At 37.4% G+C, this 141,950-nt stretch overlaps 12 protein-coding genes, 2 long non-coding RNA genes and 1 other non-coding gene across 21 annotated transcripts; 8 read left to right on the top strand and 7 right to left on the bottom strand.

Annotated features, from left to right (window-relative positions):
- The first annotated feature begins 488 nt into the window (after window positions 1-488).
- LOC133742766 (uncharacterized) lies at window positions 489-2,371 on the top strand. The gene is made up of 3 exons (XM_062170442.1): window positions 489-737; window positions 1,086-1,238; window positions 1,748-2,371. Exons 2-3 carry the CDS (start codon window positions 1,122-1,124, stop codon window positions 2,189-2,191), a joined length of 561 nt encoding a protein of 186 aa, XP_062026426.1. The 5' UTR covers window positions 489-737; window positions 1,086-1,121; the 3' UTR covers window positions 2,192-2,371.
- Window positions 2,372-2,567: 196 nt separating this feature from the next.
- LOC133742763 (uncharacterized) lies at window positions 2,568-8,542 on the bottom strand. Of its 4 annotated transcripts, none has more exons than XM_062170438.1 (14): window positions 8,383-8,542; window positions 8,039-8,121; window positions 7,862-7,949; window positions 7,148-7,247; window positions 6,977-7,050; window positions 6,812-6,895; window positions 6,480-6,557; window positions 6,117-6,241; window positions 5,780-5,852; window positions 5,183-5,244; window positions 4,727-5,107; window positions 4,084-4,186; window positions 3,307-3,531; window positions 2,568-2,838 (listed from the first exon to the last, which is right to left on the bottom strand). In XM_062170438.1, the coding sequence occupies exons 2-13, from the start codon at window positions 8,119-8,121 to the stop codon at window positions 3,334-3,336; spliced, it is 1,449 nt and encodes a 482-aa protein (XP_062026422.1). In that variant the 5' UTR covers window positions 8,383-8,542; the 3' UTR covers window positions 2,568-2,838; window positions 3,307-3,333. The 4 variants fall into 4 exon arrangements, with proteins under 4 accessions (XP_062026422.1, XP_062026423.1, XP_062026421.1 ...); XM_062170439.1 differs by having other exon boundaries at window positions 6,824-6,895; window positions 8,197-8,542; XM_062170437.1 differs by having other exon boundaries at window positions 8,197-8,542.
- Window positions 8,543-9,126: 584 nt separating this feature from the next.
- LOC133743755 (uncharacterized protein At4g37920) lies at window positions 9,127-12,901 on the bottom strand. The gene is made up of 6 exons (XM_062171786.1): window positions 12,660-12,901; window positions 11,762-12,180; window positions 11,147-11,315; window positions 10,205-10,449; window positions 9,726-9,913; window positions 9,127-9,581 (listed from the first exon to the last, which is right to left on the bottom strand). Exons 1-6 carry the CDS (start codon window positions 12,802-12,804, stop codon window positions 9,422-9,424), a joined length of 1,326 nt encoding a protein of 441 aa, XP_062027770.1. The 5' UTR covers window positions 12,805-12,901; the 3' UTR covers window positions 9,127-9,421.
- A 54-nt stretch (window positions 12,902-12,955) lies between these two features.
- TRNAL-AAG (transfer RNA leucine (anticodon AAG)) lies at window positions 12,956-13,036 on the top strand. The gene has a single exon. It is a non-coding gene; the product is annotated as a tRNA-Leu (tRNA).
- Window positions 13,037-15,920: 2,884 nt separating this feature from the next.
- On the top strand, window positions 15,921-18,417 carry LOC133743481 (pentatricopeptide repeat-containing protein At4g18520, chloroplastic). Its single transcript, XM_062171434.1, has one exon. The coding sequence runs from the start codon at window positions 16,183-16,185 to the stop codon at window positions 18,025-18,027; it is 1,845 nt and encodes a 614-aa protein (XP_062027418.1). The 5' UTR covers window positions 15,921-16,182; the 3' UTR covers window positions 18,028-18,417.
- Window positions 18,418-25,949: 7,532 nt separating this feature from the next.
- Window positions 25,950-26,747, bottom strand: LOC133742818 (uncharacterized). The gene has a single exon (XM_062170497.1). It carries the CDS (start codon window positions 26,745-26,747, stop codon window positions 25,950-25,952), a length of 798 nt encoding a protein of 265 aa, XP_062026481.1.
- Window positions 26,748-26,831: 84 nt separating this feature from the next.
- On the bottom strand, window positions 26,832-29,970 carry LOC133742290 (uncharacterized). The gene is made up of 5 exons (XR_009862469.1): window positions 29,674-29,970; window positions 27,640-28,584; window positions 27,295-27,362; window positions 27,084-27,204; window positions 26,832-26,991 (listed from the first exon to the last, which is right to left on the bottom strand). It is a non-coding gene; the product is annotated as an uncharacterized LOC133742290 (long non-coding RNA).
- A 2,405-nt stretch (window positions 29,971-32,375) lies between these two features.
- LOC133742292 (uncharacterized) lies at window positions 32,376-34,089 on the top strand. Its single transcript, XR_009862470.1, has 4 exons — window positions 32,376-32,457; window positions 32,548-32,968; window positions 33,151-33,735; window positions 34,021-34,089. It is a non-coding gene; the product is annotated as an uncharacterized LOC133742292 (long non-coding RNA).
- Window positions 34,090-54,078: 19,989 nt separating this feature from the next.
- On the top strand, window positions 54,079-60,706 carry LOC133745467 (uncharacterized). The gene is made up of 7 exons (XM_062173544.1): window positions 54,079-54,364; window positions 55,379-56,839; window positions 58,517-58,572; window positions 58,949-59,179; window positions 59,311-59,602; window positions 59,955-60,151; window positions 60,371-60,706. The coding sequence occupies exons 2-7, from the start codon at window positions 55,466-55,468 to the stop codon at window positions 60,522-60,524; spliced, it is 2,304 nt and encodes a 767-aa protein (XP_062029528.1). The 5' UTR covers window positions 54,079-54,364; window positions 55,379-55,465; the 3' UTR covers window positions 60,525-60,706.
- A 1,504-nt stretch (window positions 60,707-62,210) lies between these two features.
- LOC133743553 (probable glycerol-3-phosphate acyltransferase 3) lies at window positions 62,211-64,239 on the bottom strand. Its single transcript, XM_062171528.1, has 2 exons — window positions 63,480-64,239; window positions 62,211-63,370 (listed from the first exon to the last, which is right to left on the bottom strand). The coding sequence occupies exons 1-2, from the start codon at window positions 64,194-64,196 to the stop codon at window positions 62,474-62,476; spliced, it is 1,614 nt and encodes a 537-aa protein (XP_062027512.1). The 5' UTR covers window positions 64,197-64,239; the 3' UTR covers window positions 62,211-62,473.
- An 11,276-nt stretch (window positions 64,240-75,515) lies between these two features.
- LOC133742820 (uncharacterized mitochondrial protein AtMg00810-like) lies at window positions 75,516-76,103 on the bottom strand. The gene has a single exon (XM_062170499.1). It carries the CDS (start codon window positions 76,101-76,103, stop codon window positions 75,516-75,518), a length of 588 nt encoding a protein of 195 aa, XP_062026483.1.
- A 5,992-nt stretch (window positions 76,104-82,095) lies between these two features.
- LOC133745904 (tRNA (carboxymethyluridine(34)-5-O)-methyltransferase) lies at window positions 82,096-85,503 on the bottom strand. 3 transcript variants are annotated; one of them, XR_009863862.1, is made up of 4 exons: window positions 85,290-85,503; window positions 83,565-84,676; window positions 82,395-82,546; window positions 82,096-82,304 (listed from the first exon to the last, which is right to left on the bottom strand). XR_009863862.1 is itself a non-coding variant. In XM_062174067.1 (3 exons), the coding sequence occupies exons 1-3, from the start codon at window positions 85,303-85,305 to the stop codon at window positions 82,459-82,461; spliced, it is 1,086 nt and encodes a 361-aa protein (XP_062030051.1). In that variant the 5' UTR covers window positions 85,306-85,503; the 3' UTR covers window positions 82,096-82,458. The 3 variants fall into 3 exon arrangements, 2 of the variants coding, with proteins under 2 accessions (XP_062030051.1, XP_062030050.1); XM_062174067.1 differs by having other exon boundaries at window positions 82,096-82,546; window positions 83,565-84,546; XM_062174066.1 differs by having other exon boundaries at window positions 82,096-82,546.
- A 3,189-nt stretch (window positions 85,504-88,692) lies between these two features.
- On the top strand, window positions 88,693-91,878 carry LOC133742821 (aminotransferase ALD1, chloroplastic-like). Its single transcript, XM_062170500.1, has 9 exons — window positions 88,693-88,756; window positions 88,862-88,929; window positions 89,152-89,268; window positions 89,460-89,522; window positions 89,658-89,762; window positions 89,896-89,946; window positions 90,197-90,517; window positions 90,629-90,835; window positions 91,527-91,878. The coding sequence occupies exons 1-9, from the start codon at window positions 88,693-88,695 to the stop codon at window positions 91,830-91,832; spliced, it is 1,302 nt and encodes a 433-aa protein (XP_062026484.1). The 3' UTR covers window positions 91,833-91,878.
- An 18,708-nt stretch (window positions 91,879-110,586) lies between these two features.
- On the top strand, window positions 110,587-111,573 carry LOC133742823 (uncharacterized). The gene has a single exon (XM_062170504.1). The coding sequence runs from the start codon at window positions 110,587-110,589 to the stop codon at window positions 111,571-111,573; it is 987 nt and encodes a 328-aa protein (XP_062026488.1).
- Window positions 111,574-131,753: 20,180 nt separating this feature from the next.
- Window positions 131,754-141,700, top strand: LOC133741997 (uncharacterized). 2 transcript variants are annotated; one of them, XM_062169696.1, is made up of 11 exons: window positions 131,754-131,998; window positions 132,981-133,114; window positions 133,420-133,620; window positions 133,772-133,894; window positions 134,086-134,123; window positions 134,205-134,313; window positions 134,689-139,407; window positions 139,739-139,894; window positions 140,062-140,160; window positions 140,268-140,410; window positions 141,111-141,700. In XM_062169696.1, exons 2-11 carry the CDS (start codon window positions 133,037-133,039, stop codon window positions 141,385-141,387), a joined length of 5,943 nt encoding a protein of 1,980 aa, XP_062025680.1. In that variant the 5' UTR covers window positions 131,754-131,998; window positions 132,981-133,036; the 3' UTR covers window positions 141,388-141,700. The 2 variants fall into 2 exon arrangements, with proteins under 2 accessions (XP_062025680.1, XP_062025679.1); XM_062169695.1 differs by lacking the exon at window positions 131,754-131,998 and adding an exon at window positions 132,049-132,538.
- Window positions 141,701-141,950: the final 250 nt, after the last annotated feature.

The following is a 141,950-nucleotide window of genomic DNA, read 5'->3' on the forward strand; positions in this document are numbered from 1 at the left end:
AGCATGTTTATAATCAAACAATTAAGTTTAATGAGAACTACTTTGCATGAATCAGCTTCATTCCTGCTCTCATCCAGTCATCCGTATTGTTAGCAAGGAACATAATGAAGATGAATAATTTCTTTTACATTCATTCTCTCTTCTATTTCTAAGCAACACTAACCATGATTTGATAATTGCTCCAAAAAAAAAAAAAAATCCCTGAATTTGATAAAACTCATAAAAGGTAATGTATCACTACAAAGGTAACCCAACTCTATGTATCTGCATACTCGCTATAGGGCGACTAACAAACCAAAAGGGAATTAATAGTAAATTAAATCCATACCTGGCTATCTAGTCTGACTAGTCTCTCGGGCAGCCGAAACATGGTACCCATGCTGCCCCCATTGGTCCTACTACATTCATTTCCAGCTTCTCGGGCAATCTCTCTCTCTCTCTCTCTCTCTCTTCTCTCTCACACGCACACGCACACGCACACGCAGAAAGAGAAAAAGGTTTGGTTATCTCTCTCTCTCTCTCTCTCTCTCTCTGCAGGATCAAAATCCGACGGTGGAGAATCAAAGTGATTCCAACGCTAGCTTAACGACCGAAAGCTTCAGAACGACTACTCACTCTCTTTAGTCTTTACTTCACAGTTCAGATCTCTAAGCAAACCAAACCAAACCAACCAAAGACGAAGCTCAGTACGACTCTCTCTGCTCGGTCTCCACCTTCAGCTTAAACTTCAGGTTCAGGTAATATAACCACTTCTCTTTTTTGCTTCACCATTTTCTAATTCTCACTTTCTCTTCTATATCATACGTACTTACCATTTCTCTACCTTTCTCTTTGGTTTTTTCACCGTTGCCTGAGCTACCTCATCTGATCTAATTACAGCAAAAAAAAAATCGCCTTTATCAGAAAATATCATACTGCTGGGGCTAGTCTTCCTGCTAATTAGAATTTCATTTCATTTATTTTTTTTTTTCCAGAAATTTTTCATAGAATATTTATGTACGTAGTATTACTACCTTAGTTTTGTGAGAGAGATCCTACAGTGGGAACAGATCTAATTGTCTTCTATGTTTTTGTCTACTTGACAGGGATTTTGTTCTTGTACGTTGAGTCCGTCCGTACAAATGGAGACCAAAAAGAGTGGTCATGGTGAGGTTAGGGTTGGAGAGGTCTGGTTGCTGACGTGCGCTTGGGATGTTCTTGCCACTCTGCTTACCTCAGCCTTGCTGTCTTTAGCTCAGGTCAGTTTGTTTCTTCTCTCTCTTATATTTTGTCCAATTCGGAAAATTAAGAAACAAAATGGTTTAGAGGTCAAGGCCTCAAAAATATACCTTCTTTTTCTTTTTTTTCTCCGAGGATGTTTTTCATTTATTTAATTTAATTAGTTTGTTAGCTTAATTATATTTTCTTGAAAATAATGACACAAAAATAATTTGCTAAAGGGTATATGCCAACTTGAGAAAGAAAAAGCTCATCAAAAAAGAAGACTTGACAAAGAAAAGGAAATGAATTTCGATGACATATTTGGCTCTTCCGATCCAAAAAGTGGGGAGACTTCTAGATTCGTTTAGGTATAAAAAAGTAGTGTTTCTTCAGATTTCCAAAATTACATGCAGAGCATAGAGTTTGAATTCCAAGGTTATTATTAATCAATCCTACCCAAACTGGCCTTCATGTGTATGTTCAATGTTTCCTTTGTGTGCTTTCTTGACTTACAGTTTTGGATTGCATCTTTATCCTTTGGTTACAGGATCCTTTCCAGCTCTCAACTTGTGGACCAAAAAACCGAGGAGCCAATGAGAATGAATATTCCTACTCGGAAGCAGTTGATGGTGATGAAGAAAAGAACAATGATGGTGGCTTTGGGGACCCCGAAGAGGAGCCATCTTCTGAAGATGAAGAAGGAGCTGGGAACAATTCTAATGGTAAAAGCAACAACAGTTCCAAAGCTGGGGCTGGAGGCGATGGGGGTGAAGAAGATGAAGAGGAGGAGGATATCAACAACCGTGATGATAATGATGATGGCGAAGTAGATGGAGATGAGGACAAGGATGATGATGAAGATGAAGACAACGAGGACGAGGATGAAGGTGAGGACAAGGATGAGGAAGAAATTGTAGAAGAAGATGAACCTGATGATGAAGAAGACGAAGAAGAAGAGGCCCTTCAGCCCCCAAAGAAGCGGAAAAAGTGAACTTTTCCTGGTTATCAAAACTATGCAAGAATGCTGTTTAACTTTGTACTCCTTTAAATAGGGAACCTTCCGTCCCAGAACTATTTAGGCTAATTCTGTTGTATTTCTAGACATTTTATGGTCTAATTAAATGAAAAGAAAAGAAAAAAATGGGCGCAGTTTTCTGTTAAAACTTAAAAAGATGCTTTAATTTTGAAAATCGCAGTTATGCATCAGAAGGTTATTTCTTGCAATAATATTTACCAAGAAAAATAAATTGAAAAATAGGTGGAAAAGGCACTTTGGGAGACGGTATGAATCAACACCTCTACACCCTTCAAAAAGGGACGAAAGCTAGCAATCAACACTCATCGCTTCATTTGTACTAACAAGATCATACCCAAAATTAAGGATACCCTCTATACATTAAGCTGGCAACATAAATACATCTGTTATCTTGATTAAATCCAAGGATATAGCATAATGAATCTTATGAACAAGGATATAGTAATAACAATAAAATGAAGGGGATAAAAAACCCTTAATCTATTTAATTTACATATATAACAACCACAGAGATCATTTCTATTCACATTGAACAAAGTTCATTCCCAGACTTGTTGGTCCATGCAGTCTTACCTTTTGTTCGAGTATCAACTTCGACATACCTGTCAAGAGAAAACAGAAGAGGTTTACAATTTCAGATGGTCGGGGAAGGGAACAAAGCCAAGAACAACAGAGGTAAAGAATGTGGGAGGATACTCAAAGAAGCTTAGCAATATACATACAAACATAGAAAAAATTGTATCAGCATTATGATGGTTCAGATTCAAGTAATATACAGAGATATCAGCGTAACACTGTAATAGATGTATCAGGTTCTACTGAACTCTAGCCCTTGGTACAAAACTCAAACTCATCAAACATGCCATTAGGGTCCAAGAAATAAGAGACAAATCACAAAATACTAGTCTAAACCAAGTTTAAATTTTTTGCTTCCATTGCATGTAAAACTCCTTGGCAGTATACAATTCCCATAAAAGATGTGCCTTTCAATTATCAATAGAAGGTAGTGGTTTCATTTTATTTCAGTAAAAAGGTAGGTTTTAGACAAGACTATCCAAACAGTAACTTACAATAAGAAAGACTGCATTAGCACCAAATCATGTCTTTGTTGCATCAATAAACATCGCTCGAGTCCAATGCTCAATATCTTCAGATTGGGATGGTGGAGGAAGAGTCGGATGTTCCACAAGATCCCACCCCTCAATCATGCATTCATTCTTCCCAGAATCAGACATCTCAGTCGAAGAAAGGAAGCTGGTGGCATAATTAGGAATATTATTTTCACAGAAGTTTTTCTGCGAAGGGAAAACAAGAGTATGAAGAAAAGGGTATGGTATATCATGCATGTAAAGTACAGCAGCATATCAATTCAACACTAACCAAATTGTTTATTATTGCTATGATTCTAAGAACCTAAGAGGTGTAAATTAGATACTACACAAAACTGAGATATGTAATGAGCATTATAGAATACTAAGAATAGCAATTCTGGGCCTTCCATGTATATAGTACGCAGTTAAACTTAGGTACCAGTGAAGGTTATGCATTAATAATGTTTATATGACCCTTTTTGGGCCACGTTGTCAATGCACCAGATCATTGACAACAGATGCCAACAGCCGACAATTAAGATATTACAATTATGGCTAGCAAGGGAGGAAAAAAAAAGGACAAATATCATTGTGGTTATGAATAGGAATATCTCTTAGAAGCCACAAGAAAGAAGCAGGTACCATATCAGTGTGTAATCGTGTTACGTTGTTGATTAACCTAAGGCAAATGTCCCTTAGCTAAAAAGACAAAATCTAGTAATCTACAAAATAAACAGAGTTGAAGCCCAGACATACCGTCATTGTCATTGCATGTGCACTATCCAGTAGAGTGGTCGAAGATATGGCAGAGTTCACATCCCATACAGATTTGTTCAATTGTTGAACTTGCTTACATGACCTGAAAATTAAAGGAGAGTCCGATTAATGTTTATCAGTAAGCCATGCATGCATGTAAAGTAGATTTCTTTAGAAATCATACGAGTATTAGGAAACATTTCCCAGTCCAGGAAAAATGATGCCAAGAGTTCAAAATCCATGGTACACTGATAAACTAAGAGGCAATTATAGTACATTTTAGCATAAGCAGCCACACATCAGTTTATTGTAAAAAAAATTGTTCCAACGAAAAACAATTTAATGTACACTTTTGATTTTCAACATTCAGATGTTTTGAGAGAAGACAAATTAAAAATTTTAAAATACGTAGAAATAAGTCAATAAGCTTTGCTCTTTTTAAGTTTAAGAAAACACTTTTTTATGCTACATTCACTTGACATAGAATGCTTTAAGTTACAAAAATCACAATGATCTAACTTGCAGGAAAATACTCCTGAATTACTGCATGCTTATCCAACAATGTTAAAAAGTGGTCTATGCATAATAGAACTGAAATGGAGAAACAGAACACAACTCACAAAGGCATTGTGGGACAGTGTACCTTGAACAAGCCATTTTTAAATAAAAAACTGAATGGACTTCCTTGGAAGAAGATAAGGTCGACAGCAACTTTGCAAATGCTTCAAAGGTAGATGCTTCTGAAGGGACATCTAAACATAGTGAGTTATAACAGTATGCTGTAATGCATGCCACACTTTTCTTGAGAAGTGAAATTCCTCTCTGCAAATCTTTGTGGGTTTCAACAGAATGTGCAGAAGCAGAAGAATAATTAAAGCTACTACTTCCAGAAGAATCCAGACGGGGTTTCCTCTCTGATTCTATTGAAGCAACACCAAAATTACTCGAGCTTCTATCAGACCACGAATTTTCCCCACTAGTAGAGCAATAATTTTGACGTGGAATAAATAGCGGATATTCATTGCTGCAATAAAACCAACTCTGTCAGTCAACAGAAATATAGTTCCTCCACTGTCAAAGAATATCTCTAGCGAAGTACCTCCGAGAAGAAGGGCGTGCATTCCAATAAGAATCTCTTTGCCATATACGAGAGCAAGAACCCTGAAATAAAGACCCATTCTTATAAGACAACTGGAGGTCAAAGTAATCCTCAAATACCAAATGAAGAGCTTAGTTAGTGATGAAGCTTGATATGTCTTTTCAGAAGAAAAACATACCATGAGAAAAAGAAAGTAAGAAGATTTCACTGGAAGATGTTCTCAATGAAGATATGCTTTCATGAACACAATTGAGGAAGACCAAAACAAGTCATAAGCCAAAGCAATTTAATGAGTCTAAATACTAATCATTTTCATTGTACATATTAATAGCTTTGATATCATATAGTCACGAGTATTTCCAAAATACACAATCTGCGAAAACTTTCTCAGATTGTAAACTACATATTTCAAGTGCTTCAATAGAAAACACTTTCATATCATATAGTCACAATAGTACTTCCAAACCCTTAAAAGAGTTGGTGCATGGTAGATCTAGACGTTGAGGTGTAGCGAAGAGCAAAAAAGACATGATTATATTCAAACCATAGTCTTGATAGAAACTTTAAGCCATTATATAGAGGATGAACATAGCTTACCGCAAAACCTGAGTTATGAAGGGCTGGAGCACCTAAGTTCTGAACAACAAGATTCAAGAGTTGAACCATATATCTGTTTTCCAACAAAAAAGGTCAGTTATTAGTGCAAAGCACAACATCTCCAAAGTTAAACATGATCCAACTATAGAGGATCTAACTATAAAGAAAGAAGATTACTTTAATTTTAAAATACTAATGTGCACCCAAAAAGAAGAGCAATATCTGCAGCTATTTAGGGTGATTCTCAGTGTTATGAAAACTATCTTGTTATCCAGTACCAACATATTATCATGCTTCAAAGCTTATCTACATATATATAATCTTAAAGAGAAATTACCCCAAAGAAGCAGCAAGGTCTTCTGAGGGAACTGAGTGTGGATCTAGCCCTCTTGGCAACGATGCATTGCAAATCTGGTCATATTGACCACCAGAGCCCTCTTTCCTCTTTGCGTCTACAGTCACCTAAAAGAAAGAATGAACATGAAACTGATTGGATTTAAACTATGCGAACACAAGACTTGTATAAAGGTAATATAAATGCCAATGATTATTCACAAGCCAGCCCCAAAATGTAGTGAAGCTATGGAAAGTTCATTGTCTCATTGTTACCAAGATTTGAAATTCACATTCAACAATTGAGTTCACAATCCTTAATAGAACTTATAAGTCATGCGCATAATCCAGTTTCACAGTTGCTTACCCGACGTTGGGGAAACAACTTGCATATTTGTTTTATAACCACCGACTGTTTATGAAGACGTTCAGATGTAATTGCCATCTGCAATTCAGATAATTTATTAGAAACCAAACTTCTTGTGCAGATAATAACACACAGTCTAGTAGAGGACAAAATAAACTATATAACAGAGATAAATCTCCCACCCCTCAAAATAGCAGAAAAACAAACTGATATAGGCCAAAGTAAATATACACTATTTCACATCTTCTGATACTGATAAGGATATACGACTTTTCCATATAACTTCCATTAATGAATAACGCACAAAAGTAAATCTACATTTAAATTAGTACCAATTTTCTTACATGCCCTAAGCTCTGAGTGCATATAAGATTAGGATAGAACTTCTCCAGTTGTTCAGCACGATTTTTTTCTAGCTGCAAATACAAAAAGTTAGAAGTCAGCATGTATCTCAAAGATTGACTAATGGAATGAAATACAAGATTACTGTGTTGTACCATAGAGAGGGCTGATTCAAGCACCCCATACTTGACTTTTAGATCATAGGATGTCTTCTCAATCTTAGCCTTCCCTGTAGCTCTCACTCAATCAGTATAACAAATCCATAAAAAAGAAAAGAAAAATGACTAATATCAAACTAGAAATATTTTTCATAACAGGCATCTAACCTTGCGCAAGTTGTTCTTTATTACGCCGGAGCTTTTCCCTCAACCTTACGAGCTTCTCATTTTGAAGCACTCTCCAATTTAGTTGATCATCTGCCTTACCCTGACAAATGTACAATACATCAGTATAAATAATTTAGCAGGGTGCCTTCCAAAACATAAATAGTAGTTTGACATCATATGTACAAAATTCTGATGATTGCATGTGCTACAAAGTGGATGATCCCAATGACTTTCTCTTAATTTATTTATTTATTTATTTTAAAAAAGGGAATATACTTGGTTATCAAAGATTCATTCAAGATAAAGCAATTAAACAAAGTTGAACGTGTATCCTTATTTTTCTACAATAGCATCATTATAATAACTAATGTAATAATTTCACGGTGCTAACCATAATCCTAATCCTACACAGAGCCTATCTACTATCTAGAGTCCAGAACCCAAGTTTGGATCCACTGTATACTTTCGTTTTAGTGATACTTCTGTGGCACAAAATCAGCACCTCATTGAAACACTATCAAATTCCAATCGTGTCAGATACCGCAGCAATTTCTAAACTTTTATATCACAGATCATTTGCACTTCTATGCTTACCACCACATAGAATTCTACCTCAATATACTATTCCCCTGCGGTGCAATGTACAAAAAGCGAAACAGCTTAAAAGAAAGAGCAATCAAAGTCCTTCCAAGGCAGCAGCAGAAGATAACAAACCTTTGCGACAAGCGCATCACTCAATCTCGAATACAAGGAATCGCGACGACTCTTTAGTGCCTTCAAAGAATTGTTGTAATCATTCAATCTGAAACACACACATCCATTACAAGCCTCCATTACATCAACTAAGCTTTATAGTTACTCTGAGTAATTCACAATGCAAAAATATCATACCTGTAATTGACACAGACAGCACAGATGGATGCGAGATTCGAATTCTCACAAATTGCACAATTACTGGATTTCTTGTTCGTCATCTGGTTTCCAAATTATTAAAAAACTTATAAAAAATTAATTAATTGCAAATATCAGAATCCAAATTCTAGTTTTACCTGAGCGATTGATGCAAGCAGAAGCAAAACCGAAACGGAGCGAGGATCGAAAACCACATCCACTAAGATATTGCAATTCGAATTCAGAATTCGTGTGAATTCAACCTAGAACTCTGAATTTGCGAACTTTCATATGGAGAAGTGATGAAGAATTAGGGGAAGAGAATTGAGGAAGATGTGGCTTACAGGCGGCGACGGTGGCGGAGTCGTCGTCGGTGGCGATCAATAATAATCCAGGGTTTTAAATTTTGCGCGCAAAAAATGAGAAAAGAAAAAAAAGGAGTGTGATTTTAAGGCGACGAAGAATTGGGATTTTTGGTCATTCTGATATAAAATTATGGGCCATTTGGCACGGAAATCTATGAAGGAGAAGGAGAAACAAATATAATAATAAGAGTAAAATTACAGTTTTGTTATTTAAAGTTTGCACCTTTGAGTATGTAAGTTTTTCACATTCCGCCCTATTTGTTCAAAATGTCACAATTTCGCCCCATCAGAGTAACATTTTACACATATAGGACTTTTACGAGAGTAATTTTTTCGTAAGATTAAAAGTTGTCGCCAGTAGATCTTAATGTTACCAGGAAAAGGATAAGTTCATGGTAGCAGTTATTTCAACACAAGAGTAAGTTCTAGCTAAGTTATTTTTTAGATAATGAAATTGAGACTTTTTGAATAGTATAGTGCATGCGGTTAAAAAAAAAAACATTAAAAGTTTCTGGAAACTGCAAATTAGCCTACAATAATATGATCAAGGTCGACATGCTCGTAAATTATTATCAACTTTGTTTACTTTAGGGCATTAAATTGCTCTTCTTACATCACATTGAAGTTGTAAACTGGGTTGTGCTAGGTTGTTTTGGGAGTTCTAGCTGTTAACCTTCAACCTGTGATTTCTTTTTCTTTTTTTTTTTTTGGAGGAAAGAGATAGACTTGCAATTTGATTTATAGTTAGAAGAACTTATGAGTCTGTAACCATACAAAGCTGTGGTATACAACGAAAAAGGGGCTGCTGTGCATCACACTACAAAAAATCCAACAAACTGCAGCAGTTATAACCTATAAGGCTGACAAATCATTTGATGTCTAATTCTTCTAGCTTCACAGTTCATGCCACCAAGAACGTAAACTGTAACTCCAGAGACTCGGGGCAAGGGTCCGGGAGACCAGTAGTGTTGATCTTTAACATGTAGACGCATACTGTTGATGGTGTATATGCCCTCGGTTACAAAAACTTGTTTTCGACTACCTTCTGCAGGTCCTCCAGTTTTTTGATGATCTTTGGATTCATCAGGTCCCTTGCTTCCCTTATTAGAGTACCTTCCCTGCTCAAATGATAAGCATCCACGACAGCCTTTATCCAGGTGTGAAGCTTCTCGGGGGTCCTGAGAAATATAATAAGAAAAGAAAAGGAGCATCATTCAATGTGCTGCGAAGATCTGCGGATTGTGGTTGAACTTAATACAACAAACAAATGTATAGATATCTAGAAGCTAATTAGTAAGAGTAACTGAGTTCTTGATGCATACGTGTAGAGGTTATCTACATCCTTCCCTTCCAGTTCCTCTCCCGGGGTAAATGCATCTTGTAAGGCAGACAGCCGCTCCTCCGGATCGTCAATTGTGAGCAGATACTTAACTATCCGAATTTCTTTTGGCATGAGCTTCTGAAGATTACCTCTTGCAGTTACATACAAATGATATAATACATCTTTTACCTAATCAAAAAGGGCATAAAAGTTAGCAGCAGCTGAGGTGATCATACTTTAACTAAGAAGCGTCTGTGAGTTCATAAAAACTACTTTTAGGACCACCAATCATCATAATGTTCAAATCAAAACTAAAACTGTTTGAGGTGACTTCTACTGTGTATGATATTAGGAGACAGAATTATACTCGTCTCTTTATGCATAAGAATGCATTGGTTTGCCATAATAGTGCTGCAACCACTTTATTAGAAATTTAGAACTATACAAAGAGCAGTGTTTATCAGGCAAGCCATCATTTACCTCATCTTTTGTCATGCTCGATTCCTTAGCAGCTGACCAAGCTTTTGTAATCATCATAACCAATGCTGAGTCGAGTTGATTTTTCTCAGCCAAGTGGTCTATCTTCCTACAAGCAGCATCAACAGAAGGAGAGTCAATAATATCTTGAAATTTCAACTCTGCAGCATTCAGTGCTTCAATGCTTTCGGTTGCAGAATCATATGCTTGTACAGCTGCCAAGCACGTATTTCCAATGCTTGCCAAAGCTACACTCATACAACAAAGAAACTCTTATCAATTTTCAAACAAGACAGAATGGTTAAGAAATACTAAAGCTTCACACATTTACTTAGCATAGAATGTATACCAACATCTATGATTTTATCAACTTCAAAATATTATCGATGGTAATGCAGCAGATTTCATGATATGGTTGGTATGGTATGTGGTGCCTTTGATATCTATAAGGCCCTTCTTGACGCTGGCCTAGATAATACTTTGATGTCAATGTTCATATTACTACAACACAACTAAGCTAAGTACATTTGATATTGTCACACCTTTATGGTCATATTAAACATTTAAACAGAAAATTCTGAAATCAGATGTTTGTGTGAAGCATAACATGTCAATGAATCTTCAATTAAGTTGGCATTGTACTTTTGCAAATTATACTTATTAAATCAACCAGCGCTGAGTCATCTGAATGCTATTTGCCAGTTTACCACATACACTGGATTAGATGAGAGCTGTATTGTGTTATTAAATGAAGGCAAATATTTTGACTTTTTTTACTAATGAATTAAATGATATGCCAATAACATAGGATCAAAATGATAATGACCAACCAATATTTCTAACCATGCTTCAGGAATAAGGCACTGAAAATGTTAATCAAAACATGTTTGGCAAAAGTGCATAATTCAGTGATAATGTATCATCATGTAGTGAATACAATCTCACCATTTTGCTCTTCTAGATTCTCATAATAGGACTCAGAAACTGTGTGAAGATGCACAAAAAATTCTTTTGTGAAATCTTTGCGACGTCTGGCAACTATGTCACTGATATCTGATGGAGCCCCTCTAACAACTTTAAGCAGTTCATTGTGTCTTTGCACGTCTTCATCAATCTGTGAAAGAGAAGCACCCAAACATTGTTAGTTTAAAAGCACAAGTCAGAACAAACTCAAACAAATATAACCAACAGTTCTCATTTTCCTCAAACTAGTCATGCAGGGTGAAACATAGATCACAAAACTCCTCATTACACTTCTCTATCCATATATTATAACCAACAGTTCAGTTCTTAACTCCCAAAAAGTTATCTTCACAAGAAGAAAGACCCACAATTTTCTTGAGTTAAATCTGACTAAGGAACCAGCAGTTAAGCTCATGGGAAAATAAAACTACAACCAGGCTCAAATCACTTGTACACCAAACACTATACAAAATTGAACTCTTTCCATTACATGCGAAAACACAATATAGCTGAATAGAAGACATTTAAGTAATCCGTACTATGGTGGTGTCACTCTAGGTTCGTCCATATAATTAAAAGGTTAGAACTTAGATCTACCTCCTTCAATTTCCGCCCAAGCCGAAGTATCTTATGCTTCATTCCAGGATCATCCTCAGCATCTGCTCGGACCTGACAATGCTTAAAGAAATGAGGCCTGATATCATCCCATTCCCTACTGAAAGCCAATAATCTTCTCCAGTCAGTTGGAGTGGGCTTGTCAACCATGAAAACCTCAATAAGCTTATCGCATATTCGGGTCATTTTGTGGTCATCCAAGGACCCAACACCACCTTCCTCTTCCCCCTTCTCACCATTTCCTCCATGTTCATCTCCAACCAAAGTAGGATCAGAAGAATCAGAAACAGACAACTCTTCCCCACTAGAACAATCACTTGGCACTGAAGTTTTATCACCAACAACAGCTGCAACAACCGATAGCCGCCGCAACCTGACCGGTTTAACTAGTAACTGAAAACCTACAATTTCATAACAGCTATCTGTTATACAATGACTTCAATATCAAAACAGCAACAAAGACCCTAAACCCATCTATTACAAAAGGTAATTCACATATCCTTTGATGCTTGTTGGACACAAATTGCACATTCCTTTCACTTCTTACTTTGAAAAATAACAGACACAGAAAACAGACTGCAGCAATTAACTAGAGCCCAGAAAACACAATTTCTAGCAAGCATAGAGCAAATTAACAATACCCGGTTAAAAAAAAATTCAAACTTTAACTCAAGCATGTATATAACTTTCACTTCTTACTTTGAAAATTGACATACACAGGGTTTTGATACTATGTTAACAGACTACAGCAGTTAACTAGAGCCCAGAAAACACAATTTCTAGCAAGCATAGAGCAAATTAACAATACCCAGTTAAATAAAAATTCAAACTTTAACTCAAGCATGTAACTTTCGAATGAAAACTGGTAAAAAGTAGATACCTTTGATGGGTTTAGAGGATAGGGAGGAGTTTTTAGACGAAGTTCTGATGAAAGATAGAGAAGACCCGCGGTCACTGGTAATTGTTTTAGGGGCTCTTAGCGGGAAAGAGCAAGAGGGTTGGAGTGTGGCTGTAGAAACCTCCATAGAATATGCGCCAAATTGAATTGGTCTCAGAGAGTGAGGAATAGAAATGGTAAACCTTTGCAACACGGAAAGAGTAGGGGTTTTTGTTTTGAACTGAAAAAAGGGGGTATGTGGAAAGAGGAATAACGTAGAATAAATTTTGTTCATCAATGTTGAGATGGCCGAGTTGGTCTAAGGCGCCAGATTAAGGTTCTGGTCCGAAAGGGCGTGGGTTCAAATCCCACTCTCAACAATTTGCTTTTTGTTTTTTCTGTTTTTCTCAATTTTAGGAACAGATAAAAATAATATTTTTTAGAGATAAAAATAATAAGAATGCCTTGGCCTAAAGTTTGAGGTGGTTGATGTAGTTGAAGAGATATTTTTCGGAAGTAACACTCTAGAGATAACCGCTTAGGTTCGTATTAAGCATGCCTAGGCCTAAAGTTTGAGGGGGTTGATGTAGTTGAAGTGGTAGCTAGACTCACCTTTTGGAGATGCGGAGGGAAGTCAAAGTTTGGTGTTAAAAGTTTCACCAAATTTTACAACGTTTAAAATACCCTTTAGAATAAAATTAAAAACTCATAATGAAATTATCTGCTAGAATTATTCTGGTAAAAATAGAAAGAGAAATTGTATATACATACTCCAATATTCTTAATACACATCACTCTCCTCTCAACTTTTTTGAACTTTTCATAATCCCAAAATGTACTTCTATGATATGAATTAAATTTTTTACTTTTCTATGAATTTGATGAACATTGATACATATATAAGGATGATGGGACGACGATGTTGAAGTAGAAGAGAGATGCTAAACCTTATAAGTCATCATAATCCAATAAAACACACATTCTTATTCTCCACCACCATCCTTGTTAATTTCTTTCATGAAAAAAAATCTTGTTGATACTTGAATAATTGCAAACAGTCTCATTCTTCCAAGAATCCGTAAGAATCACAAATCAAGAGACCATAATAATTAATAAGCCTTAAAACTCTCCATGTATCAAGAATTGTGAAATGAAGAACCTTGAACGTCAGCGGTATGAAACTCAACATCTATGAACTATTTGAATTTTTTAGAGAGGTCAATATAGGCCACAAGAGAAAGAGTTTGGAGGCATGGTTTGAGCGAAAACTAATAGCCTCTTTTTTTTTAGTTAATAGAGGAGCATTAGAGGAACTTTAAAAGAAAAATTGAAAAAAAAAAATTAGGGAGTATATGTTGAGTAGATAGGAATGTGTACATAAAATTTCTCAAATAAAATATACCAAAAAAAAAAACATAAAATTGAGAAGTTTTCATGTTTTCCTCCTCTCATAAAACCATAGGGGTAAACATGATATACATCTTTTCAATAATGTAATTACGTTGTGATGTTTATGGTTAATGTTCAATCTCATATCTCTTGCTTATATTTTGAAGAGCTTGGTTTGTTTTATCATTTCAATTTTATCGGATGTCTCTTGGAGGGACAAAGTTTAGTTTTTTTTTTTTTTTTTGATCAAAAGAGCTCAACCCATTATATAGATTCAACAAGTAGTACAAAAACGAAACATCCCTATGGAGTCAACAGAAAGAATCGTTCCTCAGAGTACCATAAAACTCCTATTCTAAACAAGAATAAGAACCCAAAATACTCCCAATACACCCACCTTTTAGAAAGTCTACGCACCATTATTTCAAACAAAAACCTAGAAACTTCGAAGCAATAAAGTAAAAATGACCCTCAGAGCAACTGGTCTTTGCGACCAAGATTTTTTCATTTGGAGTAGAGGATGACGTGTCGCCATCCACTCCCTCTTCATTCATCAGAACTTCCCAAATAGAAAACCTCCAATCCACCTTAGCCCAGAAGGAAGCCCATGTAGCAAATCCTCCAATCCAAGGCCCACAATGAATAGGCAGCCCAATGCAAGGCCCAACCAACCCAACGAGAGCAAACCCTAGGGGAGAAGAATTCCACCTCAGTGTTGCCATCAGTGTTGGGCAACCTGTGTGCATTCCGGCACCGGCACCACCATAGTTAGCTGCCTGCACTAATCCGTCTCCGCCACTGCCGTCAGAAACCAAGCTCGGTATCAAAGCCAGCCTTGTGCTAAGCAGCTTCCAATTCTTTGTCACCCACAACAAGACAGATCCGGCGCCGAAAGTCCCTACTCCGCCGGACCATAGAGGAGAGGAGACTTGCTGCAACGCAGCCAAGATGACCACCATCTGAGGCTTCGGTCTGCCAAGAAGACGAAGCCGATCCACACATGAATTCAAGGAGCACCGGCGAAACCAATCGCCGTTGCCGCCGAGGAGGGAAGTAGAAAGAGAAGCGCTGCCCCCCTTCCAATTCCAAGAGCCTGAGTCACTACGTGGCCGGGAAACCTCTTTGTTGAGAGTCAGAAAGTTTGCAGCACCGCCATCAAGCAAGATCGATGACGGCCTTAGGGTTACTCTTGAGAGAGAGAGAGCGTCATAGAGTTTTCCTTGCGAAATTGGTATAATATTTAACCAAGGGGACAAAGTTTAGTTTGTTTTAAGTCTTAACATATTTTAATATATTATAATTTCAACCAGTACAGTTAAATGCAATTGCTTCATTCTATAAAAAAAATTTAATTGGGGTGGGAGTTCTTGATGAATGTGAAAGTTTCCTCATATTTTTAATTTTATGTCTCACTATGCCTATAAAGGGTCTTAAATCCCTGTTCAATCATAGGATTTTCATTTTATCTTTACCTCAGTAGAGAACACATAGAGGATTGCATATAAGAGAAGAATTAAGATTTTACCGTTTACTGTAGTAAAATTTCAGTCTCTTTCAGTCACAGTCGAGTCATTTTGACTGATTGCAATATGCCTTGTAATTCATGCATACGATCCAAGTATAGATGATAACCAAAAAATAATAATGAAAGTAACATCACTAGGGAAGTTGGAACAAAGCTAGGAGCACCTCTCACACGAAGCGTAAGAAACTACAAACTTAACTTACAAGAACATTCGAAGAGAAAATAAAATGACACAGTGCAATTCAGGCATTAAATGCTCCGCTAATCTGATTCAAGGTGCAGTTCATTTCTACATTCATATTGTCAGAATATATACACTAATTCATTCCATGCGTCTAATTTTAAATTTATCATGAATTATATATGGTAGTTTTTTTATTACATCAACAACCGAGAATTCGGAGAACTATTCTTAAATGTGTTAGCGTGGATATTTTCTCAGCATAAAAATACAACCTTTTGTTTCAGACGCGATATTTTGGGAAGGTGCAACTTTCTACTTGACCCATTTGGAAATGAGCTGACATCTACACCGGAGCTCACCTTTCTCAAACTCAGATTTTGCTCCTTCTTTGTTTCGCGCCATTTTCAAACCTGCATAAACAGTAGGCAATGCTTTCGCCAACTTTTCTGCCACCACATATTGGCTTCAATCTCTATCAAACGCCTTCTCTCTTCTCTATTCAACCACCAAAACCAATAAAGCATTCAAATTCAAGAACCATAAACAACAGAACCCCCTCTAATTTTCGTTCTTCTTTTTCTGAAATCCCATCTGCTGCATACGCTGTTCAAGATTTAAGGTCCCCAGAAAACCCAGATGCCGAATTCTCCGATACACGGTCACTCAGCCAGAGCTTAAGACCCTATCTGCTTGCGCTTTGGCTTCGGTCGTGTCGTAGTCTAAACGAAGTAAGAAGAATTCATGCGCTTATTTTGAGGTGTAGAGGCAATCCTGTTACGTATGTTTTTAATAATTTGATGTGTGCGTATTTGGTTTTTGGGAAGTTAGTCCATGCACGCAAGGTGTTCGACGAAATGGCTGTGAGAAATGTGGTTTCTTGGACCGCTATTATTAATGGGTACTTGAAATTTGGGTTGGATGATGAAGGTTTGGGGTTGTTTAGTGAGGCTATTGATGAGGGGATTCAACCGAACGGGAATATGTTTGTGTGTGTGTTGAATTTGTGTTGTAAGAGGTTGGATTATGAGCTCGGGAGGCAAATCCATGCGGGGATTGTAAAAGGTGGTTGGAGTAACATGATTGTTGACAGCGCTATTGTTAAGTTGTATGCGCAATGTGGAGAGTTGTCATGTGCTTTTCGCGCGTTTGATCAGATGCCGGAGTTGGATGTAGTTTGTTGGACAACTATGATAACTGCTTGTTCTCAACAGGGGCATGGGCGGGAGGCTTTCTCGCTGTTCTCGCAGATGTTAAGTGATGGGTTTTCTCCGAATGAGTTTACGGTGTGCGGTGTTCTCAAGGCTTGTGGTGAAGAGAAGGAGTTAAGGTTTGGGAGACAGTTACATGGTGCCATAGTGAAGAAGATTTACAAGAGTGATATTTTTGTAGCCACTTCTCTTGTGGATATGTATGCAAAGTGTGGGGAGATTGAAGACTCGAGAAATGTATTTGATGGAATGAGGAACAGAAACACAGTTACATGGACATCTATTATAGCAGGGTATGCAAGGAAGGGTCTCAGTGAGGAAGCCATATGCCTCTTTCGACTAATGAAGAGGCGAAACATACATGTCAACAACTTGACCATTGTAAGCATCCTCAGAGCTTGTGGATTGATTAGGTATTCACCGATGGGTAGGGAAGTTCACGCACAGATAATCAAACACTCGGTCGAAACAAACTTATATCTAGGAAGTACTCTAGTGTGGTTCTACTGCAAGTGTGGGGATTACTCTACTGCCACAAAAGTCCTCCAACAAATGCCTCTCAGAGATGTTGTCTCGTGGACTGCCATCATTTCTGGTTGTGCACATCTTGGACATGAGTCTGAAGCTATTGAGTTGTTGAAAGAAATGATGGAGGACGGGGTAGAACCCAATGCATTTACTTATTCATCTGCATTGAAAGCATGTGCTAACTTGGAAACCATTCTGCACGGGCAATTGATTCACTCCTCTGCAAATAAAAGTCCAGCCATGTCCAATGTGTTTGTGGGGAGCGCTTTGATTTACATGTATGCAAAATGTGGCTATGTAACGGAGGCATTTCAAGTTTTTGACAGCATGCCTGAACGGAATCTGGTATCATGGAAGGCTATGATAGTGGGTTATGCAAGGAACGGTCACTGTCAAGAGGCTTTGAAGCTCATGTATCGAATGCAAGCAGAGGGTTTTCAGCTGGATGATTACATCCTTGCTACTGTTCTCACTGCATGTGGAGATCTTGAGTGGGATAAGGATCCTTCATTCGTGTGTAGCCTGCGGTCCAGGTGATCTTTTTGCCTAATTAGAAATTCAGATTAAGCTGCCTGGATTACATATTTATCCCCCATAAGCAACATACCTATCAACTGAACGAGGATGAAATGTTCCAATGAAGTAATGGGAGAAACCCAATTGTCAAAATTGGATTGCCATGACCTCATCTCTGATAGCACTTGCTCCTTCATTATATTTAGGAAGAGATGGAGCCTTCAGCTCTACTGAGTTACTAAATTGGGAAATACAGAACACTAGATGAGAACAATTAGCATGTAGACTATAGGCTGTACTACTAGTGTATACTGTTAGTGTAGCTACTGTAAATATACTTTCAGTTTAAGAAACAGTGTACTTTATAAGATGCAGGAAGATCTTATGAATACGGTGTGCAATGATGTACCATAGAACTTTCCACTGTGTGCATATTCAGGCGTTATAACTTCATCATTGAGGGAAATGTCTATTTTTAAAGAACTTTAACTGGGTAGAGCTAAGCCTTCTTGATAAAATTCAAACCAGTAGCCAATCAACTAGAGTTTTCGAGTCTCCACTGCGTGTGATTTAATCCCAAAGAAAGCCGCTTAATTATCCCTACCCAAAACTTAATTAGTAGCTATCAAAGTCCTTTTGATTTTTAATCCAAAACTCTCATTTTCTAATAAAATAAATTATGTTATTCAAATAAATAAATAAATTTCGTTTTGCTACATACTTCTCTACTAGTTAGCTAGGTATCCCATTGTCAATTTGCTCGAAGCTATGAGGCAGTAACAATGTGTCCCATTTGTTTCAGGAAATAAAACTTGTAACATATTATGGATTGAATAAGGGTTATATTATCTTTTTTTAGTTGAAAAAGTCATCCCTTTATAAAATTGCAAGCAGTACAATAACGACACATTTCTAACAGTACTCAGAAAGTGTCGTTACACAAAGTCCACTAACACAATATATCCCTAAACAAAGAACAAGCTACTCAGCACACACCCGGCACATCGTACCTTTTAGAATCAAGCCCTAAAACCAAAGAAGCTACATAGCAGACCAAATATTAAACCAAAGTTAGAAGATAGCAGAGGTCTATTCGGATTTGGACTCCGTCGTCTATGTTTGTGAAACTTTATCCATATTTGATGCGGTAAAGAGTACCTACTCTTCGAGCAGTAGCTTGGCTATAAATATAGAGCCGGGCAAGGCCTCCTATATCATCATACCTCTTAAACCCTAGATAGGCCGACACATGTTTCTTACTAGCTAACCGGCAACAATGGCAGTTCAGAAGGAAAAGACCAATACAAGATTCAAACTGATCCACTTGGAGATTGCCCTCCTCATAATTGAGAACCTTGCAGTGTGGCGTCTGCTAATAAACCATCACTTTATATTCCCTGGCACCTCCACGATGGGGGCTCTTCCCACACCCTCACGACGTTTTGTACTCTATTAAGGTATAAGAATCTATGGCTAATTCCGGATGACATCGAGTACCAAGTGGATGTAAGTATATGCTAGTTATTTTACTACTTCACTTTCAATTATATACCATTTGTTAATTTTGTCTTGAAACTAATTATATATGGTTTATATTAATTGCAGTGGGTGGAAGATAGTCCGTTTTATAATATTTCTAAAATCTTTTTTTGATTTGGCAATCACACGATGTCCTCAAAGGTTTCTTAGGCCCAGAGACTAATCCGTGCTTAGGGGATCTTGTTAGAACGCTTCCTCCCCCCTGGCCACCAAGAATATATTGGGATTTAACTCCAATAAGCGTCGGCGGGATTCAAACCCGGGTGTGGGGGTTCCACACCTGGAGGCTCTTACCAACTCGACCACCTGTGATGGTTAATATTTCTAAAATCTTAAGAACTCATAATTTCGTTCTCCATCTCCTGCAACATTAAACCCTAATTTATGGTTTAAAATCTATGGAAAAGAGTAACAACTTAATAATTGAGAACCAAATTAACCATGATATTCCACAATTTTGCAAAGTACTGTTATGGAACTTTGAGAACTCTTTTGGAAATTTTCTCTAAAGAATCACCATCAATAATCTTGGGGTAATAAAATATTTTTTAGGATTTAGGGATTAGAAGTTGAAAAACGGAATGATACAATTAAGGTGGTTAATATTAAGAAAATTAGGAGCTGAGGGCATTTTGGAAAAATAAGGGAGGTATAGTTAGCATATTAGATATTGGTAAAAGTAACTAGTAAGTGTGAGGTCTAATATAGTGAGGTTCAAATGACAATTTTGAATGTACGAGTAGAAAGTAGAAACACCATATTTTGCTTCTTGTAACATATAATGATATATCTTATCATATTCTTTTATCATCATCTTTACAGAAGTCTTATTTGAAATCAACAAGCGTATTTTACTTGTTGAGATCACACTTACAGAAGTCTTATTTTGCTTCTTGTAACATATAATGATATATCTTCCTTCGGTACTACTCCAGAAGATCTGCTAGAAGCACAAAAAGTGCATTGGTCCTTAAAAAAACTTAGGGAATTATTGGAAGTAAACTAAGCTACTAACATAATGCAAGCCTAAAGCAACCATGCCCAATTTAATCAGGCTCAAAAGGGAACAACCCAAGGACAACATCACCCAAGCCATAGCAAACCAGCCCAAACTAGCCCAAGTCGTCATCTTCTGCACGTGCCGCCGCCCCTCACCATCTCGTCTGGCGCCGCCGTCACTGCTACTACCCGAAGCCTCATCACAACAATTCTGACCACCGTGAACCCCAAACGCCTGAAAACCAAGCAAACCTGAGACGCCACGCCTTGAGATTACGCAGAAACCAGATCGATGCAGTTCACCTAGATCCACCATCGCCGTTACCGACCTCAGATTCACAGCAGCCAACCACGCAAAACAGAGATGCCGCACCGCACCGCCACGAACACAGAGACGCCGCACCCACCGCCGAGGTAAAATCTGTCAAAACTTCGAGCACGCCATCCAACAAAACTGCCACCCTAGAGCCCGCCCTTAGATCACCCGTCTGGCAGCAGCACAAAGAAGCCGGCAGAGCCCGGAGGCCCACTAGACATCGTGCGCCGCCGGACGAGCGCAAATTTGCAGAAGGAGTCGGTCACAGAACGAAAAGCTCTCCGCCACTCTCTCTCTAGGGTTTTGTTTCGTTTTCAGCATATAATTTTTATCTGGCAGTAAGTGTTCCGTAATTATGAAATTAAAATATAAAGAGTAATAAATTATAGCTCCTTATTATTTTAAGCATTGTTGGTGAAAGATTTATGTTGCTCTCTAAAAGTATCAATTTTATGAATCTATTCTTCATAATTACTTGAATTTAACTCAACTATTACAACAATTATATATCTTCTCAATTAAAATCACACGTGTCAATTCACAAATGGGTATAAGTGAGGTGGTGGGGTGGAATTTCTCTTAAATATAAAAAGACAGAGAAAGTGCACATTGGCTGTTTAAATTCCATTTGGACCGTGTCCAATCAGCACTCAGAAACCTCTCCCTCTGGTTAGAGAAAAACGAGAAAATCCAAAACCGAGAAACGCTTTCTTTCTACGTATCAGTCGAAGTTCATCTACAAATCACTCATTAGCGAATTAACAGATTCACTAATGAGGGGCATCGTGGAAGGGCATCTTCGCTCGATGGTTCTAGAGAGGTTTAAAACCCACCTCTCCCAAAACCCAAACCCTAAACCTCTCCCTCCCATCTCACCATGGGTCGGCTCTTCAGCCTGCAGAAGCGTCGTTCTAACCCACTGGTGGTCGGAGATGACGTCTTTGAAGACCTCGAGAATCAGGCGAGAGCTTGCCATTGCCATCCGGTAAGAAACGGAGCCATCGACGATGTCCTGGAGAGAGCTCTCTTCGAGCCCAACCCGGAGCACGTAGCCGATGACGGAGGAATGCCGCTGTGTTACACAGGAATACGAGGACTCAATGCCCTGACTTTCTTACTTCCCATGGCCGTCATCATTGCGCTTCAGTACTTGAAGAAGATCGGAGCTATTTCAACCCTTCTTCTGCTTTCAACAACGCTCGCCCTCACCCTCCGCCCGCCGCAGTCGCTTCTCGAGTACGTCAAGCTGACTAGCCATTGGGCTTTGTTTGGCATCCTCCTTGCGTACCTCCTACTGACCATCTGCGCCACTTCAGCTGTACTGTTGATCTCTCTGGCGACCTGCCACCATTGCACCTGCACCTGGACGGGTTGAGGAGTCTCCAATCGTTCTGGGTTTGTTTTTGTGGGTTAAAATTTTCAATTTTCCGAGTTGTTTGTTTGATTTTTTTTTTGGATCGTTCGATTAGGGCTTTCACTTTTCCTCAGCATGTAATCATCTTGTCGGAATAAGGTTTTGACTTTTCGTTGTAATTGGTTTTATATTACTCCGGTGTATGAAAATGATTATCAATGGAAATTTTCACGTTTTAGGGGGTGTATTGTATTTGGATTTATGCAGACTTTTTTTAATTGACAGACTTTTTGAAAAGTCCACAGACTCTTTAAAAAGTTGATAGACTGCTACTAATTTTTTATTGCTATTAGGGTTCCAAGTATCACAATTGAACAAAAAAAAAAAATCATATTCAAGAACTACAATGAACATGTTGGGTATAAAAAAATATTGATATCATGAAATATTAGAGAAAAGATAAGAAGAAACAAGAATGAGAAATGATAGATAACCAACCTCTTTGCGCGCAGATTGAAAACTTTGATAGATTTAAAAAAAAAAAAAAAAAATCTTTGATAGACTTTTTCAAATCTTTGGTCTGGTGGCTAGAAAATTATTGGAATTTGGTATGTATAGTTAACACTACAAAGTCCATGATTATCCTTATTTTCTAATTCCATAAGTATGAACGAAATTTTGAATACCTCTGAACTTTTATTCATTTTTAAAAGTCTTAATTAATTACCCCTAGATTTTTGTGGAATTTATAAAGTCTTTAAAAATCATAATTGAATACCCCAATACTTTCATGGACTGCTGAAAGTCTATATATTGAATACACCCAGACTTTTAAATTTCATAGATTTCTTAAAAAGTTCTACTAATTCCATATATAATAGTATAATACCCCCTTAATGGTTGTTCTTACTTCTACTTTTTACTATAGTCAAATTTATTTACTGCCTCACCGTTATAAAAAGTAAAACCTTAAAAATAGAACCAACCGCCCTCACCCCAAATCCAAATTGAAGCAGGATGAAGCTAGAAATTCAAGCAGAAAGGTTTGATACGTGAGTTGCTTGCACTTTTTACACGACCCACTATGTTAAGTATTCAGTTGAAGTTTTGTAGCCGAAAAATGAAATTTTGGTACCTATAAATGAGAATGAGATGGTAAATGTTAATGTGAAATTCTGACCTATTAACTCTTACATCTGCAGGTGGTGCTCTCGGAGCTGCAAAATAGGTTCAGGGGATGCCACCGTGCAAAAAGTCAATGCAGAAGTCGGCAGTGCCCCTGCTTTGCCGCAGATCATGAATGTCACCCAGATGTGTGTCTCAATTGTTGGGTTAGGTAAGGAGTTTTATATTTAACATTTTTAAGTTGTGTAATCACTAATCAGATGGCAATATAATAACCGAGTGGTTTCTTCGAAGTTTGTGTCTACTTTTTTTTCTTCAGCATAAATCAACTATTTGAGTGTGATGTCATATGATTTATTTTATTGAATGCAGGCACATCTATTACTGTCTGCTGAAGTGAAACAGGCTATTGAGTGGACTAAGTGCAACCTCGGTGGTCACTATTCAGCTGATTCAGTTGCTGTTGGTGCTGACTGCTGAGGCTGCAGAAACAGCTCAAGAAAGTGATGGCCAACGTGGTTTACTTGTGTCGTACGTATACATCTGAAAGAGTTGCTGCAAAAGCCCCTCCGTTCCAAGGAAAAGCAATAGTCTTGTTTTAGGTGAAGTCTGGTCTCTTGATCTTGTTAGTTCTTTGGCATTAGTCTTGTTTCCACTATGTCAAAAAGGCCTTCAGACAACAGAACTGTTCTGTCGTCTGAACGAACAAAAATGTGTCGTCTAGTACGATGTCGTCTCTTGGGCGTATCGAACGACAGAAGAGTTCTGTCGTCTGAATTTTCAGACGACAAAAAAAATGTGTCGTCTGATGAGTTTTGCATTTTGGGAACATTGTGATCTGTTTCTTTAAAAGCATTCAAACAACGGTTTTGTATTGTCTGATAAACAAAACAATGACAGTATTTTTTAAATATTATTCTGTGAAGCATATTGCAAGACTTATTTGTGTGGTCTGAATGCCCTTAAATAAGAAATATGAAGACTCATATGTAGTGTCTTCTCTCATACAACAACAATTAAAAGTTGTGCTAATTTACTTTAAACGACAATTATATGTGGTTGTAAGGAGCATCAGAGGACAATTAAGTGTCGTTCTAGGGTAGGTTTGTATGACATTTAAGTGTTGTGTGAAAGGTCTTTTATTAGGTCTTTTATATTGTCTGTGAGTAATTCCAACCACACTTATTTGTTGTTATTATACGCTTTAGCCAACACTTTCGTCTAACTTACGTTGTTGTTTTGCCATTTAGACTACAATTTTCTGTCGTCCCAATGCCAAAAAGACAATAGACTTCTAATTGTTTTTTGTGTTGTTTTTGTTCAGCTGCAACCACACATTTTAGTGTGCTTTGTTGTAGCTTGCAATTTGAGATAACACATATTAGTAGTCCCCTGTTACACTTGGTATGCATTCATCTAAACATTAAAATTGTCCATTCATAAAACCATAAAATACACATCCAAAATCATTCATTGCAATTTTCACCAATCCACCATTGTCTACATGAGACAAACCTAATCATGAGCATTAGTTCAAAATGGCCCATATCTACTAATCTGAATCTGCAGACAAGTCCAAATTCTTAATGAAGGAAGAATTTCTACTAGACACAAGTTAAATATAGGAACTAGCTAGTTGTACTACTGCATTACACCTGGTGGCTTCCCCTGGGGATCACGTAAGCTCCATAATTGTCCCTTGACAGCTTCCTACACAGAAGCATGCATGATTATCACTAAAATGGAGGAGAAACAAACATAACATGTTAATAGGAAATCTCAATTAAGATGCCAGTCCTGTAGAAATGAACTAATATAACATGACCAAGCATACTTGGGGCACTCATATCCAATGGTCAAAACAAGAACAAATGCAGCTGTCTACTCAAGAGAAAGATTTTATGTGTGCATATGTGGGTGTAGCAGTCAGCTGGGAGTTGAACATCTCAGTCCTATTGAAAATGGATGATACCTGAAGAACTCCCTTGGTTGTGAAGTCAAATGCAGTTGAGAGAGAGAGAGAGAGAGAGAGAGCCAAAGTAACGTCATTACTACTAAATTCAAGCTAGCCTTTCTATATTAACTAATACTATCAACCTTGAGGTATTTTAGTTATTCAGACTAGAGCTTCATCACGCCTATATAACTTTATTCATATAGAATAACTGAAGTGACTGTGGTTCGTTGATCTGATTTGTTGAATTGGTGCTCAATAAACATCAATATATTATACCTTAGTTGTAGTCCAAACCATGACCATTGTAGTTGCAAGAATCTCAATACTCCCCAGCGGAAAAAATTGGTTTTGCTCCTTCAATATTTTTTTTTTTTTTTTTTTTTTTTTTTTAATTAAATAAGGGATGAGGCGACATTAGCTCCTCGGAGGTAGACGATTCAGGGAGCAAGTCCCACCCTCAAACCCGAAGGTGAAGGGTCTACCACACTCTGGGAGCCCGCCGCCCGTCCCCTTATTTATTTTTATTAATGAAAGTAACAGTACATAATGGGGAGGACATAAAACCAAGGCCCCAGGGAAAACACATTTGAGAAGAACGAAAGCAACAAAACAAAAACAAAAAATTACATGAACGAAACCAACAAGAGGAAGAATCATGTTTGACGGTAAGAAGATCTTGAAGAAGCATCAAAGCTAAGAGACTGCAATAGGAATTGGGGAGCCTCATCCCACCAAAAATTACCAACATGATCTGCTCCATAATTAGCCAGTGCATCTGCAGCCGCGTTCCCCTCACGGTAAACATGAGACACTTGAACATTCATTTGACTAGCCAGGTGCAATCCATTTTGCCAAAGAGTCCGTAAGCGCCAAGGAATCAAACACGGCTTTTTGAAATAGTGAACAACGAGCATAGAATCTGTTTCCAGCCATAGATAATTCCAACCCTTACTCCATGCAATTGTCAAGGCTTCTAAGAAAGCATAGACCTCAGCATCAATAGCAGAAAGAGCATTCACTTTTTTTGAGAAAGCACCTAAAAAAACCATACAGTGATCCCGGAAGACTCCTCCTGAAGCCGCTTGGTTTAAGTTTCGGAAGGACCCATCCGTATTAGCTTTCACCCAGGGAGAGTCAGGGGGCTTCCAGGCAACAGGGATAAACCTAGGGGCACTCGCTCGCAAGGGTGATAAGCCCAGAAGCTTGAAAATAGGACGGTTGTTAGCAGTTGAGCTTGCATGCTTGAAAGCCAGGCTGGCCGAGTCTTTGAGGGTATTAAAGAAAAGTACTTTGAATCGATTAGGGGAAAAAATCCCTGTATTGTGCCTCAACCGATTTCGCTCATACCAAATGCACCACAGTAAGTTACAACCCGCAATATACCAAAGTAATTTAGTAGAAGAGTTAAAGCCATTCAGCAAGGAAGCATTGAAATAATCAGTTAGAGCCATACCCGGATCAAAGGCTCGTTGGAAAAGAAAAGAAAGCCACTCCCACAAACGTAAAATCTCTATTTAGTTGCATAACTAATTGAATATTCGGAAACACAAAACAGAGTAAGCTGTAAATAAATAAACCCAATTCGATGGAATATATGTTCTGAGGGAGGTAACCCAATTTTTTTTAGTAAACCTCTTAATTGGCGCTCAGATCCATATTTAGAATTGAGGGAATATATGTTCTGAAGGAGGTAACCTACAATATGAGGAAAGCAAAGTGGACACAATGATCTGGTCATCTATATGTAGAAAGAATAAAAATCAACTTGATGAATTTCATGCACCAACCTTCCGGGGCAAAGGAATGAGTTGATGGCGGCAACCATGCCGATGTAAATCCAGATTTTGCAATATCTGGAACTTTACTTTCTAAATTTTTCCTCCAGTGATATCAGCATGCTTGCAATCTCTGCATATATACAATATACAAGTTTAAACACCCACACATTCAGAAGTTTCAGAGTATGATTACACTCTCTGTTTAACAAAATCAACATACAGTTGGTAGCTTCTTTTGGTAAGACTTTCACCTGGTACAAAATAGGTCCTCTAACCACAAAATAGGTCCTTCAAAACACACAAAAGTACCCAACCTTAGAACTCTTTAATTGAATAGTTATTCATGACTTAGTAAGATAAACAACCAAAAGTAATGAATAAAAATACTCCAAGACTACGTGGTAACCAGAGTAAAGCAATTTAGAATCATTTTGTCAAACACCTTGTGTGCATGAAAATTTGATGCTGAACAACAAAAGAAAACCAACAAAATCACACTACAAATAACAAGGTTCCAGCTCCTCTTTCAAGAGTCAAAACAAAATGAAGAAAGAAGGAAATTAACCTTCAAAATCCGTTGAGAAACCAAAAATATTGATCTCCCCATAGTTTCGTCAATACCCAAACCAAACTCAATTCTTATCGTTTATTCTCTTCTCCGACCTAATTTCCTGTCCAAAGCAAGTTCTCTACCCACTCCTAAAAGCTCCAGCACCCTCCCTTTACAAGTTCAGATAAGAACAATGTTTGAATAGCCAAAAGGTAAACTAGTTTGGTGTCTTTCTAAACTCTAGCCACGTCAAGCAATTATAAGAGCAAACTTTAAAGAAAAAGAAAAAAAAGAAGAAGCCTTGTTTCAGTCCACACAATAGCAAGCACAATAGAACAAAGATAATACAATAAAGAAGAAAAAGAAAACAATAAGCACAACAGTGGGACAATACCAAGTTACTAGTCTAGGTAACAAGCACTCATTAAAAAAAATTACGGATATCACAAGAAGACAACTCTCTCTTCCTATGCAGTATAATCAGGCAGAACTGCCATCTTATAGTTATGTTGATTGAAACTTACTACAGAGAATGCATTCTGCAAGAAGAGAAGTCTTTATCATAAATCAAGAGATTGACTAACAAATTGCTATTCATTGTTTCCTTTATTATTACAGCAAAGGATGATCTGAACTAAAAGTTTTGCTAACTTAAAAGGAAGAGAAAAAATGACCATGGTTATGTGTTAGAATGACTAAAATCTCAAATGACATCCTACATTATGTCAGCAACAATGGAAACTTAAGAGTTTATAAGTTCTTCGTAATATGATAACAGAAGGGAGACCACTGCCACTTACAGGAAAGAAGTCAGTTTAGAGGCTACCTAGAAGAATATGAGAGTCATTAGTGACAAGTAACTACCCAGAGCAACCCCAGTTACAAGAATTTCAGTGAGCCTCCACCTGTCGGGAACTGGAGATGGCTAGACCCTGCCTTTAGGTATTGTCATGATAGAACCTGCATCAATACCAGCCTCTCAATCTCCAAAGTAATATCAGTGGGGAAATTGATATAATGAAAGGAAAATATCAAAGCAGAGAAGTCCTTTGCATCAATCCTATGCAGAAGCAAAACAGGAACAACTAAGAACAATCCATAAAGCTCTATACTTCTAGAGACCTGCAAATTTCAGAAACTTTACCCTGCACTAAAACCCCCCCCCCAAAAAATCCTCCTTCAAACACACTTGCCTCCCAAACCTCACAGTTTACCAACCCCAACCAAACTTTAGAGATTTAACTGAAAGACAAACCATGATACCAAAGAGGAAAACAAGTTTCTCATGTAAACAAATAGGCAACCAAATAAAGAAATACGAACTAGAAAAATAGATTTTTAAAACTATCCGATTATACGACCAAAAAAAAAACTATCCGATTAAAAATCAAACCTCCACAAGCAAAGAAACCACATCACCGTTCATATAGTCGATCGTCACAAATGAAATACTAAGAGACCACATCGTTGTTCATATGATCAATCATCACAAATGAACTACTGAGAGAACCAATACTTGACAGATTATCGTTTCTCAAGACCATGATTTCAACTCAAAGCAGAGACCAAAAGAGCAATATAGAAATCAAGTAAAATCGTAAAGTAAAGAAGTCACTCACAATTGGAGAATTGACATTTAAACAAATTGAAAGTCTAACCATCTCTAAAACACAAGGTAGAAATCAAAATACATAAACAAAAGGTCTATTATCATTCTGTCATTGTAAAGGCTAGAACAACCTATAATAAGAAAAAGATCAACTAAACAACAGCAGCCTCCCAAATTCTCAAAACGATAAAAGAGAAAACAAAACAAATAAGTATAGAGGTCACACAGCTCAAAACAACCGATAATCATTAGGCCACCACAAGCACACCAAACCCACACCCTTCTCATTTACTCAAACATCACAATACTTTACTTGACTCTGAAAAGTGATAGACGACACAAACCACTTCACAAGACCAAGATTAAAATCCAAGCAATCCAAGCAAGACCAATAGAGAAATAGAAATTGAAGAAAGATTGAAATCAGAAGAGTCACTCACAATTGGAAAACAACCATAGATACTGAACAGGCCGAATGGAAACCCTTCACTTCTGAAATCTTCCTCCCTTTGCCTTCCCACAGTTCAGTTTCAAGAGCAGCAAAATCAAACTCCCATTCTCCTTCGTTCATCTCCTTCTTCTTCTTCTAACACCCAAATCGAAACTCACACCATTCTATAGCTTTACTCTCCTCCAATCTAGAAATACCCAATCGCAGCCTTTGAGGAAAGCCCCAAACTCTCCAATTCTCTCTTCTCATTCCCTGTCCGTCTCCCTCTTTCTACTTCTCGTTCTTCTTTCTTTTTTAACCAGTCATGCTCCCCTCCCTTCTATTTTCCTTCTTTTTCCTCTTTTCATCTCTCTCTTCTTCCTTTTCTTTTCCCTATTTTCTTTCTCTTCCCCGTGCTCCCTCTTTTCCCTTCTTCTTCTTTCTTTCTCCCTGATTGCCTTGCTTTTCTCCTCCTCCCTCTCTTCTCTTTCTTTTCTCTTCCTTCCTCTCTGTTCTCTTTCCCCTTCTTCTTCTTCTTCTTTTCTTTCTTCCCTTCTTCTCCCTGTTTCTCTTAATTTCTTTCCCGTCTCCTTGCCTCACTTTAGTTGGCAACCATCATTCTTATCTCCCCAAATTTAAAAGAAAGCAATATAACAAAAGTGATAAACTAAAACCCATTATCTAATAACCACATATATATATATATATATATATATATATATATATATATATATATATATATATATATATATATATAACAGAACTAACTAAAGAAACTACCACAAAAGGAAGAAAAGGATAAGAATTAAGAATATAAAAAGGTCTAACTCACAGATAGAAAATCAAATAGGCTCCAAAATCAAGTACGGGATGCCTTCCTGTTTCCTTGCCAACTGCAAGTTGGTTCCCTGCAGCGAAGACCATGTGTGAAAGTTGAAGGAGGTGAACAATTGCAGAGCCTAATCTATGCCTACTAAAATTGGTAAACTTAAGGTCCAGATATATGCTTTAATACAAAACTTGCCCATTTAGATCCTGGATTAGTCTCTAAGATTAATGTACCATCAGGTGAAAGAAACATACCAATATCAGTCTGCTGATTGTGTTTCCTTATCAAGGCCAACAAAACAGAAGAAACATGTTACAAAATAGAAGAACAATTATCCAAACTCAAAACCCCAAAACCCAAATCAGTTTTAATTGAAAGAAGAAAGAGTTCTTGTCAAACAACATGGAAAACAAAACCCCAACACATATCCATTTCAATCGAAGGAAAACCACATCACTAAATCGAAGACAAATCCCCAAGAAAAAATCCCAATATAGCTATATCCATTTCAATCACCCCATCCCCAAATAGAAGAAAAACCTAATCGAAATCAAACCCCAAAATCAAAATTTTGGATAATAAGCAAACCCAAAATCTGCAGATAAAACCCTAAAATCTATCGAAGATTGAACCCAGTCGAAAAACTAAACTAAAAAACAATTGAAACCCTAAATTGCTTACCAATATCAGAATCGAAAATAGCTCTATTTGTTGCTGGAGAGCTCCATTAATCCAGATGCAAAAGATGAAGTAGAGACTGAGAAGAAGAAGGAGAAACAAAGAAGAAGAATCCAGAGAGTGAGAAGATGAAAGAGAGAGTGAGAATCGAGATCTTGGAGAGTTGAGAGAGAAGGAGAGAGGCTGGTGTTTGAGTTTTTCGTTTTCGCAGGTTCTAACTAGGTCGAGCTGAGAGAGTTGAAGGACAAGAGAAAATGACTTTAATTAGGTGTCGAGGTCTATCTCTATGTAAAAAAGCACAAGTCAAAATAACTTCAAAAATTTTAAAACAAGCTCCACACTCAGACGACATTTAAATGTTGTCTAAATGTCACAACATTTTCTTGTCAACTAGAGTTCAGCTATTTGAGAGGGAAAAGTACCTGATCAAATTTTGGATATCCCTCCACATTTGAGATAGGAAATCATCATCTTTTACAACTACACAAATGTGTCGTCTGAATGCTCACCATTTTTTCAAATTGAACGAGTATGGTTTTAGTCTATATTCAGACAACACAAAAAAAAATTATGTCGTCTGAAAAACTCAGACGACATAAAACAAAACTTATGTCGTCTGATGTGTGTCGTCTGAAGCACATTTTGGCATAGTGTTCTTACTTGGCATTAGTTTAATGATAGACTTTCACTTCACCGGAAGTGCTCACCCAAGGGATGGTGGTGTTAAGATGGGTCTAGATTTTAGAATACTATCTGTGAAATTTTTGTCCCTCAAAAGTTTCTTCCAACTAGAATTGCTTCTCTTATTCCGTCATCTGTTTCCATTTTAAAGGTTTGGTTTTGATAGTTCTAATTTTGAGATGTTGCAAAAGTCATACAATATTCTGAAACAATGTGATTCTAAACAGAGCTGATGTGTTACGAGAAAACACAGAAGCTGTTGTTGCAGCATGTGATGCTGCCCAGGGAAGATGGGCAAAACTACTTGGGGTTCATGCTCTTCTTCATCCTAAGTTGAGATTACGGGAGTTTTTGAGCATATATGACATCGTGCAAGAGTTTGTAACTGCTACAAAGAAGGTATTAGTTTTTATTTTATTTTGTTCTTTTTTCAATACTTTTTGTTTACTCTCCCATATTTGTTTTTAAGTTTTATGATTAGACAATGTGTTATACATCTCAATGTGTGCCAACATATTCAGATGGGGGGGAAAACAGGGATTTAGCATTAGAGGAACACTACAGTCACGGGCCAAAGCCTTCCTCGATTTTTAGCACGAATCATGAGTTAGTTCTAACTGTGCTTATCTATATATAATTTCAGTTTCACCTGGTATGGTACTTTAAGATAATTGCTTTGCTTTTTGGTGTTTGTAGATGACAAAAATTAAGGCAGTTCTTGACCAAGAAGCATGGGTGGAAGTAGATGTTCCTGATGAATTCCTGGTTACTGTCACTTCATTATTTTGTTCTGAAGCATTGGGAACCGAGAACCTGGATGCTTTTCATGGTAGTACCGAAACAAGCTACACTGAGGTGGCCACAAGCAACAATAGTTCACATGTGGTGGATACAGGACCATCATTTACAGATCAGCACATTAAACGAACTGATTCTACTGAATTATCTAGGGATATGACTGGAAAGATAAGTCTACATATGCTCCTGGAGCTGAAAAGAATAAGGCTGATGTTACAAATTCTGTGGCTCAGAACAGCCACAGCAATATGAAGGAGAGGGGAAAGTCAACTTCCCAAACCATTTTGTGCAAAGATGTTGGTTTTCAGATGGTAAACTGGTCAGTTTCTTTGTTTCACTCTGATTTTTTTTTTTTTCCTTCCCTTATATCTACTTGTCTCATTCCCCTGCTATATGTCTGCCAATACTCTATTTTCCGTAACGCCTAATGCTGTATTTGGAGTCTTGTTCTGTTGTGTAAGTCTTTAACTCCGTTTTCCTTCAATCTTTGTTTCCCTCCAGTGGCCTGATATTGATGAAGATGTTGTCAGAGTACATTGATATGTCCAACTTTGTTTCCTCAGAAGTTATTCTCAGAGGTTGTTCATTGTTGTTGAAATTTTTTAAGTTTTAAAATACAAGAACATGTCAGCTTGTTCTTGGTTGCAGGTAACTTTCCCTCAGTAATCAGTTGATATTGTGTTTACAATTTACTTTATCAATCTGCCACATAGATAATGGAATATGGTTATGGAAGATTCGAGATTTCCATATCTACTGTTCTTGTATGTACATGTCTTCAAAAATTAAACCGTTTCACTGACTTTATAAGTAATGTTTGGCCTTCAACCCAGCAATCCCCTTTTGACTATTAGGAAGCTTCCTCTCTTGATTTTATAGGACCTTAAAAATCACCTTGATCATTTTCATTGTTCATATTTTAGAGTAGTAGAATAGTGCATACCTTTTCGATCGTTTGGTTAATTCTGATTTATCTACCAACCAGATCATATGTGGTATTGCAGGTATCTGGTCTGAAGTTGATAACTTCTAAACACTTGGCCTTGGCAAGTCAAGTCATCAGTTTCGCATATGCTATTATTTATGGTAGGTGATTATAACTTCAGTTATTACCAGAGATTTGGGGGCTTATTCTCATATGTATGCGTTCACTTTGAGGTTTTTGATATAATTCTGTAATACATGATCTTTGTACTGTATGGACTCAGTATCGGTTATATCTTGAATCCATACGTAATTTCTGCTTAGAAATGTAATATACTCAACTCTTCAGTTGTACAATATGTAGTTATCTAGATTAGATTTATTTCTGCTTTGACCATGGAGCTCTTGTTTAAATTTCCTGACTTTATTTATTTTCTTTGCTTCAAGAACTCAGGCAAATTCATTTTTCTGAAAGTACCTGAGACAAGAAAGGCAATGTTGCCATCTGAAATTTATTAGAATACATGATGCACACAAGATCATATCACAAATCACATAACACACAACCTGCACAAGAACAAAACAATTATGCAGCACACCAGAAGCTTTCCTAGTCCCGGTAGGAGTAATCACCTGGATTGACACTTTCAATCCCTGCAGTCACAGCTTGTCCAAGAGCATTCATCGAGGCAGACATCTTCTGAGATCACGAATGAGCAGCTGCACAATGGAAGAAAGTCTTCTATGTTTCAACACCAGATGCTTCAGAATGGGGCTGAGAATGTATGCAAAAATGCAGTGTTGAACATAGGGACTTTCTCCTCCTTATATATTGGCCAAAACCTTATCTCGGACTCATCCCATAAGGAGTCCTAGTTTTACTTCATGTTTATCAGTTTAGGAGACATAAAACTTATCACAACACTTCATGTTAATCAGGTTATTAACAATGAGAGTCCTACTCCTATCAAGAGATATACATCTCGATAGGTGACTGGTATTAGAGTTATAATCACATATTTCTTGTTATTTATTTAGGTAGATCAATTGTTCTATTTACTTAATGCTTTTAGATAATGTTAAGTCCACTTAATTCTAACATTCTCCCACTTGGACTAACATTGTCTATTTGCAGAACAATTCAACTAATAACTTGAATTAAACAACAACTGAAGTGTGCACTTGAAACATGTAAAAACTCATATCTCATCCAGCTCGGTCAAGCACAGAAAATAATGCAGAATTCAGAACCAACTAAGTTTGGAACAAACACATTGGTTAAAAATCACTAACATCAGCTACTGTATTCACATGAGCTCTAAGTGATAACAAAAAACCATATGGCAAGTATATCTACCTGTAATGCCATAATACTCGAGTCCATCAGAATGATTTTGGTAAAACAAAATCTTGACAACAACCTCTAAACACCAGTGAACTTGTAGTTGTCTTCTATAACTGTAAATCTATGCAAGCATAGCAGTTCACTTGATAACACACAGATATTCAAAATGAAATAATTAAAATAAATGCCTCACACAAATTAACTATCAATGAAACAATTTCTTTCTGGAATACCTCAATTTTATTGATAAATTGCAGATGCAAAATACAAGTATCTGAAAAATTCAAAAAACTGTGATGAAATTATTACACAGAAATAAAAATTCAAAAAATGACTCAACACTCCCACTGAACTCAAGATCTCAAATCAGGTAATACTCCCATGTTCTCAGTATGTCTCTTAAAATTCACAACTGATAAAGCCTTGGTAAATGGATCTGCAAGTTGAGATTCTGTGTCAATATTCAAAACAGTGACTTCACCATGCTTCACTCTCTCTCTCACACTATAGTACTTCAAATCAATATGCTTGGAGTTGTTGGATCTCTTACTGTTCTTGCCAAAAAATACTGCAGCTTCATTATCACAGTAAATCTTAAGTGCATCTGACACAATCGAACTTAAAACTTTGGTCTGCATTAAAAAGTTTTTAATCCATAACCCTTCACACATTCCTTCATAAATGGCTATGAATTCAGCCTGCATAGTGGAGGTAGAGACTAATGACTGTTTCATGGTTTTCCATGCCACAGCCCCTCCTGCAAGCATGAACACATAACCAGATGTTGATTTCTTTGAATCTGGATAATTTCCTGCAAAATCTGAGTCAGTATAGCCAACTAGTTCTAGTTGTTTGACTTGCCTATATACCAACATGTGGGATTTGGTCCTCTGCAAGTATCTAAGTACCTTTTTTCCTGCAGTCCAATGTTCTTGAGTAGGGTTTGATTGAAATCTAGACAAAATTCCAACTGCAAAAGCTAAATCAGGTCGAGTACAGACCTGTGCATACATGAGGCTGCCTATTAGTCTAGCATAAGGCTTGCTATCCATATCAGACATCTTCCCCCCATTTTTGGAATTTTTATTCTTTGACAGTTTGTCTCCTTTTGTCATAGGAGCTTCACCTGATGCACAAGTTTCCATCCCAAATCTCTTTAAAACTTTTAAAATGTAGTTTTGTTGAGATAAGCCTAATAAACCATGTGCTCTGTCTCTCTTGATTTCAATACCTAGAACATAAGAGGCTTCTCCTAAGTCTTTCATGTCAAAATTATTTGACAGAAAGGTTTTGGTGTCTTTAAGTAACTTAATGTTACTGCTAGCCAAAAGAATATCATCCACATACAGTATAAGAAAAATAAAATTATTTCCAACTGTTTTCATGTACACACATTCATCAACTATATTTTCTGTAAAACCAAATGATGAAATCACAGAGTCAAATTTCTTATACCATTGCCTAGAAGCTTGTTTAAGTCCATAAATGGATTTCTTTAGTCTGCATACATGGTTTTCTTTTCCAGATTTCACAAAACCCTCAGGCTGCTTCATATAAATGACTTCATCTAATTCCCCATTTAAAAATGCTGTTTTAACATCCATTTGGTGCAATTCCATATTATAATGTGCCACTAAAGCCATTATAATTCTGAATGAATCTTTTGTGGATACAGGAGAAAAGGTTTCAGTATAGTCTATGCCTTCCTTTTGTGTGAAACCCTTGGCTACTAATCTAGCTTTATGCCTCTCTATGTTACCATTAACATCCCTTTTTGTCTTGAACACCCATTTGCATCCTATGGCTTTCTGGTTTGGATTAGGTTTAACTAGCTCCCATACTTTGTTTTGACTCATGGATGAAATCTCAGCTTCCATGGCTTTTTGCCATTCTTCAACTTCACTGCTTTCTAATGCATGTTTAAAACTCAATGGATCATTGTCTTCTGCAAGGACATCAATTTCTTGCAAGTAAACTGCATAATCACTATCCTCCCCATAAACTGGTCTTCTTTCTCTCTGGGATCTCCTAAGCTGAGGGTTGACATTCTCTAATTGCACATTTTGAGCTACATCAGGTGCTTCACCACCTAGGGCTACTGGTTCTACTGAATCTCGATCATTAACTTCATTTTCTGAATTAGCAGTTTGCATTTCATTTTCAGATATTAAAGGTAAAATTTTTTCTAAAGTCTCATTTTCTACAATTTCTTCAAATTCTAAAGACAAGTCTTCAAAACTTGTATTACAGACTACTTCATCCAAGAATTTTGCTTGATTTGTTTCAAAAGTCCTGGTTGTATGATGAGCTGAGTAAAATTTATAACCTTTCGATTTTTCACAATATCCTATGAAGTGGCAACTCACTGTTTTGGGATCTAACTTCTGTGTCAAAACATTAGGTGTTTTAGCCTCAGCTTTGCATCCCCAAACATGACAGTGATGCAAGCTTGGCTGTTTTCCACACCAAAGCTCATAAGGTGTCTTTTCTACAGATTTACTAGGTGATCTATTGCAAATGTAATTTGCAGTCTTAAGAGCCTCACCCCATAAATATTTTGGCAGACCTGAAGTACACATCATACTTCTCACCATGTTTAACAAGGTTCTATTTTTTCTTTCTGCTGTTCCATTTTGTTGAGGGTTGTAGGGAGTTGTATACTGAGCCTTAATGCCATTTTCTTGTAAATAAAGTGCAAAAGGTCCCTTTTGCTGGCCTGCTTCAGTATGTCTACCATAGAACTCTCCTCCTCTATCAGATCTCACTACCTTAATTTTCTTTTCAAGTTGCAATTCAACTTCAGTTTTGTATATTTTGAATGCATCAAGAGCTTGTGATTTTTCTGATAACAAGTAAATATAGCAGTATCTAGAGAAGTCGTCTATAAATGTGATGAAATAAAAATTTCCACAGAGTGTCTTATATTTGAATGGACCACATATATCTGTATGAATGAGTTCTAAGAGATTTTGACTTCTTAAAGCCTTTTTCTTTCTGCAGTTTGTCAATTTTCCCTTAAAACATTCAATGCAATCATTCAAGTCTGTATAATCCAATGCAGGCAAAATCTTATTTTTCTCAAGTGTTTTAAGTCTTTCTTTAGATATATGGCCTAGTCTCCTATGCCATAACTTTGCAGATTTATTATTGAATAGAGTTCTTTTAATACCTGTAATGTTGTTATCTGCATTCATGTTTTCATTGTTCTCAATCAAAAGAATTTCCTGCTTAATAACAGAACAATCCAATCTCAAATAATTATTTGAAAACATTCCACAACCAATGTATTCAGAACCCTGAAATAATTTTATTCCACTAAAATCAATAATGAGTTTGCATCCAATTCTAACTAAAAGACCTACTGAAATAAGATTCCTTTTTAAGGAAGGAATATAATAAACATTGTCCAGAAAAATAAATTTGCCTAATCCTAAATCGATCTTCAGGGTTCCAATAGCCTTAACTGCTACCCTTGTTCCATTTCCCACACAGACCTGCTGCTCACTTTTCCTTGGTGCCCTCCTCTTTGTTATACCCTGCAGTGAGGTGGTAATATGAATAGGTGAGCCTGAATCTAACCAATAAGTGTGTGAATCTACATTTATAAAATTAACTTCTAGAGAAAAGACTGAATTAGGAATTGACTCACCCTTCTTGATCATCCAAGCTTTAAAGCCACTGCAGTCCCTCTTCATGTGCCCTATCTTTTTACAGAAATAGCACTTATACTTAAAGACTTTTCCAGTTCTAGCTTCTGCAGGTTTCCCAGCTACTTTAGTGATGGTGGTCTTCTTAGGCTTAAGTTTATTCTGCTTTTTCCACTTTGGTTTCTCAACCAGATTAACTGTAGTGGTTGGTACTCCCTCTCTCTTAATTCTTTCCTCCTCATCCACACAGATTGAGATTAGCTTGTTCAGGTTCCATTTGGTCTCTAAGGCATTATATGAAGTTCTCAGGTTGCTGTAGGTGTTTGGCAGAGAATGAAGTGCCACATGCACCACCTGTTCATCTTTAACTCCCATGTCTAAGTCTCTGAGCCTAGAGTTAATGTCAATTAGCTGCATAATGTGCTCCCTCACACTGCCCTTACCAGAGAAACTCAGTTCATTAAACTTCCTAGACAACCTAGCTGCTTCAGCCTTGTCACTCTCTCTATATTTGTCTGCAATTTCTTCCAGAAAATCCATGGCTAACTCGGGCTCCACTATAGACCCTTTCACTGTGTCTGACATAGTGCACCTAATAACATTTTTGGCTTTCCTGTTGCTGCTATACCACTCCTTATAATGCCTCCTATCCTCATTTGTACTTTCAGAATCTAGTTCAGAAGGCTGATCCTCTATGAGGCAAAGATCCATGTTTTGATGCATGGACAGATAAAATTCCACCTGATTTCTCCACTTCTTATAGTTCCACCCATTAAGCATCTCAACCTGACCTAAGGTCACAACAAGAGGTCCTAGACAAAAGAAAAATAAAAAACGTGTAAGTTACTGCAGTATTTCATTTTCTGTGTGTTAAGACTGTATTTTAAATTTTATGTGTTTCATGCATAAGTTCAAAAGTAGGCAAACATCACAGAAACACAATCACAAACAATAACCCCATAAACTGCAGTAATATCAAGTAATGCCTTTGTGGCATAAAACTTAACATTCTTAAGGTTCTAAATCATCATGCTATATCCTACATATACCAGTTATTAGTTGAAACAGTCATACCTTTAGATAAGAAAAGTTTCAAAAAATCAATATAGGTATTTATGTTTATACATGATGCTGTACCATAATCAAGATTACACAGTGAACATCTTCTTTGGAAGAACAAAATATAAGTGTAATTTTAAAAATAGCAACACAAGTGTTAATTTGTTTAATCTTTAAGAATTTCTCTGAAAAAGATGGATTGCTTTGTGCAACATGATCAAACTGTAACCAGAAATTCACAAATCAAAAGTTAATAATATGTTTTGCCTAATTGTTCACAGTTTATTAACTATATTCTGCATATATGAGAACATAACAAGATTGCAAAAATTTACATACTGGGAGATTTGTACTGAATTCTTGTTAGTTCCAAAATCATATTCAACTGAAGACAAGATTATCAAGGATATCAAGCATAGACATATTTGTGCATCAGAATCATCACATCCATACATTTATCAACAATCGCAGATTCAATCCATATTCCACACATGATATTTATATGCAATATGACAACCCTTTCCATATGCTAAACAGTAATCCATATGACAACCCTTTCCATAATGCAGAAATTGAAACGCAAGTTCTGATTTCTCAGAAAACATACCTTGGCCTCTGCTACAGCGCTGCAACAATTATTTTATAGCGGAAGCAAAAAGAAAAACAAGCAACAATTTCAACCCTTTCCATATGATCCAATCGATTCTAAAGAGGGGTCTTGAATCCCATAACTGAGAATTCAATCTCAGTAAGCCCTACTCAATCCGATCCCTAAAGCATAAGTGACCGTTATGTTCTAACGGTAATATTCTTTAAATAATATATAAATTTTGGACTCGGGTTTTGGGCCTATTTACTTAATGAGTTGGATTAATAATACCAAAAACGGGTTAAACAATACTTAATGCCTGCTTTACAATAAATAGAAATTATATTTTATTTTCCAGAAAATAATTTCATAGTATGGTTTTCTAAAACAAAACGCATGATATGTGTTTTATGAAATTCCTAAGCTTTGATACCATTTATTAGAATACATGATGCACACAAGATCATATCACAAATCACATAACACACAACCTGCACAAGAACAAAACAATTATGCAGCACACCAGAAGCTTTCCTAGTCCCGGTAGGAGTAATCACCTGGATTGACACTTTCAATCCCTGCAGTCACAGCTTGTCCAAGAGCATTCATCGAGGCAGACATCTTCTGAGATCACGAATGAGCAGCTGCACAATGGAAGAAAGTCTTCTATGTTTCAACACCAGATGCTTCAGAATGGGGCTGAGAATGTATGCAAAAATGCAGTGTTGAACATAGGGACTTTCTCCTCCTTATATATTGGCCAAAACCTTATCTCGGACTCATCCCATAAGGAGTCCTAGTTTTACTTCATGTTTATCAGTTTAGGAGACATAAAACTTATCACAACACTTCATGTTAATCAGATTATTAACAATGAGAGTCCTACTCCTATCAAGAGATATACATCTCGATAGGTGACTGGTATTAGAGTTATAATCACATATTTCTTGTTATTTATTTAGGTAGATCAATTGTTCTATTTACTTAATGCTTTTAGATAATGTTAAGTCCACTTAATTCTAACAAAATTGATCAAGTAGCTCAGGTTTGTCCTCCTACATCATGAAACAATGTCACCCTGGTTCTGCATTGTTTATTTCAGTTTGTCATACTTATACCTGTGATTTTTCTTCATACTTTTTGAAAGCATGTTAGGCAACTGTTGTACCATATGAACTTTTCACATGCTAGTATTTGCTGTATACATGTCAGAAGCAAAAATTAATTACTGTTTTCTGATTAAAGAAACCACTATTTGCTTAATAAAGCTAAAGATAATGGCTATCAGTAAAAGAAATCTTTGTACTATTTGTACTGGCTTCATTTTTCTTCGTTGATAAAATCTATTTTTCTTCTTTAAGAATAAGAAAAAAGACAATCAGGAGTCATAGTTTATGTTCTACTGTTTCTTTAGATTATTGTGCTAGTATGTCTGTTTGTAATAAATCCTCGAATATTTAATATTTCATCTTATACAATTTGTTGTTTTTCTCATTCATGGCTCGTTTTTCAATTGAAAACAGGATTATAATTAAGGTTCATAGAGATGAAATTTATACAAATTAAGCTGGTTCAGATCATGTGAGAAAGGTTATTGGTTCATCCACTTGGGTTGCCTCATATTGTAGGGAGCTGGAATAGACCAGAAGATGCTGACCCACAGCCCAGTCGATCAGTTTGCTTGATCACTTACCAAGGTAAATGCCATGCTGATGCTCATCTAATAAGTATTGGTGTCTTTGTCTTGCATGGTTGTTATGGCCTCACTCTCCAACTCCTTGCCAGGAAGGTGGATACTTGCAACATGTTCTAACTTGAACTTTACATGAGGTTGATGTTCCAGCAATTTTCAGGTAAGTCTCATCTTTAGCATGCAATGGATTGTTGAAATTTGGGATTGTCGTTGCATCTCTATCCAGGAATTTGTAGTCAGAAGTTACATCTATCTCTGTGGGATTTTAATCCCAGCTAAAGTAAGTCTTGAAAAAACACAACAAATTTGGGTGGCCCTTCCAGAGCTTTTTTTGTTTCCTTTCCGATCACTGATTTAGCCAAAGACTCTATTTCTGTAATTGGTTGTGAAACTCGATCCTGCAAACTAATGATTAATATTGTTTTTATTTTTCAGGCAAGTAATTTTAGATTTTCATTCACAAATTCCAGAATCATTTTCACGCTTAGAGTTCAGCACACACCACAAGCCAAGGACTGGTAATGCCCATTCAAATTGCTCCCCCTGCTTGTATACTTATTATCCTGTTTATTGTAACAAATCTTTTCACTGTCTTGGATGCATTCGATCTTTGCCTTCTGATAAACTGAGTGAATCTGGTATGCCAAACTGGGACAAAATGAATTCTTGGTGCAGAGATTTGGGTCAGAAGCTAGTAAGTGTTGTTGTGAAGTGTAGCAAATCAAGTGCTTCTTTGGAGATGGCTAATCAGATATTAAGGATGTCAAGAGCCAATTTCGGTCTATGCATTTCTCTTGTACAATTTTGATTGAGGTAAGGGCATACTGTCTCCCTTTCTAGTGTCATGTTTTATGTACAACTCATGATTAGTTTCTTGGAGAACACATCCTTAAAAGAGTTGGACAATAAAAAAAATGTAAATATTTAGTTTTACTTCCTCTGTCACACAACCATTCTATTCTTGTACATTTTTGCTTTGCTTAATGGATAACTGATTTTTATTTTTATTTTTGGTTTTTCCAGGTTTTGCATTTTTTCTGAGATGTATAGTCCCGTAAGAAATCCAAATATTTGACAAGAAGGTTCTTAAAAAAACAGATTTCTTCTTTTTTTTGCACTTACACTTCGTACTTTTTTTTTTCGAATAACTTACACTTCGTACTTACTAGGTTAAAGATGAAACCAAAACGGATGTGACGGTTTTCAGGGCATGCAATCTGGTCATTAATTTAGCTCTTTAATTGCTGACATGTTTTAGATTGAATCCACTTTTTGATGACCTAGCACTAACGTGGACTGCCTAGTCATTCGGGTATTGGCATGAAATTCTTTGATCGGAGGAGTGGATCCTGTTCGACGCCTCTAAATTTAGAGTGCAAAACTGTCTCTTTTATTGTCACTGATTGCGGATGTGCAGCACTAGTCATGCAAGTTGTTGATGTCGATGCGCTCATCGACTTATCTTTAAACAATGACAGAATATCACAAATGGTCACTCAATTTTTACTTATTTGACACTTTGGTCACTCACATTTTAAATATATCACTTTGGTTACTCAACTTTAACTCTGTTATTATCACTTTTGTCACTTAATTAATTTTTTTCATTAAAAAAAAATGATTTGCCACAATATTAATGATATTTTCATCCAATCAATTGTGAAAAATTGAGAAATCTGTGTTAGAATGATTGGGAGAAGTGATTAAAGTGAGATAAAATGTCATTTGGGTGATTAAAGTGATTGACAAAGTAATAGTTGAGTGACCAAAGTGTCGAATGAGTTATAGTTGAGTGACCATTTTTGTGGAATTCTCCCTTAAACAATTGTGACCTGAAAAAAGATAAACTCTATGCGTAGTTCTTCTTTTGCCTTATGACAATAAGGACTTTCATAAAGTCTTTTACAAGATTTTACCTTTATCGGCACTAGACGTTGAAGGTCTAGCTAGCAGAGCTCCTAAGAACCAAAACGGCTGTGACGAGGTGATAAGGCGAGTTGCTTAATTATCTTCTTTGTTGGATTATGGTAAGGCGAGTCCCTTATGTTCTCTTGTTGACAAGATGATCAGTTCCTTTGTATTCTCTGTGATATTCAACGCTAAGGTTGATACTCTGTGCGAGTAGTTGTAGATGTTTGATTGTCGTGCCTGTATAATGCCTAGAGTCCTAGAGACTCTTATTTATAGGCTTAGATTGTTAGTGTGAGTCATCGTTCCCTATTAGGAATAGACTACAAGGGAATATATTGTTGTAACTACTTACCTTGTATATGTTGTGTAGTATAGTAGTACACAATAGTTGTAGTACGATTGTAATCTGTTTATATACACCACAGAATGGGTATAATAGTATATCAGATAATTTATTTTCTCAACCTCGTTATATTTGACTTGGTATCAGAGCAAAGATCCGAAAATGACTTTGTCTCTTTCTTTCAGTTTTTCCTCAATCCGAGGAAAACAATTGGGTTAAAAGCCAATTTTTTGGTCAGGCTCTGAAACGACGTCGTTCAGACGTCCTCTTCCTCCTGTTCGCTCGGCTTCGTCTTCAGCCAAAGACAGATCGATCCGTCCCAGGTCGGTCCGTCTCAGATTGCCGACGCTCTTCTCCCAAACCTTCAGTCCAGACCGGCCTCGTCTTGTGTCCCAGACCACCTTCGTCTGCCTCTGACACCAGATCGATTCTCTTCTGCCTTCGTTTGCCTCAGATCGTCGAATCCCTTCAGTCGACGTCCACGATTGTGACCTCGACTCAGTCCGGCGTCGCACCACTTCCGGTCGTCCCTCTCCCTCGGTCAGACCAGCTCAACTCAGTACCCCGGTCCACTCGGTAACCCTGTCAACTCGGTAACTCGGTCAACTCGACCAACTCGGTCAATCCCAACAGTTTTCAAAAAAAAAAAAAAAAAAAAACATAGATATATATATATGTTTTTTTTTTTTTTTTTTTGAAAACTGTTGGGATTGACCGAGTTGGTCGAGTTGTTGGAATATCCTCTTTTTTCCGCTGCATACTCTGTGATTTTTGCTACTGTATTGTTGTGATGGGTGGTGATCAAAGTGAAGGTCAGGGTTCTAAGGCCAATGAGGTTCAGAAAGTTGAGGTCTCTGTTAAGAGCTCAGAAGGTGGTTCTTTTGGAGGTACCAAACTCACTGGTACCAATTTCCGAACATGTAAGAAGATTATGTCCGTTTATCTTCGTGGGATACACAAGATGGGACATGTGACAGGAACAATCAAGGTTCCTAGTGAAGATGACATAGAGGCCTATGCTAAGTGGGAAGATGATGATGGGTTTGTAATGTCCATTTTATTTAGAGCCATGACTGATGATGTGCTACAGATGGTAGAGGAATGTGAAACTGCTGAGGCAATATGGAAGACGTTGGGAGATCTCTATACAAATGAGTCTGATTTTATACAGGTTCATGAACTGATGTGCAAAGCTGCAGGAATGCAACAGAATGGGCAACCAGTGTCAGTGCTTTTCACCAAGCTGAAGAATGTATGGGCTAAAATTGATCAGAAGCGTCCTTGCAAGATCAAGAATCAGGAAGATCTTGTGTGGTACCAGAAGGAGAAGGAGCTAGAAAGGGTTCATGTTTTCCTGAGAGGGCTTGATGAGAAGCATAGCAGTGCCAAGGGAGAATTGCTCAGAATGACAGACCCTCCTAGTTTGAACACAGCTTTTACATACATCCGCAAGGATGAGTCTCAGCAGGAAAGTGTCAAACATGCACAGGTTGAAGTATCTAGCCTAGCCATTCAGGCCAAGTCACCTGCACCTTTCCTTCAACAACAGAGTTCAGCCCCACTTCATCAGCAAGGTTTTCTACAAGGCTTCACCAACCGTCCTCGTCCTCAATGCTCTTATTGCAACGATCTTGGGCATGTTCGGGAGACTTGTTGGAAGTTGAACCCACACCTTAAACCTAAAAAGCAAGGTTATCGCCTTAAGGGGAAAGCAGCTGCGGTTCACTTGGTCCAAGAACCGGATTTCTATGGAGTGGCTGGCCAAGATCATCATACAACAGGTGGAGCTACCCCTACAGCCTCTATAGCTGGTTGAGGTAAAATTGGTATGGCTTTAAAGATTTCTAACTTTGTTGGTTCTGATACATGGATTATTGATTCTGGTGCCTCCGATCATATGACTTATGACAAATCATATTTTACTGAATTGTCTTCCCCATCAGTGTCCTATGTAACCAATGCCAATGGTGAGGCTTTTCCTGTATTAGGGTCAGGGTCAGTGCGTATTACTCCCACTTTAGAACTTCATAATGTGTTATATGTGCCTGACTTATCTCATCACTTGATATCTATCCCACAATTGAACACTGAGTCTAAATGCTTTGTAATCTTTTATCCTATGTATGTGATTTTTCAGGATCTTCTCACCAGGGAGATAGTCGGTCGGGGGTATCTGAAGGGCAGATTGTTCCATCTGGATCAGACATACGCAGGAGAGAAACCAGGAGCACAGTCCCGAGCCGCTTTGACTTCGACTTCTGATAAGCTAAGTGAGATTTGGTTGTGGCATCGCCGTTTAGGGCATCCATCTTTTAGTCTTATGAAGAAAACCATGACTACTCTGTTTATTGGTGTGGATGAGTCAGTTTTACATTGTGAAACATGTGTTTTGGCCAAGAGTCATCGTTCTACTTATTCTCCTAGTATTTCTAATAAAAGTATTATTCCTTTTGAGTTGATTCATTCTGATGTTTGGGGACCTTCTAGAGAGCCTACTGTATCGGGTATGCGATATTTTGTGTTGTTTATTGATGATTGTACAAGATTGTCATGGGTCGCTCTTCTTAAAACCAAAGATGAAGTCTTCCCCGCTTTTCAAACCTTTCGTAATCTTGTTCAAACACAATATCATAGCACCATTAAAGTCCTTCGTTCTGACAATGGGGGGGGAGTATGTTAATCATGTGTTCCAAGAGTTTTTTAATATCCATGGGATTGTTCATCAAACCACGTGTCCACAAACACCAGAACAGAATGGAGTGTCCGAACGGAAAAACCGTCATTTACTTGATATGGCTCGTGCCCTTCTTTTTAGTGCTCATATGCCTAAGTATCTTTGGGGCGATGCTATACATGCTTCCTCTCATCTTATCAATCGTCTTCCATCCAGTGTCCTTCAGGGCAAAATTCCATTTGAGGTTCTCGCCTCTCATGTCTCCTTACCATCCTTTCACAATCTTCCAGCTCGTGTTTTTGGTTGCGTTGCCTTTGTCCATGTACCAAAAAATCAGAGGTCTAAGTTGGATGCCCGGGCCCTTAAGTGTTTGTTTGTTGGCTACGGAGGTCATCAGAAGGGGTACAAGTGCTATCATCCACCCACCAGAAAGTATTATGTCACTATGGATGTTACTTTCTTTGAAGACATGAGTTATTTCTCCTCTTCAGATACAGCTCTTCAGGGGGAGAATTCATATTTTGAAGAGCTATATCATGGAGAGGGGGAGGAATCAGAGGGAGAAGGAGAAGCCACACAACCAGGAGGTATTTTGACGGATCCGGTTGAAACTATTAGCTCGCCGCCTCCAGCAGCAGAAGCACCAGTTCCCATCACTCAGAATGAGGTTGAAGACACAACTGCCCCTCCTGCCATCGCTTCTACCCCTGACCCACAGCTTCCTGGTACTGAAGATCACCCATTTGAGGTATGTCCATCCACTGATACTAGTAGTAGTGAGTCTAATGTTGAGCAATATGTGTTACCACATAGGACCACTCGAGGTCAATCAGCCAAAAGATATGAACCTACTCTTACTGCCAAATCAACATATCCAGTAGCCAACTATATGTCCACTAGGAGGTTGTCTAAGTCATATGAATCATTTGTGAATCAAATATCTGCTGTATCAGTACCTAACAAAGTGCAGGATGCGTTGGGGGATCCAAAGTGGAGGAAGGCTATGGATGAAGAGATGGAGGCGTTGCAGAAGAACAGTACTTGGCAACTTGTGCCTCCACCACAAGGCAAGAAGGCTGTAGGCTGTCGTTGGGTGTTTACCGTGAAGCATAATGCAGATGGATCAGTGAATCGATACAAAGCACGTCTTGTAGCAAAGGGATTTACTCAGACGTATGGTATAGACTATGATGAAAATTTTGCTCCTGTTGCCAAGATGAATACTATTCGGGTTCTGCTCTCGTTCGCTGCTAGTTTAAACTGGCCACTCCGACAGTTTGATGTCAAGAATGCATTTCTTCATGGAGAGTTAGCCGAGGAAGTATACATGAGCCTCCCACCAGGGTATGTAGTTGCTTCTCCTGGTGAGTTTGTATGCAAATTGAGAAAGTCTCTGTATGGTCTCAAATAGTCACCTCATGCTTGGTTTGGAAGATTTTCACAGTTCATGCGGAAGGTTGGTTACAGGCAGAGCAACTTAGACCATACCTTGTTTCTCAAGCATCAACAGGGGAAGGTAACAGCTCTAATTATCTATGTGGATGATATGATAATCACTGGTAATGACACTGTTGAGATGGATAGACTGCAGAGACAGCTAGCCTCTGAGTTTGAGATGAAGGACTTGGGTGAGCTTAAGTACTTCTTAGGAATTGAGGTAGCCAGGGGGAGAGAAGGAATCTATCTGTGCCAGAGGAAGTATGTTCTTGACTTGCTGACAGAGACAGGTTTGTTGGATTGCAGACCTATTGACACTCCTATTGAGCAGAACCATGGTTTAGCTGAGTATCCAGATCAGGTACCTACTGATCGAGCTCGCTATCAGAGGTTAGTTGGGCACTTGATTTATTTGGCTCATACCAGACCAGACGTTGCGTATGCAGTGAGCGTGGTGAGTCAGTTCATGCATAATCCGAGTGAGAGTCACATGGATGCTGTTATGCGAATTCTGAAGTACTTGAAGTCAGCTCTAGGTAGGGGAGTACTATTTTCTAAACACAACAACATTCTTGAGGTTTGTGGCTTCACAGATGCAGATTGGGCTGGAAATATCACAGACAGGAGGTCGACATCAGGTTACTTTACCTTTGTGGGAGGTAATTTGGTTACATGGAAGAGTAAGAAACAGAAAGTTGTGGCACGTTCTAGTGCTGAGGCCGAGTATAGAGGTATGGCTCACGGAGTGTGTGAATTGTTGTGGCTGAGAAATCTGTTACGTGATCTGGGTTTCATACTCAAAAATTCCATGCAGTTGTATTGTGACAACAAGGCAGCTATTGACATATCACATAATCCAGTACAGCATGATCGTACTAAGCATGTGGAGGTTGATCGTCACTTTATAAAGGAGAAGCTAGATGCCAAAATCATTAGCTTTCCTTTTGTTCCAACTGAAGAGCAACTTGCAGATGTACTTACCAAAGGAGTTTCCAGGAAGGCGTTTTATGACTCACTAAGCAAGTTGGGCATGGTTGATGTATATGCGCCAACTTGAGGGGGAGTGTTAGTGTGAGTCATCGTTCCCTATTAGGAATAGATTACAAGGGAATATATTGTTGCATGTAACTACTTACCTTGTATATGTTGTGTAGTACAGTAGTACACAATAGTTGTAGTACGATTGTAATCTGTTTATATACACCACAGAATGGGTGTAATAGTATATCAGATAATTTATTCTCTCAACCTCGTTATATTTGACTTGGTATCAGAGCAAAGATCCGAAAAGGACTTTGTCTCTTTCTTTCAGTTTTTCCTCAATCCGAGGAAAACAATTGGGTTAAAAGCCATTTTTTTGGTCAGGCTCTGAAACAACGTCGTTCAGACGTCCTCTTCCTCCTGTTCAGCACACTTGACAGGGGCAGATCCAGGATTCCACCTTCGGTGGGGCTTGGATTTCTTAACAAAGTGAAGGAAAAAAAATAGTAGAGAATCTCGACGGTGCGAGAGAATTTTATTAATTGAAAAAATGATACACCTAGTCAGGGGGGACATAATAAGCCTTACCCCTCTAATGCATATACAAAATTAAAGAACAAACTCAATAATAAAATAAACGTGCAATGCAATATAATACAAGAGCATAAACTAACTAAATCTAACTCTACGAGTACATGAAGCTTCAAACTCTTTAATCACCTCATCATTGTCAATAGATTCAGCATACTCTTTCTCAATGTGAAGGACCATACAATCACCAAGAAACTCATCTTCCATTTTGTTTCTGAGTTTATTTTTAACAATGTTCATAGCTGAAAATGCTCTTTCAGCTGAAAATGCTCTTCCATTTTGACATTTTGGTGTAACACCTATAAATTATTGAGATAACTTATATTAGATAACACATATATAATTCACACATTTATCACCTAGAATTACAGAAAGCAATGCAAATTGCCACATAAATAACATTTATATCGGCCATTATGCCACATATATCACATAGAGAACACTTCTATCGGCAATATCACAATATATATATATATATATATCTCATCAAGACATCTTCAATTCAACTCAAGTATTCAACATTCAACATTTCAACAACTAGAATTCTAGAAAAACTGAAAAAGAAATAACTTACAATTTCAATTTTCATTGAGGTGAATCAGGTGATCCGTGGTCGTTTGGTCGAGAACTCGAGATTGACCGAAGCAAAATAGCAAATCAAGGCATTAGGCATCATTGCATCAAGCAATGAAAGTAGCTCCAAATCTCCAATCTAGGCATCATTCATACACACAATTTCATTACTCTGAGGAATTCAATTTCAATTTCAAATGGGTGATTGATTCAATCCAATTAAGAAGAAGAAGATAAGAAGAGACGATTAGACGAAGAAGAGGAAGAGGAGGACAAGAAGACGGAGAGGGACTGAGGGAGACTGGGAGAGAGAGATACCTGAGTCCTGAAGCTCGGAGACGAGAGAGAGGCGGGGATGGAGAGAGTCACTCGAAACGGCGGAGTTGAACGAGCTGGGTTGCTGTGTTTCAATTTAGGGAATTAGGGATCCAAGCCTCGAACCCCGAGTTCGGTGGGGCTTGAGATGAAAGATAAAATAAAAAATAAAAAAATTATAAACCTATAAACCAAATTTTTTTTTTCGGCCCAAAATGCTCGGTGGGGCTTGAGCCCAACCGAAACCCAACTGGATCCGCCCCTGGTATTTAGTAGTATCGTATATACTACTCGATCTTAGTAGTCTGTTTGGGACTTGTATTTGGTTGCTATTCCAAGTTCGACTGATAGGTACTTCGATTTTGGGAAAATGTGGAGGGAACATTATTAATCTCTTGGATCTAGAGAAAAGCCAGAAACAAAATGAGGTAAAGGGTAGATATTCTGGTAAATGAGAAAAGAAGGAATTAAACGATTTTAGAGAACGAAGCAGAGGTTGGAACCCAGCTGGTAAATTTGTATATCAGTGGCTAAGAAGACAAACCCATGTAGGGTTTTAATTTATTAAGGACATTATAGGTAGTTCAAAAATTTAACCACACTTTTTTATAAGGGTTTTTTACTTCAACAGTGTCTGACCTCTTCGAGGACTTTTGAAATGATACCTGAACTTTCAAAGTGATCAAGGTGATACCTAGACTCAAGTTTTCTTATCAACATCGTACCTGCGTCAAAATTCTGTTACGGCTCCGTTAATCCTAGCACGTGTGACGCACGTGAGAGACTAAATGATGATGAAAAGACTAATTTACCCTAAATCTAGGGGATATCCGACATTTTACCTATTTTTAATAAAAAAAAAGGTATTTACCTTTTTTTTTTTTCCTACCATCTCCACCTCTCGTCGTCTTCTTCTACCGTCTCCACCTCTCGTCTTCTTCAAAGAATCAAATGCAATCTCTCTCACTCTAGACTCTAACCTACCTCCATTACCATGCTCAATCATTTCTCTTATAATCACGCACGGGTGCTCGTCCTCGAGGAACGAACACAACGACGCGATGTCAAAATCCTCGTAGCAATACGGTCATGGGAAGTCGGGTCGGACCTCGTCATCCATGCTCAGTTGACCTCGGAGTTCTGGTGATGGTGCTGCAACGTGTACTGAAGTTTCGCAGTGGCAATTTCGATCGATTCGATCAAATGTGAAATCAAAATCAAACTCGTTCCCAAAATCCCCGATTTTTGATTTCCAATTCCCAATCTTTGAATCCGGACAACTCTTCCGGCATTGAGCTTCTCCAGAAATCGGAATTCGGTCACCAAATTGAGGAAGTCAGGGTTGAGAAGAATCGGCGGTGGAATAGGGAATCAGAATTCAGAATTCGGACTAGGGAATCTGCAGTGGTCGTAGGGGAAGTCAGGGCTGGCGGAGGAGGAGTACTTGGTGTGGGTTATGGTTAGGGCGAGGAGAGCGAGGAGGAGGAGGAGGGCGGAAGTTGCGGTTAGTATGACGAGCCGTTGAGGCTGATTGTGGCCAGTTGTTTCAGGAGTTCGATACCAAAAGGATGAGCAGACTCGCAGGAGATAATATCCAATCATCAGGTTCAGGTTGATTCTGAGGATATGGTGGTGTAGCCGGAGGAGGAATAGTCGTCTAGGGTTTGGGTGGTGGCGGTGATGGAGAAGGTGGAGCTGAGAGGTTGAGGATTCGTGTCGTTTTCTTCGTGTAGTCGAGGAGGAGGAGAGTCTGCTTTTGGATTTTATTTTTTTTGGTCGACGTAAGTCTGAGAAGAATTTCAAATTTCCCTTTTATTTTATTTTCTAATAATAAGTTAGAGTCAAATAACAATTTTATGATTTTTATCCTTCAAATTCCAGTCACATGGAAGTCAGGTGCTCATATTTAACGGAGCCCTAACGGAATTTTGATGCAGGTACGACGTTGATAAGAAAACTTGAGTCCAGGTATCACCTTGATCACTTTGAAAGTTCAGGTATTATTTCAAAAGTCCTCGAAGAGTTCAGACATTGTTGAAGTAAAAAACCCTTTTGATAATTGGCTTAATTATAAGTCAATTAAGGGCATTAAATCTAATTATAATGAGTTGATCTTGGACTTAATTAGTAATAACTACACCAAAAACACACAATAAATTTAGTTTAAAAAATTCCAAATCAGATTTTTTCAGTTCACCTTCGTACTAAATGATGGCGTCATGTATAGAAATTAATTATTTTAGGTAAATTATAAAATTATATAAGTAATATAAAGAAATTAAAGAAAAAAGTTTAATCGAATGTTATATATATATATATATATATATTTTTTTTGAAGAATATCATGTCGATATATTAATAATCTCAGGCCAGAAAGGACCATTACATATCCTCCCTCTACCATCTCTGGGTAGATAAAGAGTTTGTGGTAGTAGCACAGTGATACATAGATTAGATCCAATCATTTGACGGTTCCACGCTCATAAGAGAGCCTATAAACTATTAACTACTACATAGTAAATAGGCCGAGTAAACTAGACTCGATGACGCTTACTAAAAAACATAGCTCCCTCAACAAATAGGGAATTAATGGAATTAAATAGCAAAAAAACTATGTAAAACCCTAGTAGCCCAAAATAGCCCCAAAAGGCCCAACTCCAAGCCCAACAAAGACTGGCCTGACATGACCCAGTCCCCGTCCCTCACCCAGCAGCAGCACAATACCGGAAACCAGATGTACGCCGCCCGACCACGCCGTACTCGATCGGTGATACTTTGATCAACGTCGCCCCTGCGCCTCCCAAACCACGAGCTGCGCTGAGTTACATCACCCCAAGCCTCCACGCCCCGCAGCATCTCGAACTCGCCCCACAACGAATCCAGTCCACCGCGACCCGCAGTCACCGATCTCATCCCACCATGATCTTGCTTCGCCACAATCCGGCATCCCACGCACATAACCACTGCGCACACAGACTGAGCACCAGAGACCACTACCAAGACAATCATGCCAAGACTAGGACCACGGAGCCTTCTGGAGAACTTTTCGAGCCAATAACATCAACACCCCGTCCGGCGGCCAACCGCAAAACATCAGCGAGGCCCGGAGGCCAACACCAACATCCGGGCGCCGCCGGACGAGATCGATTTTGAGAGAGCGGGAGAGCCGACTTTAGGGTTTCTCCTTGAGAGAGAAAGAAAAATTATAGAATCGAATGTTATATTAGTGAGTGAGATAAAAATTTAAGAAGAAAAAAAATAAAAATAAAAAAGAACAAAAACAATAAAGAGCACACGAGTATAAAATGAGAGTGGGGTCCGAAAGTAGGCAGAAAAAGAACCCCAAGTCTTTGATTTTTCTCACTTTGCAGAGCCCACGGACTTCCCGCTTCATGCGCTCCTTTCTTCCCTCTGAAAATCCATCGCCGTTTCATTTCAATCTTTCTTCTTCTTCTTCTTCTTCTTCTTCTCATTTGCCCTAAATTCCCATTCACGCCTTTAATGCTCTCTCTTCTCTAACCCCTTTTCTAGATCTTCCTCCCTTACCATTTCCCACTCCTTCTCTCTCTCTCTCGCTCGCTCGGCGGTTGTTCCTCTCCATTCCAAAAAACGCCGCCGTTTCAGATCCGTCAGGTTGCTCTCTGTCACTCTATGATTGATTTCTGTAATCTAATTGTGAATCCTTCGCTGCGTTTGTGATTGATTTTGTTAGAAATGGATGATACTTCACTTGTGCTTTACTCTTTGGTCAAATAGTTGAAAAATTCAACCTTTTTGCCTTCATGCTATTTTATTGGAATTTTTTTTGTTTATATGTATTGTTTGTCATTGATTCTAGTAGAATCCTTTAGACCTGTGTTTCGATTGTTCGGTTGAGTTGAATGTTGGGATAGTTCTTCGGATGAAAATGTTGAAATGATTAGTCATAAGACAGTAGCTTGTTGAGATGAGTTGTTGTTTGTTTGCGCCGGTGAGAGTTAGGTGAGGTTTAAGCAACATAATTTGTGAAGAAAACTATATTTGGTGAGTTTGGAAAGAAATCTAATCTGAATAGGTAGGTATTCTATTACACTTTGGGTTTGGTAGCTACTTTTGGTGTTTAAACGACGTCTTGTTTTGTGAGCTTTGTTCTTGTTTACACCAGTGAGGTTTAGGTGAGGTCTAAGCAACATAGTCAGGGAAGAATATATATATTTCTTTAATAATTCTGTCTGGTACTTGAAGTATGTAGTCTAGTATTCTATTGGTAGGGTCTTTCGGTGTTCAATCAGTAACGGCGTTAACCAGGTTTCTATGTGAAGTTCAGCACTTAGTTAGACGTTACTGAGCGATAACTGATAAGAGCTAGACAAAGATTTCCGTGGTATTGTGGACGGATTGGTGGTCGAAGCTTGGAAACCAGGACCTGCACGCAAAGTGTTTCTTTAGTGATATTTTGACTATTTTCTCACGACTGTCTAAGCTTTAATTTTGAATTCCTTTGACAATGTTACTAGACTTGTTGTTATATATATATATATATATATTTTTTGATATGGTGTTGCAGATGTTTCTATGAATTAGCAGTTGACAATATCTGTTATCATTAGAATTTTCGAACTTGAATTCCTTCAAGTATGACATTGTAAACTTCTAAAACTTCTGCAGGATTTTTCATAAAGTCATTCAACTTTTAAAGTGTAGGCAGCTGTCTTTTAATGAGCCTAGGTCTTGAACTATAATCTTGCTGGCCTCATGGACAAGGAGGGTTTAACTGAGGAAAATATCACAAGTTCTCTGTCTGCTGAAAAGTTGGACAGAGATACGCTCGCTATTCAGAAAGAAGGGCAGGGAGAACCATCAAAGGATATGAAATCTCTGAGTATCAGCAGTGGTGGTCCCAAGTTAGAAAATAATCATGGGGAAGATGAATTGGTTGACAAGGTGGACATGAGTGGGGATTTGAACTGCAAAGATCAGGGAGACAAGTTAGGCAATGATCAAAGTCACAGAGACATGGGTGGGAAGAGCAATGACAGCAGGGGTTCCGAGTATAACACACAGGAAAGAGAGTTGGACTCAAGCAATGGACAAAAGAACCCTGCTGATAAGGTGGAGTCAAATACTAAAGAAGAAAATCTTGACAATGATGGTAAACATTTGAAATCTGAAGCTCAAAATCTAGACAATGATGGTAAACATTTGGAATCTAAAGCTCAAGAGGAGACAGGCAAAGTTTTTGGCGAGGAGAACGAGCCAGAGCCGGTCTTTGATGGAACAGAGGTTCCGGGGATGGAAGCTTACAGAAGCATGTCCATCCGTTCTCCGGATCCTGATTCGGAAAACTCTGGAGTAGTTGAAAAGGCAGTAGCGCTCAAAAACCTTGTTAAGGTTAAGAGTGTAGTTGCAGTCTCCAGTTTCCTTCGCCACATTTCTGGGAACAGAAATGAAGGTGGACCAGATGTTGCTGATGGTGCAGATATGAATTTTTCAGATTCCATTCAGGACAGTGACGTTGGAGAAGCCTCTCAGAAAACAATGGAAAGACCTGCATGGAATCCCCTTAGCTTTATTAAAACAGGCCAAGACGTTGATGGAAGGAATAAAGCTGAGGATGCAAGTGATGAAACAGCACAAGCTATAGCCATGAAAGGGAGAATAATATTGTACACAAGGTTAGGATGCCAGGATTGCAAAGATGCCAGGTTATTTTTGTATTGGAAGAAGCTCAGATATACTGAGATCAATATTGATGTGTACCCTAGTAGAAAGCAGGAGTTAGAGAAATTTTCTGGGTCTTCTACTGTTCCAAAAGTTTTCTTCAATGAAGTCCTTATTGGAGGCTTGAATGAACTAAAGGGCTTGGATGAGTCTGGCAAGCTTGATGACAAGATTGATTATCTGGTTAGTGAAGCACCATCATTTGAAGCTCCTTTGCCACCACTTTCAGGTGAAGATGATGTGTCCAATAGTGGAGCTATTGATGAACTGGCTTTAATTGTCCGAAAAATGAAAGAATTTGTTGTTGTGAAGGATCGGTTTTACAAAATGCGCAGGTACACAAAGAGTTTTTCAGGTTCAGAAGCAGTGGATTTCTTATCAGAGGATCAGTATCTAGAAAGGGAAGAGGTTAGTGGGATTTTTTATCTTCTAAGTTTTAGCGGTTAGTTGGCCTGGTTCTTTTGCTTTTTCTAAGGAATTATTTAGCATGATTTTCTTCAACTTGGTGATAATAAAGCATGCTTTTGTTTTCTTTTTCATATGCAAGTTACTAGAGTTGATTTCAATCTTGAGTATCTTTGATTAACCACAATTTCAAAATCAGTTTCTACATATAATGTTTTCTTACTCATTACATTGTCTAAGTATTAACTACAATGTATGACCAAGTATAACTTTCATTTGGTCTGAGTATTGGAGGAGAGGGTTATATTGAAGACTTAACTTTTTTTTTTTTATGAGGATTCATGTGCCAACCCAATTTATTTAATTTAAATTTATTTTAATTTTTTGGGGAAAAGATCAGTTGAAATTGAGTTCAATATGGGGCAAGTAGCAAATTGTTCTAGAATTTCGTGTTTTTATTCTCGTGTTGAACTTTTAACTCAACTTCCCTGATATGCTATTCAATTAGATAACTAAAAGTTTTTCAATAATATGCTAATGGAATAAAGTGACGTCTGTTCTATACAAATTAATATCTGTAGCAGAATTGTTCTCATTCATGTTCGAGGGGCTCTTAGAGATTAGTAACCGGAAGATGTTTCCTGGGATAGTGTCACAGCATGGTTGGGACAGTAGTCGTCTAGGAATCAATATAAGACTGCCTGATTCATGATTATTGATGTGTCAAGGTTAACCTTTTAAGTTGCTTAGTCAAGTGAAATATGGTACATTTAAGACCGGGCTTTAAGACCATATTTTTGAAGTCTAATAGTAAGATTAAGTGGTTGATCCCAGTGATAATATGAATGAGATGGATGTTGTCTTACAACTTACAACAACCTGCATGCAACTAGTAAATAATCTTACCTCATGGTAAGTTGCAATTTTGTTCAGATGTACCATACATAACTATCTAATACTCTTAATCTTATGGCAAGTATGGTGAAGAGTTTTAACTAGACTTTATCCTCTTTCTTAAGAGTTCTTAGGATGGATATTATGTCTATTGTAAAAATAATACAAGCAAATGTAGTCTGTGTGAGCCTTATCATGCAGTCAATGATCAATGAAAATGTGCATGGAGGGGGGGCGTGTGGTTTGTAAAAGAAGGGGTGTCAGTTTCAAGTTTCAACCCCTTCCTTTGGCCTTAGCCTCGAAGCTTCCTTTGTGTAAATTATTGTACTTCTAGGGTTGCTTATACTTGTCAGAATCTGCTAATTGCACAAAGGGAGATTTGTTTCTCCTCAGTCATTGAAATATCTGTGACTAAATTCAAGTAGTACTCAAAGCTTCTAGTTATCCTTGGTGGAGTTATTTACGCTCCTCTCTTGGATGCTACAGTGTTAACAATTGCAACATGATATACAAGGATGCAGCTTATTTCTTAGGGAGAGCAATGATGCAGCTTATTTCTTAGGGAGAGCAATGATGTGAAACCAGATAATTTGTAAGGCATAACCATTATCATGTATCAAGTAAAATAATAAAAAAAATTGATTCGTTAAATGAGTACCTTGATTGGCGAGTTACTAACTGAAAATGAAATTTTGAAATCAAACCTACTCCTAGTATATACATGTTCTAGCTAAACTGTATTCTTATCAAGTCTCACTCTTGTTTTTGGTTTGTATTGTGAGACAGGCTATTGAATTTGGAAGGAAGCTTGCAAGCAAACTCTTCTTTCAACATGTTCTTGAGTGAGTCCTTTGAATTATTCCTTAGTCTTTGTATTCTTTCCACTTTATATCATTGCTAGAAAATTTTCACAGGAAATTAGTTAACAAGATAACTGCGGGAAGGTACAGTAAAATTAGTTCTACGCTTTTACCTGTTTGATTTACAAGAGGAAATTTTGGAAAATAAGGTCTCAGCTCCATGATCTTTATCATCTTAGAAAAGCTACTGTCAATGTTGGGACCCATCCATTTTGTTTAAAAATCAAATGTCTGAAACACAGGAAAATATATTTAGTATTTCTTTTTCGTGTGAAACCAATTTGCAGAACATAAATGGTTTCCACTAGTAACGAGGTTTCTAATATGTTGGTTCAATCTTGCTTTTTCTTTGCTCTAGGGAAAATTTGTTTGAGGATGGGAACCACCTGTATCGGTTCTTGGATGATGATCCAATTGTATCTCAATGTCACAACATCCCAAAGGGTATAATTGATGTGAAGCCAAAGCCCATCATGGAAATCGAATTAAGGTTGAGATTTATAATGTGTGCCATCTTGGAAGCCTATGTTTCAGAAGATGGAAAACATATTGATTACAGAAGTATCCACGGAAGTGAGGAATTTGCAAGGTTCTTCTTGTCTTTTCACTTTCTCCATTTTATTCATCAAATAACTTTTAACTGTGTTAGAGAACTGTAGTTTATGTAACCTCTTTTTTTTTTGGCCATATAAGGTCTTGTTAATGGTAATGTCTTTTTAGGTATCTGAGAATAGTAGAGGAGCTCCACAGAGTGGAACTGCAGGATATGCGGAGGGAGGAGAGACTTGCTTTCTTCATAAATCTCTACAATATGATGGCCATCCATGCAATACTGGTATGGGGTCATCCAGATGGAGCAATAGAACGAAGGAAGTTGTTTGGAGACTTCAAATATGTTATTGGTGGGTCCGCGTATTCACTTTCAGCTATCCAAAATGGTATTTTACGGGGAAACCAGCGACCACCGTACAATCTCATGAAGCCATTTGGTCCAAAAGATAAGCGTGCCATGGTAAGATGGTACAAATACTCTTCAGTATCTGGTTTAAATTTATACTTGTCACATTGGGGCTGTTTTTCTTTTGGAAGTTGTTACCAGGCAAGTTTTACATTAACTAGTATGTAATTTACATGAAAGAACAATACTTTTGGCCCATAAAATTAGAAAGTTTGGTTTTTGGTACTCTTCAGTAATTGGTTTAAAATCTTGGCTTATTTTTATTTATTTTGGGAATGAGAGTTTGAACTGCTCACCTTTTTTCTTTAGTTTGTTGAAATCAAGTTCTTACTTTGCTACTAGACAAGTCTTATCACTTAATGTTGTCAATTTACTCTTGCTCATTTCCCTCCCCTATCTGTATCAGATGGCTCTACCTTACCCAGAGCCTCTTATTCACTTTGCTCTGGTTTTTGGTACTCGATCTGGCCCTGTCCTCCGATGCTATTCTCCAGGGGACATTGACAAAGAATTGATGGAAGCAGCACGTAGTTTCTTAAGAAATGGAGGTCTTATTATCGATTTTGATAACAAGGTTGCATTGGCTAGTAAGATTCTTAAATGGTAAGTTCCGAGAGAGATAGGTCGGGTTCTTCTGAGCACTCACTGTGTGTACTTTTCTGATATAAGAAGAGGAATATACATGCATTGTTTAAATGGGAATTTTATGTTCAATTAGTTTCTCTAGCAGGAGTCCAATCCAAAACATTGCTTTTATTGAGCAACATTCTGTAACTTTTCTATAATTACTTATCTCATGTAATGGTACTTCTCAATGCTCAGGTTTAGCATTGATTTCGGTAAGAACGAGATGGAGGTACTGAAGCACTCATCAAACTACTTGGAACCAGCTGTCTCAGAAGCTTTACTGGAGTTGCTTGCAATCTCTCAGCTGAAGGTGATATATCAGCCTTATGACTGGGGTTTGAACTGTTAACGTCAGTTACATAGCTTTCTTTCATACACCAAATACAGCTTTATATAGCTTTCCTTCTTTTACAAAATTAGCATGAGTGAAGTGATGTGCTACTTTTGTTATTGATATGTCCATTTGTAGTCTGATAGACACACAGGAAACTCATTTGTTTGAGAAATAGATCTGCAGGCTTTGGAATTCTACTAGGGTGGTCTTGGTTTAAATTTTATCAGTTTTACGTTTTATGTCTTACATTTTAACGTTGTCAAGCCTAGTATCATTACATCAAAAGCAAGATTTGAATCAAATAACAGACTCAGGCAACCAAAATAAAAGCTTCAGTATTCTTACTAACGATCCTCAAGAATAGAGCACCATCAGACATATTTGAATAATTTTAGTTGAATAATCTTCTTCAATTCGTGGAAGAAATAAGCAAAAAATGTCAAAATTGGTGTCTAGGGTTGAATAATTTCAGAAAATGTAGTATAACCAACTAAAGAAGTTGGATTCACGGCCAAAGTGAGATAGGAAGAGCTTTAAGATTGAAGTGGACAAGTCTCACAAGGAAAGACGAAGCAGGCAGTGATAGGACTCATGACTACTGAGAAAATGATGGAAGCTATAGTTTGTTAGATGATCCATCAAGTAATGATCATATGACAGGGTTTCGGTACCTTTGCAGGAAGGGAACATAGTTAATAGGAGTTTACTTTTACTCTGACTTTGGTCTTATGTTGCCGAAGGGTTGGTGCAGCTACCTTCAAACCTTGATTAATGAAACTGTCAAATACAAAGAGGAGACATTAAGACTAAATCCCTGATTACAATAAACAATATTTAGAGAATATCCCGAAATAATATCAGGAGTCTCGTTCAAGTCCTGCTATACCCAAACCTACCTTACACTATACTATTAGTAAGGATGCATAGTAGCGTTCAAATATCACTCTTCTCTACAAAATACATGTATTCTAACAAGCACCGATTAACAAAAAATGTCAACGAGTCCTTCTTTGACCCTCTTGTACTCGTCGGAAAACTTGTCGCTAAACTGGGACAATGATCGAGATGTAGATGGAGGAAAATTGATAATACGAGAGTTTGTGAAGGTCCGGTACTGGCTAGTAGCACATTATTCACGTTTCTGTAATTCTGTGGGTTGACCAAAGAAATGTTTGTGTGTTGCATATAGGTTGTGAAATAGGAGCCAGAGGCCTCTTCTTTCCATACGAAGTGGTGGATATGCCACATGTTTGGCACAAAACTTCTGATGGAAAATCATGGACATTAATGAACTTAAAGGCTCTTTCCTCTCTATCAAGATTTTTGATGGAGGCCTCTTCCTTACTCCATTTGGGATTTTGCTTGCTTCAAATGGAGATATCATTGCTTCATTACTCACTGAGGTTGACACACTCAAACTCATAGTACGTACACATCAGGTTTGTTTTGTTAATTGCTTCGATAGCACGTCGAGTCTTATAATGTAGTGTTAAGTGTCACTACATATCGTCTTACATAAAAGGCGCCACTCATAAGGATGATACCACTCACACTCATAGTACTTATACATCATGTTTGTTTTGTTAATTCACTCGTTTAATAGCCCATTGAATCTTAGAAATGTAGCGTTAAATGTTATTATACATTATCTTCAATTAAATATGTGACGATAAAGATATACATTATTTTCAATTAGATACGTGATGATAAAAATTTATGATTGAAAATTCTGATTTCTTACACTTACAATTTTCATTCTACTATTGAAATAAATTATACACGAACATTTTGAAAACTCGCAGAAATATTGTTTACAAGAGTTATGGGTATGTAGCTATCACTTTGAAACAAGTCGATCCAAATTGAAATACATTACACTTGATGCTAGCAATATTACACGATTTTTTTTTTCACACCATACAAATGCCTTCCATCTGCTTGTCATAGTACACCCCAGTCAGTCATCACCTTGATTCCTTCATGCTTCCATCATTGCCTGCCAAGATCATATACTTGTCTTTCCTTGTGAGACTTGTGCACTTGAATCCCAAAGCTTTGCCTATTTCATTTTGCACAAGATTGGCAACTTCAAACCTTGACTTCCCACCAAACTTGCATGTGTCTGATGCTTGTAGCTTTTCAAGAATCCTGATTGTATAAACAGGATTTGGGTTCAAGAAGTGAAAGATTGGATCCAAGAATTTAAACCCACTAGCAGTTGTGCCATAAAACATGTCAGCTTGCACATCTATGGCCACAGGAACAATGTCATCAGTCAGCTCAGCAAATAGAGGACTGAACCTCAACAAAAATGGCTCTCTGCAAGTGGTGCCTTCTGGGCAAACCACAAGGTCTCCTTGGCTCAACAACTTGTCCATTTGCTTCCTATCTCTTTCTCTGTCCCTTGTTAATCTGATTGTCTTCATGGGAGCAATGATCTCATTGATTTTACTCAAGCTGTATGTGACTGTAGTGAGAGATTTGTCAGTAGCTACTTGAACATAGAGTGGATCAAGCAAGGTTCTGTGGTTGCAAACATAGAGTCTGCCTCTTGGTTTTCCTTGATCTTCCCCATTTGCTGAGGTGTTTGATAAGGAACTGGGCTGTACTGAAGCTGTGGTGATTGTACCAGTGAAGGCTAAGATTGGATTGCAAAGACAGTGAGGTAGAAACATGCCAACTATGAATCTGATGAAGTAGATGCAAAATCCTAGTGGTAACCACATGAACATGGCCAAGGTGGCAATTGGGGTTGGTCTGAAAGCTAATCTTCCATCATGGAAGATCAATGGTTTTGGGTATTTCTCCCTTGGAAGGCTTTTCCAGTTTCTCTTCTCAGCTTCACTCACCAAGAAAACATTCTGCAACAAATTGGTATTGTTAAAATTTAAAAAGGAACCAAAAAACAGTTTGAAATGAATCTGTCTATTTATAGAAAGGGAAAGAGAGAGAGAAATGAGATTGACCCACCTTGCAATTTTGGGAAAGGAGTTGCTGATGGAGAAACTTGTTGTGGCAACAAATACCAATTGTTTGACTATTACTTGGTTTTTCATCTCCAAGAATCTGACTTGCCTCCAAACTTTTTGTGTTCATTTCCTCCATCAAACCCACACAGTATCCACCCACCACTTTGAGCTCTCTTGCAACAACAACATCAACCCCAACATAGTCCTTCAGAAAACCTTCAACCATGACTCTAGGCAAGTCACTCACTCCCACTTTTTTCCCACACTTCATCACCACATCAAAGCCTTCACTCCCAACATCTTCCAAGAAAAACTTGGGCAACACAGAATTCCCAATCCTCATTTTTTCCTTTCTAATACCAAAGAAACATATGAACACCATTATGTTGAGACCTAGCTCTCCACCAATCAAACAAACAAAAGGGTACAAAAGAAACAAAGTAAGAGCTCTAAGGAAGCCACTAGCTTCAAAGGCCACAAGCATGAAGTAAGGAAAAAGTGAAGATGATTTCAACAATGTACCCTCAAACTGAAAAAACAGTGTAGTATTTGACATTAGCTCTCCTAATTGATAAGCAAGGGAGTTGTATTTCTGAAACTTGAAGTGGGTTGCATGGGCTTTGCTAGCCCTGTGTTGCAAAATGGAAGTGCTCTTTGGTTTGCTAAGGACTTTGAAGGAGGAGGAAAGAGCTTCTAGTGAGAATAGTTTGGCAGACATATTTGGTTGGCTACCACCTTCTGAGTTCTGAGTATAGATGCCCCAATATATACTAGCTTTGGATATTAAATGAGGCTACACGGTTTAGGTATGGCATTTTCCCTCTCCGGAACTAGTGATCAGGGAGTAAAAAGGGCATATCACATACTTTTTGAATCATTGACACATTTTCACTATATGATTTATTACTTTATATAGACAACAATTATCTTCACATTCCATCATAGTATGACTTGATTGACTTCTGTTCCTACAATTATCTTCATATATGTCCGCTGATTTTACACTTAATACTCTATTTTTAACTATTGACCTAATTTTTTTTAAAAGTTTTTTTATTTTATTTTTATTTTTATTTTTTTATGGCTATACATCACAAAAATTCAACACAATACACATAAATACGCATCATACAAAAAATAATAATTAAATAAGCAACCTCTCATTTTTTATCGATATGTTGATGTAGGACGAGAATGGGCTTGGTTTAGCCGGAAAGTTAGAAAAATAAAGAAGCGGCGTAGAATCAAGAAGAGTGATTGGAAAATAGGTAACTCACGCATAATGAGGTTATTAGCTGCTGGAATATTCAAGAAGATTAGGTTTTGGACTTTTCGGGTTTCTCGTGCGAAAAGTCAGATTCTGAATTGTGAATCAGATTGGAGTAAATTTTGGCCAGAATGTCCGTTTGAGATGCATTATACCTTTCCGGAATGGGAACGACGAGATCTTCAAGACTCACTTTAGTGAGCTCTCTCAAATTTAGGCCAAAATGTATCGCCTTAATTATCCGATTCGTGATTTAGTATTTTTAGGCTAGTTTTACATTCTTTTTATTTTAGGTTTTCTAGTTTATTTTGGATTTGTTTTGTTTTAATCCGTGGGCTTTAGGGTTTCATTGTTAGTCGCCCTAGGGTTTCTTTTCTCATATATAAGCAACCTTAAACGGCTGCAGAACTATCTTTTATCATATTATCAATCAAAATTGAGATTTTTCTCTCTTTCTCTGGTGGATTCCAGAATTATGTCTTTTAGGGTTTATCGCTTGTAAACCCCGATCACTCTTCTTGATTCTACGCCGCTTCTTTATTTTTCTAACTTTCCGGCTAAACCAAGCCCATTCTCGTCCTACATCATATGTACTCGGTTAGAGATCACTAGAACTCTAGTGCTTATTGTCTGTTACTTATTCTATTATAAAAGTACCAACATTCTTGTATATAGGGGAAAAATAACCTTGTATACACTCTTGAATATACTTTAAGAAGGAAGCACTACTATACTACTATTTCTGCATAATCGTTATTCCAAACCTGTACGTTTGAACGCCTATTGTGTATTTTGACCTTTGACTCAATTGGTTACCGTTATTTATGAATTGGTTTGGTTTATTTTCTCTAAGGAATTTTAGCTTCATGTTCCCTTTATTTGATCTATTATTCATTTAATAAAATATTTCTTCTTTGCCAAAAAAATAAAGAAAAGGAAGCACTGCCGTAAAGAATAAATGTTTAAAATTCCTCCCAAATCATGTTAGATTTCAAAAATAAGAATTTTCGGAGATGATTGTTCATCTGATTGAAATATTACAATATACGAACATGTTTTTCTTCTCTTCTAATTAAAAACACTAGTCTGTAATCACATACTCTGCACGTGTACGAAAAATTTTCATTGTTAAAAAAAATGAAAAATGGGTAGTTATTGCAGAAGAAACAGATTCAGGGGTAGTTATTACAGAGAGATAATAGTGGGAGAGAAAAGTAGGGGTTGTGGAATCATTTCTTTTTAATTTTCTTAATAAAAATCTATTTTATAATTGTCCTGTTTATTCTTGTGATTTAATCTATTCTCAAAGTTTTTAATTCTTTTAGGGTTAAATTTGTCAAAATTTTCAATTTTGGCTAACAAAGCCTCTTCTCTTAATAATAGTATAGATTAATAAGCTATTAATTCTTTACCATGATAATAATCACAATAGCTGAGCTTGGACCATGATTGGCTGGTGGTTGCTGCACTTCCTGTTTCTTTGGCAGAGGCTTGGGTTTGGGCCCTCGTATTGGGCCCGGCCTGGGCTGGTTTATGTTATTTCTATTTCAGTTTTATTTGTTTTAATTGGCTAGTATTGTCGCGCCTTTGGCGTGTAATAAGTCCCTGCATGTATTTTGTAGGGTTCGTCGGGCTAACTGCCTGTGTATGCACTCAAAGTGCCTTGTCTGCTCTAGGTAGGCGGCGAGCTCCTTGCTTTGTCAAATGGTCGCTACCTCCTAGTGGCAGGGTGAGACTAAGTGTCGTCGGATTTATTTTTCGACGGCAACATAGTAGGAAAGCTGTGCTAAAGCGGGTACTTATGCCATGTTGTAATCGGGTTACATATCGAGTTATCTTTCCACAATGTCACTGCTATGTTAAAGCAAATGGAGTAGCTAATTGTGCACTCTTTGCTAGTTGGTGCTTGTTAGAATACAAGTCTCCTGTAGAGATTTCTGATATTATTTCAGAAAATACTCTAGATGCTTATTGTAATCAGGGGTTTAGGCTCATTGTCCCCCCCTTGTATTCGATAGTTTCATTAATCAAGGCTTGAGGGCAGCCGCACCAGCCCTTTATTCAAAAAAAAAAAAAATTTAATAATCACAATAGCTAAACAATTATTTTAATTGGTTCATCATTCGAACAAATGATTTCAAAGAATACTTACATAATGAATGGTTAGAAACCCTTTCAAAATAAAAAAAATGGATGGTTAGAAACTTAGAATCAAGAGGGCTCAGGATAGCGCGCGTTTGAATGCTCAGGTTAATTTGCAATGCACGTCTTTCTTTAAGTTTGTGGGAAATAAGAAGACTGTAATTTTTCAACCAATTCTGAGACAGATTGACTGGTGATGATCTATCGTTTGCATATTTACGAACATTGAATTCTGGAACCAGTCATTACTCTTGGTTGGTTTCCACTGCACCAACAGTTTTTGTAGATGGATCATATTATGGCTTAGCTTTAAAGTAGCTAGGCAAAGCGACAAATACATACATGCTCAGAGAGAGAGAGAGAGAAAGAGAGAGAGAGATGAATAATGCAGATTGCATGTGAAGTTGGCTAAAATTGTTGCTAGCTAGGTCAAAATAAAAATTCAGGTCAGACCTAGCTTGCTAGGGTTTTTGGATCGATTACTCAGACTTCCACGTCTCTGTGTGGTCTCCTATCTAGTGATCCGGTAGAGTAAAGAGTGTTATGGGTGTTCCTACTTCCAAATACGTGCATGATCGAGAAAGCCGCCTAATACCTATTGGGGCAAAACCCTTCACGGAAGTAATACCAATCATAACCAGATATATATATATATATATATATATATATATATATATAGCCTTCGCTACAAGTACAACCACACAACTAGAAGAAGCAAACTCAATTGGGCATGCAAAGCATGTAAATGCAAGCTAATTAAGGTAGAAAAGGAAATGGAGCACTGTTTTATTTGGTTGGCCAGAGAGAAACAATGAACCAGCCAGAGTGCTTTCTGTTTCTTTACTCGATCGATGAAGAGAATTGAAAAGGCAAGACTGTAATTGGTAATGAATGAGTTGCAACTGCCCGAGCTATATTAGAGAGGCTATTACTACGTACATTATTTACTCTTGCGTGTGGTTATGTTGCTCCATCAACTATGACTGTACGTATTGTCATCGACCCATTACATCAGTAGTTAATTAACCACTTGATCATAGATCGATCGAGTTTGTCCGTTACGAACTTACGATGAAGAAATCTCAAGCAACCTCTTTTTTTTTATATATTCATTAATCGGGTCGGTTAACGGTCCCGATCAATCACATTTAAAATAACGAACTCTGTAGCTTGCTTAATTTTCTGTTGACCTGTCGAACCAAACCATTGGCAAGACAGCCTATGTGCCCAACTGTGAATCAAAACAAATGTTTTTCAGAAATACTAAATTATCGTCACTTTCTTTTTTTAACTTATCTAAATGGTGGCACTACAGTGATTAGTTATCAGTCGGGAAATCTGACAAAAATCCTTTATATATATATTTTTTTATAAATTAGTCGGAGAGTTCTATTCATACCTCTCAAAATGATATTTGGACCTCCAACCATTTTTGGATGTTTTTAAATCCAACATTGCCCTTCTCAAAAACTGAAAAAAAAAAAAAAAAAAGATTAAATAAAATCTGCACTTTCTCTTCTCACTCCTTCCCCTTCCCTCATTTTGTAGAATGTTAAAGATTGCAAAATAGAAGAAATGACAAAAAATATAGAGAAGAAGAATCGAGAAAATAATAATCGGAAAACAATTTCTATTTCCTATTCTTTGTTTCTAGTTTGGCTTAATTACTTCATGACTTCATGGAAGTGACGTTAATTGTTATCTTAGTTTCTTTTCATACTGGTTCTTTTTTTTTTGGCTAGAGTAGACTATGCTGCTAGGCTGTTTTAGATTTAGGGAAATTGATTTTGATAATCGTCCCCCTGTGGTATTTTAAATTGCATGATTTATTAAGAAATAGAAGGAAGTTCATAAGAGTATCCAAGCTTACAAGGTAAATGGTTTTTAAGTCAAGGCTATGACTTGGATTTTAAGTGATGAGAAAAAAGATATTACTAGTATATGTGTATTGGAAAATAGTGATTCTAGTTGGACCTCAAAATTTGCTATTTAGACATTCCCTACTTAGCACACCTCTAATTTTCTTTTTAGAATACTTGAAATGCTAAGTAGACCTCTACAGTGTTACCAAAATACCCTTGAACGTGAGATACAACGATCGAACTCTACTTTTATCTGTATCTTCAATCACGAGAAGAAGAATGAATCAAAATCACATGGTAGTTCTTCTCCACCAAAATTACTTAGAGGATTGGTTCTTGATCATTGATATGTTGCTGGAATCCCTTTGGATTCACTAAAAGAATGATTTCAAGGGTTTTAGGTTTGAAGATCGAGGCGGCCCTCAAGGAGAGACCATGTGGTGAAGATGGCGGCGGTATGATTTAGGATTAGCGAGTTGGTGCGGTGCTTGATTTTGTTCTCAATTATGGCCGCTAATAAAACTCAGGGCTGGAGCGGCGACTCCTTTGATCGCTACAAGGAACACAGGTTTGCATCTATCTCTCAGTTTTGAATTTTGAATTGAAATTTTGAATTTTGGCCAACAAATTCAATTAAATTTGAATTCTTGTAAATTGTGATTTCTCTAATCTTTGAGTAGTTCAATACTGCTTGTGTTTGTATATGTCTACTTATTTGCGCGTGTTGGTGAAAACCTCCGTAGTTGATGAACAATTCGTTGTTGTTTTCATCTCCAGCTTTGCTTGGAGAACGGAATCAACTTTCGTGCTCAGAAACTATCAACTTGGTGTTTTCTTGCTTCTTTTTTTTTGGGTACATCTACCCTAATTTGGTCAGATTTCAATGGTTTCATATTTTCCATGATTAAATATAGGGAAAGTGCATGGTTAAATACATAAGTAGTTAAGTTTATGTTTTGGTCAACAGCTTTATGGATTTCATTACAAGCTTATGAGATATCATACTATTATTGCCTAATAGTACTAAATACTTCAGCTTCTCATGGGTTTAGGTTTCATTTGTTAATCATACAATTCATTGGCTCAGTATGTACGATGGTAGCTTGCCAATGTTGAGCTATGCTCCAAAGCTTTGTTTATAGGCCTTATTTTTTTTTTTGTTTAAACATATGCTCCGTGATATTATAAATTTTTATTTAAACTCTTTGTTCTTGCAAATTTTCATTACATGTCTATGCTGAATTCTAAAACAAAGTTGTCATCTGTCTCAGTGCCTTCAACTTTGCGGAGAAGAATTTTGCTTACATTTAATTACACTGGGTGCTGCATTTCTTTTGTAATAGATAAATTGTAAGGCTTTTTCTGTAAAGCTCTATGAGATATTTATGTAGTTTTGTCTACCTGTATTCTTTAATAACAATTTAATTAAATGTTCAAATTTCAATCATCAAGTGTAAAAGTCTCCAAAACTACAGTAATATGACAACACTCTTTGTATTGTTGTAGACGGTTCTGGTATCTAGAATACGTATGTATAACTTTAGCGTATGCATTCCTCTCTCAGTTTGGTACAATTCTCGGCAAAGGATCGATGTCCTGGAGACAATTTAAGCTAAAAAGTGTGAAACACTTTGTTAACATCTGATTAAGAAAAAATATAAGCATGAAAGATTGAAGGGAGAATATACATTGAAATTGAAAAGAAAAACTGAAGAGATTTGTCGAGGAGGTAAGAATAGTATTTTTTTTTATTTTTTTATTTTCTCTCTTTGTTTTTTTCTTTCTCTCTTTATCCTTATTTGTCTTTTCATATAAGTTGACAAAATCAAAAAACAATTGAAAAAAATGGAGGTCAAAAGAGCAAATTTTGAGGTCCAACTAGAACCACCCATTGGAAAAAGATTATGTGGAGAAAAAAGAAGAAGACAAAATTGAAAGTTTTGTGCAAATTTTAAAAGTTCTATGAGGTCCAAATGCCAATTTATGATGTATGAATAAAAGTTCTCATATTTTTAGCTTTGACTCTCAAATAGGATTGTAGGGAGCCATTCTAATGAGGAGCATTAAAATGAGGACTAGTTGAAGACTTTTTAATCAACGGTTTGGGAGACCTACTTTTCGATTACATTACGTCAAATCAATCATTAGACGTTTATGTATGCATGAGTAGATCACTTTTGAAAATTTTCTTCTAAATTGCTAATCATTAAGGTACCAAACTAGATCAAATCAATTGACGAACCAAATTTTTCATGTTCATAACTGATAAATCACGATTATGAATGTTTTAACGATTTTCAATTTGGTTGAAAAATTACATAAATGATCTACACATAAATATCTAAACATGTAATAGTTGATTTGCAGAAATGTGATTGAAAAGTGAGTTTAATACAAAAGTCCTCAACTAATCCTCATTAGAAGGGCTCCCCTAAATTGTAATTGTTTGTATCACCAAATGAACCAGAAATAGAAACATATCCTTGAAATGTTGTTTTTGATTAAAATTTCATCAAAAATCCTTGAGATAACATGTGGGGTTGATATCAGATTCCAAATCGTCATCAACATAATTATCCAACTTGTGCCATATTCTTTTTCGTAATTATGAGGACGGTTCCATCTGAAGTTCTCAACATCCAACTAGAAAATTAAATTAGGAATCAGCAAAGTAAGTAATTCTCTTGGAAAGAAAAAATTGCACAAAATGTATGGAGTACGTTATGATTATGAATGTAACAAATTAAATCTCATATACAAAACAATACATTAATTGTTCTTGGTATGAACAGTGCATACCTGATGTATATATATTTGTGTAAGGCTGTGGATATATGATAGCTGTCCGCCTGTCCATGACCAGAAAAGTTATCATTCATTAAGAGGGCATACGTGTGTGAATTTAGTGCATTGAAAAGTTCGAAGTTATTGTACTCTGTATCACACTACGGGATGAAATCACCTGTCCTCAATTTTTCTGTCTTAAGCCTGTCTCTTTTTTAGATTTAACTTCTCCTTTTTTTATCATTTCTCTAATCTCTGCAGGAATTCTTATCTTCATTAACACCTTCAGACTAAATCTCTCTCTAGGACAAGTGATTTCATCCCACCACACTACCACCAAATCTGAAATGTGTTTGGATTTGATTGAATAGAAAATTGGATACAAGTTGTATGTGACCATATTTTATGTGTTCAAATATTATACGATGGTACACTCCAACGAGCTAACACTTAATGTGGGATTTTTAGCATTATTTGTTTAGAACATCCATCATCGAGTTCTAGTACTTATCTCCCTATATCGGAATTGGTTGAATGAAAGAAAGTCGAATATACATGCACGTATAGCTTACTTTTTTTTTTTTTTTTTTTTTGTATATTCGTTTTATGTACCAACATAATGCATCTATAGTTTTATATCGAATAATTGAGAATATAGATAATACTGATAAAGAATATGAATAAGACATAAACGTCATACAGTGACTTGATAGTTTTTTTTTTTTTTTTTTTTTGAAGGAAAACGAAATCAGTTTCCATTAATAAAACGACATCTCTCGATCAAACTAGAGGAATACATATAAAGAAGCTGTTAGAGTTATGTTTTAGAAAAGGTAGACGACGTGACACAAACCCCATGACAAAGGAAGGCACTTGGGTTGGGTCGGCCCCGCCACCAACGTCATGAGAAGGGAAGAGGAGAAGGTACTAATAGTTGGTAGACCTTCTTATTGTGGTGTGATGAGGCTTACAGAAGGAATTTAATGACACCCCAACAAGAGATAAATCAAAATAAACGTTTTGAAGCATGCTTCCATGTGCAAGTACCTCTAATATTGAAAGCTTGTCGATCTAGTTTTAAAACCAATTAATATATATCCACATCATAGATGGGATGAAATCTGCTGTTCCCAAAAACCATGTGCCAAGCCTGTCTCCATATTCTGATTGGTCCATTAAAATTAGAAAATGAAAGAAAGATTAAGATAATGATTTTTTTAATCATTCTAAGCCAATCAAAACATGGGGATAGTGTTGGGAGAGGGTTTTTGGGACAGCAGATTTCATCCCCATCATAGATTAAAGCCCGGCCGCCAAGCAGTTTTGCATAGCACATTGGAAAGAAGTTGAGTTTAAATAATAGACTCGATCGATCATTCTGCTCACTGAATAACCTCGCTGCTAGTTGTTCCAGGCTGCATGCTTATGGTTAAACTTTCAGCTGCATGCATGCAAAGAAAAATTATTGGCATTGTGTGATTCGATACAAATAGATCAAAAATGTAGAGAATGACATATAGGTCTCACATCGATAACAATGAGACACAATAACATAAAAATAAAAGTAATCGTATTATTCCTAATAGAACCGAAGCATTTTGGGATAAAAATTTCACTTGTTCACTTATAAAATTGATATTATGTAGAGAGAGAGAGAGAGAGAGAGAGAGAGAGAGAGAGACTAAGAGAGAGAGAGAGAGAGAGAGAGAGAGAGAGAGAGATGCGTAATGCTTGCGTTCCTAAAAGAGAGAGAGTGGATCATGGTTTACCCCAACAACAAGAACACTTGATATGGGGTCATTTCCTTTTGATTGGTACCTGAAATGGACTACGAAAAGCATTACGTACAATTAAAGCTCTCACACTTTATGTTGTGTAGGTAACATCGATCGGTGTATTGGTTGGTTTGGTCCCCTCCCAACATCGAATTGAATCAGTCTCGACCATGCTAAGCCAACTGATCGATTTGCTCGTTGGGAAAATGCATGAAAGTTACTAATTCGCTTGTTGGGGGTGATGCCTCATTGATTTTCTCAGAGAATACCAAGTTGATGGGTTGGTGAGAAATCTCTACCCTTCTATCTAATAACCATAAAAACTTAATACAATGAAAAAGATGTTTATATAGCCACCAAAGGATATTCTATATACGGGCAATGAACTTCACGACGACCAGTCTTTCCTTGGATTTTACAATTGCATTCTGCAGCATTCTCAACCAGTCTGCCATTTATTTATTTTTTGTGATATTATGAACTTCAAACGGACACTGGAGCACCAAGTGGAGTAATTTCAAAGTTCAGCGCTTTTCGTTACTTTTATAAGAGTTCAAAAACTTTGATCTGCATCACATAGTACCCCATGCACATAATTTCAAAAAAAAAAAAAAAGGAAAAATTTGAAAACTCAGTCTGGTTTTACCAGTACTGGACGAAAAAGAGTTGAAATTCCAAGCAATTGTCGAAGCTTATTTTGTTCGACTTTTTTGCCATTATGAGGTCGCTAAATCTTATCTAAGACATTTGTAAAATGCACCAAACCCTGAATCAGTTTGGTGTTGCTGATATTCATTTAGGCATGCATGATGGATGAATCACAACGTCTCTAAGCTTTGAGAAGGTTTTTGTTGCTGTTTCTTTTATTTCTCTTTAGTTCATGGATTTGACGGCAAATTCCTAGTTTTACCTGTCCTCCCTTTGGTTTTGGTATCAACTTTTATTACATAGAAGTAGGTGTTTACTTACCAAAATAGAAAAGCTCTACATATGTTTGGGACTTAGGAGCTGATTTTCAGGTCGGTTTTGTATTTTTAATGTTAGACGTACAGGATCATCACTGAACTCTCTCTCTCTCTCTCTCTCTCTCTCTCTCTCTCTCTCTCTCTCTCTCTCTCTCTATGTATGTATGTATGTATGTATGAATGTACAGGGCTGTGTTGCCTTTTGTCGATCATTCTTTTGAGAGTGTTTCTATTCGAACCTCCAAATTTACTCACTTGACCTCCTATGCTTTTTACACCTCCTATCAAATTTTCAAATACTAAATTTACTCATTAACCCCAATCAAGTTCCTCAAATAACCCTCATTCATATAATTTGCAAATAATGTATGGACTTAGATTTAGGTTATAATATGATTTCTTTTGTTCTCTGAAGAAATGGTTAAGATGATTTTTCTATATCAATTCAAGTAGTAAGATGATTTTTCTATATCAATTCAAGTAGTAAGATTACAAATGTATAGGGAGAGGTACAACACACCTTCTCCAACCAAGCCCATACCTATCACCATACAACACACCTAATGACCATTCCCTATACATTGACTAGTTACATCAACAGTATATACCAACTAAGCATGGTGTTAATCACCACTCAACCTAACACAAGGTATGGTGGTAAGTAACCCCAAGATATGGTAAATCTCTATTTCCAATACTCCCCCTCAAGCTGGATCCAAAAGATTGATGGATCCAAGCTTGGAAAGCAATCTGAGAAACTGTGCGGAAGAAAGTGATTTTGTGAAGATGTCTGCAAGTTGAACATGGCTTCGAGTGTAAACAGTATCAATCACCTTGTTCTGAACTTGAGATCTAACATAGTGGCAATCTACCTCGATATGTTCAGGCCCGGCCCTGGCCCAGGGCAGGCAGGGCAATAGCCCAGGGCCCAAGTTTTGAAGGGTGACGGCCTAGGGCCCAAATTCAAGCAGTAGATGGGTAAAAAAAAAAAAAAGTATTTCTGTTAGGAATATGAGAAAATGAACAGCAAGAGTGCGATGTTTGGGCCCCAAAGTATGCATTGATGGGCAATTGTTTACAATATATAAAAGTTGACGAAATCATTTTAGATGAGATTTGATTGATATAAAGTGATGTAATGTTTATTTTTTGAGGTATTGGTTTTATGTCCCCCCATTGTATCATATTTTTTTTATCAATATAAAATATTTTTAATTTTTTTTTTATATAAAGGGCCCAATTTTATTTTTCGCCCCGGGCCTTGAATTTCTCAGGGCCGGGCCTGGATATGTTTGGTGCTTGATTGTCACAAAACATAGGAATAGGTTGATCATGGTTGATTCCTAAATCGGATAGAAGATATTTCAACCATATCAACTCACAAGCAGTAGAAGCCATAGCCCTGTATTCAGCCTCAGCACTCGATCGAGCAATGACAGTCTGTTTCTTGCTCTTCCAATACACTAAATTTCCACCAACAAAAGTGCAATAACCAGTGGTAGACTTCCTATCACAGGCATTTCCTGCCCAATCTGCATCAGAGTACCCCATTATCTTTGTTTGATGGTTATTCTGCATGAGAATTCCCCTTCCAATGGAACCCTTGAGATATCTGAGAATTCTTTTGACAATCTGCAGATGTGATTTAGTAGGTGCATGCATAAATTGACTGACCAAACTTACTGCAAAAGTAATGTCTGGTCTTGTAATGGTGAGGTAGATCAACTTCCCAACAAGTCTTTGATACTCACCTATATTACTGAGATTGTCACCTTCCAGTTTGAGTTTCAATTTGCTCTCAAGAGGTGTGGCACAAGGCTTGTTGTCCATCATCTCAGTTTCTTCCAGAAGATCCATTATACTTTCTTTGATTGAGAAATAGCCCCTTGGAAGATGTGGCCATTTCAATACCAAGAAAGTACTTCAACACTCCCAAATCCTTAATGGCAAATTTAAGATGCAAGGATTTTTTAAGAGTGTTGATCTCTTCTTCATTCTCTCCTGTAATGATAAGATCATCAACATAGACAAGTACCACTAATCTCCCCGAACTACCACTTCGAACAAACATAGATGAGTCTGCACTACTTCTTCTAAAACCATTTACCTCCAAGACAGAGCTAAGCTTAGAGTACCAAGCTCGAGGAGACTGTTTTAATCCATACAAGGATTTGTGTAGTCTACACACCAAACTCGGATCACCTTCTTAGGGATGGCCTGGAGGGAGCTGCATATAGACCTCTTCTTCAAGATCTCCAAGAAAAGCATTTTTAACATCCATCTGATATAATGGCCAAGCATTATTGACTGCAATAGATAGGAGAACCCGAACTGTGTTCATCTTGGCAACTGGAGCAAATGTCTCCTTATAGTCAACACCAAAGGTCTGTGTGAATCCTCTTGCTACCAATCGAGCTTTGTGTCTTTCAATTTCTCCATTTGACTTGAACTTTGTTTTGAAGATCCATTTGCTGCCTACCACTTTTTTTCCTTCAGGAAGTTTGACTACACTCCAAGTTTGATTTTCATCCAAAGCTTTCAATTCTTCTTTCATAGCAGCGGTCCAGACACTTTGTTGTCTAGCTTCTTGATAGCTTTTTGGTTCAGATGCATTAGAAATTTCTAAGAGGAAAGCAGCATGTCCCTTTGAGATCTTGTTGTACGACACAAAGTTCTCCAGGAGATACTTAGTGGTGTACACTTTGTAATCTTGCAGCTTGAGTGGAGGTCTCCTAGTTCGAGTAGGATACCTTCTTGATATTGGAATAGCTGGTCCTGGTTCTGGACTAACTTCTTCTAGGTCATCAAGGACATCATTTTGATGGTCACCATTGTCTTGAGCAGGAGAAGAGTGAGTTTCTGGAGCAGATGGTGTATTTGGTACATCTGGAGCAGTAAGGTCTGTTCCCATTTATTGTGTCGTAACATCATCTCTTGGAAATTCCAACTGATGTGTTCTTCTGTCCTCTAAGGTTGATCCAAGAATTGGCAAAGAGAGGAAATCAAGAAAGAACTCCCCCTGAGGAGAAGAATCAGGAGTACTGAAAAAAGGAAGATTTTCAACAAATCGAACATCCCTTGATACAGACAGTTTTTTCGTGTTTGGATCAAACCACTTATATCCCTTCTGAGTTGATGAATATCCCAAAAAAATACATTTTGCAGCCTTGGGATCTAATTTATCCCTGTGAACAGATTGTACATGCACATAACAGACACAACCAAAGACTTTTAGGTGTGTAATGTCAAGTTTTCTTCCTTTCAAAACTTCATAGGGTGATTTGAAACTAAGGACTCTACTTGGCAATCTATTTATGAGATATGCGGCAGTGAGTACTCCTTGAGACCAGAATCTCTTAGGGACATTCATTTGAAACATTATTGATCTTGTTTTTTCAAGGAGGTCCCTATTTTTTCTCTCAGCAATCCCATTCTGTTGTGGTGTTCCTACACAACTCGTCTAGTGTAAGATGCCATTTGTGCTCAGGAATTGTGACATGATTTTGGACATATATTCGGTGCTATTATCTGATCTGAGAGTGTGGATTTTGGTTGAGAACAGTGTTGTGACAAGATTGTGAAAATCTTTGAAGACAGACACTAGATCACTCTTAAGCTTCAGAAGATATAACCAAGTGATACGAGGAAAATCATCAACAAAGGTAATAAAGTACTTATAACCATCAAAAGAATCTAGAGGAGCTGGTCCCCAAATATCAGAGTGTACAATTTCAAAAGGTTTGCTAGCTCGAGATACAGATGAACTAAAAGGAAGTCTAGCTAGTAGACTTAGCTAGATGGCATATTTCACATTCAAAAGTTTCTTTACACAGATTTGGAAATACAGAAGACAAAACGTGTTCTGAGGGATGAGCCAAACGCTGATGCCATAGTTGATGTTCTTGAGCTACACTAAGATTAGCTTGGGATACTTTGGGAACTCTAAAATTCTTTGAGAGGTAGTACAGTCCATTGAGATAAAAACCTTCACCAATCTGCTTCTTGGTGGCAAGATCCTGGAAAACAACCTTGTCAGGATAAAAAATGGCAAGGCATTTTAGGGAATTGGTAATCCTTCCAACTGACATTAATTTGAAAGGGAAGGATGGTACCATACAAAGCGATAGACTTAATGGTTTCTGAAAGAATGTTTATTTTCCCTTTTCCTAAAACTGGCACACCTCTACCATTTGCAACAGAAACATGAGAAGGAGTTGACAATTTTTCAAAGTTTTGAAGCTTAGAGTTTTGATTTGTCATGTGATCAGTGGCACCCGAATCTATTATCCAAAAATCATTTATACTACTTGCATGTAAGGCTGTAGAGAAAGCTTTTAAGATACCTGGCATATCCTGTTGAGTTATTCCATCTGCTTCTGCTAGGAAACCAGCAAATTTTCCAAGTAAAGCTGTTGAATCTTCAGAAACAGACTCCTTTTCATTTCCTTTCTTCTGTTGGAGGTAAGCTGCAAATTCATTTATCAATGCAGCTGGATTTGCAGTGAAGTTTAGTAATCCCTCAATGGAAGAAGCAACATGATTTGCCTTGTGGCCATAATTTTTTGGAAAGGACTTAGTATCTCTAGCTTGTTTCTTAAATTTGGGTTTGAGTTCAGGATGCAGTATCCAACACCTATCTCTGAGATGTCCAGGATGATCACAATAAGTACAGTGGAGATCAGGACGTTTACCTCTGTAAGGTTTCTTCTCAGCTAGCTTAAGATCACTTGCCAAGGCTCTAGCTTCAGATACTGATGTCTTTGAATCTTCATTCATGACCTTCCTCCTAGTCTCTTCACGCTGAATGGTGGAGCAGATGCTGATCAAGGATGGTAGTTCAGGACTCATGAGTATATGGCTGCGAAGATCTTCATACTCAGGTCCTAAACTAGCTAGGAGTTGGAACACTTTATCTTCTTCAACCCTTTTTTGCAGAATGGCTGCATCTGTGGTGTGAGGTCTGTAGATGTTTACCTCATTCCACATGCTTTTCATATTGTCGAGATGGTGAACAAAAGAGTTTGCTCCTTGCTTGAGACTGGTGATGTCTCTTTGAAGTTGAAAGACTCTGGCACAATTATTTTGGTTACCATACATCTCTTTCACAGCTTTCCAAATATGCTGAGAAGACTAAGAATAGCTAAAGATGGCAGCAACAGATGGCTCCATAGAATTTAGTAACCATGACATAACTAGCTGATCTTTACTGAGCCATGCTTCATAATCAGCATATAGAGGTGGTGGGATTTGGATGTCACCATTAATATAACCGAGCTTGGATCTTCCTCCAAGAGCAAGAATGATCGCTCTTGACCAAGATATATAGTTGAACTCATTGAGTAACACTGAACATAGACGTTGGTTAGGGTTTAAATCACCCTCAGAAATTCTGGGTGTAGAGGAAGAGGAAATGGAGCTCTCTCCCTCAGCCATTTTTCAGACAAAGAAAAAAATCAGGCTAGAAATGGATTCTGCTCTGATACCATGAAGAAATGGTTAAGATGATTTTTCTATATCAATTCAAGTAGTAAGATTACAAATATATAGGGAGAGGTACAACACACCTTCTCCAACCAAGCCCATACCTATCACCATACAGCACACCTAATGACCATTCCCTATACATTGACTAGTTACATCAACAGTATATACCAACTAAGCATGGTGTTAATCACCACTCAACCTAACACAAGGTATGGTGGTAAGTAACCCCAAGACATGGTAAATCTCTATTTCCAATATTCTCCCTCACCAATACCCGTTCAACATGTATGATGATACATCATAGTTTTAATTCTTATTAAATGCTTTAAAGATGACAAAGATGAGGACTCAAAACCTTGGAAATTATCATTAGCAGGAAAATCTCGAAATCCGATTGAAAATTTCTTGTTAACTCTTTCAATACAGTTTTGTGCAAAGTGCATGATGATAGCACTTCCCATTTTGGTGGTGGATGAGTTGTGCGAAGCAGAGAAACCAAGCACCACTGATCTATGATGACATGGCTCCTTGTCTGTAACATTTTATTGATCCTGTTGTAAGTTGCAACAAAATGTAAGCACCAATTCTGCTCTGAGTGCGTTCTTGAGGTGACCCTTCATTCTCTGTTATTTGTGTCTCCTTACTCTTTTTGTTCCAGTAATTTAATGACATTGAATTGTTGTTTTATGGTTGTGAATCAAGTTTAATGGAGTGCTTCTGTTTCATTTTTTGTTGTTTCTATACCCTGATTAATTATCTGGTTTCCAGTCACAGTAACATTTAAAAGAAGAAGAAATGCTTTGTTACTACCAACATGGCAACATATTCATTACAGCTCACGATCTATTCTGAAAGATGCGTGGTAAATGATAGCTACTTCGATCATTTGGAGATCAGTAGGCTTGCTTACCAATGGTCGCGTATACTAATTTTACATTCAGCTTTGAAATAGTGCCAAGTTCTGTGGATTTTTATTTCTTGTTCATTTCACGCTGCTAAATCATTGCTTTTCTGCCTGCATTTCCAGGCATAACCACCTTCCGGAAGCATCCATGCACGTAGTCCAGGCCGAAAGCAAAGAGGGGTCGAGGATGGAGGAAGATGAGTTCACTATAGATCACGTGAATTCGTGACCAAATCGAGCTGGGCTTGTAGGCTTTGAAGGTGAACATACCGCCGATTGCTGATAAATGTGAATGGTACATCACCACTTTTGTATCATGGGACAACCAACATTTCATGCTTCTTCCTTTAGTTAAAAGACTTCATTCATTTGGGGTGACTGGATTTTTGGGGTGATAAGAATGATGAAATTTAAGCTATTGATCACTGATGTGGTCAAATTTGCAGTCCCACTCCCAATTTCTTTAAACTATGGCTATGGCAGTCTCTGGCCATCTCAAGAGGGGATACTAGGTCTTGAATTTCAGAATAAAGCTCATCTCCCAAAATTATTCATAATTTTTTTCCAGCAAAAAGGAAAAATTATCGAGTCAGGAAATCAAGATATATTGAAAAATGGTTTCAGGTGGTTTGAGACCATCCAACTAGCATTTGGTCGCATGGGTTCAAAATATTATTTGTGGATCATGGTAATAATGCAATGCTGCTTTGACATGAGGCAAGAGTGCTTTAACTCTATTAGCTTTATTAGAGTTAAAATTAAGGCATACACAAACACATGACTTGCGACAAAAATTAGGATAGCCTATTACTTTAACATTAAAAGCTGGAGGTTGAATCACCTCCCATATTACTTTACCAATATGGGATCCCTCTCCATATTGGTAGCTCACACAGTCACACCACTCTAGTTCACTTGCATCCAAGACCTGGTAATCTGACACGTATTGACTGAAGATGTAGATACCATCATCCAATCCTGTAGCTAGTTTTGTGCAAAACAGCTAAACAGGGCCAGACATTCAGACTAGACTAGCCCTACATGGACCATCTTCCAAATAAGCATTAACTCTACTTGAACTCACTTTTCCTCTCTCTTCCTAAACATCTCTATGCCCACAAGTCAAAGTTCAAAGGCTTTTGCCAGCAAATTCCAACTCATGCTAATATATGTCACCAAGTAATGTGGCAGATTACATAGCAAAATCTCACTTGCTAGAAAGAAATGTAGTTCAAAATGGGTCCAAATATTAACAAATATCAAGAACTAGGTTACAGGGAACGGCTTAGTTGTCAATAACGCTAATTTAATTCTGTTTCTTTAACAACCAAGCACTGGAATAGTAACTGAAAGCTTTTGAAGCCACACACTTGAAAGGATATATTTTCAAGAAGACATGCCAACAACCCCAAGTGCACTTTGGTAGGCTCCAAATGCAAATTAAAAACTGATCACTGGGGAACTATTATTAAGTCTTGTCATATAGGAGCAGAGAAGGCACCAATGACATTGTATATAATGAGGCTTACAGAAAGTATTTAATGACACACCAAACAAGCAATAAATCAAAGTAATGCATACTTCCATGCGCACAGAACTAGATCCACCAAAAGAGCAGTCGACCACCTCTAATAAAAGCTTGTCTAATTCAAAAACAATTCCTCATTACAAACCAGTTTCATAGCACATTGGAAACAAGTTGAAAAATAAACGTAGTCTGCTCACTGCCTTACCTTGCTGTTCCATGCTGCACGCTTATGGTTAACTTAAAGCCACCGGATCATATATTTTGCATTTTCATAATGTTTTCTCAAGGACAATACACCAGTTGGATTTGTCAAAAAATCGATCAACAATTACAGCATCATCCATACCAGATACCAGCCTGCATGGTTCAGCAAAAAACAATGTCTTGGATATAAGCAACTTTCTGGAGTACTAGAAACTGTGGCGACAAAAATTAAATGCACATGTAATGTTTTTGTTTCTTATAAGGAGAAGAAATGTTTTTGTCCTGCTTGCTTTCCTAAGTAATCAAAAGTATCCAAGCTACTCTGTGGGCAGTTACATTATTTAGTTATTTTTTTTCATTCAAATGATATATGACGATGGGGATTAGCCTTTTCCTCTCAAACCTAAACTGTAGGTCGGAAACTAATATCTCTTAAACTCTCCCATCCTCAAAGGTAGGGAATGTACCCTTAACATTATTTGATAACAATATCAAGGATCCATCAGCAGATATTTTAACTCCAATTAGAATTTAGAAACAAAAAAGTTGCCTCAACAAAGCAAAGGAGAAGTAGGATAGAACTTAGAAGATAACTGAAACAAGTACTTCTTTGGTCACTACCATCAATAGAATTTTTCTCTAACTTAGAGGCTGGCCAACCATCATTTATTGGGCTTCTTATCCTAGCACTAGTGGGCTTCTGCTCATACTCATTGCTTGTAGAACTGGCTTCTTTTATTGTATGATTAACTGTTTCTAAATTATGAGCACCTTTAATTAATGAATTACTAGGAGAGAAAAAAGAAAAGAAAAAAGGAACATCACTTGATTCCTAGGAGTTACTCTTCTGCAGGGGCACATCAATTACTTCAACACGTCCTTAAATTTCAATTTCTTAATGATCCAATTGTTATAAGAAAACCATGTAATAAAATTCATAAATTTCAATCCTAATAGGCCCTAGACATTTAAAAGATGAATTTTCCCACTGTGAGAGTGGTATCTTTTCTGCTAGTATTGTTGTTTCAATTTCAGCAAGCCAGATAGAACAGAGCACAACCAGAGCAGCATGAGAAAATGAGACTTAATTTCATAAAGCAACTAATTGGAAACAATGCAAACATAAAATGTATATTGAAACAAAAAAACTTTAATGAAAATGACGTGTTACCTTTCAAGCTCGCCTTCACTAAAAACATGGTAATATCTGTTGTACACTACAGCACCCTTCTTATCATCTTTCTTTGCAAGGCCATTTGCAACAGCACAAGCCGAAGCACCATTTATTTCAGCACGATGATATGGCAAGTGCCAGGGGACGAAATATTCTTGTTGATTATTTGTATTCTTTATATCATCTGAAGCCCTTGTTTTACCTTCATTTTGAGAGCGCATTTGTTGCAAAGTCTGCACAGAACTCTGGTTGGAATGTTTCACACTCTCTCCCAAAATTCTATCCTCTGTTTCTGGAATGCTTTCCAATGTGCGGGACGACGGACTACGCACACGAGGACTACCAGGTCCTATCCACTCTTCTCCATACTTTTCGGTGAGTGGGGTCCATTTAGAAACTAATGCTTTATCTTCTTGTTCCACAGCCCAAACTGTTATTAGAACTAGACCACCCTTTTTCACAACTCGGACTAACTCTTCGATTGCTTTTTTCCTCCTGCTCTCTGTACTCAGATGATGTAATACAGCTATAGAGATAGCTGCATCACCAAAACCAGTTCTATAGGGTAGAACTAGAGCATCTGCAACCAAAACTTCATGCCCTCTATCTGCACAAATTTTGATAAGAGGAGCACTTATGTCACACCCTATGGAAAAACAATTGGGATTAAATCCCAAGTACTTCCCATTTCCACATCCTGCATCGAGCACAAGAGTTCCTGCAGGTAAGGAAGATAAAAAATTGGCTACTTTTGGCCACTTAGCAAACCGGGTGGAACTGAAATGGGGTGCGATAGCATCATAAACATGATGGACATACTTCTTTTCTATTTCAGGCGTGGACTGCACATTTGGAGATGAACATCTCTGGCTGACACTAGCCGATTCAGATTGTAGGATTTGCGATTCATTATCAGAATCAAGAGTACACAACCCCGAAACACCTTTTACCTTGACTTCTCTCATTGTACGGAAGATTCCTGAATGACAAACACGACCAATTATTACAGTTGGAAGATGCAAGGCCTCCCTTGACAAATAAAAGGATCTACTTGCTCTCAGAGCATCACAAAACATCACCCAGAACACTGATATCTCATCAGAAATAACCTGTAAATTGACCAAGGCTAATGAGATCACAACTTCAAAGATATACAAGTTTTTCAGGCACATGCAATGTGGTCATTGACAAATACAAAATGGCCGCCATCGACACATAGAAATCCTAATGCCTACGCATTTTGGTCAATAAAGTTTCAATCTTTGCCTTTTATTTGCTGTGTTAAGATAGTTCTTATTCATTGTAGAGTAAACTGCCTACACATAAAGCTTCTCACTTTGGGTTATTGCAAACTCCAGTATTTGCACAAATACAATCGACACATAGAAATCCGAATGCCTATGCATTTTGGTCAATAAAGTTCCAATCTTTGATTCTTTGCCTCTACTTTTCCTGTTAATATTGTTCATCTTCATTGAAGAGTAAAATGGGTCATGTGTGTGATTGTGCTTGTCCTAATTTCCCTCAAAGCTTCAAACTTTGGGAGGTCACATTGGTCCATTGGCAACTCCAATCACAATCCCAGGTTTCCACAACCAAATTCAGTGTTTACTATTAGATTCAAACAGAGTTGCATACAAATACAATAACCAGAATGAGATTCAGGTAAAATAAACTCCATACATACAAATTATACGCATTTGAGTAGAGAGAGAAGCTGACCTGATCCAGCAGACATGAGTGTGGCGGTAAGGGTTAAAAGCAATGAACTGGTTTTCCTGGTTTGGTTGCCTTGTGACTGCGGTTGAATTAGGGTTAGGGTTTTTTTTGCAGAGGTAGAGAGGGAGAAACTGACAAGGTTGAGAAACTGACGAGAGATATGGAATCAATAAGCTCCTGTGTCATGTGGTGGCTCTCTCTCTTGCTTGACGGTGTCTAGAGTTTTTTTGTTGTTATATATGTTAAGAGGGTTTTTGGTTAAATTTTAAAAATTGTGAGGGTTCCACACACCGGAGGCTCTTACCAACTTGATCACATGTGGTGGTTGTGTATAAGCAATATTTTCTTTTAGTAAAAATTTCACAAATGGTTACTCAACTATGACTCATTCGACACTTTGGCCACTGAAGTTTCAAATATATCACTTTGGTCACTGAAGTTTCAAATATATCACTTTGGTCACTCAACTATTACACTGTCAATCACTTTAGTCACCCAAAGAGTATTTTTTCATTACAAAAAAGTTATTTGCCATAATATTAATGATATTTTCATCCAACCAATTGTGGAAAATTGAGAAATATGTATTAGGATGATTGGGAGAAGTGATTAAAGTGAGAAAAAATACTCCTTGGGTGACTAAAGTAATTGACAGTGTAATAGTTGAGTGACTAAAGTGATATACTTGAAACTTCAGTGACCAAAGTGTCGAATGAGTCATAGTTGAGTGATCATTTATGGAATTCTCCCTTTCTTTTAAAAATTTCTCTAGGCGTAGCCTAGGTGTTAGACGATGCCCAACCAGCTCGACTAATTTAAGCGATGCTTAGGTGTGACTAGCTTAAAAAAAATGTTTAAAATATTTTTTATGAATCAAATACTAAAAAAATAAATTTTAATTTGTAGGTAGTCAATCAGAAAAAGAAGATATATTACAAATAATACAAAAAAAAAAATGCGGGTTGGTGCGGTTTAAATCGGGCGGTGCACGACCGGGGACCCGAATTCACAAAGTATTCATGCGGGTCGGTGCAGTTTGGTATCAAAACGTCACTGTTTTGTTTCCCTTCGGTTTCTGAACCACTTTTTCTGGTGCGGTACCGCATTTCCGATGCATTATACCCAGGCCTAATTTATATGTTATATAATAAAATTTAAAATAAAATAAAATAATAATATCCATCTGTGCGCTCGCCTGATCCCCGCTGAGCAATTAAACGGCAGGCTTCTTCGCAGTTCGCAGTTCGCACCGCCCACATATCGCCAAGAAAACATTGATGTATACAGTAGTATACACCATAAACCAAAGATGAAGATTTTGAAGAGTTCCCCCAACCAGCAAATCCAACAAAAATATGGCCCAGCCCGGCTCCCCGTGGATAAAATCCAGCCACCAATCAGACATCCACCAGAGGAAGGCCCAGTAAAACCCCTAAACAAGAAATTTAATAAGGCCCAGAAAAGTGTGTAAACATGGAAAATGTGCAGTGGTAAAAGTATTTTAGTTTGTACCAAAAGAACAGGGGTTCAAAACCCAACTCTTTTCTCAACTCTCTACTGTTTCTCAAAGTATTGTAGAACCCATGAAAGACTTGGGCCATAAGAAAAGGTTGGAGATTTTTGCAAGAGTTTGATTACAAAACTAGTCAAATATTCAGCACTTCTATTCAAGTTTTGGCGTTTTGCATGTATGTTTTTCTTGGATATGGTGCTGTCAAATGGAAAATGCCTCCATTGTCAGGTGAAGATGAGAATAGTCCAGACGGTGTGGAATTCCACAAGTCCAGTGAATCAAATAATTTTATCTAATTTTCCACAACTTTACCTGCATTGAGTGTTTAGTGCAAACATTGTTTGCCTGTTTTCTTCAATCACTCATGAGAGTCATTGTACTCAGAAAAGGACTTGACTTTCGGAACCAAATTAAACTTGTAATTTGTTTACTGGGTTTCAAAGAATCTGCATAATCAGGGTTTTTAGTTGGAATAAATATGCTTCTAAAGTATGCACGTTTTGATAACTTTCTAGTTTCCACAGGTCATGTTGAGCTGTCTTAGTTTTGTGGGAATATGAACTGACCCATCTGTGTTTGATAAAATGCATGTCCAAATGAAATGTCTCACGACTCTGAACTGAAAGTTTTGTTAGCCAAGGTACCTTAGCAGCCAATCCCCACAAGGTAGTAACTGACTTTCTCTGCGTTTGGAGCTTTCTGTCGGCATTGGACTGTTAGTAACTTCTACGGTTCTACCTCAAGTCCATTCGCATTGGCTTGGAAAAGATTCTAGCTTCATGGAAAATTCAAGGTGAAGTTTTCCACAGAATTGAACCATTCATGCATCGAGTTCTGAGTGGTAGTGCTTCGAAGAATAATCATCGGAGCTTATTTTACAAGTGCATTGCCTAAAGGCATCCATATATAGACATCGTTGTCCAAGAAGCTATACTAATTAAGAAACTAACTGATTAGCTGCAGTCTACATTTGTTTGCTTCTGGACTGAGAGAATACTTGGTCATATCCGCAGCTGAAATTGTCGAAGGCTCGGTTTCTTTTTAGGATTAAATATTGTTTACTCCCTATACTTATAGGGTTTTATCGTTTCAGTCCCTGACCTTCGAATTTCACCTAAAAAGTCCCTGAACTCTCAATTATTTCCTCCTAATTAGTCCCTACCGTCAAAATTTTCTGTTAAAGTTGCCGAAAATGTCTATTATGCCCTCACTACTTTTTTTTTTTTTTAATTTATTTTTTCTCTGTTTTATTTCTTTTTTTCATTTCACCTCTTGAAGGTATGTGGATTGGAACCATCTTGATGAGGAGATGAACAGAAAGAGGCGAAAGAGCCGGAAGAAGAAGAGGTAAAAAGAAAAAAAAATAAAAAAAGAGAGGAAGAGAAATATATATATATATATATTAAGTAAATGAGGGTATAATAGACTTTTTAGGGGAAGATAACGGAGTTTTTGACTGATGTTTGACGGAAGGGACCAATTGGGAGGAAATTGGGAGTTCAATGACTTTTTAGGTGAAATTCAAAGGTCAGGGACTCAAACGATGAAACCCTATAAGTATAGGGAGTAAGCAGTATTTAACCCTTCTTTTTATGTGGCATTTTCATGGTGTGTGCCAAGTGCCAACCACCCTCGACTATATATATTGTTATTAGTCTTGCTTGTATCCTACTCAAAACCTCAGTATTCCTCAAACAGTTGTAGCAAATCATGAATTATCTTCAATTTTCGTCTCGTGTTTGCATGCCTTCTTGTATTTCATCACAGCCAAAAACAATCTGGACCAGGTCATACATTCTTCATAGATTGATATAGTCATTACATGTATATCATTGTTCATTGAATGCTTGGTTTGGTTATTTCTTGCAATTGATTGAGTCCCATTACGTCTGCATGATTTACAGTTCAAACTCTGAAAATGAGAGCAAAGTTGGGAAGCTATTACAATCTCAAAAAGGTTCATCTTTCAAATTTATAATTCAAATCCTTATGTTCATGTCACCTATAAGCACCTTAATTTGTGAGTCACAAACTAATAAGCAATGCTATATTGCGGTCACAGGTCATTGCACAAAAGTCTTGCGCAGTGTCAATATGGAGAACTTGCAAAACGAATATTTGTTTCCAGAGGTCAGTGAGCTTATGAAATCTTCATCATGAACTTTGCCCTCCTATCACTATTCATTTTCCGGTCTGTCTCACACTAATCGTTTAGATTGGTGTTGTGTTAATATTATCTTCAGTAAATTACTATGATATACATAGATAATTTATCAATTTTTAAAAACTTTGATTTTATTGTGTATGCATCCAATGCTAACCTTTGTACATTTCTTATGGTCTCTTAACCAGATATTCATGCGCGAGTTTCTGCATACTCAGAAGTACCCACATGCAAGAGTAATTAGACTTGGTATAGGTAATACTACAGAACCTATACCAGACATCATCACATCTGCTATGGCTGAGGTACTATAGTGGCTCTCAGATTGTTGTATGTAATTTCTAGATTGGTACTGAAACCGCACCAGGCCTTTGCCACTCGAGTATTCGCCTGACAAAAAACATTGCTACATGCAACTAATATTATGCTGCATAGCTATTAGCTTTTCCAAGTTTTCTGTTTGCCAATACTTGAAAACTCCATATGTGTATTGCAGCATGCACATGCTCTATCAACAGTTGAAGGTTACAGAGGGTACGGAGCTGAGCAAGGCCACATGGTAGGATAGTGGTGTCTATTCTGAATTACTTCTATCTTTTTATTCGATCTTTGTTGACTTGTTCTTCTTGAGATTATTACGAATCACGTGGCCGTGGTTCTTTTGGTGACTAATAGTTATAAATTTTTGGTGCAGGCATTGAGAATGTCAATTGCAGAAAGATTCTACACGAATATGGGCATAGAAGGCAATGAGGTGTTTGTATCAGATGGTGCCCAATGTGACATTTCTCGCCTTCAAGTAAGAGAAATTGTTTTATGCAGCAAATATTTCTGTAATTGTATGTATAAGAGTTCAACAAGGTAAAGACTTGTTAGTGTATGGTTTAAGACGAAAAGCATGTTATGAAATCTGACTTTTGCCCATCCACCAGATGCTTTTAGGTTCCAACATGACAGTAGCTGTGCAAGACCCTTCTTTCCCGGTAAACATAAAATGAAATCTAATCTCAACTCCTATTTCTCTTTCAAATTTTAAGTCAAGATGAGACATAAAATTTATATGATTCAATACCATTGTCATCTCACTCTCAATATCATTTCCTTTTCCTCTTGTAACTAAGCTAAAAGGGCTCTTCTGCCTACAAAAAAAGGGTTAGCCAATTTTTCTCTTAACTCTTACACTACATGGGAGTCACATCCCTTATGTTTTTGATGGACTATGATCTGGGACAGGCATACATAGATTCTAGTGTCATTGCTGGTCGAGCTGGCAACTTTCAGGAGGAAACCGGGAAGTATAAGGACATTGTCTACCTCAATTGCAGACCTGAGAATAATTTTTTTCCTGACTTATCAACTGCTTCAAGGGCGGATCTCATATTTTTCTGCTCTCCAAACAATCCAACTGGAAATGCTGCATCATGGCATCAACTAAAGCAACTGGTGGAGTTTGCTAAAGCAAATGGATCAATCATAGTTTATGACTCCTCATATGCTGCTTATATATCAGATGGAAGCCCAAGATCAATTTACGAAATTCCTGGTGCCAGAGAGGTTTCTAAGTTCTCATCACCATGAATCATTTTGTGTTTGAAAAATTGACATACAAGTTAGTGCAACTGTATTCTTAATGGAAGTTCGCTTTTGACCATTTTCAATGCACAGGTTGCAATTGAAATATCATCCTTCTCCAAATTTGCGGGGTTCACAGGAGTCCGACTTGGTTGGACGGTTGTCCCTGAAGAGTTGTTGTATGCAAATGGATTTCCGGTCATAAAAGATTATAACCGCATAGTGTGCACCTGCTTCAATGGTGCATCAAATATAGCTCAGGCTGGAGGGCTGGCATGCCTTTCTGCAGAAGGTTATCAGGTTAGAATTATTCCCCATTTCTTGTCCACGCATAAGGGTATCTTACAGTTTCTCTTTCAACAATCCTCTCATAGTAGGTGAAGTTAAACTAAATGGACGTTCAAATGTGAAGTCTTCAAAACAAGGATTTGTATGCGACAATAAAGCTGTTTCTTTTTTCTTTTTATTTAAAAAAAAAAATCCCACAAACCACTATATAGAACATGTTTTAATATTAGTAGATGCAATTTCATTGAAATTGATTTAGTACTGTAACTAGATGCAAGGAGCCGGTTACAATTTATTTTGGTTTCTCGACACATATGGATTGCAATGTTAACTAAATCCCTAGATTTGAAATCAGTCCATCCCAAAGGGTCCATGCACTCCATTTGGATTGAGGGAATTCAAAACACGGATTGTACTTTTGACAACAAAGCTAAATTCATTTGCAAAAGACCAGAAAACAGTAGTGTGCAAATGTAATTGTAAATGACTAGATGCAATTATGCACTTGAAATAGATATTTGTAAATATCTAATATCTATTTGTTTTCTTCTTCTCTTAACTCACATCTTTACTACAAAAATTGTAGTTGTGTATAAACAAGCAACCTAGTTTTGAAAAAGAAATCGCTCTATCCAACAGGGTCCTTCAAATTTTTCCCTAGTTATGTCAAAGTTATGTTCCAATACAGTTTTACCTCTTTCAGGCTATAACAAATGTGGTTGACTACTACAAGGAGAATGCAAAAATCATTATCGACACATTCAGAGCACTTGGGTTGAAGGTGTATGGAGGCAAAAATGCTCCTTATATATGGGTACATTTTCCAGGGTTGAGTTCATGGGATGTGTTCAATCAAATTCTTGAAAAGACACACATAGTGACCATACCAGGAAAGGGCTTTGGTCCTGCAGGTGAAGGGTATATCAGAGTTGGTGCTTTTGGGCACAGAGAAACCATATTGGAAGCTTCAGCAAGGCTAAAGAATTTTCTTGTAACTGATAATATTTGATAAACATTTGAACCCAGTTGACAGGTCAGAGCAGGATAAATGATCATTGTCTTTTACCTCTTGCCAATTGATTTTGTGTTGAACGCTCTAACTTTAGCAACAATATATTCGCACCATGTATGCCTATTTCTTGTTGGTAGTAATTCTGTGCTCTTTGTAGATGATGAATAAAGCATTTAATTACAACTCATTTCTTGTTTCACTAATGATCGATGTAATTGTGTAAGTTAAATGGTGTTACAACTTTTGTTAAATTTTATGTGGAGTTAATACGTATACTTGTGATTTAGTGGAGACTCCTGGTATTATTTCAGGATGTTCTCCTGATGCTTATTGTAATTAGAGGTTAAGACTCTATGCCCCCCCCCCTCCTCCCCGTATTCTGCAATTTCATTAATCAAGGCTTGAGGGCCAGCCACACAGGCTCTTTTTTCAAAAAAAAAAAAATTAATACGTATGGTTGCGGTTTTCTTCACCTTTTCACTTTTCAACAACCATTAAGAACAAGTTTTCACAGCAAAAAAAGAGGTACAATAACACAAGGCTTTCGGAATAAAATCCCGCACCTACTGTTGTTGCTCAGGTAGTTAAAGCGATGAAAATATCAACTCGTATCTTCTTACAGTTCCGAAAATATGTTTAGAGTGCGACATATGCCTATCCAATACTGTGCATCTTTCATGTCAGTCAATAGGTGGTTTCCGACGTTCCTTCCACGCATGGGCTCATGTCATCCTACACTCGAAACTTCACTTTCAACAACATTAAGGAACACGAATTAAGGGAAATGACCTCACAATTTCCCTTTTTTGCTAGGAAGAAGACCTTTTCTTGGTAACCAAGCATACGTTTGTGTACAAGACCTTCCAACCGATCGAGAGCCATCAGCCACCACTTTTGTCATTCTCTGGAAAAGGAACGTCCGCAGTCAACCTAAATTCATCGCTAATGTCATACTTGCGTCTTCTTGCTCCCCACGCCAAAGCGAACCTCAATAAATACAACCAATCTCCAAAACCCTTTACAACATCCCGTTTTTCTTCCTGAAATCGAAGATCAATTTCCTAAACACTTGTTTTTCTGAAAACTCTAAGACAATGTCGATGGCTACCTCTGGTTTTGCTGAAGCATATGTGATGAGAGACCTGCACAAGAAGAAGCTGAAGAAGGAAGAAGAAGAAGAAAGGACCAGACTGGGCATGGCTAGATCGGAAATAGCCAACTCCGGTGGCTGTTTCTTCTGGGTTATGAAGAAAGTGCATCCAAGCAATCCTCAGACGACCATTGTTCACAAGTTGAGGTGACTTCAGATCAATAAGTTTGATATATTGTTGATGCTTTTGGGGAATGTAGGGGCCGAACCAGAAATCTAATTTATGGGAGGGCTTAATCTACAATACCTAAAATTGGCTAGTTTAAAATATTTTCAAAGTAGATCTAGCCAAGCGCATATTTATTTTGACCACTCATATATATATTTTTTGGGCATTGTAATTTTCTATTAGGTTATTGCTTAATTTATCGTCCGATATGCTGAAGTTGTGTTTTTTCCTGATACTCTATTGGTTGATCGACAATACTGCATTCCTATAATGAAATCCCAAATTCAAAAGCAGCTTTGTGCGTTTGGTTGAAACTTGAAAGAAAATATTGTATATGGACTGAACTAAAATTGAAGCAAAGAAAAATATGGACATGATGTATATCGGTGCTTCTAAATTTTTTTTTTTGAGAGAAACTGTCAACTCAAATAAATCAGGAGGTAAACTCCTTAGAAAGTACATCAGTAATACAAGATGGAGGCTCTAGGCCCCAAAACAAAGAACTAGCAGAAGAACAAGCAAAACGAGCTAAAGTATGAGCTACAACATTGGCTTGACGATAAGCATGAGTAAAGTAAGAACCCGACATCTGTTGAAGATGAAAGGTAATGTCATCATACACACGACCAATAAAGGAAGTATGGGGAATGACTCTCTGCTTTGTTGCATGAAAAAGAGTAAGAGAATCAGTCTCAAAAATCACCGGAGAGAGACCTTGCTGAATAGCAAGTGAGACTGCCTCCCTCCCTGCTAATGCCTCCACCTGTTCTGGGGAAGAAACATGAGATACTGGAGCATAATAACCTCCCAAACATTTCCCCATATCATCACGGATAATGACTCCAATCCCCCCACTACCAGTATCTTTATGAAAAGCACCGTCAACATTAATCTTCACCCACCCTGCACCAGGAGGTTTCCAGGGGACTACTCGCCGACCCCCTCCACCCTGTCCCTTACCCTGATGCCTCTGGTACTCCTGGAGACGAGCCGACAATAGTAGCACCACCTGGTTCACCTCCATACGTTTATTATCCCAAACTCTATTATTTCTCTCCTTCCAAATACCCCACAAATTATAAACAAAAGCTGCCCATAAATTGGAAGGCAAGTGAGAAGCACAACCCCCAATCCACTCCAAAAACAACAACATCCGAGCATCAGAAGAGAAAGCCGTTCGTACTACACCAGGCACGGCATCCAACACTCCCCTCACATACGGACAAAGCCGACATAAGTGTTCAATTGTCTCTTCCCCCACTCCACAGAGAACACAAGGCCTTATCTCCAGAGGAACCTGTTTCTCAATCAATCTATCTATAGTAGGTAAACAATTGTTCAACACTTTCCACAGAAAAATTTTAGCTGTACCTGGTACATTGGTTGACCATAGCTTCTTCCATAAATCTTGTGTCTGCAAAGGCACCGCTTGTACTATCTCCTCCTCCATTAAGAGCCTGTAAGCACTCTTAACGGAAAACAACCCTTTGGAATCAAAGTGCCACACCCAACTATATCGGTGCTTCTAAATAAATAGAGATATTTGTTGAAAATGTGAAGTCGCATTGAAAAAATATAACCTTGCAAAAGAATAGATAAAAGTTTGGGTCTCTCCAACCGTTTTGATTTTGGGTGTGACACCCAAATTATCTTATCATGATATTAGAGCGGATTAGCTAACTGCCTGACTTAGCTCACGTGTATGATTTTTACGAAATTGTCACACATGTTCCACATCAGTCAATATAACTTTCCACATATATAATTTGAGAAATCGCTAACATGTGCAGGCATGTTGAGAGTGTGAATACCAAACTAGTGTGATTCAGTTTCTTTTTATGAGAAATTAGATAATTCAAAGGCAGCTAAATACGAATTCATTTCATTTCTTGTGGAAGCTGTGAGGAGGGCTTTTGGCCTAACTATAGAACATGTCATGAGCATGGTTTTCTAATTGTCTCATTCATCTCCCATGCTATTGCTGCCTAAATTGCTAAATCTGCCCAACTAAGGTGTAAGTAGAATGCATATTCATGTTATCAGTATCTCAACCTCTAAAACTACATGCATTGATTAGTCATTTTCAACCAAGTTGTCAACCTTATAGTTGTATGATGCTATTGTATGTATTAGACTTTTAAGGTATTGGAGTAAATTAACAACCAAATTATCGTAATCTTGGTTAGCCATGTGAGTAAATGCACATTGTTGAGATTTTGATACAAAAAAAAAAGGCATTATAATAAACAACTTGAACTGCAACAATATACCTCCGAGGTCCCACATATGTAGGATTGGGATCGGGTGAGTCCAAGGTCGCACCTTAATTTTTTTCTTCTCTAAAACATCTATGTCAACTTTGATATATAATTTAGATTCTTTTGGTGCAAAGTTGCTAATCTAGCGTGTGGTTTTCGCTTACACAGTCACTCTGTTGAACCTTGGTCATGGGTTCAATTCAAGTTTTCAAGCTTCCGTTGTGTATGTTTTTTAGTTTTTGGACATTTAACACTATTTTGGCTCGCTTACTGTGGGCTTTAATTAAACAGGTTCTATACATCATTTTAGAAGTTTTGGTATTTGGTGAATGAAATATATATATACAGTCCGGCTACGGTGCGGATGTCCGTACCATGCAGACGGTACGGATTTCCCGTTTTCCCCCACTTTCCGGTCACATTTTCACATCTTAACCGTTCAGTTTTTAGGTTCTAATGTATAGATCACCTCTGCAAAATTTCAGCCAATTTGGTGATCGTTAAGGCATCCAAAACTGCAAATTACAACAATGTACACGAACGGTTCCGGCTCGACAGATTCGGTTCGATCGTGTAAATTACAGTTTTAGATGCCTTAACAATCACCAAATTGGCTGAAATTTTTTAGAGATGATCTATACATTAGGACCTAAAAACTGAACGGTTAAGATCAAAATATGTGATCGGAAAGTGGGTCAAAACCGGAAATCCGTACCGAAATTTCGGTACGGACGTCTGCACCTGAGAAAAATCCTATATATATATATGTGTATGTATACATATATATATAGAGAGGTTTGCTCTGCTAAGGAGGTCCGTTCCTTAGCTAAGGCACGGATTTTCATATTTTGACCACTTTTTTATCACATATTTACATCTTAACTGTTCAGTTTTTAGGTCCTAATATATAGATCACTTCTGTAAATTTTCAGCCAAATTGATGATCGTTAAGATATCGAACTCGATTAAATCAATGAACGAACCGAATCTGTCCAACCTGAACCGTTCGTGTTCATAATTGTAAATTGCAGTTTTGGATGCCTTACGGTGCGTTTGGATGAGAAAATTATAAAATCCGTAGGAATTTATAAATGATGGAATCTTTAACTCCATCAATCTAAAATTCCATTAATTGCAATTTCTATTGTTTGGTTGCATCTATTTAGGATTTGAAATGTGTAATAAATTAAGAAAGTTTAAAACAAATAAAAAGATAAAATAGAAAAAAGTCTTGTTTTGGAAATAAAAATTGAATACTGCAAAGGAATTCGTAAATGACACCTATTTTGGTGGAAATTGAAGTGAGGAATTTAAATAACGAATTCCTTCGTTTTTTTCAACAGAGAAATTTAAAATTTCCAATCTGATAATGCCAAACGAGGGAATTGGCTTCTAGGAATTATGAAATCCTCACTTTCAATTAAATTCCATCATTTTTCCCTCATCCAAACACACTCTTAACGATAATCAATTTGGCTGAAAATTTGTAAAAATGATCTATACATTAGGACCTAAAAACTGAACGGTTAAGATGTGAATATGTGATCAAAAAGTGGTCAAAATATAGAAATTCGTTCCATAAGCTAAGTTAAAGATCTCCTTAGCAAAGCAAGATTATATATATATTCTGGGTGGTGCTATTCACACACCCATTTTCTCTATTCACACACCTCCCTCTATTTTTCTATTACTTTAATTTAATTTATTTTTACAAATTACCCTCCCTTACAATTCTGATTATTTTTCTTTTTTTCTTTTTTCTTTTTTCGTTTTTCTATTTGGCAAGTCAATCATGAATCCATTATCATCGAAATTGCAAAGTTTGTTCTCATATGAGTAGGAGAGGTAAGATGCATGCTTTACTCCTTTGTTGTCTGGGGTTCCAATATTGCACCTAGCTTATTAAAGTTTCTCGTCTCTTATAGATTGGCAATAAGCCATTTTCAGATGCATTATGCAAATTTGGAAAATTTCTAGGTACAAAAAAATTAAAAAAATTGGAGTATAGTTCAAAATTAATTGAACAAGACTTACCTGAGGGGCTAGACAAATGCAGACACACGCATAATCAATGGTATGAAACTCTTAATATAATGTATTTTAGATAACTGTATTAAAAGAACACTCACCCATAAATAAAAGTTCAACGTTAGGCTGAAAAAAACACTAGCCTTTGGAACATTATTTCCAATATGTAACAAGTAGATCCTATGCAATAATATCTCAAATGTTGCAAAATAGCATCCAAAGAAAATACAATATATAGCACTTCAGTCAAAAGATTGTTGTTACGTAATGACATTACGAATTTGCAACAAAACATAAACAGAAAGAGCACAATGTTAATCAATGCAGAGTTTTATAATGGATATCAGTAGTCACAGAAACTTTCTTGATTACTTCCTCATCACTCAAAACTTAACTTCTTTGTACAAAATCTAAAGATCATGGTCAAAATTCTGATGTAAGCAAAAAATTTGAATCATCAACCCTACATAAAGATTTTAAGAACATTAACTAATGACCTAGAAAATCAGTTTACCTCATTAAAATTGTCAACGTTTAGGAAGCAACAAAGGTGCTCCTCATTTCAGTTAATATTTTAGCTGCCCTGCAAAAATAAATAAGACAAAACACTCAATTTCCTTGATTACTTCCTCATCACTCAAAACTTTAACTTATTCATGCTAAATCTAAAGAGAAATTAGGAAATTTGATACCAATTTGTCACATTCCAAACCTGGGGTATGACTTAAGGGGTTCTCAAGCAAGAGAAATTTAGAATAAGACCAAATTTAACACAATTTAAAGTTGAACCTTAAGGGAGGAACAGTTAAGCTTTGAAAATTTACCAAAAAATTCATTTATCAGCAATGAACTTGAAAATTTTCAGAATCAAAGTAAACACATTAAGGTAGAGCATGCTAAAATTTCATGCAGTTTGGAGTTTGGGAAGTAAGGCAAAACTTGAACACAAATTGATTTGCAAATTAAATAAGGGTTTTGAAGTCCTCGTCTGCAGGAAAGTAAGGATTAGAATTTGGCGATGATTGACTTGCAAAATAGAAAAAAAATAAAATAATAATATTCAGAATTGCAAGGGATGGTAGTTAGGGTAATTTGTAAAAATAATTTTTTTTTTTTGAAATAATGGTAATTCCATTGATAATCGCGCATGCCAAGAAGGCCATTACATACTCATCCGCTGACACATAAACAATGGCCAGACAAGATTTCGTGGAGGAGCCACAGTAGTACATAGGATAGACCAACTATCTTAGAACTTATCGCTCACTTAATCAGAACAAGCCTAGTGTACTATGACTCATAAACATAGTATATAGACTCATTGCAAACATAGAGAATAGAGTTGTAATTTGCTGGATTAAGCCTCCTGGATCCCAAATACGAAATCCTAGAGAGCCTGAGTCCGTTAGCTTAGTCCATACTTGAGGCCAAGACCAATTCCAAGTAGCATCGCACACCCAAAACAATTTAGGCCTCCCACCAAATGTGGGCCTCCGAAACCATTTGGGTCCCAATACTGATCTGGGCACCCCTACTTCTGCCTCTTTGCCGCTCACGGCCAAACCTCCCGCCGCAGAGCTGCTTGCCTCCTTCGTAACCCAGATTGTTGCCTCGGCATGACTTGTCGCAACAGCGTACCTTGCTAATGCTTCTGCACATCGGAGCACCGTCACACCCGCAGGTTGGAGTGCGACGACGTCCATCGATTTGCTTTGGGCACTGGAAACACCCTGATGTGCACCGCCGTCCGGATCGGGTCGAGGAAGAGGCGATCATGCGTTGCTTCGCCAACCAAAAGCAGGTCCGATTTGAGTCGAGCCCGACATGGACGAATCCAGAAATTCCATACACGCACCCATCTAGGCTTGGGTTTCTCCAAATCAGACCACCGATCACTTGTACTCTCATCAACCATATCACTCCGGCGCGAAGCAAACATGGTGATGAAAGGCTTAGGGCTAGGTTTGGGTCGCAAACTTCCGATCTCCGGATCGACCTCCTTGTGGCAAGAAACAGAGACCTTGAAGGTTTTAAAACCTTGATTTTGTTGGGTGGTGGCTGGGAAAAACCAGCGTTGGATGGCTGAGATTGGAGTGCGGGGTGTGGAGCGGGTTTCTCCACTTAGAATGGAGACCTGTAGTGATCTCCATGTTTGGAGCACCGAGCACAGGCGGCTAGGGTTTGGGAGCATTCTCCTATCAATAATACGTAAAAAATATTTGTAAAAATAAATTGAATTAAAGTAATAGAAAAATAGAGGGGGTGTGTGAATAGAGAAAATAGGTGTGTGAATAGCACCACCCTATATTCTAGGTAAGACGTTAATGCATAAAATACTCCTAACTCGATCTGATCCTACAATCACTTCTAGCTAACTTGATTAGAGAAGAATCATGATCCACCAATCTCTCCCTTCACTTGAATGCTGATGATCATTGACTTATTTCTTTCTTTTAACAACCATCATTAAGAAAAAGTTTTCACAGCAAAAAAGAGGTACAACAACATATGCCGTATAAAATTGGTAGTTATTCACTCCTAAAAAGCTTTCGGAATAAAATGCCGCACCTGCAACGTTGCTCAAGGTAGTTAAACCGATGAAGATATCAATTCATATCTCATGTTCTTACAGTTCCGAAAATATATTTAAAGCGCGACATATGCCATATCCAATATTGTACAACTTTCAAGTTTCCGGCTTTTCCTTCCACGTATAGGCTCATGTCATCCGACATGAGAAGATAGATGAAGTTACTTTCAAGTTTCAACGACATTAAAGAAGACGAATTAATGGAAATGGCCTCACAATTTCCCTTTTTAGCTACGAAGGAAGACCTTTTCTTGGTAACATACGTTTGTGTACAAGGCCTTCCAACCGATCGAGAGCCATCAGCCACACTTTTGTCATTCTCTGGAAAAGAAAAGTCGGCAGTCAACCTAAACAAAAAAGAGTGAAATCATCGCCAATGTCATACTTGCCTCTTCTTGCTCCCCACGCCAAAGCAAACCTCAATAAATACAACCAATCTCCAAAACCCTTTACAACATCCCGTTTTTCTTCCTGAAATCGAAGACCAATTTCCTAAACACTTGCTTTTCTGAAAACTCTAAGACAATGTCGATGGCTACCTCTGGTTTTGCTGAAGCATATGTGATGAGAGACCTGCACAAGAAGAAGCTGAAGAAGGAAGAAGAAGAAGAAAGGGCCAGGTTGGGCATGGCTAGATCAGAAACAGCCAACTCCGGTGGTTGTTTCTTCCGGGTTATGAAGAAAGTGCATCCAAGCAATCCTCAAAGGACTAATTGTTCAGCACAAGTTGGGGGGACTTCCGATCAATAAGTTTGATCGTTGATGCTTTCGAGGAATGTAGGGGCTGAACCAGAAAACTAATTTCTGGGACGGCTTGAGTATTAGAATTGGCTGGTTTATATATATTCAAAGCAGATTTCGCAAGGGTATTTATTTCGACCACCCATATTTTTTTTGTTTTTTGGCTATTGTAATTTTTTATTAGATTATTGCTTAATTTTTCGTCGGCTGAAATTGTGTTTTTTGGCTGCTACTCTATTGGTTGATCGACAATACTGCACTCCTATAATGAAATCCCAAATTCAAAAGTAGCTTTGTGCGTTTGATTGAAACTTGAAAGAAAATGTTGTATATGGACGGAACTAAAATTGTGGAAAAAAAAATATGGGAGTGATGTTTATCGATGCTTCTATATAAATAGATATTTGTTGAAAATGTGAATTCGCATTGAAAAAATATAACCTTGCAAAAGAGTAGACAGGGCCGCTCACCTGCGGGACACTTTTTAAAGGACAAAACGGGACAAATCAGCCACAACCGTTAGATGTTAAATGAATAAATCCTACGGATCTGTTTCATCCTAATTCTTATCCCACCTCCCACTGTTCATCTTCTTCGCCTCTCACGGCTCTCTAAGCCATGCCCAGATTTATTCATCTTCTTCTCCTCTCATATCTAAGCCATGCCCAGATTTTTTTCATCTTCTTCTCTCATATCTTTGTCTGCAATCTCTTAAAATACACCTATGCTTCGCTCTTTTATTGTCATGTGATTGGTCTGTTTTCAAATGAATTTGCTCATACTTTCCTACTCGATTTCAAGGTTAGGATATAAAAAGTATCCTCATGCTAGTTTGCAGGATGGATGCAAATTTTGGGTTGGATAGTTTTTACTTTTGGATTAACTCATTGCGGTTGATTTTCTCTCAAGAGTTCTTTTATTTTTCTGTTTTGTCTGCTTTGCTTTGTTGGATTTTAGTTTACATGTTTTGCCGAATTCAAATTAGACCAGTCCTATGGAAGGATGAGAAAGAATAGCATGTGAGGCATTTAAGAAATTACAGATGTGATGGTGAGATAAGGGAAGAAGAAGACGAACAGATCTGGATAGAATAGCATGTGAGGATGGTGAGATGAGGAAAGAAGAGATGAGCAGATGTGGGTTGCCAAGTCTATTAAGGAATTATAATTGAAATGAAATAGTGTTTTAATTATATCCGTAGGATTCATTCACTCAAAATCCAACGGTTGTGAAGGACTTGTCCCATTTTGTCCCTCAAAATATGTCCCGCAGGTGAGCGGCCCTAAAAGAGTAGATAAAATTTTGGGTCTCTCCAACCATTTTGATTTTGGGTGTGATGCCCAAATTAGCTTATTATGATATTAGAGCGGGTTAGTTGACTTAGCTCACGTGTAGGGCTGTCAATTCCGACACGACCCGCCAACACGACTCGAAACCCGCACGAAATAAAGCGGGTTGAACCCGCACGATTATAAAGCGGGTTAGCGGCGGGTCAACCCGTCATGACCCATTTAATAAACGGGTCGGTCACGGGTCAACCCGCCAACACGAAGTGAACCCATATAACCCGTTTATTAAATGGGTTGAGTTATATTATATATATAACCCGCATACACGACCCATTTAAAAAAATAATAATATATGCATATAAAGGTTGAATAAGTCTTTTTCTCACTTTAAGCTAGGGTTACTGTTAACACTATAAATTCTCTTGTTTGGGTCTTGTATCAACACACAAACCCTAACACTCACAGATCATCTGGATCAAATTTTCTTCTATATGGATTCTCTGCAAACTGCAAAGGTATATTAGTATATAGCATATCCATCTTGTTATTTGCTCTCCTTTGATTAGTTTAGTTTCATAGGTCATGTCTAATTTTTGTCCATATATGACATCTCAATTAAAATCTTAATCGTAGAGAATGATCATGGATTCATCATTCAAGGAATCATGGCTACGTCCAGTACTATATAGTATATAGGTCATGTCTATTATATATGCTTGTGAGGTTAGAGCAGTGCTTGTCTATCATTTATCATTGATTTCTATTATTATGTCCATTACGTACTCTTTGTCTTGTGGAGTTTTTAGTGAATTTAATCAAGTCATGCATTTTTTTAGTTAAATGGGTCACAATGTTAATGGGTCATTTTATCTAACACAACACGACTTATTTATTAAATGGGTTAAATGGGTTGCAAACGGGTAACCCGTTTAATAAACAGGTTGGGTTTGGGTTTAAATTTTTGACACGATTATTAAATGGGTTGGGTTTGGGTTTGTCTCCCATAACATGACAAATACCTTGACCCGACACGAACCCAACCCGACACGACCCATTGACAGCCCTACTCACGTGTATGATTTTTACAAAATTGCTATATGTGTTCCACATCAGTCAATATAACTTGTCCGCATATATAGTTTGAGAAATCGCTAACATGTGGGGGATGTTGAGAGTGTGAACCAGAGCCAATTACATATAAGATAAACCACTCTTTTTTTTTTTTTTTTCTCAATAAAGCATCAAAATTCAAAACATGAGAAATCTCAATATTTATAAAAATGCCACGTGTTTAAGTACACCCCTGTTACATGTTTTATCAAATCCATCATCCGATTCGAAAATTTTAAAGGCAATTGATCTAATCTGCGGATGATAGCTAGTATGGGAACTCTCTTTCTTTGTGTAAGAGTTCAATACCGGTTTCAACAATTTGCGGTTTCAACAATTTGATTCTTTGATGCCATGAAGTTTAAAGCTGTATTGATTAGTGCACAAGTTATAAAGAGTGTCATACAAAAAAAAAAAAAAAAGAGTTAATTATAAAGAGTCCTAGCCAAAAAGAAAGAAGCACACAAGTAAAGCAATAACTAAACAATACAACATTTTGAAACATTATCTCTAATCCATATCTGAGCTATAGCAAATTAGTGCGATTCAGTTTCCTTTTATGGGAAATTAGATAATTCAAAGTCAGCTAAATACGAATTCATTTCATTTCTTGTGGAAGCTGTGAGCAGGGCTTTTGGCCTAACTATAGAACATGTCATGAGCATGATTTTCCAATTGTCTCATTCATCTCCCATGCTATTGTCAGTATCTCAACCTCTAAAACTACATGCAGTGATTAATCATTTTCAACCAAGTTATCAACCTTAAAGTTGTATATATGATGCTATTGTATGTATTAGATTTTTAAGGTATTGGAGTAAATTAACACCAAATTATCGTAATCTTAGTTAACTATGTGAGTAAATACATATTGTTGAAATTTATATGAAGGTAAAAAAGGCACTAACAATAAACAATTTGAAGTGCACCTATATACCTCCAAGGTCCCACATATGTAGGCTTGGGTCAGGTGAGTCCAAGGTCTAAAACATCAATGTCAGCTTTGATATGTAATTTAGTTTCTTTCTTGTTCAAAATCTCTAATTTAGTGTAGTGGTTTTCGCTTACACATGATACTCTGTTGGTCATAACTTCAATTTAAGCTCAAGTTTTGGTTGTGTATGTTTTTTTAGTAGTGCTAGTGTGAGATCCTGAATTTTGAAGTTGGTCAAATTTTATTTTTGAGCTTAGAAATGGAAAGTAGACATCACCACGAGTTCGCAGCATTTTTCGGTGAATTTTTCGGGTTTCCGAGCTATTTTTTTAAAAAATTTGAAGTTTGGATAGAAATTACAATAATTGGCGATGTGGCGTGTTGCTATTGGTGGATATGCATTACTTGGTGACCAAGAACAGCAGCCTTACGTGTTGCAAGTGGGAATATGTATATCAGATGTTTGACATGTGGCAAATAATGAAGGAGAGATCAATCAGATCAAGCCACATGGCACCCATGTGTTGAAATGTTAGTTATGGTTTGACACGTGTCATTCATTAATGGACCAAAACCACAAACTTTACCTATTACGTCGGTTATTCAGCCCTATAAATAGGACCCAACCAGATCATAATTTCTCTACAATTTTCGGAGTTTCTCTCTCCTACATTTCTCTCTTTTCATTTTCTCTCTCTAGGATTTGTTTTAGGCATAACTTTTGAATCGTAAGTCCAATTTAGGATCCGTTTTCACCTACGGATTCGTCTTGACGAGCTCTTTCTATTGGTGGAAAGAAAATTCAGATTTGGTGAAACTATTTTTTGACGACCTAGGAGGCTTAATTTTATTTTGCATTGTCCACGATTATCGGAAATAAGGTAGGGGGATCTCGGGGAAACTTTTTATGATTGGATATTGATTTTATGTGCTTCGTGTTTATATTATTCTGGTTAATATTATTTGGATTAAATTATGTTTAGTCCCTGTATTATGACCTTTTTTTTGTTTCAGTCCCTGACATTCTCAATTAATCTGAAAAGTCCCTAACGTCAAAATTTCCGTCTGATTGGTCCCTCCCGCATCAAATTAGGAGTTGACCTTAGGTGAAATGTCCAATATACCCCTCTGTTATTTCTTTTTCCTTTTTAATTTCTTTTTCTCCTCTTTTTTTTTCTTTTTCCTTTTTAATTTCTTTTTTGCTTTTTCTTCTTTTTTTCTTGTTCCTTTTTAATTTTTTTTCCTTTTTTTTTTTCTTTTTTTCCTTTTTAATTTCTTTTTTGCTTTTTCTTCTTTTTTTCTTGTTCCTTTTTAATTTTTTTTTTCCTTTTTTTTTCTTTTCGTTTTGCCAACTTTCTCCTTCCTCAACCCACCAATCCCATTCCGATCAAACTCCACAACCCATCTGTTTCTCTCCCCAAATTGAAACCAAACCCAGCAAAGACCTAGCTTGGCGGTGCAGAGATGGACATCGAGCAAAAGCAAGAGGCTAGGAGCTGATCAATCACTTCTTCACCTTCTCTGTTGGGATCCGCCCTCGCCTCCATCGTCGCCGACGCCATCTCCCAAACTCAAGCAGATCCCAATCAGCTCGGAAATTCGCCGCTAAAGCACTCCCCCTTGTTTTCACAGCCTACTTCTCTCTCTCCCACTCAAATCTCACTTTCTCTCTCCACATCAAGCTTCAATTTGGAAACTTTTCACTGAAAACTACCATTTTTTCAGACCCTGAGGTTTTTGGGTCTTGCTCAAAATGGTGATTTGGATTTTGGGTCTGGTTGAAATGATGGTTTTTGATGGCAAAGTTGACTAAAACCGGAAGTGAAGAAGAAGAATAGTGATGGAAAAGAAAAATGGCCGCCGGCGTGGAGAACAATAATTTGGGTTTCGGGTCGATCTGGATTGGTTCGCCAACATGGCGCTACCGATGCAGCAGGATACGATGATTATTAAAAAGGAAAAAGGAAAAAGAAAAAAAAAAAAAAAGGAAAAAAGAAATTAGAAATTAGAAAGGAAAAAAGAAAAATAAAAAAAAGGAAAAGGAAAATAGAAAAAAAAAGGGCCACCGGCGTGGAGAACAAGAATTGGGGTTTCGGGTCGATCTGGATTGGTTTGCCAACGTGGCGCTACCGATGCAGCAGGATACGATGATCATTAGAAAGGAAAAAGAAAAAAGAAAAAAGGAAAAAAAAAAGAAATTAAAAAGGAAAAATGAAAAATAAAAAAGCAAAAAAGAAATTAAAAAGGAAAAAGAAAAAAGAGAAAAAGAAATTAAAAAGGAAAAAGAAAAAAAAAGGAGAAAAAGAAATTAAAAAGGAAAAAGAAATAACAGAGGGGTATATTGGACATTTCACCTAAGACCAACTCCTAATTTGACGCGGGAGGGACCAATCAGACGAAAATTTTGACGTTAGGGACTTTTTAGATTAATTGAGAATGTCAGGGACTGAAACGAAAAAAATGTCATAGTACAGGGACTAAACATAATTTAATCCATATTATTTTGAATGATTTCTTTGATTATATTTAAATTATATGTACTAAATGTACGTTGATCGATGTAAGTGCATGTTTTCATAATGGTTGCTATTCATCGATTGTAAAGGAGTTGGGGAAAAATTATGGTTATTTGGTGTTGTGAGAATTATCTTTTGTGTAGTTGAGTCTGAACATTGTAGGGATCAAGCTCAGGCGAGCCTGTGTGCACATTTAGGTTTAGAATATCGATGGTATAATTGTCGATATATTTGGGTGATTTGGGCTTGGAGATCAATGTTTCAGACAAGATGACTAAGAAAAGGGGTTTGGAGGATTTGATTGAGTCAGGGGATTAATTTATATATTTGGATATTCAAGTCACAGTTGCAAAACTGTAAAGTACACGGTATGGGACGTGTAGACTTGCGTATTCTGATATATGAATTAACGGGTATATAAATGGAGTTGGATTGCATCATTGTTTGATATGCATGTTATAATTGAAATATATGATGGTATTATCTTTGGTCAATTATCCATGAGGAAGTTTTATATCCCTACTGAGCCGTTGGTTGAGCTCACCCCTTAACAGATTTTGCAGGTATGGAATCAAGATACTAGGGCAAGAAGTTCTGATATGTATATAATGTCAAATGGGTTGTGAAACTTGTGTTTTCTTTATGTTTGTTTGGAATAAAGAATGAGTACTAATGTACTATGTGATAGAGATTATGCAATATATGCTTCCGCTGAAATTTGAGATCTTGTTATCTAGTTTTAGTTCACGATTTATTTATTTTTTTTGTCACATTTTGGTTATAGAAATATTAGTTCTATATTTAAGATGTGATTCACACCATAACTCGAGATTATAAGATTAGCTCGAGTCAGGGTGTGACAGCTAGAGACACCAAAATATTATACCAAATTCTAATCCCAAATGATGTGGCATTTGCCACCTCATCTGTAGTAATTTCCAACATGTAATTATGTCAATTAATTATCATTTTATAGTTTCCAACATGTATGTAATTAATTAATATTATAATTTTTAAGGAAAAAATGAGAAAATAATGTTTCCCTGCAATCCCAAAAAATTTGATCTTCAAACACCAGGGATATTCTCATATACCACCGGTCATCATCATCCTCATCTCATGCTGCATCAAAATTTGGAACCCAAGAGATGAAAACTCATCTAGAATTTGAATAAATAAAAGAAGGTGTTGTATATGAAAATCCAAAATAAAGAAGATGATCCACAAGGCCTAAAGTGGCTTTGTAAATCATAATCAAAAGGGATTATAATGAAAAACTGTGAGTTCGCTCTTACTAAGAGATTAAGATTATCTCTGCACTGTGATAATCTTATTTTTGTTAGTGCTAGATTTTCATCATTCCAATGAACATATATATCTTTGTCAGCAAATACAAATCACAAATCTATAGAGAAGTTAATTTAGCCATTTGAATCCATTGGATTGGTTCCAGAAATTAAAAGAGAGAACAAAGAATTTACTTTTTTTTATTTATTATTATTTGTAACAATAGAACAAAGAATTTACTAGGTGGTGGATAGTGGCTGCGATATATGGAGGATGAGGTTTTGAATTTTTTAGGGTTTATCAAGAAACGAGTTTGTGCGCTTGCTGGATTGATTAACTTCAACATAGTTTTCTACTTCCATTTTCTAATATCATAGAGATGAATAAACTAATTTAAATACATGCTCTAAATAAGAAAGTAAAAAATTACAGCTTGAATTGTTGGAGGTTCATTTGGGCTGATGTGGTCAATGCCATTTCATTTGGGATGATTTTTTTGTATAGAATTTTGGGATCCAAAGAATTTTCCATGTTTTTTTAGTTTTTGGACATTTAACACTACTGTGGGCTTTAATTAAACAGGTTCTTTCTCTTTTTTTTTTTTTGGGAAACAGGTTCTATTAGACACCATTTTAGAAGTATTGCTATTCGGACTGGCCAGTATGTTTTTTTTAGTTTTTGGACATTGAACACTACTTTTGCTTACTGTGGGCTTTAATTAAACACGTTGTATTAGACATCATTTTAGAAATATTCGTATTTAAAAACACGCTTGGTTTATCTTTTCTTAAAAAAAAAATGCTCTCTCTTTCTCTCTCGAGAGAAACTCTCAGGCTGCAGCCGGCCTTGATTGGCGGCAACGGTGCTGCAAATTGCTTGACTCTCGGTGGAGAGGTTTCCGGGCTACATAGTGGCTCGATACTTTGGAGGTGGAAGGGTGGCGGCGCTCCTCTTTCTTATCCCCTACTTGGCGGCAGCGGCGACTGGCTTCCATGGTGTCCCATGATGGCGGTCAGTTTGGCTGCAAAGACGCGAGTTGTTTCATTGATATTAAGCGACGCTGGACCTTTCGTTTCGGGCGAGGTCGGATGGGAATTCATTGACGGCTGGGTTCAAGTCGATCTGGATTCAGATCCGATCGGAGACACCTTGGAGGTGATGGAGGTGCCCGGGGCAGCTGGTTGTCTTTGGTTCTTGAGGGCAAAGCATCTGGTCTTCGATGGTGGAGGCGGTAATTTGTCTCGGGTTGTTGACATTGGGCCACCGGCGGTGTTTTCGACGGCGGTGGAGGCGGGACAGAAGCTGGCATGTATGGCGGCGGCGGCTTGCTTGCTTTTTCATCTAGGTTTTTCCCTAGGTGTTATGATTGGGCTGCTAGGGTTTTTTGGACCCATGCAGTTATTTTATCTTTACGTTTTAATGTAGCTTTGGGCCTTCATTTGTTTGTGAATGATGGGCCTATTGTTTTCTTGCATTGAGCGGGAGAGATCGCAAAGAAAAGAGAGACCTCGTTGTCCATTTAATCTTCTTCGAGGCTCTACTTTTCTTTGTTTTGGGCTTAATCCTAAAAGGTGGGTGTGTTAGGAGATTACTAGTTTTGTTTGCTCTTTTGTTAGGGGTGGCTTTGTAGTAGTTTCTAAGAAACGGTTCTTTTTGACGACCCCACAGGGGTGGATCGTTTTTGTACTGCTTGCTGAATTATATAATGGGATGACCTCTTTTACTCAAAAAAAAAGAAGTATTGGTATTTAGACTTCTGAAAGTGAATGATATATATATATATATATATATATATATATGTGTGTGTGTGTGTGTGTGTGTGTGTGTGTGTGCGCGCGCGCACGTGTGTGTAACTCATTCTCAGGTAACGGGGAATCAAAAGGAATCTGTGGCGGCTGTTGGTAAGCAGAAGGAAGTGATTACGGTGTCTTCAGACTCTTCCCAAGAAGTTGAGCAGTATCTGGATGCTTTTGATCCACCTAAATTGGGCAACCTAGAGGACTTAGTCAACACTGCTGATCATGTTCCTGCTGCTGGGCCCAGTGGTGCTCTCCCTGTCTTTCCTAGCCCTAAAAAACGAACTAGACAAATGATTGAAATGATGGAAACTAGTGAGGATCAGGAACTAGGATCATCCTCTAACCTTGCCCTTGTACCATGAAGTGTTTAAGTTGGAATAGCCAGGGTAGTTCCTGGCAAGGTTTTCTAGCTCAGGTCCAATACTATGTTGTTGGTCTGCAGCTAGATATTTTGTTTATCCTAGATACTAGGATTCCTGACCTTGGTCAGGTTAATAAATTGGTTTCCTGTTTTGCTTTCTACTTTGATAAGTTCGATTATGTGCTTTCCTCTGGCCAATCTGGAGGCCTTTTACTTCTTTGGAATTCTAGTACTGTGAACTTGCATGTTATGGACAAGCATGACAGATACTTCCATTGTTGTTTGCACGACACTAGTAAAAATCTCGATTGGTTTATGACTTTTGTTTATGCTTACCCCCAAAAAAATTTATAGAGACAACTTTGGAATGATTTGAGTACACTTGAACCTCTAAATAATGAGCCTTGGGCTTTGATTGGAGACTTTAACAATATTATTGCCGCTTCTGAAAAATCTGGAGGCTCCCCCCCTTTTAATTTGTACATGCAGAACTTTATCAATTTTCTTAATAATATACACATGACTTCTGTGACTGCTGAAGGATTGCCCTTCACGTGGTCAAACAAACACAGAGATAACACTGTGATTTACGAAAGATTGGATAGAGTCACTGCTAATCCTAATTGGTTTCAGTTGTTTCCAGATTGTACTCTTCAAAATCTACCTATTGTGGGTTCCGACCATGGACCAATCCTTCTAACTACACTTTCCCGTCGTAAGCCTAGTAGGAGACCTTTTAAGTTAGAAGCTATTTGGTTTGCTCATCCTCAGTTTGTTGAAATTACTAAGCACATTTGGAATATGAATTGGGATAATGACCCTATCAAGAACCTGTCGGCAATATTAGGTGCATTTTCTCATAGAATTTCCAATTGGAGTCGAGAGACTTATGGAAATCTTTTCAGAAATTTAGGAAACTTGCAGAAAGATCTTCAGTTTTATCAATCTCAGTTAATGATTTCTCCTACCTCTTTGTTTTTACAGGACAAAGTTGTAGAGCTTACTGAACAGTTTTTGGAGCTAGAAAAGGCAGAAGAGGTTTTCTGGGCCCAAAGGGCCAAAGCTAATTGGCTTTGTCTTGGAGACAAGAATACCAAATTTTTCCAAACCCAAGCTACTTTGAGGAAGAAGAGAAACTATATAAATAAAATTAAAAATAACATGGGGATCTGGTTTGACAAACATGAAGACATCAGCCATGTTTTTATTCAAGATTTTCAAATGAGATTTCGTTCAGATAATTCTTTTAATAGAAATGTTGCTGAGAATTTCATTAAAATAATTGAACCTGTTATTTCTGATGCAGATAACATTTCACTATTAAGAAGGGTGACCCCAGAAGAGATTCAGTTGGCTGTCAACTCAATTGGTGGTCTAAAGCAATGTTTTCAAATGCGAAAGCGAAGACGAAGGCGACTTGTTAGAGCCTCGCGAGGCGAGTGCCTCAAGGCGTTGAGGCGATCGTGGCGATCGTCTTTCCCGAAATATTATAATAATACATTATAATTATAGACAATATAATAAGAAAATATTTAGGTTAAAACAAAGAAAGAAATCCACAAAAATAATATATTTTCAAATATTCAAGTGGTATCTGCAACTATCATGGTACTACTAGCAATATAAGTTCTATCAGTTCTATTGCTGATGTATAAAAATGTCTATATTGGTTACAAGATACTTTAGTAAATTAATTCCAAATGAGCTTGCTGGCTGAATAATAGAGAATGATTATTAAATAGAAAGAAAAGGAGGTAAAATGAGGTTATAAAAGACGTCGTTTTGTTGCTTTAATTAACTGCCAAAGACGACGTCGTATAAAGGAGGTCGTTTAAAGCAATATACTTGAGCAATTAACTCAAACTCACGTCGTTTTGATGCAAAAGATGAAAGAAAGAAAAAAGGGGACCCACGACTTCACCTTCTTCCTTACGCCCAGGCCGCGTCACAGCTCGCCTTCTGCAAAAACAGACGCTTTTCCAGTAGCGCGTCTTAGTTTGGACCGGCAAGGCGATTTACCGTCGCCTCACACCGGAGCGCGCCCCGGGCTCGGTTCGGCATCGCCTTTGAAAACACTGGTCTAAAGGCCCCTGGGCCTGATGGTATTCATGCTATCTTCTATCAGAATTATTGGACTGCTATCCAAGACAAGATAAGTAATGTGGTTTTTAATTTTTTCTCTAATAATGCCTCCTTGAAGATGCTGAATCACACAAATATTGCTCTCATTCCCAAGATTGAGAACCCGGAGACTGTTGGTCGATCATTTTAGACCTATTAGTTTGTGTAATGCTAGATTAAAACCTTTGCTCAGCAAGTGTATTTCTAAAAACCAGGGAGCTTTTGCTCCTGGGAAAACAATTACAGATAATATTTTAATTGCTCATGAGATCTTCTCGACTTTCAATCGAAATGGTAGTCAAGCTTGATTTGGAGAAAGCCTATGATATGCTAGATTGGAATTTCATTAGAATGTGTTTGAGTAGATTTGGTTTCTCCTCCAATTGGATAAACTTGATTATGAACTGCATAACTTCAGTTACTTTCTCTATTATTGTTAATGGTAAGCGGGAAGGTTTTTTCTCCCCCACTAGAGGAATTAGACAGGGAGATCCCCTCTCGCCTTATATTTTCATCTTATGTATGGAACCTTTTATTAGAAATCTTAATGTTCTTTCTGTTAGACCAAAAAATCATATTGGTATTTTAACTTCTCCGAAAGGTCACAGAGTTTCTAATTTAGTGTTCGCTGATGACTGTTTGATTTTTGCTAGGGCTTCAAGCAAAGCTGCTGGTCATCTGTCTCAATTTCTGTCCAATTTTACTCTAGTCTCTGGTCAAAAGATTAACATGGAGAAGTCTTCGATCTATTTTTCAAACGGAGTGCCTAATTCCTGCGAGGTTGGTATTTCAAACAGACTAGGAATTCAGCATAAGAGTACCATTGGTAAGTATTTAGGTATTCACAACATCGTTTTCTGGAAAGATCCTCTAAATGCCAAAGAACTGATTTTGAAGATTTCTAATAAGCTAAATGGTTGGAAAAGAAATACTCTTTCTCAAGCTGGGAAGTTAACCCTCATTAAGTCTAATTTGTCTGGCATCCCTAACCATGTCTTGTCTTCTTGTTTTAAGTGCCCTCCTAAAATTGCCAGGGCATTAGATAAGGAAGCTAGGAAGTTTTTATGGGGAAAGGACTGTCTTTGTCCTCCTGTTGCCTGGAATAAAGTCTTTCTTCCCAAGTCCATGGGAGGCCTTGGCATTAGGCCTACAGCTCAGTTCAATAATGCTGCCCTTGCCAAGCTTGGCTAGAAAGTTATCTCTGACCAGAATAATTGGTGGGTTGATATAGTAAGAAGAAAATATCTAAGAAAGCATTCTTTTTTTGAAATTAAAAAACGAAATAACCACTCTATGGCCTGAAAGGGTATCCTGGATTGTAGGGATGTCCTGCTGAAAGGCATGAGATGGATTATTGGTAATGGTTTGGCTGTTAAGTTTTGGACTTTCAACTGGGCTTTCCACTTTCCGATCATAGACCTTATTCCTCCAGATAGTAGGAATAATGTTGACCTTGATGAGAATGTCTGTGATTTCGTTCGTAATGGTTGTTGGGATATTTTTAAGCTTAGAAGTGTCCTTAATGATGATATTGTTAATTTGATTGTTAGTATTCCTCTTCCTGCTGGTAACTATCCAGATGAATTTGTTTGGGGTCCCTCCCCAAGTGGTATTTTTTCTATTAAGTCAGCTACTTGGATTCAAAATAACTCAGCTACTTCTCACTCGAGACAGAAAATTTTGAATGATATTTGGAAGCTCAATGTACCTCCTAAGGCTAAGATTTTTGCTTGGCTTTTGGCCAGAGGTCGTCTCAAAACAAGAGTAAGATTAGCTAGATTTTCCTATAGTTTGGATACTTTTTGCCCTCTTTGTAGGCAAGGGGATGAGGATATTAATCACCTCTTCTTCTCCTGCCCCTTTGCTTACAGAGTTTGGCAGACTGCTGGTATTAACTTTGTGAATTTCCATTGTTTTGATGATTGGTTTGATTCCTGGTTTGGGAAAAGATATGATAAATCTTGTACGGAGAATGCTATTATGATCTGTTGGAAGATTTGGGAAGCCAGGAATGATCTCATTTTCAGGCAAAAGACAACCATTCCTTCTGTCGTTGTCCATTCTGCTGCAACTGTTGAAGACATTTACCGGACCAACAATCCCTCCCATGATCAGGCCTCTCCTGTTAACTATGGCACCATTCGTTGGATTGCTCCCAAGCCGGGTTTTCTCAAGCTCAATTTTGATGGTTCTATCCTCAATAACAAACAGGCAGCTATTGGTTTTGTCTTAAGAGACCACGATGCTTCTCCAATCTTTGTGGCCTCAAGATCCATCGGCTCTTCTTCAGTTCCGGTGGCTGAAGGTAGTGCGGTCCGGGAGGGTTTGTACCATGCCCTTACGCTAAATTCCAAAAAGCTTGAAGTTGAGGGTGACTCCACATTTATTATTGATGCCATCAACAGAAAGTGCTCGGTTCCTTGGCGTCTCTGAACCCTTATCAGAGACATTGATTCCCTTGCAAGCCAGTTTGAAGAAATCTCTTTCAAGTTTGTCCCTCGAGAAGCTAATTTTGTTGCTGATAAAATTGCTGGTCTTGGTCACTCCTCCAGCACGCCGGTCACCTGGTCCAACAAGCTCCCTCTTTCTGCTTTTAATTTTGACAAGTTTAGTTCGGGTTGTTCTAGAGTTTCTGTTTGTAATCTCATTTTCCTCTTCAAAAAAAAAAAAAAACTCATTCTCAGGTTAAGATTGAATAAGACAGTCCAGAATTCTGAATGTTCTGAGGGATCTCGCTCATATATAACCAAACCTCGGCAATGCCAAAACAAACCCAAACTCTAACTAGACTCGTAACTATATATATGAAAGCTACTATATAAGTAGAGAATCAGCAAATGAGGCACGACCAGAACTAGTATTCGATTGCAGCCTAGATCTTTCTAGAATTGGTTATGCAAAGACATGGGTAGATTGTTAATAGCTTTGAGTTTTTTGTTTTGGCTTGTATCGGGCGTTTATGAAGGCATGTGTTTGGTGGAATACTGGAATTAGCTCGTGTTGATGCGGAAATCTCAATGACTTGGGCATATAGTTTGGGTTGACTTAAATTATTTAAAAATCTGCTTAACAAATAAGTTAAGCAGCAAAAATTATACGGTAAAAAAATTAAAAGCTACTTATTTAAAAAATTATACCTTATAACAACATATCATAGAAGTTGATCGATGAGAGGCTGCTTCTATATAAAGGTTAAAGTTGTTTATTATTTAATTTAAGTTTTACCAAACTAGACCTCATGCCCACGTTGGGGTTCTAGCAATTAGTTTGATCCTCCCGTTTTGAGTAGCGGAGCTTGACCTAATTAAGTCATCTGAAAGTGAAACAATCATAAGAAAGCACTCTATTTTGTTCAAGATTCCATTATTCCATTAATTTCAAGTGGAACTTCGGAGGTAATGATGCTAAAGAAGTATGAGGACTTGAGGAGCTTGATACTATTTGGGAGCTGAAACCTCACAAGTTTAGCAACGAAAAACATGCTGACTATACTATAAAGATACTTGTAATTAGTAAGAATATTGTGGAGGAAGTGATAATGGTCAAAATTTTTATAACGTGAAGTGCAGGCAAGAAGCAAGATGACGGTAAATTTGTTTAAGATCGTAATTATTAATGGTAACTATTAAGGTAACAAACTAATAACTAGCTAGTGATTTCCTTGTAATTTGCTGGAGGACCTTTCCTTGGCGACCTTTCCTTGGCAATCAAGCATACCTCAATAATATATAATGCTCCCATAATCAAAACAAAAGCAGCATGTTGGATTCTTGCCTAAGTTCAAAATCCAAACAACTAAAGTCAAAAGTTCAACGTAAAAAAAGAATTAACTTATTGCTACAGAAGCTTTGGTTGCTTGCTTCTCAAGAAAACGCTGCAACTATAAACTTCACTCGTCAGCGACAGTAATACCCCAATTAAGGAGCCCTTTCTTCTTTGAATTGAACAGCAGACTAACCAACACACTTGCCTTGAAAGTACTCAAGGCCATGTCCATGTTTGGTTTCGATCTTGCTGAAGCGTATGTGCTGCAAGATCGCCACAGAAAGAAAATGAAGATGGAAATGGAAAAGGCCAAGTCAGGCACAGCCGAATCTAAAACAGTAAAGTCTGGTTGTTTATTCTGGGAGTTGAAGGAAGTCCATGCAAGCAATGCAAAGAAGACTTGCTCAGCTGAAAATGCAGAAGTCGGGAGTTGAGACCATAAAGTTTGATCCCAAATGCATTAAGTACGTACGTATACAGTAGTAGTTTGCTATCTTTAGTTCTTTTCCTTAATTTTGCTACATATTTTGGTCTTATCGACATCTGAGTGTCTGAAAGACAGTTTGATATAATTTTTTGTAAACTTTTGTTTTACTTCGTAATATATAGCTTCAGAATAAATTGTTGTAAAAAAAAAAAAAACATATTGTATGTGGGCTAAAATCTTTGCTAGATGCATGTTTGAGCTTGTGAAAATGTTTAATACGACATTTTAAAATTAAATAGCAGTGTTCTAAAAAACGGCCGCCCAGGCCGCCTAGGCGCTAGGCGGCAGCAGACCGAGGCGAGTAAGGGCTGATTGGCGGACTTAGGCGGGGAGGAATTAGGCGGCCGCCTAGGCTGCCTGGGCGTTCGTCTGGATGGTCTGGGCGTCCGTCTGGGCGGTCTTCCCGGTTAGGCAGTTTCCTTAAAACAACCGTATTTGATCCCCAAACCATTCAATCACCAAAACTGGAAATAGACAATATTCTCGCTCTCCCCACCGCGCCTCTGCTCCACGTCTCCACTAGAGCTCCCTCCGAGCCACCACAACTTCCCAACAAGCCACCCCCAGCTTCCCCCCAAATGAAGATCTTGAAATCTAAGAAATATGAGAGAGACTGTGGAGGGTGGTGGCTATTGGTTTTGCGCAAGAGAGGAAGAAAAGATCATATTGAACACTGCTATTTGTTGAGAGAGAGAGAGGTGTGGCTGCTGTTTTTCGAGAGAGAGACGATGGATGGGCAAGTGGCTGCATACTTCTAACTTTCTAAGCATAATTGAATATGTTAGGCGTGTAGTTTAAAATATATATATATATATATATATATATATATATATATATATATATATATATATAGATCCTATCCAGAGCGGAGCTCCGCTTTGAAAATTAACTTGTGAAGTTCGAGTTTTTGGTCACTTTTCGGTCGCACATCCACATCTCGACCGTTCAGTTTTTAGGTACTAGTGTATAGATCGTCTCTGCAAATTTTCAGCCAAAATGATGATCGTTAAGGCATTGATAACTGCCTTAAAGCTAGTACGGTTCAGGTTGACAGATTCAGTCCGTCCATTGGTTTAAGCGAGTTAGATACCTTAACGATCATCAATTTGGTTGAAAATTTGCAGAGATGATCTATACACTAGTAACTAAAAACTGAACGGTCGAGATGTGGATATGCGACCGAAAAGTGACAAAAAACTCGAACTTCACACGTTAATTTCAAAGCGGAGCTCCGCTCTGGATAGTATCTGTATATATATATATATATATATGTTAGGCGTGTCATACACTCATACCTAAGGCTTCCATGCTTCCTATATTAAATATTCAATGAGCTGTTGGAGAATGGAGATAGAGAGGAAGAGGGAGAGGGGAGGAGAGCGGGAGGAAGTGAGGGATAAAATATAGTTGTATAGAATATTCACGTTTCCTCTTTTTTTTTTTGTCTTCCACTCTTCCCTATTCCCTTTTAATTCATTGGTTATTTATGTGGGCCCCAGAATCTTGGAATAAAATATAGTTGTATAGAATAATTTTTTTTTATAAGTTATAATAAGTCTTTGTATATTCATTTAAAGGGATATATATACTCTTATATATATTTTTATATGATATAAAAATAAATAAAAATTAAAAAATACAAAACCGCCTAGGCACCCGCCTAGCCGCCTGGGCGCTCCTCCCCAACCCACCGCCCTACTAGCGCCTAGCGATTTTTCGAACCTTGTTAAATAGCATAGTAGCTCTTAATTTTTCTTCTTTTGAGTATTGCTAATTAATTAAGCAAAGAGATGTGACTGGGTTTCCATTGACAGTAGAGATGGAGCAGACCTGATAAACTTGGAAACCCGTTAATTAATATAGTCAAAAGCCGGCACAGTAGCAATCGACCTGTTAGGTTATGCTAATCATGTTTTTATGAGGTGTGCTTTATTGCCGGTGGGAAGGTCACATTTCACTCAATGGTATTCTTCTTCTTGTGAAATTCATCTACACTCGATAAACGACCAAATATAAAACCATGCATACCCAAAAATATGTAGTGCAAAACCAATTAGATGATTCTGGCTTCCAATTGTACCTAGTGCGGCATTTACTAGCCACCTGGCCACAAAACATGAGTTACGACTAAATTATGTACAGTTGTGAAATTCAAAAGCATGGAGAGGTATTATGGGTTTACTATCTTGTTTACCAGGTTGCTTACGAGTCACGCGGGAGTGAGGCATCTAATTTCTTTACGATCAAGAGTTTCATTTTCCGTCCTGAAGACTACAAAACTTCAAAATAAAAATTAATCCATAAATGACTTAATGCTCAATGAAATGAAACATGCTTTAACATATATGGAAAGGTGAATGAATTTTTCATTCCAGACTTCGAGATATATGAAAGCTGTCAGATCTACTTATATCGTCAAGGAAGAGGTATCTCGTTAAGGAAAAACCAAGCAAGGAAAGATCTCTTTGAGGAAAATCTCAATAAAGCAAAACCCTTCAAAGAAGTTCTCAATTAGCCAAAACCATTCGAGGAACAATCTCTTCAAGGTTGACTTGAGTAAGATGAAGCTGAGTTCTAATCAAGAGAAAGCACATCAGTTTGGAGTAATGAAAGATTCAGATCATCTCGAGGTGGGTGTTTGAGCCCAAAAGTACTAATTTTGGCCGAAGATTTGAGAGTATTCAGTTCATTGGGCCGATTCCTGCGGCCCAAAATAATTTTTATACACATTAGGGTGGGTTCAGCTCCGAACGGTTTGGTTTTGGGCCGAAACTGAGAACCGAACTGAACCAGGACTTTGGTTCGGTTTTGCGTTTTTGAGAATTTAGAATCAAAAATAGAACTGACCCGACCGGTTCGGTCCAGTTAGGTTTTTTTTTTTTTTTTTTTTTAGTAAAACATATTTTTTTTTCTAGGACTAAATTATGCTTACTACCCTGTACTTTCAAGTGTTCATCAGTTCAGTCCATGCACTTCTAATTTAATCAGAAAAGTCCTTGCACTCTCTAATTTCATCAAATCGATCCAATCCGTCACCACTCTGTCAATTTTCAGGGAAAATTTCCAAACTATCCATCTGCATTCACAACATTGACACATCGGCAGGCTGCCTAGTAATGGGTAGTTTGGGAATTTTCCCTATGAGAATGTCCCACGTTAGCATATTAACAGTGAAAATTGACGGAATAGTGGCGGATTTGATCGATTTGATGAAATTGGAGAGTGCAAGGACTTTTCTGATTAAATTAGAAGTGCAGCTGAACTGATGAACCCTTGAAAGTACAAGGTAATAAGCAGAATTTAATCCTTCTTTCTACTCCTACTCCTACTTCTTTGGTAATTTAACTCGGGGAGTTTTTTTTTTTTTTTTTTTTCCAAACCTATAATAATAATCCATAACAATGAGTTTACAAGTTCACTAATGTATACTTTATATTTCAATAGACAATAGTCTATACTCCATAGTCCATATCCATAGTTCATAATTCAAACTTCAAAGCTTCAAAATAAAGAATTTAGTCTAAAATTTATAAAGTTCATAAACAATATAGTCCAAAATTTATAAAGTCCATGAACATATGAAATGGTCAAAAAATATAGAGTCCAAAGTTTATAAAGTCTATCAAGTCATCAACACTCGAACCTGGCAACCTCAAACTAAAAATGTTTAAGTTCACTAAAAGATTAAACATCACAAAGTTGAATGAACGAACATCAACATATGAAGGCATGATCTCAAGCTCGGAAAGATGAAGTCTTCGACTTTGGAGGTAACATACCACTCCGACTACTCCGCACTGCAGCTCCACATGGCATCATAAGCAATTCTACATTGGCATAAGAGAATAATAAAAAGAAAAACATTAGAAGAGAAATACATACAATCATATATAACATAAAAATTACAACTTCATTAACCCAAAAAACATTAAATAAGAAAATAGAAACAATTACCTCCTTCTGCTTCTTCACACAACTCCATCTCCTCAATGGTAGGCACATGATGTAAATACACATTTTCACTCCTAAGCCAATTTTGTGTACATATTAAGGCCTCCACCATTCTAGGACTTAGGGAGCTACGATATGGATCAATAATCCTCCCACTTGTGCTAAAGGAAGATTCCGAAGCTATGATTGACACTAGAATAGCTAGAATCTCCTTTGCAACGTTGGCCAATATATATAGGATCTTTACAAACTCCATTCACCCACCACCAATTGAACAAGTCAAAGTCGATCTTCACCATCTCCTTCAATAGGATCTCCAAGATATCTATCCACATCATTATTGATGATCAAGGCTTTCTTTGCTCTTCTCCTTTGCTCCTTCTCTTTCAACCTCTTTTCTAACTCCGTACAACCCTTACTTGAAGAAGACACCCCCTCACTTGATGCTTGAGTACCACCAACCTCAACACCACTTCCCCTTCCTTCTTCCTCATATACCTTGTAAAGGTCATTAACAAGAGATCTTTCACAGTCTCTGTGTTAGCTTCCTCATTTTCATCCATCTTCCCATCAATAATCTCAAAATAATCAACAATTTTTTCAAGCTTATTACTTGGAACAAGAATAATACCAATGAACAAATAGGGATTCAACTTTTCAAAGCTACCCCAATACTTGTTAAACTTGTCTTGGATGGGTGATGCAATGTCCAACAATTGTGAGTTAGATTGTTCTTGCAAGACACCATAAATATGAAGTAAATCATCAAAAGTGTTATGAATAGTAGGAGAATTAGAACAACACACCTTTAAAGTGACTTCATAAAATAGTCTCAAGAAATCCACAAATTGCTCCCCATAATCCCAATCAACACTTACCGGTGGCCCTTCTTTTGGTTTTTCATTCATGTCACCTTGGAGCCATGCCCAAAAATTACCGGCATCATCTTTTGTCGTTCTATCAAAGGCTTTTTTGAGTTTCAAAGCCCGTTCCAACATCAAGAATGTGGAATTCCACCTAGTAGGGACATCCAAAATCACAAGCCCTTTGCACTCTAGTTTTACCCTTTCTACACACGCTTTGAAAAAATCAAGTCTTTATGGGGAGGATCTAACATACCTCACTGCAATATGAATGGCCTCAATGGTCATTCTCATTACACCTAATCCATCATTTACAATCAAGTTTAAAATATGGGTTACACACCTCACATGCAAATTCTTCCCTCCATGCAAAAGTGCATTAGGGACACGCCAATCACCTATCCTCTTTTTCAACTCCCTCAATGCAACATTATTTGACGAAGCATTATCAACGGTAACTGTGAGAATCTTCTCTATGCCCCACTCCAACAAACAATCCTCCAAAAGCTTAGCTATAGACTCTCCCTTATGGTTTGGGAACACACAAAAATTAAGAAGTCTCTTATGCAACACCCAATTATCATCAATAAAATGTGCAGTGGGAACCATGTAATTAATGTTTTGAATAGAACTCCATGTATCGGTTGTAAGACACAACCTATATCTACTCAATTGATTCATCAATTTTTTTTTTCCCCCGAATAAAGCTTAAACACATCTTTTGCTATTGTCTTACGAGAAGGAATTCTTCAATAAGGAAGAGCTCTACCCATAAAATGCCTAAACCTTTCTCCCTCCACATGAGAAAATGGTAACTCATCTAGAACAATGTACTCCACACATAACAAGGATAGCTCTTCTTGAGTGCATTCTACAGTACACAACTCACTAGTTGGTTTTTTAAAAGAGAAATATTTTTGTTGTTTAGCTTTCAATATCTCAATATTAGTGGGATATACTTTGGACACTTTTCCACATGATTTATAAGGGAGGTTATACCATTCTTACTAAGATCAACATAGAATTCTTTATGGCAATAATTGCATTCACCCTTAATTCTACCATCCACCATCTTCCTATCATAATGATTCCAAATATCTGACCTTTCTTTCCGTTTCAATGCCTCAACGATGCTTTCCACACTTCCGTCATCTTCAAGCTCGGTTGCTTGACTTCCTCTTTCTTCTTCCGGAGTTGCAGCATTACTTCTTTCGTTAATCGATATTGGTGTTGTCGATTCACCAATACTAGTGTTGATCTGCAAAACAACATTTACAGCAAAACATATTCAATTTCCATAATAATTCAACATTCCAGCAAAACAGCTCAGCAAAACATTCCAGCAAGGTAGCAATACAGTCCAGCAAAACAGCAGCAATTGGGATTATGTTGCAACAGAGATGTTCCCCTGGTCAGCTGGATTTTATGGTCAATCACCGTCCGATTTCAATCGGACGGTTGACAACTCTCTAACTTTTTAAAAGATGAAAGCTGTCAACCGTCCGATTTCAATCGGACGGTGATTGACCATAAAATCCCTGGTCAGCAGCTGACCAGGGGAACATGACTCTATGTTGCAATTGGGATTACACATTCTTGAGTTGAGCTTCTCATAAACCTAAATTAAGAAGGAAAGGTAATCCTTGCGTAATTGGGATTATGTTGCATTCAACAATCTAAAATAGGTGCAAAAAGAGAAAAAACAATTGTATCTACACTTCTTACAACAGAATACCAAATAAAAAAACAAGGCTACTAAGTATCCATTACTCAATAAGAGAACTTATATTCTGGCCACAAAATCAAAATCTAAGATCAACTTTGCGTTATAAGTATTTGCGTACCAGATTAATTGTAGAGCTTCACTAGGTATTTTGTCCTCATGAATTGTGGATTGAATTTCAGATTGTGCGAGTTTTGTCCACTGTTTCATCACCAAAGACAAAGGTATCTTCTTCATATGTTCGTGCTTCAAAATGGTAAATCAATGACAACATGGGATGCCCTCGCATTGAAAAAGTTTACAAGAGCATACTATGCGAATATTGCTTTCCAAATGGTGGTAAACAATTGTGCACTCATTCTCTTCATTGTTGTTATAACTGGATATTATGTACACACGATTGTGCGAAAAAGCATAATTCTTGATGTAATTAGTCCTCTAACCTGCTCTATCCCCTCGCGTACTAGGTGAAATACACTATTAGTGTAAATCGTGGATACATGTTTCTCCAATTATCGAAGTTGAGTAGTAAGCAAATGACTAGAGTTATTTGATCTTGAAGGATAGTATTTCTAAGCCATGCAAATGCTATATTAAGTAAGCCATACAAATGTTGTATTAAGTAACGGGATGAGATCAAACAATTTCACTCCGGTGTTAAGATAATCATTCACACAATTGTTCATACCCTCAAACCGCTGGGTGCTACGCATTCGAGCAAAAAAGTGACCACTGATAAACGCTTCAACCCATTTATGCCTTTTTCAGACATAATCCTTACCCAAATTTTATCATGAAGATCAAATTTATTCACCATATAATTCCATCGTTACTCAAAACCATATGGGGTTGCTTCATCAAACATACATCTCCGAAACTCTGCAAATACTTCAAGATTACGCAAGTTACTTTGAGCATTCTTTGCAATATGCCATGTACATAAATGATGTGGGCAATCTAAAAGGGTTTTTTGCACCAACAGTGTTTGGAGACTCAGGTGACTGACAATATGATACCCGAACTTACAAAGTTATCAAAATGATACCCAGACTCAATTTTTCGTATCAACGTCGTACCTGCTGTCAATTTCCGTCACGTTTCCGTCAATCTAATCACGTGCGTAGCACGTGACTCGTTAAATGAGGCTAAAAAGTTCGATTTACCCTCAATTTCTTTTTCTTTATTTTATTATTATTATTATTATTATTATTATTTTTTTTTTTTTTTAAGAATACTCAATTCCTTAAATTCTCTCTCTCTTTAAGGTAACCAGTTTTGAATTCGAGGAGGATCCATCTCTTTGAAGGGCACTTCTCTCAACTCCAGTGATTTGTCTTCTACCCACCCACTTCTTCAATTTTGGTTAATTATGCTAGTAGAAGTGATCAAAGCTATGGGAAATGACCAAAATAGACCAAATCACCGACGTGCACAGTAGCCACACACGGTGGCCGAACCTGCAACACACGGTGGCCGAACCTGCAAAAAATCTCAATTTCTCCAAATCTCAACCAAACTGAAATTCAAGTGCAGAAGCATGTAGAGCTCGACAAGTAGACCAATTTTGATATCTGAGTTGAAATCGAAGGTCGCCGGAAAAGGAAGAAAACCCACCGTGAAATCCCTACACCATATCTCCTTCGATTCTCACTCATGCTTCGTTTCGTTGTTGGGACAATCCAACACCACAAGGACGTCCACGACGTCAAGAGGAGGCTACGGCCACCGGTTGAAGGTCTCGAAACGGCCGGAATCTGGAAAGCTCGTCGGAAATCCATGAAGCTTCTCCCCTTCGATTCTCCTTCCTCACTTCGTGACTTGACAAACGAATACCACTAGGTCGGTAGCCGCCTCACCATTCCCTAAAAGACCCGAAGCCGGCGTCATGGGTTCAAAAAAGATAACCTCTTTCCCCTCCTTGCCGCAGTTCAACCTCGACTTGCCGGAACTCATGTTCGTCCCTGGCCCAGTTCCGGTCTTCTTAGCCCCAGTTTTGGGCGTCCGAGACCAACCCGACCACCGCTGCGGCAACCTGATCCACCGCTGCTGCAACCCAACCCAATCCACACTCGCAGTCAGCGAGTCAACAGAGAAAACGCAAAAAACCTCTCCCCACCGATTGGGATCTTTGGTTAATAAACAAAGTAAAAAAAAATTCAGTTTTTATTTTTAATTTTGAATTTATTCATTTAGGATTTAATAGAGGGGAAAAGACTTTTTTGCCCTCATTATGCGACTCACGTGTCTCACATGTGGTCAAAATTGACTGAAACGTGACGGAAATTGACAGCAGGTACGACGTTGATACGAAAAATTGAGTCTAGGTATCATTTTGATAACTTTGTAAGTTCGGGTATCATATTGTCAGTCACCTGAGTCTCCAGACACTGTTGGTGCAAAAAACCCCAATCTGAAAATATTACTTCAATATCCTTCCACATTACTTCATCCCGGTCTGTTAGCACAACAATGAGTTTTTTTCCCTCCAAAGACTCAAAAAACATTTGCAAAGCCCATGTATATGTCTCAACCGTTTCGTCGACTAGTAATGCAAAATCAAAAATTGTAGTCGATAAATGATAGTTTGAACTAGTAAGCAATACCAACAGTTTCTCATAGAGATTGATTTTGTATGTGCTAGCTATCAAATACTAACACATCTCTGAAACAAGAATAATCAAGCAATGAAGTTGAGTCTCTCTAAAACAAGTTAGCTAACCTGTTATTCTCATCTGTGCTGTACTTGCACAATAATTTCTTGTCTGTGGTTGCTTTTCCTCTTAAATAGGAAAGTGCAGCTTTTACAGTCTCTTCGAGTAGAGTCTCTCGATGACTTGAGTCTAACTTATTGTACAAATCTTTAATTGTAAAACCAACTTTCGTAAAGCCTTTAGCTCTGTCAGCCATGTATTGATATGTATGACAAATCTTAATGGGTACTCTCCGAGTAGATCTAGCTAATGCTAAATGAGAATCTGATACAAATTGGTGTGACCTGAGAAGATGTGACTTGCAAGATCATGAGAATGGTTTGTTTTGAAATCAACTAATTAAGACAAAAGAACTCGTCTCCTTAAAATTTTACCTTGAATAAACATGGACAATTACAGGTTGTCAATTTCTTTGGCATACGGATCTTGTTACTGTTGTTCATATATTCCTCTTGTCGCTTTCCTTTTGCAGAACAAACCAATTGACGGATTATGACTCTCCTGGTCCTTGTACTTATATACTTGTCATCCTTTCTAACATCAAACCCTATTGCCTTGGCCTAAGCAAAATAAAAGGTCTCTGCTTCCTCAACAAATTTAAACTCCTTGCCTAGAACATCATCTGCAGACAATTTATAAAACTTAATACTATTATATTGTAAATGATTGATGTCACTTCCACTCTCCATATTTTGAACTTGCAAATTAGCATTGGAAATTCGAACTTCGTTTGATATGTTTACACTTGACATCTGATAGCACAAGACAAAATGACTATATTATTATAACATTTTAATCTTCAAGTGAAGCCCATGCCAGGAAATAGTGCAAAAACAAGAACAAGACACGGAAATGGAACCTTATCCATGAGTTTAGTTGAACTCCTCAATTGCACCATTTTAGGCCAAAATGTGATACAAGAGAACTATGCAACTCAAACACTTTGATATATATAAAGGAAATAAAGAAATGAAAATTAGTGCAGCTTCCATGAAGTATACATATGTTTGTTCTTGAATGTCAGCAAGAAACAAATCCCAACAAGTGAAGATTCCACGTTAAACCAAACAAATGAAAGATAAGGAATTCATAGAAAAAGAAAAATAGCAACAGTAAACTAGAAAGAAGAAGAACAACGACAGAAGCAACATACATATATATATATATATATATATATATATATACAGATCCAATCCAGAGCGGAGCTCCGTTTTGAAATTAACGTGTGAAGTTCGAGTTTTCGGTCACTTTTCGGTCGCATATTCACATCTCAACCGTTCAGTTTTTAGGTACTACTGTATAGATCATCTCTGTAAATTTTCAGCCAAATTGATGATCATTAAGGTATCTAACTCGTTTAAACCAATGGACGGACTGAATCTGTCAACCTGAACCGTACTAGCTTTGAGGCACTTATCAATGCCTTAACGATCATCATTTTGGCTGAAAATTTTCAGAGACGATCTATACACTAGTACCTAAAAACTGAACGGTCAAGATGTGGATATGCGACCGAAAAGTGACCGAAAACTCGAACTTCACACGTTAATTTTCAAAGCGGAGCTCCGCTCTGGATAGGATCTGTATATATATATATATATATATATATATATATATAGGATTTTGTTCAGGTAAGGATTTCCTTAGTTTTTCTTATGGAACGGATTTACTGTTTTCACCCACTTTCCGATCACATTTTCACATCTTAACCGTTCAGTTTTTAGGTCCTAATGTATGGATCACCTCTGCAAAATTTCAGCCAATTTGGTGATCGTTAAGGCGTCCAAAACTGCAATTTACACGAACGAACCGAATCTGTCGAACCGGAACCGTTCGTTTACATTGTTGTAATTTGCAGTTTTGGATGCCTTAATGATCTCCAATTTGGCTGAAATTTTGCAAAGGTGATCTATACATTAGGACCTAAAAACTGAACGGTTAAGATGTGAAAATTTGATCGAAAAGTGGGTGAAAACAGGAAATCCGTACCTAAGAAAAACTAAGAACGTCCTTAGTGTAGCCGGACTGTATATATATATATATATATATATATATATATATATATATATATATATATATATATATATATATATATATTATCTCTTCTTAGAAGTTAGAACTTCCAATAACTTATGTGGCAGAAAGTACGTCCTGTCATTTTATTGCATTTTATCATTTTGTTTTGGTCAAAATTTATCTGTCAATGTTAAAAGAGTCGACATAGATCCTTGACTGGTAGAGTTTATAGCTTTACATCACTAAACTCTAATACTCTAAGAGGGTCGTGGACAAGCATGGGCTTTCACAAGGAAGCAACGACTATAATTATTTATGAAAGTTTCCATAAACTAAGAATCAATTTGACCTGCAATGAGCTGATGGCACTTGGTGTTTTAACATCTTTCCATGCAGTGGGCGGTTGAGGAAATGTTAATATATATGTCCCGCCACCGATCTAAGAAAAAAAGAAATGGAGGCCAAGCAAGGAACAAAACCCAACAAGCAAAGATTCCAAGTCAAACCAAACAAACGGAAGATAAGGAATTCCAAAGAAAAAGAAAAATAGCAATAATAAACTGGAAAGAAGAAGAACAATGACAGAAGCAACAAACAAAAAAAAAAAATAGTAGAGCTCCCCAAAATCAACTTCATTTGCCACAAGAATCACATTCAATAAAAACGGGTAGGTAAAATCTAGAATACCCATCAAGCCAAGAGTTGTTTATTCTTACATGTAAGTTTACTCGATGAAAACTGTACAAGAAAAAGAAAAAAAAAAAAAAAAATTGTACCAGAATTTGATGATAGCTAGGGCTCCTCTTTTTCCCTTCTCTTCTTCTTGTTCTTATGCCAAATATCATCATATTATCTCAAAAGCTTACAGAGACACCGCCATCCAACTCCTCTTTCCCTTCTTCTTCTTCTTCTTCTTCTTCTTCTTCTTCTTCTTCTCACTCCAAATATCCTACAAAATTCTGAAAGATAGAACCCATTCGATAATAACAAGCTTTCTCAAAATCAACTTGTCTTTCTCTTCTTCTTCTTCTTCTTGTTTATTCTTCTGAAATTTGCTATGCGGCTGTGTGTAGTATTCTTGGACAGTTAGGGTAAATCGGTTACCAAATTTTAAATATTTTGGACAATTGGATATATTACTAATCCAATGGTCCAAAATATTCAACAAAATTGATATATGCCAAACACCCGAGTACCTATTTCCATTTTTTCAATAATGAAAAGAAAATAGCTTATGATTGTAGATGCCTGGTAATTTCCGTTTAATATTCTGGTAGGACCTTTCCTTGGCAAACAAGCAATACCTGCATATCCACCATTATTCAAACCAATATGATTTAACTTATTGCTATATAAGCTTTGCTTGCTTGCATCCCAAGCCAACGCTGGACCTATAAATTCTACTCGTCAATTACAGTAAATAACCCAGGTAAAGATCCCATTTCTTTTTTGAATTGAGCAGCTGACTAAACAAAAACACTTTGCCTCCAAACGTTTTAAGGCTGGTCATGTCTACGGCAGGTTATGATATTGCTGAAGCATGCGTGCTGCGAGATAGCCACAGGAAGAAGGTGAAGATGGAAAAAGAAAAGGCCAAGTCGGGAACACCTCATGCATCTGAATCAGTAAAGTCTAGTTGTTGCTCATTCAGGGGATTGAAGAAAATCCATGCAAGCAATTCAAAGAGGACTTGTTCAGCTGAAAATGCAGAAGCTGGAAGTTGAGTTCGGATCATAAAGTTTGATCCCAAATTCTTTAAATATATACTAGCTAGCTAATAGTAATTTTTGTTAATGTCTCTTTTTTCTTTTCGTTACTGTCATTCTCCTAGAATTTGTATAAACTTCTATTCTACTTGTTAATTAGCAGTGAGAATAAATTGCTGTAAGAAAATATTGGGCTAAGATCTTTTCCACTACCATGTTTTTGTTTGGGCAAATGTTTAATAAGACGAGTCAAATAGCATATTGGTGGTGTTTTTTCCTTCTGAATTTTGAGTCATGATTAACATTTAACAAGACTTTCTGAGGGATTTCAATACTCCACTAATCAAAGACCACCTGAGCGATCAGTTACAATCTAAAAAAAAACCAAGCATGCATATGATATATTGTAATTATGTTAATGTTTAAGCAAATTCAATCCCACTAGATTAGCTTCATGATCGATATACCGAATATGAATGATGTTGTCAGTCACTAGATAATTGATGAAATTTGATAGGCCGACAATGTATATAGAGGCATAGATTTTAATTTGGATAAAACACTAGACGTAATGTTCTATATAAAAGGTGGTTTACGTATGGTGAGAAACATATGACTTTGCAAAAATGCTCTCGAAATGAGGTTATTTTTTTTGAGAAGTTCAACGGGATATCAATGTACTGATATATTAAGTACTTAATTTAATACAGATGTAGACCCACTTTTTCATAGAGAATTGAGAGTCTTTTATCTCTATTATATATTTTTTATTATATTTTTAAGTATGTGATGCTATATATTTCTACATCATGTGAAAAACTTGAAACATTTAAAATTTCAAAGTATCGTATACTTTTCACTTCTTTTAGTCCCTCCTTACTGCTATCTGCCGGTTTCTGGTGACCCAAAAGATCTTTATCAAATCACATGCATTCTGCTGCTATGATTTTTGTTTGACCTGCTGCTATCTCATGACTCCCCCACTTTTGGTTGTTGTCTTAAAACGTCTTTTCACTTTCTACTAATTAATTTCTCATTCATCATCAAGCTCTAAAGATACAGAAAAGAAAAACATCTTAGCATAAAGGTGCTTCCGGTGAACGTGTTTCCTGATGATATCACGTGCAAGATGCATGTGATAACCTAATCCACAGCAAACCTCAAATATGTTTCAGATACATACCGTAACTCGATGTTTAAAATGTTTTTCTGAATGGTAAGATATCGCGCAACTATTTTAGGTAGATCTTTGAGATATTAGATAAGAGAGGTATTGTGTTTGATTGCCGCTAAGAATGGTGATGAGACGTAAGCGAAAGTTTCATCTCGAAGATTGTTGAAATTGTAGGACAGGATGCAAACGAGGAATATAAACCTGACGGAGGCACTCGATCACTATTTCATGAAAATACAGCAATAGCACCAAAGCCATGTGCATGGTCATATATAATGAGGTCACTGATGGAGATGGTGACCCTCAAATTTCTTCAGGCCCAAATTCTTTGTAGTTTGCTCCCACACATCACCATCACTGCACAGCACTTTTTATGCGTCTTGGCCACACCCCATTGTTCTTTTGTTTGCCACTGTATTTATTTTGGCAAATTCTAACCTAATATAATGTTTCAGTCTTCTTTGTTAATTTAACCAGATATTACTAAATTTTGGTGTCTTCTTTCTTTGGCAATAAGCATGCATTCCTATTAATAGACTTCTTAAGATTCATTTTGACGTAAGCTTTTGACGTCGAAATATAAGCTTTGAAGTAAGAACCTAAATTGATGTACATCTGATATGATGTGTGTCCATATCATGCCAATGCACATGATAGAAGTTATTGCCAAAAAAGAAAAAAGAAAAAAGAAAAAAAGAATAGTATGCGGTTTAGCAGGTGTAGGTGTAGCAGTGTAGGAGAGAAAATGATGCGTGGAAGCAAGCGTTACAATGGTGTCTCGTGAAGTAAATTTCATTATAGATATTATGACAAACCATAAACGAAATAGGCTCGTGTATAATGCAATGATGTATCAATACATCAAATAGATTAGTTCGGTATAGAGATAGACTGACTTAATACATTGGTAGACTAGTTTAACTTGGTCTCAAGCTAACATTTCCGTACTTCACCAAATAACCAATGCAGTGAATATGAATGTCTTCTGGGAATCATCAAGACCAAAATTAATTAGTGATTTAGTGCCACAATGGTCAAAACCAAGGGGCATTAAAGTAAGATCCAACTGCTCCAACACTAAGAAACCCAGAGAATGACATCATGGTTTCAAAAGAAGTAACAGATTTAACATAGAAAGGGCGAATCTCAAAGACCAAATGCAGGCTTTGGCGGGTTTCCAGAAATTGATATTTGAGCTAAAACCCCAAACAGCTCCACCTTACCTTATTAAACCCTCTCATTTACTCGTTATTTACGCTACCCACCCATAAACCACACACATTTTACAAACAAGTCCTCTCTCTCTCTCTCTCTGATTTGGATTTTGGAATCTTCTCAGTAAAGACTAGTAGAGAGTTAGCTAGCTCTTCCTTCTACACTAAGCACCATCCACAGATCCACAGCTAAGCCTAAGGTACCTACCCCCACTGTTACTTCTTGCATTATTATATTAAAGATTGCATCTTTCTTTGTTTTTTCCATGAGGGTCAGATTTAATTTATATTTTTATTTATGGGTTTTGAATTTCCAGTGTGTCCCAAGTTGGAGACTTTAGTGTTTTTACAGCTTCAAGTTTTAATCTTTTGGCGTTTCTAATTATTGGGTTTGAAAATTTTGACAAAAATGCAAGAGACTTGAGAAACCTGTCTGCTCAATAATGGGTTTCTGACGATTTGTTCAAGGCAGAACAGTGTAGTGTGATTTGGGTATGTCAAAGTTTTTACCTTTTCCACATTTGGCTAGGCACCCCATTTTGGGTCTGTGGAGCTGGATTGATTCTCTCCAAAACTGTGTCGTTTTTGGGCACTGTCAGTTGTTGGGTTCAGTGTAGCAGTGGCTTCTTCTTCTTCTTCTACTTCCTTCTTTTTCTGGGTCTTGCCTCTGTCGGTTTCCGGAGTTGGAATCTGAGTTGGATCCGGGTCTATTCTCCACTGGCATTTCAAATTCTTTCTGGGTTTGTGCTCTTCTTTTCTTTTCACTCTTGCTTTTTCATTTTTGTTTCAGCTTACATTATCTCCTGCTTGGCTTCTGAGAAATTAAGGTGGAGATTGATGAGAAGGAAAATCTTGGATTTAGTTTATTACTGGGCCAAATAGTTTACTTAGATTCATATAAGTGCAAGTTTTACTTTTCCTTTGATTTCATTCAGAGTTGATGTCAATGTTTTTTGTGCAATGATTTATAATGCAGTATGATCTGAATTTTTTTTTTTTTGGCTACATGACTGATCTATTTTGTTTATATCTGCTTTCTGGAATAAACTTTCTGGGGTCTAGTTGTTTATATCCCCTTTTTGATTTTGGAAGGGGGAAATGTGAGAAATGATTGGTTGGAAATTTCTTTCTACTTTCTCTGGAAACAACATAACAATCTTTCATTGACTTACAATGGTGCAGGAAACGAAAGCGGAAGCTTGATGCTACACGGTTTAGTATAGATTGATTATCCAGAAATGTCGAGGATCACTAAGTGGAAGCTTGAGAAGACAAAAGTGAAGGTGGTTTTCAGGCTACAATTCAACGCTACACATGTAAGTTCTAACTTTTAGGATTTGCTGCTGAAATTCCATCTTATCGATTCTTTACTTATGTTTTAGATTCAACTCTTAGGGAGCATACACCAAAACAAAACAATTTGGTACATTGCACATGCTCGCAAATGTAATAAGGATTATGACACAGGCTGAAAATTTTACTGGTTAATGGCTAATGGCTTAAGTGAACCTAAATATGCTTTTTGTTATTATATAGCATGATAGGAAACAGTGGTGCCTATAAATCTAGAAGCTGCATTGCATGCTGCTACTGAATACAATGTTTCTCTTTCCATGTCTAGATTCCCCAAAGTGGATGGGATAAGTTGTTTATATCTTTCATACCTGCTGATTCTGGAAAGGCAACTGCAAAGACAACCAAAGCAAATGTGAGGAATGGAACATGCAAATGGGCAGATCCTATCTACGAAACTACAAGACTTCTACAAGACACTAAAACAAAGAAATTTGATGAGAAGCTCTATAAACTTGTGGTGACCATGGTAGTATTCCTTCAGAATTCTAATTTATTGAAAAAAAAAAAAAAATTCTGCTTGAAAATTAGGTTTGTTTATGAACTACTTATTTCTGTAGCTATTATCGTGTTTAAACTGAGTTTAACATTGTCTTTGGCCTAAATCTAACTGACATCAGGGCTCTTCACGGTCTAGTGTCCTTGGGGAGACCAATATCAACCTTGCTGATTATGCCGACGCGTCAAAGCCTTCTGCTGTTGCCCTGCCTCTACATGGATGTGATTCTGGAACTATTTTACATGTGAGGATCTCTGAAGTTCAAATATTTAAGACATAATGCTATCCTGGGAAAGCTAATTGTTTTATTTTTGTTATTTTGTAACAGCTACTTGGTTTGTCAGTTAGCTTCCAGTAAATACTGTTAGTTATTCTTCAATTGTTAACTAATGTTACTCCTTTTTAACAATTGTCTTGTTTCTTATTTCATGTCAGGTAACTGTACAGCTATTAACTTCCAAAACTGGTTTCAGGTTAGCATCAAAACATGTAAACCTCTTATTATGTGTGATTTCAGACTTCTAGTTGTTAATTGGTACTTCCAATCCTTTCAGAGAGTTTGAACAGCAGAGGGAGCTCAGAGAGAGCGGTCTATGTACAACGTCAGACCAAAGCAGAAATGATGTGTCCACTGCTAAAAGAATATCATCTTCCGAAGATACAGTAAGTGATCCGATGGATAGTCATTAAGGATTCATTATGTTTTCCTGTCTCTCATTGGTCCTTTATATTGCTGGTGAGAACGGTAGGTCCTACTTTTGCAGAGTTTATGGGTCTATCCATTTGCTTCTATTGTTTGCCATAAGCCAGTTACTGAGAAACAGTTACTGAGAAACATGATTTGGTCTCTCGCATATTGTGAGAGTGATAAGTAATTTCTTTTTCTTGTATATGTAATGTTACTTGAAGTTCCCAAATATGTGAGACAAACATATATACAACGCATCATATCATATCTTTTTCTGGATGGGCTTATTATCTTTGTTATAGGTTTTCTGTTCTGTTTCTTTAACATATGCTACTCTCTTCTTTATACAGATCAATGCGAGAGTTAGGTTCAAAGAAGAACTCTCTCCCCTTGAAGACGGGGTTGGGCAGAATGAAGAGTTTCCAGACTCAACTGTAGGGTTTGATGGTTCTTCCAATACTTCAGAAAGTTTATATGCTGAGAAACATGATACCTCCAGCACCCATGAGATTGACAGCCTTAAGAGTACAACCTCTGGTGATTTAGGTGGACTGTCCCTTGGTCAAAGTCCTCGAAAGGAGAAAGGAGACCACTCTGATCAACGTTTCTTGGCACAGGGGACCAGTGAGTGGGCTCATAGTTGGGCTTCTGACTATTCTGGAGATGCCGACTTGCCAAATGCTTATGAGGAGAATAGTAGACTTAGAGGAAGCTTGGAAGCAGCTGAGTCATCCATTCTTGAGCTTAAGCAGGAAGTAAGCTCTTTACAGAGCCAAGCTGATGAAATAGGAGTTGAAGCCCAAAAATTTTCCCTTCAACTTGATGCAGAAATTTGTTCAAGCGAACAGTTAGCCAAAGAAGTTTCTATACTGAGATCAGAATGTTCAAAATTGAAAGAAGATCTTGAAGTGCAGAAAAACTCCAAATTAAGAATTCCATTCACCAGCACAGAAACTATTGAGACAGGTCAGGAGGACTTTTTGCAGGAGTTACAGCTCAGGTGGTTAAAGGGGCTTGGGGATGTGGAGGATAAAATTAAAGAGCTTCAAAGCAAAGCAACCGTTGGAGTACATGAGAGGGACTTCAGGTCCTTTCATTCAGATTTAGAGGCATTGCTTGGTGTTCTGCAAGTTCTAAAGCCAGTAACTGGACAACCGATTTTGGGGATGAACAAGGCAAGCATAAAGGAGACAAATGAAACGAGTGTACATAAAGATGAGCAATTAGTACTAGGAACTAGGTTTGATGCAGATTTCTATCCTGAAGGTATGCTTCATAGTCCAAGTATGCCTGGCTTGGTGTCACAAGAGTTTGATTCTTTAGATGCTACAAATGCAATGAAAAACAAATTCTTTGAGCTTTTAAGAGAGTTGGATGAATTAAAAGCTGAGCGAGAGAGCCTTGCCAAAAAAGCAGACCAGATGGAGTGCTACTATGAAGCTCTCATTCATGAATTAGAAGAAAATCAGAGACAGATGATGGGGGAGTTGCAGAGTCTCAGAAATGAGCATTCTACTTGCCTGTACACAATTTCATCTGCTAAAGCTGAGATGGGGAGAATCCAGCTAGATATGAACAATGAGATAACAAAATTTTCCAAAGAAAGGCATGATTTGGAATCTCTCACCAAGGAGCTCGAAAGAAGGGCTGCTACAGCAGAAGCAGCACTTAAAAGGGCACGCTTGAATTACTCCATTGCGGTGGACCATTTACAGAAGGACCTTGAATTGCTTTCTTCTCAGGTCCTGTCCATGCATGAGACTAATGAGAACCTCATTAAGCAGGCTTTTGCAGATTCTATGCTTCCAAGCTTTCAGGGGCGTGAGGTGATGATGCAGAATCCGAAATGGGAATCAGAGATTTTTCATTCTGGAAAGCACATGCAGCGTCCAAACCAAAGCAATGGTGTAAAAAGACAACATTTAGACGGGGATATACTATCAGACGATCTGAGAAGATCTCTTCTCTTGCAGAAGGAAACATACCAAAAGGTTGAAGAAGAAGTTTATGAAGTGCATCTGGTGAATGTATATTTGGACATCTTCTCAAAGACCCTAGAGGTCACTTTGATTGAAGCAAGTGCTGACTTTGGACTGGTCAAAGAGAAAGTGCATGAACTTACACACCAGCTGGAGCTTTCAACTGAATCAAAGGAGTTATTGATGCTGAGGCTACAGACTGCCTTGGATGAGATTCGCTGCCTGAATGAAGACAAGTATATTTGGAATTCAAAGTGCAATGACTTGACTCTAAAGAACCAAAATTTGGAAGAAGATTTTCGGACTGCCATGGATGAGATTCGCTGCCTGAATGAGTACAAGGATACTTGCAATTCAAAGTGCAATGACTTGACTCTGAAGAACCACAGTTTGGAAGAAGATTTGCAGAAAGTTACTAGAGAAAATAATCTTCATTCTCAGAAGATTGGTGAATGGAAAGATCTTGTAAAAGAATATGAAACCTATGAGAGCAAATATAGAGCCTGCAGTACAGAAAAATTGGAGTTGGCAAATTTATTGGAAAAGGAAGCCCTAGAGAATAAGAATCTTCAAAACAGACTTTCATCTTTGCAGGAAGAGTTGAAAGCTGTCAGAAATGACTGTGATGAGCTGACATATGGAAAGGAGAGTCTACAGAATATTGTAAATTCTTCACAGGGTAAGTTGTGGAATCTGTTGGCATCATATGATATAAAGTATAAAGGTCTGTCTCTGTCTCTCTGCAGTGAATATAACTCTCAAAATTTGGGATCCAAGGATTTAACTGCTGTGGTGGTGCAAATAGAAGAGCTTCAGCACAATTTATATGAGAAGATTGTCCAGCTTATGGAAGAGAAGAAAGACCTAGCACAAGAAAGAGATACTTTAAGAGCAGCCACTTCTGATAATCTGATCATGAAACAGAAATTTGAACAGGATCTACGGGGTATGATGGATAAACTAGATGTTTCAAATGCCCTGGTGCAAAAGCTTCAGTTACAAGTTGGGGCCATTGCTAACAAACTTCAGATTAGTTCTGAGATTGAAGAGAGATATGCACAACAGCACAAAGAACTGTTGGCTGATCTGGATCAGTTGGAAATGGAGCTGCAGCAAATTTCTTTTAAATACCAGGACCTCGCAGAGGAAATTATGGTGTTGGAGACTGTAGCCGACGAACTAGGAAGGTGTAAACTGACGATAGCAGCATTATCGGAGGAAAAAGAAGCTCTAGTGCTGTCCTTGCAGGATAAAACTGAAGAATCTTTCAAGCTTTCTCTGGAGGTTAATAGTTTGCAAGGAAGTTTGCTGTCTTCACGTGATGAGTTGCACATTGAGAAAAATCACAGAGATAAGTTAGCCAGTACAATTTCAGATCTCACTTCCCAATTGGACCAGAAGCATAGTCAGTCTGTAGATTTTGATCAGCAGAAGGATGAGCTGGTCCACCTCAAACAGTTGTTATCAGAATCAGAGCTAGAGAAATCAAGAGTTTGTGGTCTCCTGTTGGATTCCGAGAAATGTCTAAAGGATGCTCGTGAAGAATGTTCTTCTATATCTGCTCTGGAAGCCCATTTGTCTGAAATGTATGAATTTTCAATAGCTGCTGATGTTGGACTCACTTTCACAAAGACTCAATACGAGACCAAGATTGAAGAGCTTGATCAGAAACTTCACTTTTCTGATAGCTTCCTATCTGAGCTTTGCGACAATCATCTTCATGTAGAAAATATGCTTAACAGATGTCTTGCAAGCGAAAAGCATTTAGTTGAAGAGAACACCAAACTAATGACAAGATTAAATGATGCTGGTGAAGAATGTGCTTTTGTATCTGCTCTGGAAGCTCAGCTGTCTGAAATGCATGAAGTTTCAATAGCTGCCGATGTTGGACTCACCTTCGTAGAAGCTCAGTATGGAGCCAAGATTGAAGAGCTTGGCCACAAACTTCACTCTTCTGATAGTCACCTTTCTGAGCTTTACAACAATCACCTTCATGTGGAGAATAAGCTTAATGAATGTCTTGCTAGTGAAAGGCATTACATTGAAGAGAACACCAAATTAATGGCAAGTCTCAGCTCCCTTAACTCTGAGTTAGAAGCCTCCATTTCTCAAAACAAGATACTTCTTGATACAAACAGTTCCATGAGGACTGAACTCAAGGAATACAAGAAAAGAGCTGAAAATGCAGCAGCTATTGATCATGTGGATAAAAGTCAGTTTGCTCCTGAGATTGAAAGGCTGGAGCATATGGTGGTGACTTCTAATGAAGAGATTGATAACCTGATATTCTCCAAGGAAGAACTAGAAATCAAATATTTAGTGCTCAAAGCCAAGTTGGATGAACAGTGCACTCAAATAGCCTCTCTGGAAGCATATAAAGATGAATTGACAGTGATGCATAATAATGAATGCAATGATCTTAAACAGAGGCTTGCTGAACAGGTTTTGAAGGCAGAGGAATTTAAGAACTTGTCCATCCATTTCAAGGAGCTTAAAGACAAGTCTTGTGTTGAGTGTCTTCATGCACCTGACAAAAGAGAACCAGAAGCGCCGCCAGCTCCTATGCAAGAGTCTTTAAGAATCGCATTCATCAAAGAACAATATGAAACCAAGCTGCAAGAACTGAAACAACAACTTGCTATCTCCAAGAAGCATTGTGAGGAGATGCTGTGGAAATTACAAGATGCAATCAATGAAGTTGATAACAGGAAGAAATCTGAAGCTACTCATGTAAAGAGAAACGAAGAACTAGGAATGAGGATCTTGGAATTGGAGTCTGAGCTACAATCATTGCTTTCTGAAAAGCGTGAAATAATGAGAGCATATGATCTGATGAAGGCTGAAAAGGAATGTTCATTAATAAGCCTCGATTGCTGTAAAGAAGAAAAACAAGATCTTGAAGCATCTTTGCAGAAGTGCAACGAGGAAAAAGTTCAAATTACTTTAGAACTCACTTCAGCAAAAGATTTACTTGAGAGCTCTTCATCTTCTTATCCGAGAGAAGGGAACGGAAGATTACACAAAGAAGATGGCATTTCTGATGAAGCAGCTGGACTTGAATACTTGAATTCCATTGATGAACCCGAGAAGGTAATTACTACTTTTTGCCGAGATTATCTTGCTTTGACCATTTATACCTTTACATTTTGTGCAAACATGGAGCATGTTTATGTAATTATATACTAATTTCTGAGCTTTAAATTCGACAAACAGATGGACAATGTAGCATGTTTTTGTAAGCTTATACTGGCTTTAGAACTTTGAATTTCATCTTCTATTTTAAACAGAGTAATAGGATATTCATTCCTATCAAAGAATATTGGTTTTTTTTTACTTCATTTCCTTTTTACACACACACACACACACACTTGTGCTTTGTATCTTGAAAATTCTGTCTTTAACAATGTGCATCATCGGACAGGATGATATTGTATCCAGAGGTATAAATGGAATTTCTAGTGTTTTACCTTCGAAACAAATGGACGTGCTTAATAGTGACGTGAAGCATTTGGTTCTTGCCAATGAGCATTTCAGGGCCCAAAGCTTAAGGTCTAGCATGGAGAACTTAAATAAGGAGGTATGTATTTCTTTTGCAATGAGAATATGATTTTGTATTGCTACAGTTTTATCGCCTATAGCTCGAGGATATAAATTATAGAGAACAATCCTATCATACCAATGTCCCAACATAATAATTTTTTCTAAGACAACAGATCTTTCCTAAACCCTGTCATCTTCTTGCAGTTGGAAAGGATGAAACATGAAAATTTGCTTCCCCAAGATGATCATCATTTTGACTCAAATTTTCCTGGTTTACAAAGAGACCTGATGCAATTAAATAAGGTAAATAAATTTGTGACCCTCTTTTGTTTCTGAAATTTATTAAATTTTTGACACTTAGAATATAAATTTGTTCTTCAACTGATATCTTATTTTGGATAAATGATCAGGTTAATGAAGAATTGGGAAGTATTTTTCCCTTGTTCAACGAGTATTCTTGCAGTGGCAATGCATTAGAGAGAGTACTAGCTTTAGAAATTGAACTTGCAGAAGCATTGCAGGCAAAGAAGAAATCATCCTTCCAGTTTCAAAGGTACATCTCATGCAACTCCATTGCATAATGCTCATGCTGGAATGGAGAAAAAAAAAAAAAAATTTAAGGGTGTGGTAATTTATAAAGATATTATTTATCTCGAGATGCAAATTACTAGCAATGTTTTTGTTGTGTTTTCTTTTTCAAGCCATAGGAACCATTATTTAAACTAGTATTCAACTGCTATCATACTAAAGAACTTCTCAAAATGGGTACAGAAGCAATCATGATACAATTTTTGTTTTCTTTTGAATTAATTATTTTAATTCACTAGTTTTGAGTTTTGAGTTTTCTTTTTTCTTTTGGGTACTAGCGTACCAAGTTCTGGACTTCCTTGGGGTTAAGTTCTTCCACCAACATTTAAACCTTTTATATGTATCATATTGATACCTTGAATCAATATATTGATGGGTCACTTAGTGGGGTGTGTCGCAGTGGTTACTTGCCATTTGCAAATGGTTTCTGCTTTTGTGTATCCCCCATCAGCCTGCATGGATCCAAGTTTCACAGCTAGGAACCAGAAAAATTTCATAATTCGATTTGTATATTTGCTTTTAGACATTGAGGGATGCAAACATTGAAAGCAGAAAAAGGAATCCAATTTCTCATGAGTTGAACAATAACATTGAAATAGCTGAACTAAAAGCATCCAATTCCTTGTGAGTTAAAAACTAACATGATATCCACCTCCTGTGTTCAGTTCTTTCTTGAAACAACATGATGACGAGGAAGCAGTGTTTCACAGCTTTAGAGACATAAATGAGCTGATTAAAGACATGCTGGAGATCAAGGGAAGATATGCTACTGTGGAGACAGAACTTAAAGAAATGCATGACCGTTACTCTCAGTTAAGCCTTCAATTTGCAGAGGTTGAAGGAGAGAGGCAGAAACTAATGATGACTCTCAAGAATGTTCGAGCATCAAAGAAAGCACTATGCTTAAACCGCTCCTCGACAACCACTCTACTGGATCCCTAGTCAGTCATTGTTGCCATCCCATCTTGTTTGCAAAGATACAACCCTTTACTGGGTTAAGAGGCTAAGAACTGATGGTCCCAGATGCCTTGATGCATTATGTCATTGATCATGTCAATGATGAATAACGATGGGCAACTAAGCTGATGGTGCTGAAATTTTTGCAATTTTAGAAGGTGGTATTGAAAGTCAAGGGGCAGTGTAAATAACAAAAATCAGCTGGTTTTGTATCACTGGTTGATATAGTATCATCAGTACAGATCCCTGTAATGCAATTTCCTCTGTTGTATAGTACAGTTCTTTCAAGTTTCACATATATCTCCAAGAAAGAATCTAAACCTCTTCCCATAGGCCGAGTTCATTTTGACGGGAATTGGCAATTGTATATTGTCCTTTTGCTATTTGGGTGTTGGAAAAGACCTGTCCACAGCCTTTGATCAACAGGGGATTGATTATTTCTGGTTTAAAAGGTATGATATGTAGGGATGATAAAAAAAACAAGGGAAAATGCTCATTTACCCAATTTTAGCTTAAAATTTGCCCACTTGCTCCACTAACCGTTTTTT

Source organism: Rosa rugosa, chromosome 4, assembly GCF_958449725.1.
Source record: "Rosa rugosa chromosome 4, drRosRugo1.1, whole genome shotgun sequence".
Classification (NCBI taxonomy): domain Eukaryota; kingdom Viridiplantae; phylum Streptophyta; class Magnoliopsida; order Rosales; family Rosaceae; genus Rosa; species Rosa rugosa.

What these genes read in the sequence shown, in the direction of transcription:
- LOC133742766 (XM_062170442.1), top strand. Translation starts at nt 1,122, where the DNA reads ATGGAGACCAAAAAGAGTGGTCATGGTGAGGTTAGGGTTGGAGAGGTC. An exon ending in CCTTGCTGTCTTTAGCTCAG is followed by an intron (nt 1,239 to 1,747) that starts GTCAGTTTGTTT and finishes CTTTGGTTACAG; the next exon opens with GATCCTTTCCAGCTCTCAAC.
- LOC133742763 (XM_062170438.1), bottom strand. Translation starts at nt 8,121, where the DNA reads ATGACGAACAAGAAATCCAGTAATTGTGCAATTTGTGAGAATTCGAAT. An exon ending in GTGATGCGCTTGTCGCAAAG is followed by an intron (nt 7,248 to 7,861) that starts GTTTGTTATCTT and finishes TACATTTGTCAG; the next exon opens with GGTAAGGCAGATGATCAACT. An exon ending in AGTTGTTTCCCCAACGTCGG is followed by an intron (nt 6,242 to 6,479) that starts GTAAGCAACTGT and finishes TCTTTCTTTTAG; the next exon opens with GTGACTGTAGACGCAAAGAG.
- LOC133743755 (XM_062171786.1), bottom strand. Translation starts at nt 12,804, where the DNA reads ATGGAGGTTTCTACAGCCACACTCCAACCCTCTTGCTCTTTCCCGCTA. An exon ending in ATCCTCTAAACCCATCAAAG is followed by an intron (nt 12,181 to 12,659) that starts GTATCTACTTTT and finishes ATGAAATTGTAG; the next exon opens with GTTTTCAGTTACTAGTTAAA. An exon ending in GATGTAGATAACCTCTACAC is followed by an intron (nt 9,582 to 9,725) that starts GTATGCATCAAG and finishes TATATTTCTCAG; the next exon opens with GACCCCCGAGAAGCTTCACA.
- LOC133743481 (XM_062171434.1), top strand. Translation starts at nt 16,183, where the DNA reads ATGCTTTCGCCAACTTTTCTGCCACCACATATTGGCTTCAATCTCTAT.
- LOC133742818 (XM_062170497.1), bottom strand. Translation starts at nt 26,747, where the DNA reads ATGGCTCTAACTGATTATTTCAATGCTTCCTTGCTGAATGGCTTTAAC.
- LOC133745467 (XM_062173544.1), top strand. Translation starts at nt 55,466, where the DNA reads ATGGACAAGGAGGGTTTAACTGAGGAAAATATCACAAGTTCTCTGTCT. An exon ending in AGTATCTAGAAAGGGAAGAG is followed by an intron (nt 56,840 to 58,516) that starts GTTAGTGGGATT and finishes ATTGTGAGACAG; the next exon opens with GCTATTGAATTTGGAAGGAA. An exon ending in GCTAGTAAGATTCTTAAATG is followed by an intron (nt 60,152 to 60,370) that starts GTAAGTTCCGAG and finishes CTCAATGCTCAG; the next exon opens with GTTTAGCATTGATTTCGGTA.
- LOC133743553 (XM_062171528.1), bottom strand. Translation starts at nt 64,196, where the DNA reads ATGTCTGCCAAACTATTCTCACTAGAAGCTCTTTCCTCCTCCTTCAAA. An exon ending in TCCTTTCCCAAAATTGCAAG is followed by an intron (nt 63,371 to 63,479) that starts GTGGGTCAATCT and finishes AATTTGTTGCAG; the next exon opens with AATGTTTTCTTGGTGAGTGA.
- LOC133742820 (XM_062170499.1), bottom strand. Translation starts at nt 76,103, where the DNA reads ATGGACAACAAGCCTTGTGCCACACCTCTTGAGAGCAAATTGAAACTC.
- LOC133745904 (XM_062174066.1), bottom strand. Translation starts at nt 84,643, where the DNA reads ATGTTTTGTGATGCTCTGAGAGCAAGTAGATCCTTTTATTTGTCAAGG. An exon ending in AGTGAAGGCGAGCTTGAAAG is followed by an intron (nt 82,547 to 83,564) that starts GTAACACGTCAT and finishes TGAACCATGCAG; the next exon opens with GCTGGTATCTGGTATGGATG.
- LOC133742821 (XM_062170500.1), top strand. Translation starts at nt 88,693, where the DNA reads ATGATTTACAGTTCAAACTCTGAAAATGAGAGCAAAGTTGGGAAGCTA. An exon ending in GCTATTACAATCTCAAAAAG is followed by an intron (nt 88,757 to 88,861) that starts GTTCATCTTTCA and finishes TTGCGGTCACAG; the next exon opens with GTCATTGCACAAAAGTCTTG. An exon ending in AAATTCCTGGTGCCAGAGAG is followed by an intron (nt 90,518 to 90,628) that starts GTTTCTAAGTTC and finishes TTCAATGCACAG; the next exon opens with GTTGCAATTGAAATATCATC.
- LOC133742823 (XM_062170504.1), top strand. Translation starts at nt 110,587, where the DNA reads ATGACTTCTGTGACTGCTGAAGGATTGCCCTTCACGTGGTCAAACAAA.
- LOC133741997 (XM_062169696.1), top strand. Translation starts at nt 133,037, where the DNA reads ATGTCGAGGATCACTAAGTGGAAGCTTGAGAAGACAAAAGTGAAGGTG. An exon ending in TGGAGAACTTAAATAAGGAG is followed by an intron (nt 139,895 to 140,061) that starts GTATGTATTTCT and finishes ATCTTCTTGCAG; the next exon opens with TTGGAAAGGATGAAACATGA. An exon ending in TCATCCTTCCAGTTTCAAAG is followed by an intron (nt 140,411 to 141,110) that starts GTACATCTCATG and finishes TCCTGTGTTCAG; the next exon opens with TTCTTTCTTGAAACAACATG.